We start from the raw sequence: 142796 nt of genomic DNA on the forward strand, positions 1-142796 counted from the left end.
GGCCTCTACAGCCACATAAGGCCATAACCTTCCAACAGTTTGACTTCACTCCCAAAGATGCATTCCTCCTTTGTCTCCTGAGACAGATGGATGCCAACAACAGTAAGTTATAATGTTTCTTTCTTTTCTGTATACATTTTTCAAGAGAGTTCTGTGTGGATTTCCAAATTGCTGTGGTTTTGAGAAACTCAGTGCAGAAACTTTTTCTAGTGGGTTAAATGGTCTTTGTCATTAAGAATATAAGAAGAGCCTTGCGGGATCAGGCCAATGGCCCATCCAGTCTATCATCTTGTTCTCAAAGTGGCCAACCAGATGCCCCTTGTGGGAAACAGGATTCAAGGGCAAAAGCACCCTCCCTTTCTATGGTTTCTAGCAACTGGCATTCAGAAACATTGCTGCCTCCAACTGGGGCTGCCCCAGATCTCCCCAGTCATTGTAAAGGGAGGGAGAGCGAGTGCAGTACCTGCCAGCACCAGCAGCATGTGTTTGGAGAGATTTGAGGTGGCAGATTGGGGGCATCCTAAAAACTATGACCCATGTTGAGCCCACTCCAGCAGGAATGTCCCCAAATGTCTAGGTGGGCAATGTGTTCAACCACAGGAATTCCCTTCAAGGATATTTTTTTTCCTGTGACACAGAAGCTTGTTTTCTTCTACTCCAGAGAGGAGGATTCAAATTACAAGGAGATTCTGACAAAACATTAGGAAGAACTTTCTGATGGCAAGAGTATTTAAAGAGTAGAACAGATTCCCCCAGAAGGTGGTGGACTCTCCTTCATTGGAGATTTTAAGTCAGGGGTAGTCAACCTTTTTATACCTACCGCCCACTAATGCATCTTTCTTGATGGTAAAATTTCCTTACCGCCCACCAGTGCTCGATGGGAGGAGGATTCAGCTTGTGCCATAGAACCCCCTACCGCCCACCTAGAATCTTGAAACTCCCACTAGTGGGTGGTAGGGACCAGGTTGACAATCTCTGTTTTAAGCAGAGGTTGGATGACCACCTGTCAGGGACTCCTAAGCTGTGATTCCTGCATTGCAGGGATTGGACAAGATGACCCTTGGGATCCCTGCCAATCCAATGATTCCACCACTCTGTTATTCTATCCTGCTCTTCCTCCCAAAGGGCATCAAACAACAAGCAATAAACCATAAAAACACATATGGAAAACTGCTCAGATGCCTTCACATTTTGCCAATGTTTTTGAAATGAGGGGAGAGTGAAAATGGGTTCCTTGAAAAGTATCTGCTCTAGCTCCTAGTAATAATACCCACTCTACTGAGGATATATCCTGCCAAGTCTCTTATCTCTGTGTTTTGTGTCCCTCATGCCTCTGTGGGATTATCTCTGAGGCCACGGCACAGCTGAGCATCAATGTGCAGTGTGTCAATGGGGTCAGCCTGCTTCCATCCATAATGAGACTGATCCCAGGCATCTCCATCTTCTGTGTGTGTGTGGGAGGGGGTCCTGTCCTTCACCCTGGCTTGTCTTCTTGAAGAATTTCTGCCCTTACCTTCTGCATTTGGTACTTTGAGTTAGGTGGCCCAAGATGTCAAGTAGGATCTATCAGCAAGTGTCATTCTGCAGTTAGAGTGTCAGACGAGGACATGCAAGATATCATGGTTTGAATCCCCACACAACTGTGAAGCTCACTTGGGTGACCTTGGAGGCTAGTCACTGTCTCTCAGCCCAGCCTACATTGCATACTTGATGAAATGTGGAGAGAACTATTTATGCCATTTCAAGCTCCTTGAAGAAAAAAGGCAGCATAGAAATGGAATAAACAAATGCAGGAGTGGTATCTATTTCTTCATTCTGTTTATTTTATTTTTATTTCAAATGTATAAATTTTAACAAGGGATGAATTTTTGCATACAAGCAAGAAAGCAACAACAAAACAACAAAAATGCACTAAAATCATATGGAATGTAGCATCTGGTGGGAGAAGACAAAATGACTGCAATGTTTTCCATGCAAAGATGCATTTCCTTAAAATAATCATGCAGAATCACACAATGCTCTTACACACAATAATAAGACTTTGCCTGAAGCCTTGTGCCAATGTACTTAGTGGTATGTCCGAGGCCGGATTTAGATTTGATGAGGCCCTAAGCTACTGAAGGTAATGGGGCCCTTTATACGTCCAGCTGTCCTTTGTCAACAACAAATTGTCCCTGTTGTTTTTTGTTGCTGAATATATTCTATATGGTAATTTATGAACCTAATAGGTATCTAAAGCCATTTGCACATAACAAAATATGTGTCTTTTCATCTTATCAAAGTAATTGTTGAACTGAAATACAATTAAGAAGAAGTATATTCATAGTGAAATAATTTTTGTTGGGGGGCAAGCAAGTGAGTGGGGCCCTAAGCTATAGCTTGTTTAGCTTATACACAAATCCGGCACTGGGTATGTCCCATTAAGCTCAATTGGATTTACTTCTGAGTAGACATAAAGAGGATCAGCTATTAGGCTGCAGTCCTATGACACTTACTTGGGAGGAAGCATCAATGAATTCAGCAGGGTTGATTTAGAAGTAAATATAAGTAGGATCTGGGTAGGCTCATCTAAACAAGAGTGTTTTCAGCATGTGTCCATATCAGTAGGCAAGGAATTCTGAGGTGTAGGTGCTGCCACATTAATGATCGAGTTCTTACAAATGCAGAAGGTAGAAATGTAAACAGACATTGCTTTGTGTATCTGTCACATTCAGCACCTTTTCTGTTGCCCTGCAGTTCATCAGCCAAATGAATGAATGAACAGGGAGTTAACACAACTGTTTTCCTTGCTTTCCAGTTACTAGCAGTCCAGCAGAAATATGAAGAACATATAGAATCATAGAACTGCAGAGTTGGAAGGCACACCCAAGGGTCATCAAGTCCAACCCCCAATGAATTACAATGCTGTTTTGGAGAAACATGGAGATCTCTGGAGGACGGACTCAGTTGGTCTGGGACACTTGCCTCTGCCTAAGCCACCATTATTCAGAGAGTTTCCTTGGCCAGCCCTCCCAGTGTGAGCCCATCATTGATGTGAAGAACTTCATAAGCTGAACCACTGGGCCCTTGAGCACGTTGCCCAGAGGTAGGACTCCTGATCCCATAATTGTTCACTCCAGAGCAGCTTAAGGTTGGCAGATTAGCCGCAGCTATTTCTGTCAAGGTTAAGGGATGCAACAAACTTGCTTGTTTCAAGAAACACGCTCACTCCAACCAGCCTTCACTTAAACAGAAAGTTTGTTGTTCAGTTTTCTGCAAACTGCTCTGAAAGCCTTTTCTCGCTAAAGGAATACAGTTGTATTAATGACAACTGCAGCCGGCTAAAGAAAGAGCTTTGATTAAAGCAATTAAACAGAAGCTATGGATGAAATGAAAGGTAAGGAGAGCCATAGGTACTAAGATTTCTCGGAAGAAAAATGAGTGGTGGTTGCAAAATTGAGCCACCAGCAACTATGAAGTCTTCCTCTCTAAGAAATCATAGAATTGCAGAATTGGAAGGGACTCCAATTCAAGATGACCCTTGAGTCATCTAGTCCAATTCCTGCAATGCAGAAACCACAACTAAAGAATCCCTTGCAAACGGCTATCCAACTTCTGCTTTAAACCCCCCAACAAAGGAGAGTCCACCACTTTTTGAGGGCATCCCCTCCACTGTCTAATGGCTGTTCTTCTGTCAGAAAGTTCTTCCTAATGTTTAGTTGGAATCCCATTTCTTATCATTTCAATCCATTGGTTTGGGTCCTTCCCCCTGGAGCAGCAGAAAACAAGCTGGCTCTGTCATCTCTATAACAGCCCTTCAGGAATTTGAAGATGGCTCTCATGTCACCTCTTGGTCTCCTCTTCTCAAAGCTGAACATCACAGACTCCCTAAACAATGTCTCTTAGTTTCTCAGTTGCACTCCAGGTGGGGCTTGACCAAGGCAGAATAATAGTGGCACTATTCTGTCCCTCGATCTGGGCACTTGATTTGGATGTAGCCTAGAATAGCATTTGCTTTATTTGCTGCTGCATCACACTGTTGTCTCAGTGTGAGCTTGGGGTCTTCTTAGAGCCCTGGATCCTTTTCATATCTCCTGCTGTTTGCAGGGCTTCTCTCTGGGGCATCTGGTTGGCCACTGTGAGAAGAGGATGCTGGGATAGATGGGCCACAGGCAGGTTCTTCTTACAGGGCCCTGTGTACAGAACGCCCCCCTCCACTGGGTGGGAGAAGCCAAGGCGGGGTAAATAGTGGGATGTTGCAGCTTTGGTAAATTGTGCACAGGACGCGGGTGGCGCTGTGGGTTAAACCACAGATGCCTAGGGCTTGCCAATCAGAAGGTCGGCGGTTCAAATCCCTGCGATGGGGCGTGCCAACCTAGCAGTTCAAAAGCACGTCAAAGTGCAAGTAGATAAATAGGTACCACTCCAGCGGGAAGGTAAACGGCGTTTCTGTGCGCTGCTCTGGTTCGTCAGAAGCCAATAAAGAGAGATGAGCGCCGCAACCCCAGAGTCGATCATGACTGGACCTAATGGTCAGGGGTCCCTTTACTTTTTACATAGGAAGCTGCCTTATACCAAGTCAAACCCTCACTCTGTCTAGCTCAGTACTGCCAATACCGACTGGCAACAATCCCTTCCAGCTCTACGATTCTATGATTCAAAGCCTATTGTTAGTTTAAAACATTTGGATTTTTTTTAAAGACTTTCCAGATAATGAATCATATTCTTTTCGTTTCGACAGGTAGGGGGTGATTTTTGTTTATTTACTTTGGTTTTAATGTGGAGTCTGTTCAGGCAGATCCCAACCTGGCTGCCCTTCCAATCTCCTGTGGTGACAGATGGTGGTCACTGCTCATCTGTAATTAATTGAACTCTCTTGACTGCAGTCTTCCTAATGCAGCTTGAATTATCTCCTGGGCAGGCCGGCTGCAAAGGCCTCGCCCCATCCAGCCCTTACATAAGGATTTCCCAACACCAGCTTAGTTCCACAGCTGATCTTTGTGTACCACTCGTCAACCTGGGAAGGAAGCCCATCTAGGAGAAGGAAAGCGCTAATCCTAAACCTTCGCTGTCTTGCGGGATATCTTCAGGTGAAGAAAAGGCTAAGGAGTAAACCCTACACAAGTCCAGAGTGGAGTCCCTAAACTGGCTGGATGACCCCTTGTATGCCTCCTTCCCGCAACTTGTGCAGCCAAGCTGGTGGCAAACATATAGTTCTGCTTTTCTTTGGACTACATCAGCGCAGCCAAGAGGGGAGGTCTTGTTGTTTCAGCAGCCTAGGACAGTTAATAGTGTTTTATAGACAGGAATTATTTTATTCATGATTTGTTGATTATATGATTGATGCTTACTTGTCATGTTCTGTTGTACGCTTCCTCAAACTCGGCCCTCTAGATGTTTTGAGACTACAATTCCCATCATCCCTGACCACTGGTCCTGCTAGCTAGGGATCGTGGGAGTTGTAGGCCAAAAACATCTGGAGTGCTGAGTTTGAGGAAGCCTGTTCTGTTCTGTTCCCATTATTGGTTGGTTGCAAAGCTGCTTTGGGATTCATAAAATAAAATCAATCAAAGCAAATCACTGAAATTTGGACATACATCATTTGGAAGAGCTTCCTCCCTTGAAGATGCTGTCAATAAGTGGCAGGGAGGGGAAACGCTATTTGCATCCACCTGTCTCGAGAGACAATGGAGTGTGCCTCCCAGGGGTGAAGTTAAACCACTGCATTAGCAGCATCGAAGCCTGGGGCACAAGCCTGGACAGTGTGAATGGAGGTTCTGGGCTACCCAGATGACAAGAAAGCTTCCGACAGTTTGACTTCACCCTCAAAGGTGCACTTTTCCATTGTCTCTCAAGACAGACAGATGCCAACCAACCTACCCAAAAGGAGGCAGGGATGACCACCAACTTGGATGGTTTTTAAAGAGGATTGGACAGATCCAGGGGAGGGTTATGCTCTGCCCCCCCAATCAGAAGCAGCAATGCCTCTGAATACCAGTTGCTGGAAACTGCAGCAGGGGAGAGGGTTCTTGTGTCTGCACAACTGGATGAGCATCCTTCAATTCCTTCATCCAAGTCGTTTATAAAGACATTGAACTACTACGGGCCCAGGACAGATCCCTGTGGTGGCACCCCACTTGTCCCTTTCTTCCAGGTGATGAGGAACCATTAGTGAGCACTCTTTGGCCTCAGTCAGTCAACCAGCTACAAATCCACCTACAATTTACCTCATCTAGCCCACGTTTTGCCAGCATCTCTGCAAGAATATCTTGGGGGACTTTGTCAAAAGTCTTACTGAAATAAAAATGCACTACATCCACAGCATTCCCGATACACCAAGCTTGTAAACGTAAAGGTACCCCTGACCGTTGTGTCCTGACGTGGATGACTCTGAGGTTGCGGCACTCATCTCGCTTTACTGGCTGAGAGAGCCGGCGTTTGTCCACACAGCTTCCGGGTCATGTGGCCAGCATGACTAAGCCGCTTCTGGCAAACCAGAGCAGCGCACAGAAACGCCGTTTACCGCCCCACCGGAGCAGTACCTATTTATCTACTTGCACTTGATGTGCTTTCAAACTGGTGGGTGGGCAGGAGCTCACCCCATCGCAGGGATTCGAACTGACCTTCTGATCGGCAACCCCTAGGCTCTGTGGTTTAGACCACAGCACCACCCATGCCCACACCAAGCTTGTAACTCTTATCGAAACAAGAAATGAGATTTGTCTGCCATGACTTGTTTCTGAAAAACTCATGCTGGGTCTTAGGAATCACAGCATCCTTTTCACAAACTGATTGTTTTAATTATCTGTTCTAGAACCTTTTCTGGTATCAATGTCAAGCTCACCAGTCAGTAGTTACTTGGTCCTTCTCCCCACCCCCCTTTTTGAAGAAGGGGTCATTTGCCCGCCTCCAGTCTGCAGGGACCTCACCTGTTCTCCAAGAATTCTCGAAGGTTATAGACAGAGGCTCTGTGATTACATCTGCAAGCTCCTTTAGTACCCCCTAACTCATCAGGCCCTGGAGATTTGAATACATTTAATGTGATTAGGTGTTTCCTTATCACCCCTATCCCCATCTTGGGCTATAGCTCCCTCCTTACATCATTTATTCTGTTATCACCAGGTTGGGCATTGCTTGCCTTTTGGAGAAAGGCAGAGGCAAAGCAGGGGTTGAGCAATTCCACCTTCTCTGTCATCCGGTAGCATTTCTCCGCCTTCTCCACACAGATGACCTACTACTTGCTTGTTCTTCCTCGTTTCAAACATAACCAAAGAAACTTTTATTATTTTTAACCTCTCTTGTAAGCCTGAGTTCATCCTGAGCTTTGCCCTGCCTGACTCTCTCCCTGAAACTACTCTTCATGAGTTCCCCATTCTTCCATTTCTTATATATGCCCTTCCTAAATCTCAGTGCATCTGTAATCTCCTTATGCAGCCACACCCCCGGCTCCTTAGATGCCTCCCACTTTTCTTTCTTGTTGGAATTGTCTGCCTTTGGGCCTCCAATATTTCACCTTTAGGAAACTTCTCTCCATCTTGGACTCACTTCTCTTTGAGTATTTCTGACCGTGGGATCTCACCCAGTAGCTCCTTAAGTTTAAACTCACCTGATCCTGCAGGTTCTTCTAATATTGTCATGTTCTTATCAAACACCAGAGGGCTGGAGCTTTCTGACTAAACAACAGCTGTATGCCCAAAGCTCAATGAGGTCTCATGGAGATCGGGAACAATTAATCTGAATCTTCCTTCCAGCAACCAGGCAAGAGAACTGTGTGAACTTCAACACTCTTTAACTGGTTTCAGAGTCAATTGGTAGGTATCCCCAAAAGCCAGCTAGTCCAACCTCCTGCAATTAAGTCTCTCCTATATATGCCATTCTGCTCTTTTGCCTTTCTCTTATTTTTATTGTATTTGTTTGTTTTGTTTGTTTTAATTTCTAGACCGCTTTATAGTTTTAATAAAAATCTCAAAGCGGTTTACAGCATATTAAAATCAATAAACATTAGCCGGGTGATGTTCCTCCAGCCTCATGAGGAGCCTCTTCAGTGGGGCTGGGTGAGTGTGGGCCTGGCTCCCTAGGCCAAGTGGAAAGGGCCTTGCAGGGAGCGGCCTCACAGTAATAATAATAATAATAATTTATTATTTGTACCCCGCCCATCTGGCTGGGTTTCCCCAGCCACTCTGGGCGGCTTCCATAAAAACCAAAAATACACTAAAATATCACAGATTAAAAACTTCCCTGAACAGGGCTGCCTTAAGATGTCTTCTGAATGTCAGGTAGTTATTTATCGCTTTGACATCTGATGGGAGGGCGTTCCACAGGGCAGGCACCACTACCGAGAAGGCCCTCTGCCTGGTCCCCTGTAGCTTTGCTTCTCGCAATGAGGGAACCGCCAGAAGGCCCTCGGCGCTGGACCTCAGCGTTCGGGCAGAACGATGGGGGTGGAGACGCTCCTTCAGGTATACTGGGCCGAGGCCAGTATCTGTTTGTTTGTTTGTTTGTTTGATTCACTTCAAGAACCCCCCCCCCCCCCCTGCTTAAGTGATAAACTGAGGAAGGCATTTCATGTTACTTTATTTAAATACAGAAAGAATAAGTTACAGCAACTACGAGTTAACTCCATAAGGCTTATCCACTCAGCTTGCTGAGGACTCCTTTAGGAAACAGGGATAACCAACTTCTCCATAGGGATCGTCCATCTGGGGGAAGATGCTTTCACTACTTCCAGATTCCTGGCCAGGGGAACCTGACACAAGCCCCCCAACAAAAAAAACCCTTCTCTTTTTGAAAACCTTCTCCTCTGGAGAGAGAGGGGTCCGCAGGGTGGGGGGCTCAATCCTCTGGTTCTTGTGGAGGGCGCTCGGGTCACAGGCTCCTCCTCTCAAGGAGGCACTTGGTCAGCCCATGTTCTTGCGGTTGCCGTAGCCCCTGGGGTGAAGTTCCTTCCACTCATCCCACTCCCGGGCTTTGCGCAAAGCTTCATCGTCATCCTTCTCCTCCGCTTTCTTCTCTTCTTCCTGCTGCTTTTCTGCAGCTGCTGCAGGACCGAAAAAGGGAAAAGCCAGACTGAGAGCACAGTAGGGAGGAAAACTCTGAATGCACTATGATTCCTGTATTGCAGGGTGTTGGGCTATATTACCCTTCTGGGTTCTTTTCAACCCAACAGTTCTGTGATTCCATGAACAACCACAACAGTTCTCTTACACTGTAGGATTTTAAACAGAGGGTGGGTGCGCAGGGATTCTTTCCTGCATCGCAGGGGGTTGGACTAGAGGACCCCATGGAGTTCCTTCCAATTCTACTATTCTAAATCCTCAGCCTACTGTTATCTGCTGCTGCTGGAAGGCAGCGGGGAGACATTGTGGGGGAGACATTAATCAGGGCTTTGGCTAATTAATGTCCTTCAGCCTTTTAAATGTGTTTGTGGGAAGGGGGCATTATTTTGTTGTTTCTGTTGTAACTATTTATATGTGCTTGTATCGTATATTTTTATCAAATCAAATAAATCAATCAATAAACAAATAAAACAAAGCTATTCAGAGTGGGGGATTCCCAGTCTATGCTGCTCATAGACACAACTTATTTATCGCAATTCTGTCCCACCTCTGTTCTTCCAGGATCTCAAGGTGGCATACACAGTTCTCTCTCCATCTGCATTTCATCCCCACAACAACCCTGCAAGGTAGGTGATACTGAGAGGCAGTGACTGGTCCCCAAGGTCACACCCAGGGAGCTTCACAGCCAAGTGGGGATTTGAACCCTGTCTCTCCCGGGCCCTAGTCTCTCACCATTACAAGAGGCATCCATCCCCAACACCCCTGAACCAGATAAATACCTGAGGCCGCTTGTGATATGCCCTGATCAGGAAGGGCTCCTTGCTTTCGATGCTGCTCATACCAGTCATCCACTGTCATTGTCGCCAGGCTTGGGTAGCCAGCGCCAAACACCCTATAAGAAAGGAATGAACATTTTTATCATTTAACCATTCAGCACAGTGGTGGAGCAGAGCTGTGTTCTAGTCCTAGCAAGATGGGAGTCTCTTTGGCTGCGGGGTTCCCATGTTCGGGAGACAGGTCTAGGATGGTACTCTGAAGGAACAAGTGTAGGGTACTCCTGGATACATATTTGTCACTTACAGAATCACAGAACTGTAGAGTTGGAAGGTGTCCCTGAGAGTCAATGCATGAATCACAGTTCAAGAATACATGAAAGGCAGTCATCCAAGTTTCACTTAAAAATATTCAGTGAAGGAAGATTGTGGTTGTTTTTGTTATTGCCAACATCATCACCATTATTCATAGAATCAGTTGTTTATTATTATTTAAATTTGTATACTGCCCTTCATCTGTAGAGTGCAGAGTGGTTCACAACACAAAGATACATAAAATTACAATATAAACAAACATAAAATACATAATTAAAACAATAACAAAAGCAAACCAATCCCCCCACCACAACAACACATTTAAAAGGGCATTGGATGTCACCTAGCACTTAAAGGTGTATAATGAAGACACCAGGTGAACCTCCACAAACGGGGAGCCACTGTAGAAAAGGCCTGTTTTCATGTTGCCACATGAAGCACACAAAGAAGGGCCTCAGATGGTGACTGGAGGGTGCAAGTAGGTTCCTATGGAGAGAGATGGTCCTTGAAGTACTGTGGTCCCAAGGCATTTAAGGCTTTATAAGTAAAAACCAGCACTTTGAATTGGGCCCAGACGCTAATGGGCAGCCAGTGCAATCAGGCCAGGATCGGTGCATTATGCTCAAATCATCTTGCCCTGGTGAGCAACCTGGCCGCCAAGTTCTGCACCAACTGAAGTTTCTGAACTGTCTTCAGAGGCAGCCCTATGTAGAACACATTGCATCAATCTAACCTAGAGGTTAGCTGGAAAAATCCCCCAGAGCCATCTGGAAACGCATTGGGTCCCTCAGCCTCTGAGAACAGACCATCCTCATAGGTTCCCCACCTCTGCAGAATCGTAGAGCTGGAGGGGGCCCCAAGTGTCATCCAGTCCAACCCCCTGCGATGCAGGAATCGTAACCAGCATCACACACCTGGAAGGAGCCAGCCCCCCCCCCCGAATGCCCCCCCCCCGAAAAGAGCAGAGCACCCATACTTTGCCTGGGCAGTATCCCGGGTCAGGATGAAGGGCTTCAACGGAGGCCCAAGTGGGCGTGGAGGCTGCGTCCCTGTACCCTAGAGAAGATAAAAAACACATTTCAGCACACAATCCAAAAGACACATTCTACCCTCCACAGCCAACTGAAGGGCCCCACCACATGACACCCACCCAGTGACAGGTGACGGATTCTGCTGCCCACAGGTCACCTCAGATTCTCCCAAGTGGGGAAGGACCATAGCTCAGTGGTGGAGAATTTGCCTTGCAAGCAAAAGGTCCTGGGTTCAGTCCCATCGCCATCTGCAGGTAGGGCTGGAAGCCACTGCTGCCAGTCAGTGTTTGTGGTACTGAGTTGAACGGAGCAAGGGTCTGACTCAGTATAAGGCAGCTTCCTATGTTCCTACATACAATTTACCAAAGCTGCAACATTCAACTATCTGCCCTGCCCTGCCTCTGGCCGGATCTGGAAGAGGGGGCTGTTCTGTACACAGGGCCCTGTAAGAGGAGCTGGCCATCTCACCCAGCCAACCAGGTGCCAAAGGGAAGCTGGCAAGCAGGACACAAACATTATAGAACTCTCCCCTCCTGCAGCTTCCAGCAACTGGTATTCAGCGCAAAGTTAAACTGTGGAACTCACTTCCATAGTAGGCAGCGATGGCCACCAATCTTTAGAACAGGATTAGGGAAATTCACGGAGCAGAGGGCTGTCGATGGCTAAGAGCCACAATGGCTCTGCCCTGCCTGCACATTCAGAGGCTGCAATGCTACTCTTGTGCTCTGAGTCTGTTTGCATGGGTTCCCTTTGGGGCACCTAGTTGGCCCCTGTGAGAAGAGGAGGCTGGACTAGATGGGCCATTGGCCTGATGCTGGGCAAGATGGGCCCCTGGCCTGATCCAGCAGGGCTCTTCTTATGTCTTCATGTGTGTGGTCAAAGGACATCTGGGGAGCCCAGGCTGCTCCAGGGCCTCTGTAGCACCTCTGTGGGGTGGGGAGTGGCATTCTGATAGAGGGCTCCCCTGTTTTTCACATGTAAGGGGTCACATCGCTACCACCACAACCACAGGGGACCACTCTCCCCATTGTAGAACCATATAATTGAAGAGCAGGAACAGATCCCAAGGGGCATCTAGTCCAACCCACTGCAATGCCTGAAGTGCTTTCAGGCCCCACAAAGGCAGAGAGGGCGGTCCCCTCCCCATGTCCCACCACCCTACCTGCTTCAAGGCATCCCGCCGAATGAGGATAGCGACTTCCTGATCAATGCTCTCGATTTCCTCCAGGCTTGTGCTAATCCACTTCTTGATCTGGAGCAAGTAGAACTCCCGGATCTGCTCCTCCTCTGCCTGGCCACCGTCGATGAAGGGCTTCAGGGTGGCCAGCTGGTTCTCAAGCTCCTTCTTCTGCTTATATCTGTTTGGGGAAAGGACATGGAGAGGGGTTGGCCTAGAAGACTCTCAGGGGTCCCTTCTAACTCTAAAGATAGGTTGGATAGGCATTTGTCAAGGATTCCTGCTTTGCTGGGGGCTGGACCGGATGATCCCTGAGGTGCCTTCCAGGATTCAAGGGATAAGGCTTTGAAAAACATTTATGTTCCTGTCTATTTTAAATTTGAGCACTTTGCTTTCCCTGTTTTACAAAACAGCTTCTTTGAGCCTGTTTTCTAAACTGCTGTCTTAAGTTAAGGTATTCAACCCACTGCATTATTTTATAATTATGGTTTTTCCAATGAAATTATTGTTTTATTTCTGGCTTAATTTAATTATTGTTTATTCTGAAACATACCAGAATTTAAATATTACCAAAAAGTTATCATAGTAACTGAAAATATTTAAAATCAAAACGACTTGAAACTGACATTTGCCACCCATTATCCAGGAAGGCCTCCCCACTCACCTTTCGATCTTCGCCTGCCTGTTGGATGCCATGGCAAGGATAGCCGTCTGCTGATCAGTCCCCAGAACGGAGTTGATGTTGCTACCGGAGGACTCACTTTCATCCCCGCTCTCCACCTCCACCTCCACCTCCACCTCCCGTGGGAGTTGGAAGTGCCCAATCCCATAGTCTTTGCAGACCTTCAGGAAGTCCATGAAGCCAGCACGGGCCCTCTGTACATGCTCCAGGCGCTTGCTGGGGTTGACCTGCTTCAAGACGAGGGCCGCCAACAGAGCAGGGACCAGCATGAACTTCAGATCGGCTGAGGAGATCTCCTCCAGCTCTTCGTTGTGGCTGAAAGGAGAGAGCAAAGTAAAAATCATAGAGTTGGAAGAGATGCCCCAAGGGCCATCTAGTCCAGCCCCACTGCAATGCTGGAATTAGAGCTAGAGAATCTGGCCAAGCTCAGCAGAAAAAACCTCCAATGGAGGGGAGTCCACCACCAGTTTCCCTCCCTCTCTCATAATAATAATAATAATAATAATAATAATAATAATAATAATTTATTATTTATACCCCACCCATCTGGCTGAGTTTCCCCAGCCACTCTGGGCGGCTCCCAATCAAGTGTTAAAAACAGTACAGCATTAAATATTAAAAACTTCCCTAAACAGGGCTGCCTTCGGATGTATTTTAAAGATAGGATAGCTGCTTATTTCCTTCACATCTGAAAGGAGGGTGTTCCACAGGGTGGGCGCCACTACCGAGAAGGCCCTCTGTCTGGTTCCCTGTAACCTCACTTCTCTCATAACACTAGAATGCATGGACAATTTTTTCACAGATGGCTTTACAAGAGGACAGGTTCATGGAAGAGGAGAGGGCTATGAATGGCTACTAGTCACAATGGCTTAGGTAGCCCTCAGTGAAGCCTACACAGGGCGGCCATTGAGGCTCCCATCCTCTGTGTGTGTGTACACAAATGCGTGTGGGGGTGCCAAACTGGGTCTTTGTTTTTTTTAAAAAAAAGTTATTAAATTTTCCAACATACATTTATAGTATCCAATCTAAATTTATCACATATTTTCTCTTTTAGACTTCCTTCAACCTCTCTGACAATTATCCATTATTCAATTTTTTTAAATACGCATTTCCTAATTTTATATTGCATTTTATAAACCTTCACACACTTTGTTCTCATCAATACAATAGTCCTCTATCATTTACAGAACTTCTTCAAATCCCACTAGCGTTATTTGCTCATCACATACACATTTCAGATAGTCTGAAAATTTTCCCCAGTCTTCAATGAACTTTTGATCTCGTATATATCTGATTTTTCCTGTTAGTTTGTCCAGTTCAGCATACTCTATCAGTTTCATTCTCCATTTTTCGAGCGTCGGCAGTTGTTCCTGTTTCCATCTTTGGGCCAATAATATTCTCGCTGCTGTTACTGCATATTGGAAAAGTTTACAGTCCATTCTATTTATTTCATTTCCTACTATTCCTAAAAGAAAAGCCTCTGGTTTCTTAACAAATGTATATTTCAACATCTTTTTCATCTCATTATATATCATTTCCCAGAAGCCCTTCACCTTCTTACAATCCCACCGCATATGATAAAATGTTCCTTCTTTTTCTTTACATTTCCAACACTTATTACATGTTTTATACATTTTTGCCAGTTTCACAGGTGTGATGTACCATCTATAAATCATTTTCATAACATTTTCCTTTAATGCAGTACATGCCGTAAATTTTATACTTTCATTCCACAGTTTTATCCAATCATTAAACTGTATATTATAACCCAAATCTCTGGCCCAGTGTATCATAACCGATTTAACTTCCTCATCTTTTGTATACCATTCTAGCAAGATTTTATACATCTTGGACAAAATTTTATTTTCATTGTTTATTATTTCTATTTGAAATTTCGATTCTTTTACCTCATAACTTCTTTCTTTTAAGTCCTTTTTAAACATTTCGTTAACCTGATAATAATGCAACCAATCATACACATACTCTTTCACTTCTTCATAGGATTTCATTTTCCATTTTCCCCCTTCCTTTATAATCAATTCTTTATATGTAATCCAGTTCCCCCTCATATTGACTTTCTTAAGACTCATAACTTCTAACAGAGATAGCCAGTGGGGAGTTCTTGATTCTAATAAACTTCTATATCTCTCCCATATTTCTATGAGAAATCTTCTAAAGATGTAGTTTTCGAAACCTTTATGAATCTTTCTTTTCTCACACCATAGATATGCGTGCCAGTCAAATCTGTTATCAAAACCTTCTAAGTCCAATAACTCAGTATTTTTTAACTTTATCCATTCTTTCAACCAGCAGATACATGAAGCTTCATAATATAATTTCAAGTCTGGCAGGGCGAAGCCGCCTCTTTCTTTCACATCCGTTAGTAACTTATACATATTTCTTGGCTTCTTACCCTGCCAGATATATCTTGAAATTGATCTTTAAAAAAAGGTAAAGGTACCCCTGCCCGTACGGGCCAGTCTTGACAGACTCTGGGGTTGTGCGCCCATCTCACTTAAGAGGCCAGGGGCCAGCGCTGTCCGGAGACACTTCCGGGTCACGTGGCCAGCATGACATCGCTGCTCTGGCGAGCCAGAGCTGCACACGGAAACGCCGTTTACCTTCCCGCTGGTAAGCGGTCCCTATTTATCTACTTGCACCCGGAGGTGCTTTCGAACTGCTAGGTTGGCAGGCGCTGGGACCGAGTAGCGGGAGCGCACCCCGCCGCAGGGATTCGAACCGCCGACCTTTCGATCGGCAAGCCCTAGGCGCTGAGGCTTTAACCCACAGCGCCACCTGTGATCTTTGCCACTCTTTAAATATCACTGTCCCCTTAATTATTGGAATTGTCTGAAATAAGAATAACATCTTTGGCAGCATATTCATCTTAATCGTTGAAATTCTCCCCCAAAAGGATAACTTCATTCAGCCCCACACCTCTAGATCTTTCTTTATTCCCTTCCACACTGGCACATAATTATTCTGAAACAAATCAATACTCTTGGGGGTTAACCAGTTTCCCAGGTATTTAACTTTTTTCACCACTTCTATCCCTGTTTGTTGTTGCATTGTTTCTATCATACCTTGATCCATATTTTTTGCTAACATTTTAGTTTTTTTCTTATTCAATATAAACCCTGCCACTTGACCAAATTGTTCAACTTCCTTGAAAACAACTTTTGAACTTTCCGGCGGTTCTTCCACTGTTATTACCAGATCATCAGCAAAGGCTTTTACTTTATATTCATTATGGCCTACTGACACACCTTTTATTGCTTCATTTCTCCTTATTGAATTTAGGAAAATCTCCAGAACCATTATGAATAACAATGGTGAAAGAGGACATCCTTGTCTCGTACCTTTTGATATTTTTAATTCTTCCGTAGTCATATTGTTTACAATCAGCTTAGCTCTTTGTTCAGTGTATATCACTTTTATTCCATTAAAAAATACATTCCCCACCTCCATGTGTTCTAAATTTTTTAACATAAAGTCCCAAGATATATTATCAAAGGCCTTTTCTGCATCCACAAATATTAACACTGCTTGTTTCTCATTCCTGGTTGTCAGATATTCTAACAGATTGACTATATTCCTTATATTGTCCTTCATCTGTCTGCCAGGAAGGAAACCCACTTGATCTTTATGTATAACTTCTTGTAACACCTTTTTCAACCTCTTTGCTAAGATACTTGCAAAGATTTTATGGTCCGTATTTAACAATTAAATAGTCCGTATTTAACAATGTTAAATACGGCCAAACTGGGTCTTTGACCTGGGCAAAATAAATCCTAGTTTTGCCCCTGTGGGCCACTGTGAGAACAAGATGCAGAACTAGATGGGTGATTGGCCTGATCCAGCAGCCAGGCTCTTAGAATTATATAACTGTAGAGTTGGAAGGGACCATGAGGGTCAACTTGTCCAACCCAGGGCAACATAGGAGTCTTTTGCCCAATGCTAAAAATCTCATGCACTATTTGCTGAACTATTTTAAAAACAGGGAAAAGCAATAGAAGAACAGCTTTTATTCCATAAATTGGGAAAAACTGCCTATGAAATGTCAGGATCTGAGCAGAGAATGCATGGTGGGGGTGGGCACCTCCCTCTTCTATTGGGAAGGGGTGAGATCCAGCCCAAGCAAAAGCTTGTGGCGGCGAGGAGCTGAAGGTGCCTCTGGGCAGATGCAGAGTGCCTCTGGAGCCACAAGCTGCAGATTGGACTGCAGCACTGCCGGTTTCTAAAGGTCATCGGGCAGGCGCTGCCATCCCGAGGTAGACTGTGAGCCATGGACAGCCCCCCCCATGTACATGTGGCGCCCTCTGCACATGCTCTACGGCACCTGAAGAGCTGGAGCTCGGCGACGGCGCTGGCGGCGCGTTCCAGGAGGCCGATCCCGCGCTGCACCTTCCGCTGTACAGCGGGCGCCCCCGACGAAGGTTCCGCGGCGCTGCCATCCTCCACCTCCTCCAGCAGTCGCCAGCCGGACTCCAGCAGCTCCGACAGCCGAAGCGGCTCCTCCGTAGTCGTGCTCGCCGCCATCATGGGAGAGGCGGATGTGGAGGGAAAGGAGGGGACGGAAGTGGTACCGTCTTGCGGCTGAAGGAGGTGCCGCCATCTTTAACGAGGGCCTGCAGAGTGGGCGCCGTGACGCCCACGGGTTCCACCGGCGGAAGGAGGAAGAGAGGGTTCGGGCGGAAGTGGCGACACCGTACCGCTGAAGACGGCGGCGCCATGCTGAAAGAGGGCAGCAGAAGTGACAGCCGGCGCCATCTTGGTTTGGGGCTACTTCCCCGCCCCCCGGAGCGGCACCGCCTCCTCGCTTTGCAGGCCCCGCCTTACCCTCAGCAAGCGGAGGAGCCAATGGCTGTTGTGCCAGCTGATAGGAGGGTTCCAGAGAAAGGGGGGCTGGGTCCTGGCACTTGTTCCGCTCCCGGTTCATCATCATTACATTACTTATCATTATTGATGACGATGTTATGGGGGAAATTGGGGTTACGCTTTTACTGCCCCCCATCAAGGAAATGATAACACAATGAGACAACAAAAGAAAGCAAGGCCAGCGTTTGATCTTTACTGACCTGTTGCAACAGAGACACCCCCCCCCCGCAGCCCTTGCAAGAAGTTGAGGGAATCCAGAACAAAAGCATGTTACAATTTTTTAACCCTTGGGTGGTACCTTCCTCTGTCACAGAAAGACCACTCCAAAAACGCCACAGATGCATCGCAAAACGGGTTGTCCATGTAAATCCGATCATGCTCAGGGTTCATGTTTCTCCAACATATTTGCAAGTCTGCCAGTGAAGATGACCAACAATACCTGATAATTGCCCTTCCTGGTCTGTCTGAGAGATCCTTTTGAAATGGGGAATACCTTGACTCCAGAATCTGTTATCAATGACCTGTTTCATTCATGCAGATAGATATCTGCTCCTTTGACAAGTCTGCTTGGACAGTTATCAATACTTGTTAAACCAGTTTCACAGAGAAGAATTTCCTGCTATGTGACTGGAACAGTCTTGAGGTTGGCTTAGGGTTAAGCATGGCTCCTGTATTGCCCTCCGTTCTGTTTCAGCTCAGGTTTTACTGTTAAAAGTGATATCTCATTAATTTTTCTATAACAATAATCATGGACATTATTACGGTATTAATCACTGTGCTTGTTCACAGTGCTATTGTTCATTTTTATTATTCATTGTTGCTGCTGTTACTGGTATTAATCATTTTTTTTATTTATTGGATTTTAGGAGTTTGGAAATATAGAAATGAAAATATTAAGTTGCTGGTGTTCTTGGCTGCATCTGCATCCCCACCATAATCTCAATTAACCCTCACAGCAACCCTGTGATATAGGACATATTGAGAGGCAGCAACTGGCCAAAGGTCACCCAGTAGGCTCCATGGCCAAGTGGGAATTTGATGTCTATTTGCCCACATGGTATTTAGGCTTTAATATACCCCCAAATCTAAAACAAATCAAGCCAATTTTATGTGGCGTTATATGTCAGGGATGTGTATACCTGTGAAGAGATCCAAGATTTAGAACCTCAAAGCCAACGTGAGAGCATTTGGGTCAAAATAATAATAATAATAATAATAATAATAATAATAATAATAATATCATCTTTATTGTCATTGCCCCCTCTCAGGGACAACGAAAATTACTTGGCTGCTCCATCCACCCAGGTAGGGCACTCCACACAAAATCAGAACAACTATAAAAACACTAATTAAAACAATACAGTATAATACAGCAAGGAAGATTAGATGACTTTCAAAGTCCAGGTTTCCTGGAGAGAAGAATAACAGTGACCTCATTGTGGGAGTTTACTATAGATCCCCAAGCCAAACGGAGGACATAGATGATACCTTCCTGGAACAGATGGCCAAGCATGCAAAAGGAAGGGAGATAGTAGTAATGGGGGACTTCAATTACCCGGATATTTGTTGGATGTCAAACTCAGCCAAGAGCATAAGGTCAAACAGATTCCTCACTGGCCTTGCAGACAACTTCATTGTCCAGAAAGTGGGAGAAGCAACAAGAGGAACAGCCATTTTAGATCTGGTCCTAACCAATGTTGATGACCTGGTTAGTGAGGTAGAAGTGGAAGGATCATTAGGCGCGAGTGATCATGCTCTTCTGAAGTTTACTATACAGCGGAAAGGAATAGCCAAGCATACTAGGACTCAATTTCTTGACTTTAAGAAAGCCGACTTCATAAAACTTAGGGAAGTGCTGGGTGAGATCCCATGGACAGTAATACTAAAAGGAAAGGGAGTTCATGATGGCTGGGAGTTTGTTAAAAGGGAGATAGTAAAAGCACAACTTCAGGCAATACCAATGAGACGGAAACATGGAAGGTGCCTAAAGAAGCCAGGGTGGCTATCTAAATAACTTTTAACTGAGTTAAGATTAAAAAAGGATGTGTACAAAAAAAATGGAAAAGGGGGAAAGAGAGGACCCAAATAATTACTGCCCAGTCAGTCTGACATCAATACCAGGGAAGATTCTGGAGCAGATCATTAAGCAAGCAGTCTGTGAGCACCTAGAAAGGAATGCTGTGATCACCAATAGTCAGCATGGATTTCTGAAAAATAAGTCATGTCAGACTAACCTGATCTCGTTTTTTGACAGAATTACAAGCCTGGTAGATGAAGGGAACGCAGTGGATGTAGCCTACCTTGATCTCAGCAAGGCATTTGACAAGGTGCCCCATGATAATCTTGTAAAGAAGCTGGTAAAATGCGGTCTTGACTATGCTACCACTCAGTGGATTTGTAACTGGCTGACTGACCGAACCCAAAGGGTGCTCATCAATGGTTCCTCTTCATCCTGGAGAAGAGTGACTAGTGGGGTGCCACAGGGTTCTGTCTTGCGATGTCTTATTCAACATCTTTATCAACGACTTGGATGATGGACTCAAGGGCATCCTGATCAAATTTGCAGATGACACCAAACTGGGAGGGGTGGCTAACACCCCAGAGGACAGGATCACACTTCAAAACGACCTTGACAGATTAGAGAACTGGGCCAACATAAACAAGATGAATTTTAACAGGGAGAAATGTAAAGTATTGCACTTGGGCAAAAAAAATGAGAGACACATATACAAGATGGGTGACACCTGGCTTGAGAGCAGTACATGTGAAAAGGATCTAGGAGACTTGGTTGACCACAAACTTGACATGAGCCAACAGTGTGACGCAGCAGCTAAAAAAGCCAATGCAATTCTGGGCTGCATCAATAGGAGTATAGCATCTAGATCAAGGGAAGTAATAGTGCCACTGTATTCTGCTCTGGTCAGACCTCACCTGGAGTACTGTGTCCAGTTCTGGGCACCACAGTTCAAGAAGGACAGTGACAAACTGCAACATGTCCAGAAGAGGGCAACCAAAATGGTCAAAGGCCTGGAAATGATGCCTTATGAGGAACGGCTAAGGGAGCTGGGCATGTTTAGCCTGGAGAAGAGGAGGTTAAGGGGTGATATGATAGCCATGTTCAAATATATAAAAGGAGGAGGGAGAAAGGTTGTTTTCTGCTGCTCCAGAGAAGCGGACACGGAGCAATGGTTCCAAACTACAAGAAAGAAGATTCCACCTAAACATTAGGAAGAACTTCCTGACAGTAATAGCTGTTCGACAGTGGAATTTGCTGCCAAGGAGTGTGGTGGAGTCTCCTTCTTTGGAGGTCTTTAAGCAGAGGCTTGACAACCATATGTCAGGAGTGCTCTGCTGGTGTTTCCTGCTTGGCAGGGGGTTGGACTCGATGGCCCTTGTGGTCTCTTCCAACTCTATGATTCTATTCTATTCTATTCTATTCTATTCTATTCTATTCTATTCTATTCTATTCTATTCTACATCCCTTAAAAAGTTGTTGTTGTTTTTAAGAAAGATGTATTAAAACTGCCCAAAACTTAACATATCAAACTTGGAGAAAACAGCAGAAGTTAAAATGCATTCTTTCTTGAAAATGATGCATTTTTTCCAGGTGCCAGCTGTGCCCTCTGCCAGTTGATGAGGATGCACCTTCATCTAAGCCAAGGGAGTTGGACTTGATGACCCTTGGGGGTCCCTTCCAACTCTACAGTTCTGGAATTCTGAAAGATGTGGAAAAACTCGTAAGCCGTTTTTAAAAAATCAGTTTTCTGATTGAAAGATACATTTGACAAATCGCACCAGCGAAATCTCCTAAACCAGTAAGCTGATTGACAAGAGAGAAGGTCAGTCTGGTGAGATTTTAGCCTTGGCAAACCCAGTCTGCTTCAGCTAATTGTTTGTAAGAAGCTTGCAGATGATAAATGAGTCAGATCTGATCAAGAACCTCCTCTTGACTGCCCAAATTCAGAGAATTGTAGAGTTGGAAGGGACTCCAATGGTCACCTAGTCCAACTCTCCCCCTGAAATGCGGAAATGGCAGCAAAAGGAATCCCTGACTGACTGACAGCCGACCTCTGTTGAAAAGCCTCTGAAAATTCATCGCATTGTAGGGTGGGAAGGGACTCCAAGGGCCATCTAATCCAACCCCCTGCAACACAGAAGGCTGTTAACAGTGGTAATAAAGGCCATTTTTTAAATAGATAAATTATTATTTATTGTTTGTTTTGCTTGCTCCTGCACTTTTGGGTTGTTTAAAATGGTAATAAATGGCTAGATATTTGTTCATCTGGAGTTCTCTGCATTACTCCAGAAGAGCAAATAAAGATTTTGAAACGGGCTTAAATGTACAGAAGATTGGTCAAGCTAGTATTGTTAATATTATGAGCTCACAAGACAAGATGAACACATAGTGAAAATATTTTTGGAGCATCAAAGCTGTTATATTGGGGGTCACAAGCTTGACCTAAAGTCAATTGTTTTGTTTTGAACCTTATCAGAATCTCATTGTTTGATAAATGCTGATACTTCATTACTTAAAACAGTGATGAGCCACAGCATTCTTAAAATTAGATATTATTTCTGTAACAACTGTAATAATTTTGGTATATATATACTTTGACACAACTTTGATAATATAATCAGAAACATTTATCTGAGTGTTGGTTGTAGTTCTACTTTTATTTTTATGTAATTGTCACGTGTCATATGCTGTAATAAGGTATATCTCAATGCCACCATGTTAAACAGCTGAAAAATGAAAATGAATTTAAAAAAAATTATGAAAAGAAATAAAATTAGATGCTATTGCTAAAAAAAGTAAATGAAATACTGCCGTTTATAAAAAGTTACGGTAACTGTGATTTTAAATCTAAAAGAAATTTGGGAAAAAAAATTAAATTAAATTACTATTTTTAATATATATATAATTATATATAAAATTATATATATAAATATATCTGTTTCTCTCTCTGTATATGAACCCTCTCGGTGGAAAGGGGTATAGCTTAACTCGGGGGCCCAGCCTCTGGTCACTTGCAGACGTGTTTTTCAACCACCTGCTGGCACTTCTTGCAGGTCACGTAGCAGCACCAATGGTACCTGCAGCGGCACTTCTCCTCCACCCTCTCTGCATATGTGTTGTAGCCCCGGCCGCAGCAGAGGAGGCGGCACCCGCCACTGCCCGCTGAAGTCTTGTTGCAAGGCCTGTTGGGGGGTGAGAGAACATAAGAATCTGAGAAGAGAGCCTGGCTGCCGGATCAGGCCAAAAGGGACTAATCCCGCCCAACATTCTCTTTTCACAGTAGCCAAACACCCCTAAGAGCCTAGGAATCTAGGCAGACTGCCTCTGGGCCCATTGGTTCCAAAAGAACATGAGAAAAGCCCTGTCAGATTTGGCCGACAGCCCAACAAAAACAAAGCAAAATCAAAGAATCGTAGAGATGAAAGGGATCTCCAACTAATCCAACCCCCTGCGCTGGCAGTGGGATGACAGAGGTTCTGGGTTCGGGAATCAAGGCTTCTGTATGTATCATGCAAGGATTTACTCACCTATCCTGAGTCCCCAAGGAGCCCAGCTTGGGGTTCTTCAGACAATAAGTGGGGGAATGTACAAGGTAGGCCAGTTCATCTGCCTTCAGGGGCCGGAGTCTGCCTCCTCTGGGTGCCAACTGCCTTCTGCTGCCCACAAGCCAAGGCATCACCTGTGTGGCCTCCAGGTACTTGGATTTGAGCTCTGAGCCAATAGTGGCTAAATCCCGCAAGCCTTTCCAGCAGGTCTTGACAGTGCAAGATCCAGACACCCCATGGCACTTGCACGTAGTCTCTAGGGAGTCTGACAGGACCTGGGAGGGGAGGAGGAGGAAAGATAAAGAGGACTGTCAGGTACCCGAGTGGGGAGAATTGAACCTCCTGCACCCACAATTCTCTCACCTGGATTCTCCAGTACCAGATAATAAAATCAGGGACCCGGGGGTCATCTAGCCCAATCCCCTGCAGTGCAGGAATGACCCTACTCACCTGCCGGCCCACTGCATTGTTATGGAGGTTTAGGACCCTGGAGATCTGCGTCCCCGCCTTGCTGAACTTCATGGGGCCGTCAACAAAGGCAGAGCCCAGCTGGAGTCCGAAGGGGAGATTGTCCCCACAGCCACCCCACTGAAAGCTGGGGTGGGGTGCCTCAGAAGGAGTAGAGCCACAGAAGCAGAAAGGGACCTGCCCAGAAGCGCAGGCCCGGGCAATGGAGTGGCTGGCGGCGGAAGATGCCAGGGCGTAAACAAAGGCGGACTCCCTGGTGCCTGCAAGAAAAAGAGTCAATGAAATTTGTTTTATAAAGCAATGCACAGCATGGAGAAAGTGGAAAGAGGCAAGTATTATTTATTATCTTAATTAAATTGCTAGGAGGCAGCAAAGGCTACCAAAGAGGAGATGTAGTAGAAGTTTTAAAAATTAGGCATGACATGGAGGAAGTGGACAAAGGAATGTTTTCCTCCCTCTCTCAAACTTGTGGACCTCCAATGAAGCTGAAGTGGTGCATGATTGAGGACAGATAAAAGGAAGGACATATTAGTTAAAACTATAGAACTCACTCCTGCAGGAAGCAGTAAGGTAAAGGTAAAGCGGACCCCTGACCATTAGGTCCAGTCGTGACCGACTCTGGGGTTGCGGCCCTCATCTCGCTTTATTGGCCAAGGGAGCCGGCGTACAGCTTCCGGGTCATGTGGCCACATGACCAAGCCGCTTCTGGCAAACCAGAGCAGCGCACGGAAACGCCGTTTACCTTCCCGCCAGAGCGGCACCTATTTATCTACTTGCACTTTGACGTGCTTTCAAACTGCTAGGTTGGCAGGAACTGGGACCGAGCAACGGGAGCTCACTCCGTCGCAGGGATTCGAACCACCGACCTTCTGATCGGCAAGTCCTAGGCTCTGTGGTTTAACCCACAGCGCCACCCGCAGCAGGAAGCAGTAATGACCACTAAACTGGATAGCTCTAAAAGAGGATTGGTCAAATTCAGGGAGAAGAGGGCTATCAAGGCAGCTAGCCACAATGGCTATGTTCTGATACCACAGAAATGGTTCTGAACCCCTGTTTCTGGAGGGGAAGAGTTTCGCTTGTGCTCAGGTTGTAGGCTTCCTATAATGGGCATCAGGTCAGTCAGTATGAGAACAGAATGTGGGACTAGGTGGCCCTTGACCTGATCCAGTAAGGCTCTTATGAAGGGGGTTGAATTAGATGACCCCTGGGGTCCCTTCCAACCAATTCTATGATTCTAACTGGGGAGGGGGAACTGTCTAAGTGGCCCACGTTCCCACCTGGGCAAAGGATGCTGGATCCAGCCATGGGGGCTTTCCTCAGAGAAAGGGACGAAGGGATGAAGATGGAACAAAGGTTGATCATTACCCCTCTGTAGGTCTGGGGCCAAGTGAGGCGCCCCCTCGACGGACGAGCAGTTCCACCGGGAGCTGGCAAAGGTCTGTTGGCAGACAGCCTTGGTCTGGCGTGCTGCTTCCACCAGGCTGGGCATCGCCTCCAGGTGCCTCCGGCATAGCCGGGCGAGGGCGTCCGATGCTAGAAGGCGGCAGTCCTGGGGGTTATCCCAGGCCACTTGCGTCCCATTGGCTGCCAGGCTCCTGAAGCGGGGGTGGAGAGAAGAAGAATGAGAGCTGTCATGACACCTGTAGAAGACACCTGGTTTCCACTGCCCGCAACGGACCCACAAGTGGTCACTCTACCCATCTGTGGGTGGCGTCAGGGAACCTCCCCAGTCCCTGGGGGTAGGATGGCGAGGGAAGCTCCCTGCAGATGGCACTGCCGCCTTTAGAAACCTAGGTGGGGGGCATAAAGGAGGCATCGGAGAGGCTTTGTGTTGATCCTGCAAGGCTGGCTGGCATTGGAGGGGCTGTGCCATCTGCCAGGGGTTCTTCAGCTCTGGTTGCTGCCTTGTGCTGGATTGGGTTACTCCCTTCCATCTCTGCAATTCTGCGCTTCTATGGCCTCGGAGTGCAGCGGCCTCTCCCCTTCCTTGGAGGTTTTGAAGCAGAGGTTGGACGGCCATCTGCCAGGGCGATTTCAGCTGTGATTCTCGCATTGCGGGCATGCGATGGGCGGGGGGGGGGGGAGGGTAGAGGGTTTGGACTGTTTGACCCATTGGGTCCTGGGCTGTGTTTGCAAGGCGAGCTGGTGTGGAGGGAAATCCCCGGGAGCTGGCGTCGTCGGGGCTTCCCTTCCCTGAACCCTGCAGAGCGGGCTGGTGAGGCAGTCCTTCGTCCCCCGCTGGGCTTGGGGACAGAGAAGACGCACCCCTGCCAGGACCCCCCTCACCCCACCCCACCTACCCACCCACCCCAACGGGACTCACAACCACTGGATGGCGGCGCAGAGGCCAAGGCTGGGAAGCAGCAGGGCAAGCCCCATCCAGGAGCAGCGCATGGCTGGCGGAAAGAAAGGCCGGGGAAGGGCGCAGAGGCCTCTTAAAAGGGCTGCTCCCCCACGCAATGGGCGGTCACCAGGCCCAGGTGGCGACTGGGAGGGTCGCCAGCCTTGCCGTAGGCAACTTTTGCCGTCGGGCCACTTTGGCGACGCTACTGCAGTTCTTCCTTGGCCCACTAGATGGGGTGCGTCTCCGCTTCCTCCCGCGAGCGTGGCGCTCCCGGGAAAAGTGTACGAAGGATTGCAACGCAGCCCAGGCGGGGTGTGGATTGAAGCGACCTGGGAGGGGAGTGAAACGGGGTGGGGGCACCCTCTTGGAAAGGAAGATCCTAGAAATGTAGAGATTATGTATTTGTATTTGCATTTATACTCCATCCTTTTTTTTTCTTTCAAGGAGCCTAAGGTTGTTGGTGTCCATTTGTCTGGAGAGACAATGGAGTGCACCTCCAGGGGTGAAGTCAAACTGCTCTCCACGGAGCAAGCCTGGGCAGTGTGTATGGATTGCGACTACCGAGAAGGCCCTCTGCCTTGTTCCCTGTAACTTCATTTCTTGCACTGAGGGAACCACCAGCAGACCCTCGGAGGAGGATCTCAGTGTCCAGGCTGAGCAATGGGGGTGGAGACGCTGCTTCAGGTATACTGGGCCGAGGCCATTTAGGGCTTTAAAGGTCAGCACCAACACTTTGAATTGTGCTTGGAAATGTACTGAGAGCCAGTGAAGATCCTTTGGACCAATGTTACATGGTCCCAGCAGCCACTCCCAGTCTCTCAGCTGCATTTTGGATCAGTTGTAGTTTATGGGTCACCTTCAAAGGTAGCCCCACGTAGAGCGCATTGCAGTAGTCCAAGCTGGAGATAACTAGAGCATGTGCCACTCTGGTGAGACAGTCTGTGGGCAGGTAGGGTCTCAGCCTGCGTACCAGATGGAGCTGGTAAACAGCTGCCCTGAACACAGAATTGGCCAGTGCCTCCATGGACAGCTGTGAGTCCAAAATGACTCCCAGGTATCACACCTGGTCCTTCAGGGGCACAGTTACCCCACTCAGAACCAAGGAATATGCCCCCCACCTGCCCCCTGTCCCCAGACTAGGTACTTCTGTATTGTCAGGATTCAGTCTGTTGACTGCCACCACCACCACTCTAGACACTCGCACAGGACGTTTATCACCTTCCCTAATTCTTCCACTGTGCCCTCAGTATGCAACGACTGGAAAGTTGTAAGACTACACTGAATACGCATTCCAGGGACCTTTTAAAACAAATAGCCATTGAAATGCATCAAAATGGGCTCTGGTTCTGCTCCCCCGGCCTGAAAACAGTCAGGATCTGGTCCATTAAGTTAAAGGAAGGATGAAGTATACAGAGGTTGGTGGGTCATCAGTCAGGGATGGTTTAGCTGTGGTTCCAGCATTGCAGGGGTTGTGCTAGGTGCCCTTATAGCTTCCTTCCAACCCTAAAATCCTATGATTTTCCCAGATGGACTTTCAGCCCTGAGGGAATCATCTGAGCCTCAACATGTAAAGAAAAGCTGGATTTTGGGATCGGTAGGAACTCCCGATCCGTATAGTTAAAGCTATGGTTTTCCCAGTAGTGATGTATGGAAGTGAGAGCTGGACCATAAAGAAGGCTGATCGCCAAAGAATTGATGCTTTTGGTGCTGGAGAAGACTCTTGAGAGTCCCATGGACTGCAAGAAGACCAAACCTTTCCATTCTTAAGGAAATCAGCCCTGAGTGCTCACTGGAAGGACAGATCCTGAAGCTGAGGCTCCAGTACTTTGGCCACCTCATGAGAAGAGAAGACTCCCTGGAGAAGACCCTGATGCTGGGAAAGATGGAGGGCACAAGGAGAAGGGGGCGACAGAGGACGAGATGGTTGGATAGTGTTTTCGAGGTTACCAGCATGAGTCTGACCAAGCTGCGGGGGGCAGTGGAGGACAGGAGTGCCTGGCGTTCTCTGGTCCATGGGGTCACGAAGAGTCGGACACGACTAAACGACTAAACAACAACAAAGGAACTCCCATCCCTCTGTGTGCTTCTAGGTGCTCTACCAGTGATACAAAATCCCCCCTGGAAGCCAGTGGGTTTTCCAGCTGGGGGATTACCTGAGAAATCCCTTGGGCTCCCTTCCCTCAAATAGCCGATTTCCCTTTGGGGCTAAGAGGCTCTCCCAGGTCCTCTGAGGTTCCTCCTTGGTTTTGCTTTCCCTTCTGGACTCTTCCCCCACTCCCCATTAAGCCTCCCAGTGCCTAGTCTGTGGCTTTTGTGGTCCTGAGAAATGCACAGCCCTTATCATTTCCCTGCAGACACCCAGGTCTATTTATACACCAAACCTCCTTCCTTTGGGACAGTGGAAGAGGCACTGCAGGGTGGCTTTTAGAAGCTGCAATGGGCTTCCTCCAGGTACGCCTCCTGTTTTGGGTGCTGCTGCCTGTTTTTGTGAGAGCATGGCCTCGCCAAAAGGAGACCCCCAAACTTCTGCCCTGCTGGAAGGTAAGGCACCTAGAATCACAGAATTGTAGAGTTGGAAGGGGACAGTCATCCAGTCCAACCACTCATTGGAGTTTTTTTTATACAGAGGTTGGGTCTGTATATATTAGAATCTTTCAAGAGGGCTGGGGACATCTATGGCCCTCCAGATGTCCTTGGACTCCGGCCAGCATGGCCAATGGTCAAGACTGATGGGATTTGTAGTCACGGGTTCCCTAAAGTAAAGGTAAAGGTACCCCTGCCCGTACGGGCCAGTCTTGACAGACTCTGGGGTTGTGCGCCCATCTCACTTAAGAGGCCAGGGGCCAGCGCTGTCCGGAGACACTTCCGGGTCACGTGGCCAGCGTGACATCGCTGCTCTGGCCAGAGCCAGAGCCAGAGCCAGAGCCAGAGCCAGAGCCGCACACAGAAACGCCATTTACCTTCCCGCTGGTAAGCGGTCCCTATTTATCTACTTGCACCCGAGGGTGCTTTCGAACTGCTAGGTTGGCAGGCGCTGGGACCGAACGACGGGAGTGCACCCCGCCGCAGGGATTCGAACCGCCGACCTTTCGATCGGTAAGCCCTTAGGCGCTGAGGCTTTAACCCACAGCGCCACCTGCGTCCCCACGGGTTCCCTAGGCTTGCTCTAACCTATTGGACACACAGCCCTCTCAAGGGTGAGCTTTCACCTCTGTCAAAATTAAATCCCAAAAATATTGTACCAAATTAGATTTTGCCATCAATATGTACTGAGTTTATTGCAACCTGTCTGACAATTAGCTGATATGGAAGAAAACATATTTTGAAAAATGTATGGATTAACTGTATAAATAATGAATCTCAATAAAGAATAATTTAAAACAAAAAACACCATTATTATTTTTTACATTTACAAAGGGGTATGATGCCATCTGTGAATCAATTTCATTGAGCTTTCCCTAAGAAAGCTGGAAACAGATTTTTGGCAGTTCCCAAATTTTATTCCAATCCTCAGGGAATAATTTTTGTGCCGATATCCAGCTCCCGTATCTTTTTATGGGGTTCCATAGTTCTGTAAGTTAAATTAAGCAATATGGAATACAATTTAGAAACTAATCTTCCTCCACCCATTGTGTTTAATAAATTTATAAATTGTGTTAAGGGTCTCAGAGTTTGCATTTTTATGTTCTTTTGTAATAAAACTATGAATTTGATTAAAAGAAGCCATTTTGACTCTCCCAAAGGGACCTCAAATATTTATCTGCAGTGGGAATTACATTGTCCTAGTAGCAGGGCCATTCCTTTGAAATGGTAAATAGATTAGTTCCTAAATCTCTTATTTACTAATTTACACCTATTGACAGTTTGCTCAGCTTAACAGAAACTTGCCAGACTGGATTTGCAGGAAGGGGGTAAGCCCCATAGATTCCAGACAGTTTTGTTAATGGGATTTGCAAGTGAAAAGACAATTGGAAGGTTTTCCCCATCCTCCTACTACAGAGAAATATTTGAGGTCCCTTTGGGAGAGTCCAAATGGCTTCAAGGATTGCTCTCCTGTACTATTTCAGACATGTGGTTTATATACTTATGTATGTGTGTTTACCTTGTGCATTTATGAACATTTATTCTATATTCGAGACCTTAGAATTCTCATAACATTGGCTACTAGCCCTGATGGCTATGCTCTGCTTCTACAATCAGAGGCATCAGTGCTTCTGAACATCATTTGCTAGAAACCAGAGGAAGGGAGACGACTGAAATGTTGCCTTTTATGTGTTATTATATTTGTTATTGTGTGGTTTTTCTATGTTGTTATGAAAATGCTCTTTGCGCTGTTTGATTTTGAAGCACTTTCCTATTAGCTTTGTTATAAGTCACTTTGAGTTTGATTTTTTGGGGGGTGGAAAAGGGGCATAAAAATGAAATGAATGAATGAATGAATGAATGAATGAATGAATGAATGAGAGAGCTCTTGTGCTTGGGTTCTGCTTACTGGTTTGCCTTTGGGACATCTGATTGGTCCTTGTAAATACAGGATGGTGCACTAGTTGGACCGTTGGCCTGATTCAGCAGACTCTTCTGATGCTTTTCTGGAACTTCCAGGTCCAGAGGTATTTGACCACTGTGAAAACAGGATGCTGGACTAGATGGATCACTGGCCTGATCCAGCAGGGCTATTCTTATGTTCTCATGTTTGTCTGACTTCCTTCTTCTTCTTACTCCTCCTCTCTCCAGACCTGGATTTCTGTCTCTTGCAGAGGCAGAGGCTTGACCACGTTTCCACAAGGACTCAGCTATGAAATCAAGCGGATTGACCTCTCCCACAATGCCATCTCAAACCTGACAGACCATGACACATCTGCTTTGGAACAGCTGGAGCAGCTGGACCTGTCATACAACCACCTGCGCTCACTGTCCGGGGGAGCCCTGGGGCACCTTGCCCATCTTCGCTCCCTGATTCTGGCCGGGAACCAACTCCACCAAGACCATTTCTCCAATGGAAACGCCTTCCTGTCACTGGTGAGCCTGGCAGCCCTTGATGTCTCAGCCAACGGCTTAGACAACCAGATGGTGGCCTCATACCTCCACCACCTCCCAGCTCTGGAGTGGCTAGACCTGTCGGAGAACCACTTGACCTGTCTGGCAAATGGCATCTTCCAGGGGGTGCCCAGGCTGAGGGAACTGCACTTGAGGCGCAACTCCCTTGTTGAGATCGAGGAAGGGGCCTTGTCCCAGCTCAGGGCCCTGGAGGTCCTCGACTTGTCCATGAATTCCCTCCACTGCATCACAGGCTTCGGCCTAGCCCAGCTGCGAGTCCTGAACCTTAGCTACAATGCACTGGAGTCCTTTGACGGGGCAGGAGAAGAGGCCTCCTGCCACCTCCATGTCTTGGACCTGAGCCACAACCAGCTGAATGCCCTCCCGCTGCTCCCCAGGAGGAACCGGCTTCGGTACCTCAACCTCTCCCACAATGCCATCACCACAGGGGCTAACAAGAGCCAGAACGTCACACCTCAGAATGTCTCTCAGAGCTTTGCAAAACTGATGGACCTGAATCTCAGCAGCAACCGCCTGGGATCATTCCCAGTTGCGCTTCTTCATGGTTTGGCTTCCCTTCGGACTCTAAGCCTGGCGAGGAATTGCCTCAGTGACATTGCCGTGGAGCTGCCCACGAATCACAGTTCACCAGGTCCCATTGCCGACAGGGCATGGCAAAAACAAACCTCACTGTCTGTACGGATGCTGGACCTCCAAGGGAACTCCATCAGCCACTTGCCGCCACATTTTTTCGACCTGCTTCCTGACCTGGAGGTGATGGACCTTGGCCTCAACCGCATCCAGCTCTGTCAAGCAAGGAACTCCTCCAAGGGAGAGTGCCTCCATGCCAAAACAGAGGACTGTACTGCCTTCCACTGCCTTCCACAGCTCAGGCACCTCAGCTTACGCGGGAACAACCTCGGGCTGGTGCATGGATGCCTGTTCCACCGAACGCCCTTGGCCTCCCTGGATCTGTCAGAGAACCAGGGCCTGGTCCTGCCCAGTTATGCTTTGGAGGGTCTGGAAGCATCTTTGCAGGAGCTCTCTTTGAGAGGGAACCGAATGAAGACCGCCAGCCTGAATTTCCCTTGCCTGGTGTCCCTGAGCATCCTGGACATGTCAGGGAATGACCTGAGTGCCATCCCTCCCAGCTTGCTTTGCTCCCCGCTGGAGAAGCTGGACATCCATGGAAACCAGCTGGAGAGAATAGAAGAAGCCGCAGCAAAGCAGCTAAGAAGGAGCCTCCGGGCTTTGTCTGTGGCTGGAAACCCCTTCAGCTGCTGCGAGCGAAAGTGGCTGCAAATCCTGGGCACTTCCGTGCTGGACTTGGGCGAGACGCTGTGTTATTACCTCAATGGGGAGGAAAGCTTCACCACTCAAATCAGTGGTGAACAGGCTGGGCAGCTTTGCCCTCGCAATGCGTACAAGGTCTATCTGGCTGTAACAGCATTTTTGGTGTGCACTGTGGGCCTCCTTTGCGCCAGTGTGCGCTGGTTCCTGAAAAGGGCTAAGACCTGCATGCTACTCTGTCTGGGCTCCCTAAGAAACAAAGTGGAGCCTGCTCCATCTCCAAGCAAGGAAGCCGACTCTACAATTTTATAATCTTTAAATATTCATCCTGCCCTTGTAAATGGCCTGTAGGATTTCTGCCTCTGCTTTCTTTCCCCTCTGGAGCAAGCAGTTGCTGTTTATTACACAACCAACTTTACATCTTTGCAAGCAGCAAAATTAATTTTTTAAAATTAAATTAAAAATTAAATTAAATTAAAAATACTTCATGCTTCTGAAAACATTTACAGAATATCAAATATGCTCATGGCCATAATTTCAAAGTAGCCAAGGATGGTACATTTCAGCCATAAAATACCTGGTTAAGATGTAATGAGCTGTGAGGTAGAGAAGGTTTCTGGTAAGAAGGGATAAAAGAAAAGGAGGGAAAAGGCAAATCTGAATTGAGGCAGGTAAGTGTGAAGTGATGCACACTGGGACAATCTCCTCCCTCTCCTTATTTGCAACTCCTGCATTACAGGGGATTGGACTAAAAATGACTCTTGTGGGTTCCTTACATCTCTTTATGCATTATCCATCAGCAATAGCCTTCTGCAAACATCCCTGAATTTGCAGTTCTGTTGTTGGTATGGTGAGAGTGGGGGATCCCAAACTTTTCCTCTACTTTGCCTCTATTTATAGCACTGTTTATGTAGCTTCTAGATGGGAGCTAGAGAGGAAGTTGTAGTGCAGGTTCTCAGAGGGTGTTTCCTGCATAGCAAAGAGAAGCAGAATCCTGAGTGCTCCAATAAAGAAGGGGGAAAGGGAACAATGCTCAGGGAAGTCCAATGGAGCCCAGTTTAGAAAGGACTTCAAGGCGGAGGGAGGGGGCGGTCCTTCCTGGACTTGGCATCCCATCTTTGCCCACCACTGGACCCAACGTAGCAGCAGCAGCACAGAGGAAGGAGGCCAGGTGGCCACCCAGTCAGACCTTGGCCCAAGTCATACCACCACCCCGTTTTATTCTGTTTTGAGGCAAGTAAAGAAATGTACACTTACTCCCTGGGAGGAGCTAACTGTAGGAAGATCTAAGGCAGGTAAAATAAAGCACTTCTTAGCAAATCTATGGAAATCCCTCCCGCAGGAGGTAGTGAAAGCCACCAAAATAGGATTGGACACATTCATGGAGGAGACAGTTATTGATGGCTACTAGCCATGATGGCTGTGTTCTGCCTCCACAGTTGAAGGTATTCATGCTTCTGAATACCAGTTTCTGGAAACTGCGGGTGGGGTGTGTGTGCTCTTGCGCTCTGGGCCTTCTTGCGGGTTTCCCATTTCGGCATCTAGTTGGCCACTGTGAGGACAGGGTGCTGGACTCAGTAGGCCAGTGGCTTGATCCAGCAGGCTCTTCTTACACTCCTAAGGAACATCCGTGTCCAGGGGCAGTCTGTCTAGCTTCCTAGTCTCGTAGGGGCATTTGGTCCCTGTGAGAACAGGATGCTGGACTCGGATGGGCCATTGGCATGATCAAGCAAAGCTCTTCTCATGCTCTTTAGGCCTTTGGCATCCCCCAGCCCACCCAGATTGAGCAGACTATTGTTTCCTCTCTGAAGTCACACTGGTAGTCCTTGGGCAACAAAGGGTAGCCCTTCTTCTCACACTGGTAGCCCTTGGGCAACAAAACTGTGGGTGGCCCAGTGGGATGGATGGTCTGGGCCAGTCCTGACCCACTCCCGACCTCAGGAACATACAATGGGCTCCCAGGATCTCATCTAAAGGATCCAAGCTCCCTGGGGTCCTTGAGGGCTAGTCACTGCCTCTCAGCATAATCTTATCTCACAGGGTTGTTGCTATTGTGGGGATTTATTTATCACATGCATATCCCACCTTTTCTTTCAAGCTCAAGCTGGCTTACATGCCTTGAGGAAGGTTAGGTTGAGATGCATTGACAGACACACACCCCAGTCTCCCAGTGAGTTTCATGGCTGAGCAAGGACTTGAACCCCGGCATCCCAAGGCCCTACTTCTCATTTAATCCACACAACAACCCTGTCTAGTAGATTAGGCAGAGTCAGTGACTGATCCCAAAGGTCACCTGGTGAGCTTTATGGCTGAGTGGGGGTTCAAACCCTGGTCTCTTCACTCTTTAACCATTACACCACCCTGGCTCTCAGTGAGGAGGGAGAGAAGAAAGGATTCTTGGGAGGAAAATGCTGGGATACAAATGCAATCAACAGATGTGCCATCCTAGAGCAAAGGTAGCCACTGGTGGAAGATCTGTCTGCCTGGCCGAAGTCCAAAGATGTTCTTCTAGAGCTGAAGGTTGTGGTGGTGGTGGTGGGGGAAGCTGCACCCCTCTGAATTGAATTACTTTTTATTATCTTTTAGGTGTTTTTAGTTTTCTGTATTTTAACTGTGCCATTTTCTCTATGCCACCTTGAGTCCCAGGCTGGGAAAAGGCAAAATATAAATAAATGTAGTAATAATCGTAATTGGCAGCTGAAGCAACAACAGCAGGTATGTTCTAATGTCTAAGACAATATTCCTCTGCTAATTATGCTTCTAAATACATATTCTACATTGGACCCCCTTTAGAACGGCTCTATTTTGAAATGTTTGCTTTTTTTGTTAATTTTGCTGTGTTAAATGTGCATTCTATAAGTGACCTTTGTGTGTTATGTCCTACAGTGGTATCTCGGGTTAAGTACATAATTCATTCCGGAGGTCCGTTCTTAACCTGAAGCACCACTTTAGCTAATAGGGCCTCCTGCTACCGCCGTGCCGCTGGAGCACGATTTGTTCTCATCCTGAAGCAAAATTCTTAACCCGAGGTACTATTTCTGGGTTAGCGGAGTCTGTAACCCGAGGTACCACTGTATTTTGAAACCTTTAACCTAAGATTACATTTTCCTCTTACTTTTGAATGTATATTTTATCTTTTTCTGTGATGTTTTATTTTGGAATATTTTATTGGATGTTTGAATATAGCTTGCAAACCACTATGCGATTATTTCGCTTAAAATCATAAAGCAGTACAGGAAATAAAAAATAATAATGTAGGGATGGTTTTTGTTGCGATTTCTTCATTGCAGACTAAGTGTTCCTTGGGGCTCCCTTCCAAATCCACAGTTCTAGGATTCTAATGAATCCAATGGCTCTACAAACCTGGTGAGCTGACTGAAAAGTTTTACCTTGAAAAATGCTTCTTCCGCCAGGCATTTAAGGATAAAATTATTTGTAGGAGTTGTCAGGAAGGGTCTGGTGCTTCCTGAAATTCATTTCATGAAGAGGAATAGAATAAAATGGTGTGAGGATGGACTGAAGAGACTCAGAAAGCCTGTGAGGAAAATTCTGTCGCCACAGACAACAAATTTGCAAATTGTACCATAGATTAAGAGTCTTACACCAAGGTGATGCATGGAAGGGACACAGGTTTATGTCATGCTTGGAAAGGAGGATATCTACACTGCAGCTCGGGGGGGTGGGCTCCAAACCAATGGATTCAAAACTGCTTTTAAAGATAGGTCAGATAGCCATCTGTCAGGGCTTCTTCAGCTGTGGTTCCTGCATTGAAGGGTGTTGGGACTATATGAATCTTGGGGACGGGCCCTTTCAACTCTTATTTCTCTATGGGATCAGTGAAGGCAAGTCAGTATGGATCCCACTGGTATGCCATCTGTTTCAAGGTTTTAGGATTATAGAAGCGTTAACTCCATACAAGTGATGGGCAGATTCTCTAAGCTGGGATTCCTGCATCGCAGTGGGGTTAGACTAAATGAATTTTGGGGGTTACATCCAACCCTACAATTCTGATCTTTGACTCACTGGAGGTTTGTCAACAGATGATGGATGGCCACCCGTCAAAGATTATTGAACTGTGGTTCTTGCCTTGCCGGGAGTTTGAACATCTAAAGGGCTGTGACATGGAAGATAAACCAATGGCTTCAAGTGACAACAAAGGAGACAAAACCTTAGGATGAACTTTCTGATGGTAAGAGCTGCTCGACCATGGAACGGACTCCATTGAAAGGAGGTGAACTCTCCTTCATTGGAGGTTTTTAAACTGAGATTGGATGGTCACCTGTTGCTTCCACTGCTACAATCTAGTGGTTTCCGCATTGTAGTGGGCTGGATGAGATACCTTCCAATTCTACGTTTCTATGATTTCCCCACACTCCGACTGAAGGCCTGACCATTCCAAACACAGCATCCAAAATCAGGTTGGAAAAAGTTTTATTTGCAATGGAAAATATCGACAATTCACGTAAACTTACATCCCTGTCTATGTACATTATGTATATTCTATATACAGACCATACAGTGGAGAACATGCCCGCCTGGCCGTTTCCCCTGTGCCCGTGGACCCTTTTGGCCACCCTAAGCTGCAGTGGGGAGCTGAACCACCACTCTACCAGCATGGTCAAAACCCGAGGAATTTGCAGGGGAGTAACAATTTTTCGTTAATCTGTGGAATTCCCTCCCACAGGAGGCAGTGATGGCCAACAACTTGGATGGCATTTACAAGAGGACTGGACAAATTTGTAGAGCAGGAGGGGGCTATCAACGGCTACTAACAACTGTGGTTATGTTCCACCTCCACATCTGGAGGCAGCAGTGTTTCTTAATGTCACTTGCTGGGATGGTGGAGGTCCTTCTGAGTAGGTGACAACTTTTGAGTACCAGAGTTAGAATTAAAAATATTTCCCCACAAATTGGGTAAAAGGTAAGCATCAAATCCATGTGCAGTGTCCTCGAACACCAAATTTTTTATGGGATCCTTACCAATTGCAGCCTGTTCAATATCTGACTACATCTGAACATGAAAAAGGTGTTCAGCAACCTCCTATTGAAGTACTGGCTTCTCTGTTTGTTCCCCCAGCTTAGGGTTGGTGATGCTGGTACACAAGTCTGCCTGCTTTGCCTGCAAAGGTCTGCATTCCCTCTTAAACTCAACTCAGGGGGGCAGTGAATGAGGCAGTGAACTGACTTAGGGACAAGTTACTGGGCACAGGGCACCTGAATATTCCACGACAATTGGCACAGACGGGCCATGGATCACATGGCTCTATATCCAGGAGTCTCATTTTAAGATCCAACGTTTGCTTGTCAAAGAGAACCGAGTGATATGATCCCACCCCAGCCTCAGTTTTCCCTAGTGTATGCTAGGGGATCTCCTTTTCCCTAATGCAAAACCCAGAGGGGACCCCCTTTTTATGCCCTTCCTTCCTGCTGCCGCACCAATGAATAAATATCCCTTGTCCGTTCTCCCTGTCCAAGTCCCCTCTAGGATGCTGGAGCATCTCCCAGCCGTATGGCCCCAAAGAAGGTGGTGTGCTTGCTCATGTTGATGGAGATGTCTGCGTGGACCATCTTCACGGCGATTTTCTGCCGGGCTTTCAGGAGGCAAACCCCGGCTGTGTAGCAGGTGTTGAAGTTGGTCTTGCCCGTTTCGAGGCTCCGTGTGCACTGCAGGAAGGGCCTCTCGTCCACCACCACCTCGTAGCTGGCAAAGTCCGTGAAGTTGATGTAATATACCTAGACAGGGGTGAAAGGGCATTATTTTAAGAAGGCAAGGGGGCCAGGCTATATGACCCCTGGTGTGCCTTCCAACTCTACCTCTGTTTCTAAGGGCAACTGAAATGCCCAAGTGACCTTCAATCAGCACGTTTCTTGTTCAAATAAATGAAGAGCCCTAGAGTATTTCATAAGAACATAAGATTAGCCTGCTGAATCAGGCCCATGGCTCATCTAGCCTAACATCCTGTTTTCAAAGAGGCTGAACAGTTCCTTGTGGGAAGCAGGACAAGAACACAAGAGCAATACTGCCCCTTCTGTGGTTTCCAGCAACTGGTGCTCAGAAGCACTGCAACAGCATAGCCCAGCAATTATGGGTTGTAGGCATCAAAAGTCCTCCACGCTTCCATGAATCTGCCTAATCCTCTTTTAAAGCCAAGTTGGTGGCCATCAACTGCCTCCTGTGGGGTGTGAATGTCACAGTTTAACTATAAACTGTGCCAAAAAGGTACTTTTAAAAACCTGTTCTAAACCTTCCAACATTCAGATTCATTGGATGTCCATGAGTTTCCAGTGTTACAAAAGAGAGAGAGAAAAGCTTTTCTCCCTGCACTTTCTCCATGCCAGGCATCATTAATAAACTCCTATAATGGTTGCCTCTTATTCACTGTTTCTCCAAACTAATAAGCCGCAAACACTGCAACTTTTCCTCACAAGGGAGTTGCTCCACCCTCTTGATCATTTCCTTTGTATTGCCCTACATCATGGCAAGAGGAGCAAGAATGGCTGGGAGTATTGCACCGTTGTGATAAAGCATGAAAACGTTTAGAAAGCCAGCCATAAAAAAATGCAGAAGGGAAGCAACCGTTTTAAAACTCTAAGAAGGATGCAAGAACATGACAGGCAGAACCTAGCAGATGTTGGAGAGTAATGCCTGATAGCAGTCTTCCAACATCTGATGTGCTGTCCCCTGGAAGGTGGAGCCAGCTGTTTTCCTGCTGCTCCAGAGGAGAAGACCCAAACCAATGGAGTCAAATGACAAAACCTTATGAAGAACTTTCTGAAGGCAAGAGCTGTTTGAGAGTTGAATAAATGACCTTGGAAGGTGCTGGACTCTCCCTCATGGGAGGCTTTTTAAACAAAGGTTGGATTGCCATTGGTGATTCCTGCACTGCAGGGGGTTGGACTAGATGTCCTCTGGGGGTTCCTTCCAACCCTACAATGCTTTGAGACCTGTTTATACGCAAGCAACTGGATTGAAAACAAAGCACCTCCTTCTGTCACGGTGTTCTCTCTCTGCCACCCTATTTTGGGAATAGGAACAGAAGGCCTTTTCCAGCGGGATAGCAGCATGGAAGCAAAATGTCCCAGACTGGGAGGAAAAGGATTTGGTTAATTGGCTGAAAACCTTTTTGAAAAGTATGTCATAATCTAAAAGCATCTAAAGGGCAGAGCTTGAATGACCATTAAAAGAACTGTACTCCCCAGGGTCATCTAATTCACCCCCTGTAATGAGGAAACAACAGCTAACGTACTGCATAGTGTCTATGTCTGGCTCGTCCAAGACTACACAGAGTTTATTCTTGCTAGTGATGGAACTCAGAGATGGAGAATACTTTTTATGTTTTAGAAAACTCTATTACTTGTAAATTGGATCTTTGCATGAGTGATCCTTTACTATCCCTTCAGAGCTGCGTTGGATACTTCTGTCCTTCCAGGCTGTGATGCTTTAAAATGTTCCATTCTTGTTTTAAGAAAACAAAAATGTTCCATTCTTGTTTTAATTCTTTTTGTTATGTTTGCACCTTTTTTGTTAACAAGCCAACAAAGTATTATTTTTTTAAAAAAATTAAAGGATGTTAACACTTCTTTATCTATCAAATTTATATCCCATCTTTTTCTCCAAGGAGATCAAAGTGGCGTACACGGTGTATTCTTCATTAAATCCCCCACAACAATCCTGAGAGGTAGGTGAGGCTGAGACTGGCCCTGCAAGGTCACCACTGAGTGAGCCCCTTCAGCTGCATGGGTAAAGTGCACTAGGACCCAGGAGAGACAAGGGTTCACATCCCCCAATTGCCTATTAAGTTCACTGGGTAAGACCTTGGGTGCCAGTCACTCTCAGTCCAACCTGCCTTTGCAGGGTTGTTGTGAGGATAGAATGGGGAAATATATGCATGCCACCGTGAGACCCCTGGAGGAAAGGTAGAATAGAAATAGATTTTAAAAGTAAGTAATAAAGACACATTCTGCTTGCTCCAAAGCCGCCCCCGCCCCGGACGACCCAGGCGGTTTGCATTTCAGAGGTACCATACTCAGACCGTACTCACTTCTACCTGACTATAGACGAAGTAGGTGCCGTCCACCAGCACCTCCAGCTCCCCGCTACGGGCATGCAGCTTGAAGACACGGGGGTTCAGGGCGAGGCGGGACCAGTCGTTGAGGACTCCCCCTGAAAGATCTCAGTATGAGAAAATGGCAGTCACTCAGTACCCGTTGGGATGAGGAGAGACAAAATACCAGAGCAACGTGAACACAGGCAACAGCCGCTTGGCAGGCAAGCGGATGGGGGCTTGGAAGGAAGAGGTTTTTAACCGGGGTCGAGGGGCCACCTGTTAGGAATACTTTAGATGCATTGCAGGGGGTTGGACTGGAAGACCCTTGGGGCTCCTTCCAACATCACAATTCTATGCTTCGTTGGAGGTTTTTAAATAGGTTGGGTGGCCATCTGTCGGGTTTTCTTGAGCTGTGACTCCTGAACTTGCAGAGAGTTGGACTAGATGACCTCTGTGGGTCCCTTCCAACTCTACAATTCTGATTCATTTGAGGCTTTTAAGCAGAAGGTGATTAATGACCTGTCTGGAGATTCTCTTGCTGGGATACCTACGTTTGCAGTGGGTTGGACTGGATGACCCTTGATGGTTCCTTCCAACCCTATGATTCCATCATTCACATGATGTTTTTAAGGGATTTTTCAGCTGTGAGGCCTGCCTTGCAGGGGGTGAAACTAGATGACCCCTGGGATCCCTTCCAACTCTACAATACTAGGATGCTATGGCCACGTGGGATGGGCCTTTTCTCCCCACACCCACCTTGTTAGAAGATATGGAACCAAAGAAGGAAGAAGGGGTGCAGTTTCCAAAGTCCAGTTCCTCAGGATTCTTACCATTCTTGACTTGAATCGCTGATCCCTGCCCTTGAAGGTGAACAACAGCCGGCTGCAAATTAAAAGAGGACCGCTTGAAATTACTTTTGCTAGGCACACATAAAGCTACTGTGCCAAAGATTCCTGTGTTGCTTGTGATTCCTGCACTTGAGAACTAGACGACTCTTTGGGTCCCTTCCATCTCAGCAACTCTAGGATTATATTAGAGGTTCTGGGTGACCAAGGAAAAGGTTCTTTGGGATTCAGATAGGCAAAGAGTACCACCATAGTTGCTCTTCAACAATTTTTAGCTACAGGAAGAGTCTGTGTGCTTGTAACCTTCAGGAGAGGCTGCTGTTTCAGATCAGTGGGGCCCTACCTAGTCTAGTATGCTGTTCTTGCAGCAGCCAAATACCCTGAAGAGCCTAGGAATTGAGATAGACTGCCTCTGGACTTGGAAGTTCCATAAGAGCACTGGAAGAGCCTAGCTGGATCAGGCTCCCAGCCCACCTAGTCCAGCATCCTGTTCTCATAGCGGCTGACAAGATGCCCTAAAGGGAAATCAGCAAACAGAATTCAAGCATAAAAGCCCCCTCCCCTCCTGTGGTTTTCAACAACTAGCATTCAGAAGTACTGCTGCCTCCAACTGTGGAGAGAGAACACAGCCATCATGGCTAGTGTCCATCAATAACTCTCTCCTCCTCCCCTAATTTGTCTGATCCTCTTTTACAGCTATCCAGGTTGGTAGCCATCATTGCCTCCTGTGCTTAACTAAGAAGGGCTTTTTTTGTTGTTGTTCAATAAAGGCTAGCTAGAAGGGAGAGTTTTTCTAGATGAGGATTCATTGTCATTCTTCCCTCAGGATAGATATCTCACCTGTACATCTCTAGGTCCTGCTTTATCCATGGCACCTGCAAAACAGAATGTGTATTAATATCGGGTGGTGCTGTGGATTAAACCACAGGTCCTAGGACTTGTCAATCAGAAGGTCGGCGGTTCGAATCCCCGCGACGGGGTGAGCTCCCATTGCTCGGTCCCTGCTCCTGCCAACCTAGCAGTTTGAAAGCATGTCAATGTGCAAGTAGATAAATAGGTACCGTTCCGGTGGGAAGGTAAACGGCGTTTCCGTGCGCTGCTCTGGTTCACCAGAAGCAGCTTAGTTATGCTGGCCACATGACCCGGAAGCTGTACACCTTTCTCCCTCAGCCAATAAAGCGAGATGAGCACTGCAACCCCAGCCATGACTGGACCTAATGGTCAGGGGTTCCTTTACCATTATTATATTATTATATTATATTATATTATATTATATTATATTATATTATATTATTACATTACAGCCAGGGATAGCCAGGTGGTTCAGCATTTGAACCACCATGACTGGCATTTCCCCTTTGCCCAAATGTTCAATATTGACCCACCAGAAGCTCCAGTTTTGCCTGCGAGGCCATCTCCCCCCATTTGTGGTATCAGCTGATGGATGGAAAGATGGAGTTAATCCTGTCCTGGCTACACAGGCCTGTTTTGCTCTTATGATCGCCCTTTGCTGAAGCAGCACTTACCAGTGGGGCCTTGCAGGCCAGGGGGGCCTTGGGGGCCAGGAGGTCCTGGGGGGCCGGGAGGTCCCATCACGGCGGTGCCAGGAATCCCAGGGATCCCTGGGATTCCGGGGGGGCCAGGAGGTCCATGTGGGCCAGGTGGTCCTGGGGGGCCATGTTTTTTGCCTGCGGAAACAGTGCGTGTTAATTTTCGCTTCTGAACAGGCACCCACTTTTCTTCCAACACACAAACTGGAACTGATTGGCCACTACTCTCCCCTGCCACAGACTCTGGCCAACATAGGTTTTTTTTCTTTGTTTCCTTTTTTTTTTAAAGGTTATATGAGATTCTGCAAAATACTATGTAATCAAGTAGCATCTAATGACAATATACATAGTCCATATACAATTATAGAGCACTGCCGAATAAAAATAGACATAAAATAAAACCAAAATAAATAAACCACAAGTACATGAATGCGTGGAATGTAGCGATTGGAACTATTTACAGCTTAGACATAATGGTTAAACAAGGCACCGTTACAAAACACGGGCCCTATCATGCTACGGAAAAGGAATTCAAGAATTCAATGCCCTGAGTCCCTGTTTCAGCCATATTCATTTGTGGGCCAAGCAGGGTCTTTTGCTACGTTCCTCCTTGCTTACAAATAAGATGAAGACTGACAAAACAGGTACAAAATCATCTGTTTTCTTTAGCCTCTGTGGACTCTCAGCTTATTAGTTAGTTTTTCCAGCAGGGCAATATCCATCAGTTTAGTGCATTAAGGAGTGCGATCAGCCCCCTCTAAATTTTTCGACACAGCTCTTAAAATCTTTGAATCTTAGAATCATAGAGTTGGAAGGAGCCTGAGGGTCATCTAGTCCAACCCCTTGCAATGCAGGAGTTGCATCTAGATCCTACATGACAGATGGTCATCCAACCTCTGCTTCAAAACCTCCAATGAAGGAGAGTCCACTCCTCTCGTGGGAGTTTATTCTACTTCTGAACAGTTCTTACTGTCAGGAAGTTCTTCCTGATGTTTATAGTCATAATCTCATTTCCTGTAACTGGAATCCATTGCTCTGGGTCCTTGATCTGGACACTATACTTATGTTGATGCAGCCGAGAATAACATTAGGGGGTTTTTTTGCTGCTGCATCACACTGTTGACTTATGTTAAGCTTGTGGTCCACAAAGACCCCTAGATCCTTTTCACATATACAGCTGGCAAACCAGATGTCCCTTATCTTATATTTGAGCAGCTGGTTATTCCTGCCTAAGTGCACAACCTGACATTTGTCCCTATTGAAATTCATTTTGTTGGTTTGGGCCCAGTTTTCCCATCTGTTAAGGTCTACTGTGGCATTAGCTAGCTCTTCCAGTTTGGTGTCATCTGCAAATTGGGTGAGCATCCCCTCCATACCTTCATCGAAGTTATTTATAAAGATGTTGAATAACAACAACTGGCCCAGGACAGAATCCTGCGGTACCCCACTTGCCCTTTTCCCCCAGGATGACAGGGAATCATTAGTAAACCTTCTTTGAGTTCCGTCAGCCAGCCAGCTACAAATCCACCTAACAGTTACCGTACTTTGTCCAGCCTACAGTTTACCAGCTTCTCCACAATAATACCAAGGAGGCCTTTGTAAAAAAACAACAACTAAAAACCTTTGAAGAGAAGCGGTAATAGCAATAGAGCTCTTGATTGGGCCTAGCATGAGTTTGAAAGGTTTCAACATTTGTGCTTCCTACAATTCCATGGAGGCCTTTGTAAAAAAAAACCCAAAAACCTTTGAAAAGAGGCGGAAATAGCAAGAGAGCTCTTGGTTGGGCCTAGCATGAGTTTGAAAGCTTTCAACATTTGTGCTTCCTACAATTCTTCATTTGGCACGGAAAAATCCAGTCTGAGGGCCAATCTGGCTCCACCAGGAGATACAACTTTGCCTGTGAAGACATTTTTACCTCAAGCCATGCTAGTCTGTCAGGATGTTCTGCTCACTAGCCTCCCTCTTGAGGGAAAGGGAGAGGGAGAGGGGCAGAGAATGTGGAAGCAGTGGCCTGGCCAAGACCTTTGTATGCCTCTGGGTTTGACCTCAAGGGAGAGAGGCCCTGGTTTTGCCCTGCTTATTTCTCTCCAGGTCTCCTGGGGTAAGGCGAGCATGGAGCGTAAAGCTCAGAGGCAGCTGTGGTTAGGGTTAAGGTCAAGGCAGGGGGTTTCAGTCTGCAAAGGAGCTAAGCACAACCACCAGGAATCAACAGCTCTGATTCATGCATTGTGGGGGGGGGGGCGCACTACGTGACCCTTGGGAGTTCCTTCCAAGCCTCCAATTATAGGATTTTAGCAGCTATTTCTTCCTGCTGGATCAATCATAGGCTATGACCGCTGTCTTACTGCGTTTATTTATTGCATTTGTAATTCACATTTCTTTTCCTCCAGTGAGCTCAGGGAGTTCTCTCCCCTTCCTTATTTAATTCCCCACAACAACCCTGTGAGGTGGGTTAAAATGAGAGGCAGTGACTGGCCCCCAGCCTCACCCTGTGAGCTTCATAACTGAGTGAGAGGATTTGAACAGTGGTCTCTCCTAGGTCCTTGTCCAACACTCTATAACTGCAACACAGTGGCTTGTCTCCCCCTTCCCATTTAATCCCCACAAGACTGTGAGGTAGGCCAGGCTGAGAGGCAACAACCAGCCCAAGGTCACCCATGGAGCTTCAAAGCTGAGTTGGGAATTCAAACCCTGGTCTCCCAGCTCCTAGTCCTCATTTAATCCCTACAACAACCTTGTAAGGTAGGTTAGCCTGAGAGACAGTGACTGGCCCAAAGCAGGACAGAAGAGGTCTGAATTTCTGCTTACCTTTTTTCTTTTTTGTTGGGCTTGCACCTGCAAAAGAACAAGAAGAGATATTTTAGTCACTTGAAATTACGTATCGCATCTACTGACATCAATGCCCACCTAAAGGAACCATGGGGAGACAGAATGACAGAATGCTGGAGTTGGAAGGGATCCCCAAAGGTCATCAAGTTCAATCCCTACAATGCGGGAATCACAGCTGAAGAGTCCCTGACAGAAGGCCTTAAAAACCACAAATGAATCCTAGAATGCTATTAATGTGACTAAGTCCTTTTGATGATACCAGTGTAGATGTACTGTTGAAAGAGCTGGTCTTATAAATCATCTTAGCAGCTCATTGGATCTTGATGGTAGACAGCCCCAAATCTTACACTGGGTACTTGGTACCACTCACTCTGGAACAGAGCTAGAATTGAGAAAATGACACATAACTTGAGATTATGACAAGGCCTAGAGAACCTCCAGATGCTTTTTATAGGATTTGGCATTGCTTTATTATGCACCCAGTGGAAGCATAGTTTTGAAGATAAGCCTCCTCACCAGCCTAGCAAATTAATTTTCAACTACTGTTGTAACATCGTCCCTGTGACAGCCCTTCAGGTATTTGAAGATGGCTGTCACGTCACCTCTCAGTCTCTTCTCCAGCCCAAGTAGGAATGAATGATGAGATTTTGGTGCATGCATGCAGACATCTATCCAGCCTGTGGACATACTTTTTGTATCATCTATTAAGGATCACACTCTGGAAGGTTCCTGGTTTTCAAGTCAAATAAAGACCTCCGAGGGTGGCTGATGCCTTCTGTTGTGTGAAAGAGAAAGGGGGCACCGTCCCCATCTCTCCCCTCCCCCCATCAGTTAAGAGCCGGCTCTGGTTCCCCTTTGGCAAAAGTCATTCTAGTAAATGAAGCTTTTAGTGAAGCGTCTTGTGAAATGGCTTGACATCGCCTTCCAGGGAAAGGTGGCTTTAATTACCTGGCATTAAAGGAGCCCCTCTGACCTCCTTCGCAAAACGAGAAGGATAGTTTTCCAATTTTCCAGACACCCGGCGCCAGGGGAGAAGCTCTTCCTATTGTAAATAAGTCGCTGGGCGAAAACCTGGCATCTTGTTCAGATTGGACTAGATGACCACTGGGGTTCATTCTAACTCTATGATTCTATGAAAGCAGATTCCTCCTAAATGTTAGGAAGGACTTTCTGGTGGCAAGAACCGTTTTGACAGTGGCATGTTCTCCCTCGGAAGGTGGTGGACTCTCCTTCCTTGAAGGTTTTCAGCAGAGGTTGGATGGCTATCTGCCAGGGCTTTTTTTAGTTGTGATTTCTGGATTACAAAGGGTCAGAGTAGATGACCCTTGGTGTCCCTTTACAATCATATGATTCCACAGAGCTGGCAGTTCCCCAAGACCATATTGGCTATGAGTCCTGGGAGACCAACTCCCTTTTTTGCAGGCCTTTCCCACCTTGCCAGGGAGGATGGAGCTTTGACTCATTCCAGCTACAAAAGCTGAGGCTGCTGAACAGAATCTTGGGCTGGGGTGTTGTTGTTTAGAGGGTTCTGTTTTGGGTGGCAGCAGGGGGGCTTGTTGCTGGTTCCTTCCTTCCTTCCTTCCTTCCTTCCTTCTTTCTTTTTCTTTCTTTCTTTCTTTCTTTCTTTCTTTCTTTCTTTCTTTCTTTCTTTCTTATCTTTATCTTAGATCTTGTAGTGATTCATGTGGACATTGTACAGTTTGTTGTGTATTTTTAAATGTTCTATTTATTGTTTATGACTACTTTTGCTATGTTGTATTTATGTATGGTGTGTTAGGGAGGGGTAATACCACTGGCGGAGGACACTTCATGCTCCTTCTGGGGTAGTTTGTCCACCTTGGGGCCCCACCCTGCACTCAGCTCTCACCTGTGGCTCCTAGAAGCTGTCAGCATATGACAGTGGCCACACACTGGGAAACAGCTCTAACTGGCTAGCTAAACCAAGTGAGGGTAGCCGATAGGTCTCAAAACCTCAGTGAGTTAGGGATTTCCCTTGTGTGCGAAGACAGCCTCTGGAGGATTGAGCGGATGAGACCAATAATCAGTCCAAGGGTCAAGAAGGCAGTTTCTGCATGTGCTGTAAAGGGAAGCGAGGGCCAGATAGGGTTCATCAACCTGGGAAGGTAGCCCATCTAGGAGAAGGAAAACTACAATCCTAAACCTTTGCTGCCTTGCAGGACATCTTTGGAGGAATAAAATGCTAAGGAGTAAACCCAACACAAATCCAGTGTGGAGTCCCTAAGACAGTTGGGAGTCGCCTTTTTAGCCTCCTTCAGGCAACTCCTGCAGCCAAGTTGGTGGCAGACATATTCCTCTGTTTTCCTTTGGACCACATCAGTGCAGCCGGAAGGACAGCACGGGACCTCCATACACACTGCCCAGGGCTGTGCCCCAGAGAGGTTACCTGGGTACTGCTAACACAGCGATTTGACTTCACCGCTGGATGCGTACTCCATTGTCTCCCGAGACAGATGGATGGCAACAACATATGTATTTTTTCATGTTCTAAGTTGCCTTGAGCATGGGTTGAACAGTGGAAAGATGGCATACAAATGAATCTATGTGTGTATGTAATTCAGCCAGCTGTACAATATTCTGCATTTAGGCACTTCCTCATATTTCAAAAGCTACATTAAGACACAGCTATCAGTCCTTTATCTTTCACTGCCGTTTTCTGGTCTAGCACTCAGCAAAAACCTTTCAGACGGAGATTCTGGGGGACAAAAACAAAAAAACACAACCCTCTTTTGCGGCCCACAAGCTTTGTTTTCCTAACTTCCAGGGTACCCTTCTTCAAAGACCCACAGGCTATTTCCTCTCACATGCTTTGCTGTGGCATGGCCAAGGATGTTCAGTCTCATTGGAAATTGATGGTAGGGCTGAGTTCACAAGAATAAAAGCAGTCAAATTTGGGTGCAAGAGTTCTTTAAGATACCCTGCTCACCCACCCCAACACCAATATCATGGTCAGTGAATTCCCAATGCAGGTCCTCAAGTCAACAGGGGGATGTATCCCACTTAGAAAGGAGTTTATCTTCTGGTGGACCCCTCATTCACATGAACAAGCTGACACTGGTAGGTCTGGATGGCCATGCATAAGGAAAATCCACTGGGAAGATCCATTGGGCAAGATCTCTTAGAAATATGGAATTGCATTGTTTGAAGAGACCCCAAGGGTCATCTAGGCCAATCCCATGCAATACAGGAATCACAGAATTGCAGGGTTTGAAGGGATTAACAGGGCCCTCTCCTCTAATCACCTGCAATACAGGAATCACAATGAAGAATCCCTGACAAACAGACATCTGACCTGTTTAAAACCCTCCAAGGAAGGAGAGCCCACAAACCTTCTGAGGGAGTCCATTCCACTGATAAACAGCTCTTACTATCAGGAGGTTCTTCCTAATGTTTAGTTCTTGCCATTTGAATTCATTGGTTTAAGTCCTACCCCTCCAGAAAAGTAGAAAACAAGCATGTTCCATCTTCTTTGTGATAGCCCTTCAGATATTTGAAGGTGCCTCTCTGTCCTCCCTTCGCCACACACCTCCGGGTAACATTTCAGCAATTTGTATCAGACTCCAGTTATACCACCTGATTGCATAAGAACGTAAGAAGAAGAACTGCTGGATCAAGCAAAAGGGGGCTTGTCTAATTCTCACACTGGCCGATAAGATGCCCCAAATGGAAATCCCACAATCAAAACTTGAGCACAAATGCACTCTCCAGTTGTGTGCCCCACCATCTGGTACACTGAGTATCAGGAACTGGCAGGACCATAAGGAATGGTGGGAGGCTCCAGCTGGAGAATCCCTTAGGGAAGTCTCAGAAGAAGAGGGCTCAGAGCCAGGGAAGGGGTGGGGGGACATGGAAGGCAGGTCAGAGGATGAAGTCGGGGCAGAATGGTTGGGTGTTGAACAAGCGGGGCAGAATGGTTGGGTGTCGAACAAGCAACAGGCTTGAGTGAAAGTGAGGAAGAAGAGGAAGAAAACACAACAGTTGAATGACAGACAAGCTCCAGGGGAGGTAGGAGCTGAGGTTGCAACAGATTCATATGAGCCTGCTGGTTCTATTGTATTCAACTCCCCACTTATTCAGTGCTAGAAACTCAGATATATAAGCTAGGCGTCAAAGGCTCCTTTAACCAGGGTTACAGTCGCCAAAACAGGCATCTTCAGTTGGGCTCAAGTAGCTGATAGCCAGGTGCAAAATGTGCGAGGCGAATTTCAAACACTGCCCTTGTAGCTAAGGACCTTTACATATAGCAGAACAATGAGGTTGCTGGGGCGGGAGGGGGCGCTCCCTGGTGGAATTTAAGACTGCAGGAAAACAGCTGGACGTGGAGGAGACTTAAGAGGAAAGAGGGAGGACCAGATTGTCAGTTCTGGCAACTGCTTTACTTGGGCCAGTCTCGCTGTGTTTCTCTGTTTGTATTCTGTTTCCTTGAATGAAGAATCAACTTTACTGCTTGTCTCTTGAGTCTCTGTGCTGACATGCAGCTGAACCAGTCCTGGCATTGAGCTAGACTGCCCCTGGCATAAAAGTTTCTGCTTTCACAGTCAATGTCCAGGCGAATGGACACCTATCTAGTCCAGCATCCTGTTCTCACAGTGGCCAACCAGATGCCCATTACAGGAAACCTGCAAGCAGGATTCAAGCACAAGATCAACTCTTCCCCTCCTGTGATTTCCAGCAAATGTGATTCAGAAGCACTGAAGACAGAGCACAGCTTTCATGGCTAATGGCCACCAATAGTCCTCTCCTCCTACATGAATTTGTCCAGTCCTCTTTTAAAGCCATTGAAGTTGGTGGCCATCGCTGACTCCTCCAACATTCAATTTCATTGGATGCCTATCACCATGAATTGGTCCGGACAGGTCCCCTTTTGGCCTGATCCTGTAGGATGTTCTTCAGATGTTCTTATGAACTTGAAGGCAGCAGGGGTTTCCCCAACCCAATAACCCGACATGGAAACAGAGTGCTGCAAACCTGTCCGTTCAGCCTGTCAGTGTTATGAAATTATATATGTGTGTGTTTATGTGCATAGATCACATCACACCGCAAGAATTATAAACAGAAGGAAAGCAGAAATAACTGTGAGGCAAATGCATCTGAAACGGACGGAGCCAATTCGCTTCAAAGGCAAGCTGAGGGGGAATGAGAACCATATGGGGGGGACGTCTATTACAAGATGTACATCTGTGCCAAGTGCGGTTGAGGGAAACTCTTGGACGGGGCAGGAGATTCTTCCCACAAACACATTTTTTAAACCCCAGAAGATGCAGGGAGCATGCCTGTGACAACCTCAGATGCCCGCGAGAGTTTGTGGAAATCCATAGAATTGTGGAACACAAGTCATCTAGTCCAACCCTCTGCAATGTAGGAACCATGGCTAGAGTTAGAAGAGATCCCCGAGGGCCATCCAGTCCAACCCCCTGAAATTCAGGAATCCCACTTACGGTAAATCTCCTCTCAGACTGGGGCGCTTCAACCTGTAACAGAGGAGCAACTGACTTAGCCCTAGCAGGGCCCATTTCAAAGGGTGCTGCTGGCCACATGTGAGCATCCCACAGTTCCTTGATGAAGTGTTTCAAGATCAATGCAAAGGGAGCCTTAAAAACATGTGCTGCACCAATCCTACACAGAATCATAGAATTGAGGGACCCCAAGGGTCACCCAGTCCAACTCCCCACAATGCTTGGTAGAACTAGAAACTAAGAATTACAGAGTAAGCCTTTGAGGGGGAATTTTGAAGAGGTGAATAGATTCTAGGTGACCATGATGAGAGAGAGAGAGAGAGAGAGAGAGAGAGAACAGAAAGATCCTGCCAGAGTTTGACAAAATGGAACACTTTCCAAGGCCCTTGTTACACCTGTCCACTACCCCACTGGAAGCCAATTTCATAGCATCCCAAATAATGAAATCATATTTCACAGGCTACATTAATGTCCTGGGATATTATTTTAAAGCCCTTAACATAAAAGAGGAACAAATGGAAGGAGAGGCAGATTCAGGACAGAGAAAAGTAAGTCCTTCTTTACACAGTGCAGGGTTAAACTGTGGAACTCATTCCCCTAGGAGTCAGTGATGGTCATCCACTTGGGATGGCTTTAAACGGGGCGTGCACATATTCTTGGAGGAGCAGAGGGCTACGAATGATTATTAGCTACAATGCCAATGAGTATGAATACCAGTTGCTGGAATCCCCAGGAAGGGAGAAGGCTGCTTTTGTGTTCAAATCCTGCCTGAGGTTTTCCCATGAGAGCATCTGGTCAGTCACTATGAGAACAGGATGCTGGACTAGATGGGCCACTGGCCTCATCCAGTAACCAGACTCTTATGTTCTTCAATGGGCCACACCCTCACAAAGAACCAAGTTCGTTATATAATCAGAGCAATTAAGAAGAAGAAGAATTTAAGTTCCTAATTAAACTCAGATTCTCCCCCTTTTCCCTTCATTCTATGACTTTATTGCAAGAATTGGCACCCTTCTTAGCTGGGAACAAATTCATTGCAATGTTAAAATCATTTGCCTGGGTTTCCTTAGGAAGGTGGCTAAGCATTATGATCACATTCTTTTTAGAGTGGAGTTAAGACCAGCTCTCTCTCCTCAACTCCCTAACAGACAAAAAAAACTGAGAAGAGACTCTCTTCTGGTTCCAGGAAGTCATAAGATCATAGAACTGTAAGGTGTGGAGGTACCCCTAGGGTCATCTAGGGCCCCCCATGCAGGAATCAGAAATAATCTCCTACAGATGGCCATCCAACCGCTGCTCAAAAACCTCCAATGTAGGGTGTAGATGACCCCAGGAGTCCCTTCCAACTCTCTACAGTTCTAATTCAGGAGCAGCAGAACGAGACAGCTGATAATGTGTGTCCCACAGATACGTTTTTTGGGTGTGTGTTGTGTAATAAGAGAACCTGTGGCACAGAAGACATAAGTCAAACCTCTTCTCATACTTCAGAGAATTAGCTGTAGCCTCCAGCTCATGAAGGCCTCGTCTCTCTTGGAAACATTCCCAGGGCGGAGGGGGGGGGCAGCTGATAATGCAAGATGGAGAGAATAATACATTTGTAGGCTTTTGGCCCTGCCATCCTATGATCACCTTGGATATATGTGTAAATAAAAACATATACAGTGTCCTGAAGTCTCCACTGACCGTCCTTACAAATAAACCAAGCCTGGGTAAGCCTGGGAACTCCGGCCCAGAGTCTCCTATCACTTGGGAAACTGTGGTAGCTGCAACACTGGTGTTGGGTGTGGGGTCATGTTCACTGGAGGAGGAAGTGTAAGCCCTTTCAATCTATGGTCAGGTTGTCTATATGTGCAGATAAAACCACATACAAAGACACCACTGTCTCTGCTGACCTTGGGAAACTGTGGTAGCTGCAACACTGGTGTTGGGTGTGGGGTCATGTTCACTGGAGGAGGAAGTGTAAGCCCTTTCAATCTATGGTCAGGTTGTCTATATGTGCAGATAAAACCACATACAAAGACACCACTGTCTCTGCTGACCTTCGCCCCAACGAAACTCAACCTGGGTAATTGCTGGAACCCCTGGAGCCTCTCACGGTTTGGAGGTCAAGGAGGCATGTAACTATATATATGGGGCAGGGTGGGGGCACATAAATGAACTAAAGAAGCAAACTCAGGGTCCAACTCTGAGCATATTTTGTCTTACTGTGCCACTCACAATAAGGAGAGGCTATAGAATTCAGTGGGAAGAGCCGCAAGGAAGATGGGAAGTTGCTTTATGTAGAATTCAGCCCACTCTTTATTCGGGGTTCATCTAGCTCAGTGTTAACTGGGATTCTTTTGCTGCTATCCCTGCATTGTATGCAGCTGGACTACATGACGCCTGGGGTCCCTTCCAACTCTACAATTCTATGAATAATGACAATGAATTTTAGAGGATAAACTCTCTCCCAAGATTTGCACAAACAGTTTCAGGAAAAAGCCAAACTGTGGCACCAAACAGGAGGTGCTTTCCAGCCTGGGACCAGTTTACCTGTGAGATTTTGCCTTACCCTATAAATACTCACACAACCACTTCAATTAGCGGAAGAAGCACTGTTACAGGTGCCACAAAATTCCTGTTCCAAATTTGCAAGAACTCAAATCATTTAGTGTTGCAGAACTTATGCTTTGGCACTCCCTACCTACTGATATCAAGTAGGTGCCTTCGCTGTTCCCTTTTTGGTGCCTACAAAAAACATTCTTGTTTCATTAAGCCTGCCCAGATGCTTCAAAAGTTGATGTGAGTTTTGATCTGTTTTAATATTTTAACTTTTGTATGTTTTAAAGTTTTGTAACTCCTTTCCTGGATTTTTTTTTTTTTTTTTGTAAACTACCATGAGGTTGTTTTACAATTAAGAGGTATAAAGTTTTTAGGAAACAAATTTTTTAAAATAAGCCTGTACGAAGCCCGAATTCTGGACAAGCAGCTGAGATTTGTTGAAAAGAGTCAGCCTCATCCTTTAATGCATATAGACTGAGAGAACCTCGTCAGCTCTCCAAAACATGAAGAAATGTCAACTTAAAAAATAAAAAAGGTTAGGAAAACCTCAGACATGCAACTAATTACAAAATTACTCAAATACTTGTCCAATTCAGCCCAAACTTGTCAGCAAAAGTGTCTTGGCAGGAGTAAGGCAATTGTGCAATTGCAACCGCTTGAGCTCAGGGCTGAGGAGTTAAGACATCAAGATCAGGCTCATAACGGAAAAAGGAGCTGCAAAATCAGAAGGCTGAGCACGAAGCTGATCTTCATTCATCCACCAGTAAAATAAGAAGAAACTTGACGGTCTTGAGGATCACAAAGGAGTGGCACAGAGGAAGATAGACCAGGAAATATTTGTCAGTGTTCTTAGAAGATGAAAAACCCATTGCATGCAATGCTTCTGAATTGCAGTTGCTGGAAACAAGAGAAGAGAGTTGTTGTTGTGCTTGGATCCTGCTTTCAGGTTTCCTTTTGGGGCATTTGGTTGGCCACTGTGAGGACAGGATGCTGGACTACATAGGCTATTGGCCTGGTCCAGCTCATGTTCTTGTCCTTACGTTTTCATATTCTGCAGATTAAGCACTTTTTGGATTTGCTCAGGAAATAACCTGAGTGCACAAAACCCTGCAGTGAATAAGGAGTGATGTGAATGAGGACTATAGAGTCATAGAATTGTTGAGTTGGAAGGAATTCTAGGGTCGTCTAGCCCAGTGTTTCCCAACCAAGGGCCATATGGCCCCCTGGAGGAACCCAGGATATTCCGGGGGGGGGGGGGGGGAGAGACAGGTGAAAATTGCACAAATGGAAGGCCACAGCATGAGGCTAAGGCACCACAGAGGGAAGTGAGAAGTGGGGGTGGGGTGGGAATAATTTTTTTAAAATCCCGACTGACTGGCTATCCGCTTGGCCAATCACAAGTGGGTAAGGGGACAGCCCACCAGGGCCTAGCACTCCTTTTTACCATGTGCATTTTCTTGGAGCAGTCCTGGTTTGTTTCCAGCAGGAGAGGGTGATTTCTGAGGCACCCGTTTTGAGAGGTAGAGCTCATGATACAGAACCCCCAGGTCAGGTCAGTGCAGTGGTAGGGTGGCAATGGGAGAGCTAGAGCTGCTTGTTGCTGCCGCCAGTACTGGGCCCAGTGGCAGCCTGGGCCTGACTCTGCAAGGCACAGGGTGCAATCCACCTCAGCGCCTAGTGGATCAGGGCCTTCAGATGTTGTCAAGCCAGGTGTCTCCAGTCCTATATGTGTGCATCTAGTTATTTCTACCCAAGTGGAGAACCTGATATTTACCTATATTGAAACCAGTTTGCTAATCAAAACACAAAAGATTGAAGTGTCTGAGGTCAGTGTGGGGAAACTCTGGGCCTCTGGACATTGCTGAATGACAACTCCTATAAGAACACAAGAAGAATCTGCTGGATCAGGTTAATGGTCTATCTATTATAGCATCGTATTCTCACAGTAGCCAGTCAGATGCCTGTGGGAAGACAGCAAGCACAATTGAGCACAACAGTCCTAACCGCTCCTGTGATTTCCAGCAACTGGTATTCAGAAGCATTGCTGCCTCTGGCCTTTAAGGCAGAGCATAGTTATAGTGGTTAGTAGCCATCAATAGCTCTCTCCTCCTCCATGAATTTGTCTGATCCTCTTTTAAAGCCATCCAAGTTCGTGACCATCACAGCCTCCTATGGGATCAAGTTCCACAGCTTAACAACTATTTATCAAATAGAAGTCCTTTCTTTTATCTGCCCTGAATCTTACAACCTTCATGGAATATCCCTGAGTTCTATTGTTAGGAGGGAGGAAAGATTTCTCTCTCTCCACTTTCTCCATGCCATGCATAATTTTATAAACTTCCATCATGACAACTCCTGATTGCCTTTTCTTAACTAAAAAATCCCAAATGCTGCAAACTTTCTTCGTGGGGGAATCATTCCACCCCCCTGCTCATCTGATCTGCCCTTTTCTTTTCCAACTCTACAGTATCCCTTTTGAGGCTCAGTGACCAGTACGGATGACGGTATTTCCAAATGCAGTCACAACATAGATTTGTATAATACCATGATACTGTCCACTGGCCATACTGCCAACCCTACTAGGATTGTCCCAGGGAACCATTCCTGAACCTCAGTTCCAGCACCAGTCATTGCTCTACTGACTCTCAGCATGACTGCAAACCCTGAAAATCTCCTGCCCTTTTGCAGCAGGTTGCAGCTTGCAAGGATAGAGGTTTATTTCTCCAGCTCTCTCTTCACCTGTGAGCCACAAACAAAATATGAAGCAAAAAACCTGCTGACAGAAGGATTAGTCATCCCAGCCAGTGTTCAACTATGCTAGAAGTAGCCAGAAGTCTTTTTTTAAAAGTCTGAGACATGAAGAAAAATCTTCCCTTCCTATAAATCTGTTTTCTCTGCAATGTCGAATTAATGTCACATATTTTCTTCTTTAATTATGTGTTCATTCTTCCACGGTATCTTGCAGAGAATTGCTGCTCTGCTTGGCGCAGTCCCTTGGCGCAGATTAACATCTATGTCTGGAGATGGCTGGGCGCCCCTTTTTGAATCAAGATGCTGGGCTTAGCCTTTTGAAACAGCACTGGTTTTAACAAATTTCAAAACCGCACCTATGAAACACTCTGGGATAGCCTCTGGACAAAGAACATGAAAACCTAAGTAGAGCCCGATGGATCAGGTCAATGGCCCTTCCACTCCCTCTATAGCAGACACTCACAGTAAGGTCACTGTTGTTTCTCCTTACATCATTTACTCTGTTATCAACTGGTTGGGCACTGCTTTTGTTTGGGTGAAGACAAAGGCAAAGTAGGGGGGCAGAACATTTCCGCCTTCTCTGTCACCCAATAGCATTTCTCTTTCCCTGCTAAAAACAAGATTATAATACACCTCAACTTCATAAACATCTGGACAGGCTTGTCTAAACAAGAATGTTTTTAGCAGGCACCAAAAACAATACAGTGAATGTACCTGCCTGGTGTCAATAGGCAGGGAGTTCCAAAGTCTAGGCACTGGCAGACTAAACAAATGTGGGATGGGGTATGTGGTGCCTGTAACAGCACTAATTCTGCCCTTTTTTGGCTCTTCTCTCTTTAGAGAATGATGCCAACCCCTCCATCACAAATAGAAATCCAGTCTAGTTACTAGTTGACACCAGTTATTTACTGCCCTTTATTGGAAATTTCATGGTGCTTTACCATGTGAAGTACGTTCTGATAACGTCTGGGACATCGCTTCATCAGAAGGCTTGACCAGACACAGATATAGGGTGATCAGGGGAAGAGGCTACAACTGACCTTTTTGATGCAGATTGCTTTCCGTTCTTAGAATATATCTGCAGGGAAGGATCTTCCCATATCCATCCAGCTTCCCTCTCTCTCGTAACACTAGAGCTTGAATGTTTGGAGATTCAGGACAGATAAAATGAAGGACTTCTTTAGTTAAACTAGGGAACATCCTCCTGCAGGAGGAAGTGATGGCACTAAATTGGATGGCTTGAAAAGAGGATTAGACAAATTCATGGAGGAGAGTGCTACTAGCTATGAGGGGTATTGGCCTGATCCACAAGGCTCTTCCGCTTGCTGGTTTCCTACAACGGGAATCTGGCTGGCTACTGTGAGAACAGGTTGCTGGACTAGATGAGCCACTGGCCTGATCCAGCAGACTATTCTTATGTTCTTAAGTGTTCTGCATTAAGTGTTAGAAAATGGAACAGAAACACAGCTGTTGAACTGCAGCTTGGATTGTTGAATTTTAATAGTGTGGCATTGAGGGTTTTTTTTTTTTAAAAAGAGTGCTGTGGTATATAAAAATAAACTCTTAATTCTAGCCAAGAGCCCTCTGGGTATTTTGTTGAAACACATGAGTCTGCATATGTTAGAACTGTGGCAATATCTGTCAGCTGCGTAACAGACAGAGCTCTGTTTGGATTCCCACCTCAACGCCTGCAGGGGAAGGCAGAACCGTGCGCGATAGATAGTTGTGGTGCAGCCTTTAACGCAAGCCGAAAAGAAGGATCCCGTTAAGCATGCTTCACCCCGCCTATGAACTATGAGCTACAGGTTGCTTGCAACTTGAGCGCCTTTTAGTTTGCATGATTTCAACTTTACGTGTTTGATGGACAGCCAGTTGAAATAGCACAAATTAAGTGTGCAGAAAGCTTAGGAGCTCTTTTTGCGCAGGGTTTTCCAGGTGTGGAAAGAGCTTAGAAGCTCTCCACCTTGCTTGGTGGACTCTGGGAGGATCTCACAGAGCTGTCTTGAGTTTCTTGCCAGAACCTCCAACAAAGAAGAGACCGCCACCTGAAAGCCATCTAGATTAGTGGCCATCATAGCTTCCTGTGGGAGTGAGTTCCATAGTTTAACGATGTACTGTGTGAAGAAGGATCTTCTTTTATGTGTTCTGATGCACTCTTAAGAGCTTAAGCTGTAGCCCACAAAAAGATGAATGCTGTGAATTCTGAAAGGCAACAGAGGCTGTGCCCTAAGGGCTCTTGCATTCCTTCCCTGAGAAGCAGCTTTCAGAGAGGTGCCTGGCCTCAGATGGCTGGGTCAAAGGCAGGTGGGATGGTGCACATGATCTTAGGACATCTCCCTGTTTAGGGAAAGAGAGAAGAGCCGAGGCGGCTCCTTTTTCTTCATATAGTGGCTCAGAAGAATCATAGAGTTGTAAGGGAACCCAACCCCCTGCGATGCCTGACTGCTGGATATGAAGTGTGTTGAAATGCAACATCAAAACAGAAAAGGTAAAGATTCCCTCTCACCCTCTGATCCTTCGCTGTTCTTGCTCCGCTTATTCCTCCGGACACGGCGGCTTCCTTCCCCGAAAAAAGGCCTTTCTTCAGGCGAGAAGAACTTCAGCAATGCCACCTGGAAGACAAGGGGTCATAAGTTCCACCTTTGGGGCTGAAACACACATAAAAAAGCAGCTGGCAAAAGGGAGAATGCCACACAGTAAACACTGCCTATGGCCATCTTTATATGAATGTAAGAAGAGCGATGCTGGATGAGGCCAATAGGCCAACAGGTCCTGTATCCTGTCCTCACAGAGGTAGTTCTGATGCTCCAATGGAAAATCCATAAGCAGGATTCAAGCACAAAAGCATTTCCACCATAAACTGGGGTGCCGGGCAGACTCTGTCCAAGGCTAAATAGAGCAGTACTACCACTTCCCTTTGTCTGGACACTCAACTTCTGCTGATTCAGTCTAGAATTGCATAATAGCCTTTTTTGCTGCTGCATCACACCGTTGGCTCACATTAAGCTTGGTGTTTCCTAAGACCCCCCCAGATCCTTTTCATATTGTCAAGCCAGGCGTCCTCAGTCCTATATTTGTGTGTCTGGTTATCCCTGCATAAGTGGAGAACCTGATATTTACCCATATTGAAATTAATACAGTTTGCTAATCAAAATACAAAAGACGGATCTGTCCATCCAAAGATAGGCCTGGAGGTATTCTGCATTGTCTGACAATGTGGGGAACCTGTGGGCCTCTGGATGTTGCTTATGTTCTTATAAGAACATGACCCTGCTGAATCAGGCCAAAGTTGCCCCATGTAGTCTAGTCTCTGGTCTCACAGGGGCCAACCAGATGCCTATGGGAAGCCAGCAAGCAGGACTTGAGCACAAGAACCCTCTCCCTTGTGCATTTTCCAGTACCTGGCACTGAGAAGCAATGCTGTCTCAGACTGTAGAGGCAGAGCATAGCCATTGTGGCTACTAGCTCTTGATACCCCTCTCCTCCATGAATTTGATGACACCTGCAAATCTGACGAGTATCTCATAATCATGTATATATATCAGAGCACTCTGGATTCTTTGGCAGACACGTTCTTTGCAACAGCACAGATTACAATTTAGTGCATTGGAGGCAGTAAACTCATTACCCAGGTGCTGAGGCCGGTATAAAGTTTCAAAAAGGCGAGGATACCTCAATGCCGAGGAATGTGGGATCCCCTAAGGGAGGTCACTACACCCCAGATTTTACTTCTCATCCTACACCTGCCTTGAGTTGCAATACCGAAGGGACTTTACAGGTGGAGAAACAGCTTTTCTCTAAAAGAAAGTCAATATTCTAGAAATCTGTTCAGCTAACACCTCTAATATGTTAGGATATCGTATACCCATGTAACCTAAAATATTTCTGCTTTGTTATCTAAAATATGTTATTCCAGAGAATGACCAAGAAACAGTGTTTATCCTCATAACTGCTGATGAGATTATAATAGCTAAAAAATTGAAAAAGAAGTGTATCTCCTACTGTATCTGAATGGATTGAGAAAAGTTGGTCAATAGTAACTATAATTAAGCTAACTTCCTACAAAAATACATATAAGCCAGGTTTACGGGGAAGAATGTATTTTTCAAAAACGTTTTGAATCAGAAGTTCAATGGTAATGTGCAACCTTATGCTGTAATAAGTAACAAAAGAATAGCAGCTTTCAAGGTCACCATGATCCAGAATTTGTCTTTCACTTTACATAACAGAGAACAGATTGGATGGTTGTTGCAGCATTATTATTGTGGCAGAGGACAGGGTAGCAATCATACACAAGGAAGCAATTACACCAAGAAAACTTTGACGAGTACCGTATTTTTCGCTCTATAGGACGCACTTTTTCCTCTTCAAAAATGATGGGGAAATGTGTGTGCATCCTATGGAGCGAAGACGCCATAGCCCCGCGACCCTCTCCCGGCTGGAGAGGTGACGCGCGGCTATGGAAGGAGCCTCTATAGCCGCACGTCACCTCTCCAGCCGAGAGAGCGCGCGCGGGACAAAAGAAGCCCCCCGCGACCCTCTCCCAGCTGGAGAGGTGACGCGCGGCTATGGCAGGAGCCTCCATAGCCGCGTGTCACCTCTCCAGCCAGGAGAGCATGCGCGGGGCAAAAGAAGCCCCCCGCGACCCTCTCCCGGCTGGAGAGGTGACGCGTGGCTATGGCAGGAGCCTCTCCGCTGCGCCTTTCCGCTGCTCCCTGACCTGCTCTTTGGGGCTGGTGGTGGGCTTCCCCCGCCAGCCCTAAAGAGCAGGTCGAAAGGAACCTGAAGCCTGGAGAGTGAGAGGGGTCGGTACACACCGACCCCTCTCGCTCTCCAGGCTTCCAAGGTAGCCGCCTTAACGGCACCTTGTTTTAGAGCGGTAAAACAAGAGGGGGAAAATTCTCCCCCTCTCTGCGCAGTGCCTCCTGCCGCTTCGCTGAAGGGGCGCTGGGCAGAGAGGGGGAGATTTTTTTCTTCTTGTTCTCCCCCCTCTAAAACAACGTGCGTCCTATTGTCCGGTGCGTCCTATGGTGCGAAAAATATGGTAAGTGGTGTGATAGCTGTTTGCAATGGGCAGCAATCACAACTCCACCATCCCAGTGGAATGAAGAAATTGCCAGGGGCAACACTTTCACTGGACTCTCGGAAGATTTGCAAGAAGAGAACCCAGATCTCTTCCCGAGAGACACAGCCAATGCACCCCAGGGGTGCCCCTCAGTAGCAAACCTCCCTGCCCCTGAAATTGTGGCATCTGCTCTGCAGCGAGATGGGTCCCACCAGCATCAACATCAGGACCAGACAATGCTGTTTTGGAAGATCAGCATGAAGATAAGAAGAACCTGCTGGATCGGCCAGTGGCCCATCTAGTCCAGCATCCTGTTGTCACAGTGGCCAACCAGGTGTCTGTGGGAAGTCAGCAAGGAGGATCTGAGCACAAGAGCCCTCTTCCCCTCCTGTCAACAGAACATTGTATAAAACAATAAAAATAAGCTAGCCTTAGAACATAAAAAGAACCTTATTGATCAGGCCAGTGACCCATATAATTCAGCATCCTATTATCACAACTGGCCAAGCACAGTGGTGAGGGGAGAGCAGGTAATGGCTCTTTCCACCGGCATTACCCAGGAGTCTTCTTAAGGGAGCTGATTCCAGAGGAAGAACTGTGAGAGGAGAAAGACTCTGTTTGCCACCTGTGCTGCCCTACCTCCAGCCCAAGGAAGGAACCTTCAGAAGGAAGTTGCTGCCCCAAGCAGTGTGTGTGGTTTTCTAAGAAGCTGAACAGAGTGACGGATTATGAGTCAAGGGGGTGTGGAGTGTGTGTGTGTGTGTGTGTGTGTGTGTGTGTGAACATTACAAGTACATTTTTTGGTGGCTACTTTGCTGATGTTGTTAATATTGTATTATAGATTATAAATGCTGTATTGATTTGTTAGTCATATGACTTTTGCTTCAATTGTGATGTTTAACTTATTTTTTAAAAATTGTTACTTTGCTAACAGTGTTTTACAGACTGTAATTGTTTCCATTGATTGTTTAATTATTCTTTATGGTTTAGGCTGTATTTAGGCTATTATGTCATTGTTATTTATTGTTTGTAAGCCGCTTTGGAATTCATTTGAATGAAAAATGGCACAGAAATATAATAAATCAAATCAAATTAACCAGTCGCATGTTATGAATATCAGAAGATAAGAACCACCTGCTGCATCAGGCTGGTGACCCATCTAGCCCAGCCTCCTGTTCTCAAAGTGGCCAGTCAGATGCCCCAGTGGGAAACACTCAAGCAGTATCTGAGTACAAGAGCAGAATAACATTAGAAGAGCCTCCTGGATCAGGCCATTGGCCCAGCCAGTCCCATAACCTCTTCTCACAGTGGCCAACCAGAGTCCCAGATGTCCTGCAACTAGAAAGGTTTAGGGACTTTTTCAGTTCAGGGTGTGGAGGGGAGTAACATAAAGGCTGACTCACACCTACTACCAAGTGGGTCAAGTCTTTGTTACCAGAAAAGAACAAAAGGAACAGCCCTGCAATGACAAGCAAGAGTCCTCTATGGAGCACCTGATCTGTTAATATTATGAGATGGTGGACAAACAAAACAGGAACTCTTTGGAAACCATAGCCTGAGGTCACCCAAACACAGACCAGCTTCATGGAGAACTCTTATGGAATAAAACACCTGGCAGATTTTTTTAACCCGCCCCCATAAAAAACCCCCTGCAGCACAAAGTATAAAGCTATTAGGAACACAGAAAGCTACCTGCTCCCAAGTCAAGACCGTAGACCCATCTAACTCAGTGATGTTTACAATGACTGGCAGCAGCTCCTCTCCAGGGTTTCAGGCAAGGTTTTCTATCCCAGCCCTACCAGGAGATGCTGCCAGCAGGGATTGAACCTGGGAGCTTCTGCATGCTGTGCAGATGCTGGTCCTTCTCCTACACATAAAATTCTAGTCCTCTTGGGGCCCTCTCACAGCACCTCTCAGTCTCCTCCAGGCTAAACGGCTGCTGTTGCTGAATGTCAGGTCAGCTTGGAGTAAGACCTCCCTCATCCTTGATGTCACTGTGGAGGAGGCTGATCTGGTCTGTATCACTGAGGCCTGGGTGGGTGAGTCGGTCTCACCCAGTTGTGCCCACCTGGGTACTCAGTGCAGCACCAGGGCAGACGATGGGGGGGGGGCAGAATTGCTATAGAAATTCCCTCTCTCTCCAGGCTCTCTGTCCCATTTTTTTTTGGGGGGGGGGCTGGATCTAGAATATGTGTTCCTGGTATTGGGCAATTGGAACAGATTAGGGATGCTTTACTGCCCAACTTGCTGCCCAGTCTCCCTGCCTGAACTGACAGAGCTGGTCTCAAAGGCAGTGTTGAGGACTTCCAGACTTCTGGTTCTGGGGCACTTCAACATCCATGCCAAGGTGACTGCCTCTGGGATGGCTCAGGACTTCATGGCTGGCATGATGCCCATGGGGCTGTCCCAACATGTCACTGGCCCAACGCATGTGACAGGCCAAACTCTGGACTTTGTTTTCTTAGCTGAGCAGCACACAGAGATCATCCTCTGAGGTCCTCCTTTGTGTGCATCCTCCACAAGAGGTCCGAACGTTGGTAACATCAAAGTGGGCCTTTTCTGCAGTGGCTCCCTGTTTGTGAAATGCTCTCCCTGGGGAGGTTCGGCTGGTGCCTTCATTATACACCTTTAAGCGCCAGGTTCCTCTTCAACCAGGCCTTTGGCTGATTGACATATAATGCCCTTTTAAATGTATCATGGGAACGGGGATTATTGGTTTTGTTGTTCCTATTTTTAGTGGGGGGTTTTATATTGTAACTGTATGTTGTGAACCACCCTGAGATCTACAGATAGATCTACAGAGTTGTTGTTGCTACAAATGTTAGCAACAACTCCCTCCACCATTGTTCACAAGGCTTGGTTTCCAGATCCATCCTCTTGTCCTCTTCTGCTCACCTTCCAGCTTGTCAATATCCTTCTTAAACTGGAGTCCCCAGAACTGGGCCCAGGACTCCAAGTGGAGCCTAACCAATAAAGCAATATTATGACTTCCCTTGATGGGACACTCGACTTCTGTTGTTGCAGCCTAGAATCACATTGGCCTTTTCTGTTGCTGCATCACACTGTTGACCCCCAGATCCTTTTCATGTGGACAATTTTTTTAAAAAATCAAGCACACATGTACACATACATCTTTCTTTAGATGCCAGGCAGGCCTGTGCGGGGGGTGGGAGGGGCGGCCCGCTCCAGGACTCAGACAAACTTTGCACAGGCCTGATGCCAGGTATCCATATCACCAGGCAGGGAGCTCCGCCCTTAACAGCAGTGGGAATCAGAGTTCATTCATGAGCTCTTTGCCTGACAGGACAGGTTGCTAAAGCTGTTCTAGGCTTTCTCTTTTTTACAATATTGTCCGCCCTCGAACGTTGTTTTAATGCTTTCTTTTTACTGCCTTCTGAAGCTATCTATCCATGTATATATCAATTCATTTCCCACTACATTGGACCATAGGGTGGGGTGGTGCTTTGCCAGCACCAACAGGAGGCAACATAAACATGCCCAAGGGCAGTGGATTGTGTCCATTAAGCTTCTGCCCGTGGTGCGCCGGTTAGCCAAATCACTCCTGAGGCTGTTGACAACAACTGACTTAACAACACCTTTTCTTCCCAAACACGGCCGTTCCTTGTAGCGCATTAAAAAACGCAGATTACATCCTTCAGAGGTGGTAATTAAGGCATCAACTGAATTTATGCTGCCAGATCACATCACTGCTCCAAATATATATTATAATATGTGTTGTAAAAACAGAGGAGGAAAGAATGGCGTTTGCCCGAACATGAACGGGGCTCAACTAGGAGTAGCTTGTTTGTTCAGGCTGTTGCCTTCAGTGCAGGGTACAGCTGTGCCAAACGCAGAGATTAAGACATAGAATCATAGAACTGTAGAGTTGGAAGTGACCCCAAGGATCATTTAGTCTAACCCCCTGCAATGCAGGAATCGCAGCTAAAGCATCCCTGATAGGTGGCCACCTAAGCTGTTTAAAAATCTCTAATGAATAATAGAATTGTAGAATTGTAGTGTTTGGAGGGACCCAAAGGGAGGCTGTGACGGCCACCAACTTGGATGGCTTTAAAACAGGATCAGATTTGTGAAGGTGAGAGCTACTGATGGCTACTAGCCACAATGGCTATGTTCTGCCTCAACAGTCAGAAGAAGCAATGCTTCTGAATGCCAGTTGCTGGAAACCAGAGGAGGGGAGACGGATCTTGTATTCAGATCCTGCTAGCAGGGGTTTCTGTTGGGGCATCTGGTTGGCCACTATGAAAAGAGGAGACTGGACTAGGTTGGCCCTTTGCTGGATCTGGAATGGCTCTTCTGACATTCTTAGAAGTTCACATTCTGGTCACCAGGATAAACCTGATAGGAGAGTGACAGGGTGTGTTGTTGTTGTTGTTGTTGTTTTGGACATGCTTACTTTTATTGTCCAAGTGGTCCTCTATACACTTACAGATATGGGACTCTTGTCTGCCCAGACCTCAGACAGAAACTTCTGGAGATGTCCAGTCACATGTCAGTTCTTTAAGATCTCTTAAGAACACAAAGCAATGGCCTATCTGCTCTAGTATCCTGTTCTCAAAGTGGCCAACCAAATGCCCCAAAGGGAAACCAGTAAGTAGGACTCAAACACAAGAGCACTCTCCCCTCCTATGGTTTCCAGAAAATTCTATTCAAAAGCATTAGTGCCTCTGCCAGTGGAGGCAGAGCATAGCCATTCTGGCTAGTAGCCATCAACAGCCCTCCATGAATTTGTCAAATCCTCTTTTAAAGCCATCGAAGTTGGTAGCCATCACTGCCTCCTGAGGGAAGGAGTTCCACATTTTAAATATGCACTGTGTGAAGAAATCCTTCCTTTTGTCTGTCCTGAATCTTCCAACATTCAGCTTCATGGGACGTCCGTGAGTTCTAGTGTTATTGAGAGGGGAGGAAATTGTTCTCTATCATCCTTCTCCAGGCCATGGATCATTTTGTAAACGTCTATCATGTTGCCTCTTGCTCACCTTTTGTCTTAGGCAGGGTGCTCAACAAACCCAGTGATTCATTCAATTAATCTCTTTAAAAAAAACTTTTTATCTATCCCACTCTTTTTTTCCTTTACCGATCTCAGTGGGTAAACTTCCTTGACACAGATAACGCTTCCTGTGCCTTGGCAGAAAACAAGGCTCTGCTGATCTATATCAGCGACTGCTTTCAGATGCAGATGAAATATATGGCGGCCGCCAAACCCCCCTTTGTTGCATTGCCAGAAGGAAGGTTTTCACAGAGAGGCCTTAATTTCACATGCACACTCTGCAGCAGTTTGGCTTTACCCCCAGTGGTGCACTCCATTGTCTCTGGAGACAGACAAATGCCAACAACTCAGGAACACGGGACTCAACCACAAAGCTACTTCAACTTTACTAATTCATAGAATCACAGCCCTTCATATATTTGAAGATGGCTCTCATATCCCCTCTCAATCATCCCCAGCTTCCTCAAATGTTCCTCTTCCAGCCTGGTTTCCAGGAACAATGCAAACAATATGAGCATTAAGGAGGAAGAGCCACACTAACCAAGGAAGCAAAAGGCTTGCACACCGATCCCAAGCCAGCCCTGATGTCAGCTCAGTAGAACATTACCCCCACCAAGCACCCCCACCACTAGACTGGGACTCCAGTCCAAACTGTCTGCAGAGAGTTGAGAGTAGATAACCCTTTGGGTCCCTTCCAACTCTATGATTATATTATTCATTGGAGGTTTTTAAACAGAGGTTGGATAGCCACCTGTCAGGGATTCTTAGGCTGTGATTCCTGAATTGCAGGATGTTGGGCTGCATGAAACTTGGGGATTCCTTCCAACTCTACAGTTTAATCATTCATTTTACAGAAACTGGCATGCCTACTTAGGATCAGCGTTTCAAGCTCCATTTGATCCAAGCTCTAATTGGAGAGCCCTTCTCATTCTCCACTTGCTTCTCCAACCAGCCAGCCTAAGGCAGGCTGGTGGCCAATGACATTCTTGACTCAATAGTCCTGTTACTTTTTTAAAAACATCACCATTCTTTTCTGTTAACCTAACAAGCAAAGGTTTTTGAGGCCTGAACATAATAACTTGCTAACATGGAATGTAAGAATATACAAAGAGCCTGCTGCATCAGATCAATGTCCCATCTAGTCCAGCATCCTGTTCTCACATTGGTCAAATACCCCTAAGAACTTAGGAATCTACATAGACTGTCTCTGGGCTTGGAGGTTCCATGAGAGCATCAGAAGAGTCCTCCTGGATCAGGCCAGTGGCCCACCTAGTCCAGCATCCTGTTCTCACAGTGGCCAACTGAACTTTTCTCCATCAACTTTCTCCATACGATGCATAATTTTATAAACTTGTTAGACTTAGCCCACTCTTTAAAGTAGATGGAAAAAGGGAAGAGATAAAAGCTTTTCTCCCTCTGTCATAACACCAGAACTTGTGGACATTCAATGAAGCTGAATGTTTATATTTTCAGAGCAGATGAAAGGAAGTCCTTCTAAGTAAATCTATGGAACTCAGTCCCACAAGAGGCAGTAATGGCCACAAACCAAGACGGCTTTAGAAAAGGATTAGACAAATTCATGGAAGAAGACAGGTCTATAAATAACTTCTAGCCATGATAGGTCTGCTTTGCTTCCATGGTCAGAGGCAGCAATGCTTCTGAATCCCCATTGCTGGAGAGGAGAGTGCTGCTCTTGTGCTCAGGTCCTGCTTGTGGGTTCCCCATGACAGGCCTCTGGTTGTCCACTGAGAGAACAGGATGCTGAGCTGGATGAACCATTAGCCTGATCCAACAACCAGGGTCTTCCTGTTTTTGTATGGAACCTCCAAGTGCAGGGGCAGTCTGTCTCAATTCTTAAGCCACTGAGAGATGATGATGCTGGTCTAGGTGGGCCACTGACCTGATCTAAGAGAACTCTTCTCATGTTCTTAGATGCATGAACCTCAATGTTTAGTTGAGCTCTTTGCTAGGGATACAGGAGTGTTGTTTGTTAAGCCCATTTGCTCGCGGCTATGTCTAATACTCTTTCTGGCAAATCTAAGGGCTGCAATCCAGATCGAGTCCCGCATGCCAAGTCTGAGCTTGCTTCAGATCTCTCATCGAATTCACCCTGTTGTGGCATGGAATCTCAGTCTGCTAGTGTCTGGAACAGCAAAAACAAGGCTTATGAGTGGGGCCCAATGATTGACTCAACGTCCCATTTGGAAAGGTCTAGTTGCCCTCGGGGTCCCCCAGCAGCTTCCAGATCTAAAACTGCTTCTGGACCTTGGAGGTTCCATAAGAAGAACCTGTCTGTTGGTTTAGGCCAACAATGGTCAATATAGTCCACCATTCTTTTGTCCCAGAGACGAACCAGACTATTGTAGGAAATCTGAAAGCAGTGTTTAAATGAGATGAGAAGGGAGAAAACAAGCCAATGTGTAGTGGTTAGTGTTTCTGTGTGACCAAGGGGCAATCAATGCCCTCCACCCCAATCCATCTCTGTGTTGTTGTGAGGATAACAGGTGGAGTTGGAGAACCATGTCCACCACTTCTGAGTTCCTCAAATGAATTTTTTTTTAAAAAAATGTAATAAACAAGCAAGCTGCAGCAGACCAGAGGCCTGCCTGAGTTCAGCATCCTGTTCTTACAGTGGCCAGCTGGGTGCCACAGAGGGAAGCGCCCAAGCACGAGCTGAGAGCCACAGTGACTTGCCCTGTCTGTAATTGCCAGCATCTGATATTCACAGTATTGTTGTCTCCGGTAGAATATAGTGGACTCTCCTTCATTAGAGGTCTTAAAGCAGAGGTTGAATGGCCACTCCTCAGCGATTCCTTGGCTGTGAGCCCTGCATTGCAGGTAGTTGGTCTAGACGACCCTTGATGTCCCTTTCCAACTCTAAAATTCTATGATACTGTGATAAGCATGAGAAGCAGTCATGGATAGCCTTATTGACCACGAATGTATCTAACCTCCTTTCCTAACGCCATCCAAGTTGGACCTGGAAGACTCTGTAACTGAAACCCAACAGAAACCCCAGTTTCAATCAACTACATATGGAGAACTCAATTAAGCTGCAGTTCTCTTCAACTGATGCAAGGGGAAGGTCCCCACTCCTCACTTTGCAAGCTGTCATTGACGTTCCTTCCCTAAAGCTAGTCCACTGAGCTCTGGCATTGCAGGGGGTTGGACTGGATGACCCATTATAGACCTTCCAGGTCTATAACTGAATGATGAATCTGTGATTCTTTGACTGTGATTCCTGCCTAGCAGGTGATTAGATTAGATGGCCCTTGGGAGATTGTTCCAACTCTACAATTCCATGATTCTATGTTAAAAGCTCTACTTCCTTCGTGTCAGACAAGCAAGCAGAGTGTTGGACAAGCTTTTGTGCCATAAGACACGGAGTATGAGCCAGTTAAGCACTACAGCATCGAACAGACTTAAAGCATCCAGATGTTTCCTCACTCTGCACTCCATATGGCTCACAGCTGGGTGACAGCTGTCTGCATTAAAGAGCAACTCTGCATAATAAGTCGCTAGAGAAAAATTAATTTCCCGTAAAAACTTTGCTAGTGATAAAAGGAAAATCCCATTAAAGGTCTCTGACTCCGCAATTGAGTTCAGTTGCGGGGCTATAAAACGATTCCCTTTTGAAATCCCATGGCCCAAGAAAACCCAAAATAAAGATGTGGAGCAGCTTATCTGAGGAGGAGTGATTTCTCTGGATGCTTGCAGGAGCTTTTTCTCTTAACAAACCAAGACACAGAGAACATAAGAAAGTAAGAAGAACCCTGCTGGATGAGGCCAATGTTTCATCCAGTTCAGTATCCTGTTCTCTCAGTGGCCAAATAACCCTAAGAGACTAGGAATTGAAATAGGCTGCTGCTGGACTTGGAGATTCCATAAGCATATCAGAAGAGCCCTGCTAGATCAGGCCAATGGCCCATCTAGTGCCAGTGTCCTGTCCTCACAGTGGCCAACCAGATGCCCCAATGGGAAGCTTGCAAGCCTCCAGTGCATTCCAGCAACAGGCATGCAGAAGCCTGCCTCAGACTGTGGAGGTATAATCATAGAATTGTAGAATTGGAAGGGAGACACAGGGCCATCTAGTCAACCCCCTGCAATGCAGGGGGCTTTCCAACCTTGGCTTTAAACCCTCCAATGGTGGAGAGTCTGTTCCACTGTCGAGTAGCTCATAACCATCAGAAAGTTATTCCTGATGTTTAGGTCGGAATCTTCTTTCTTGTAACTTGAAGCCTATTGGTTTGGGTCCTAAAATCCGGAGCAGGAGAAAGCAGGCTTGCTCCAACTTGCATGTGAAAGCCCTTTACACATTTGAAAATGGCTATTATATCTCCTCCCAGATTCCTCTTTCCCAGACTAACCCTCAACTGTTCCTCATAAGGACTGATTTCCAGACCCTCCATCATCTTGGTTGCCCTCTTCTGTATACACTTCAGCTTGTCAATGCCATTCTTAAACTTTAGCGCTCAGAAATAGACATAGGACTCCAGGCGTTATCTGACCAGGGCAGAACAGAATGGGACTTTTACTTCCCTTGATGCAGCCTATTACTTCTCTTGATGCAGCCTAGAATAGCATTCACTTTTTCTGCTGCATCACACTGTTGGCTCATGTTAAGCTTGTGGTCTACTAAGAACCCAGATCATTTTCTCATGTACTACTGGAAAGCAAGGTGTCCCCCAGCTTATCTTTGTGCAGATGGCTTTTCCTGACTAAGTGTAGAACCTGACATTTGTCCCTATTGAAATTCATTTTTTTAGTTGGAACCCAGTTCTCCAATTTGTTAAAGTCATATTGAATCCCAGTTTTGTTTTCTGAGGCATTAGCTACCCCTCTTATTTTGGTGTTATCTGCAAATTTGATGAGCATCTCTTCAATTTCTATATCCAAGTTGTTTATAATGATGTTGAACAACGACAGGGGCAGGACAGTACCCCACTTGTTTCTTTTTTTCCAGGATGTTGAGGAACCATTGATGAGCATTTTCTGGGTAGAGTATAACCATTGTGGCTAGAAGCCACTAATAACACTCTTTCTCAATGGATTTGTCTAATCCAACCTTTTTGAGTCCACAGCTCCCTTGACCAACTACATTCTTTCTGTGGCTCCCTTGTGGGGCTCAGAAGCCCAGTTATGTCACCCCTTGTCTGTAGAGAGGGGCAGCCCCTCACCCCTTTTGGAATACCCTCCCGTGTGGAGTGTCCCCTCAGCCTTGCCTCCTCTCTCATTGGGAGTCTTCTGGGCAGCAACCCACCCCACTCCAAAGAGAGGTGCCTCATAGGGGCCTGGAAAAAGGATGCCCCCAAACTTAGGAGCCTGATGGAGATGGCCAAAGGTGAACCTGAGGCAAACAGCCGCAAAAGCCTTTGGGAGGCAGAGACATGAGAGGGTATCAAAGGAGGGAGGGAAGGAAAGAAAGAAAGAGGGACAGAGGCCACTGTTGCCTGCAGCACCCCTGATTATCTTTCAAGAGAGGAAGAGAAACTTCCCTCTATCCACTTTCTCCATGCCATGCCTAATTTTATATCACATTGCCTCTTTCTCACCTTTTCTCAAAACTAAAAAGTCCTATAGGGTGCAACCTTTCTTCATAGGGGTGTTGTTGGAAGAAAGGTTGCACCCTATAGGACTTTTTAGTTTTGAGAAAAGGTGACAAAGGTGGGTGCCTTTTTCTGAACCTTTTCCAATATGCTTTTCGAGCTGAGGCGACCAGAACTGCCCACAGTATATTTCAAGTGCAGTTGTGTCATAGATTTGTATAATGGGGCATTATGATACTGGCAGCTTTATTTTCAGTTCCTTTCCTAATGAGGATTGAAGTGGCCTGTTGGACGGAGCAGACAGAATCTGCAGTCCACATCAACCTCATTCCGCTCCTCCCCAGGATTCCAGCAAACATGAGACCAGAGCAGGCTCCACAACTTTTATTTTTTAGTTTCTAGGCTTTCCATCATAGGAAGACGGCGAAGCCAGAAACATGATATTATCTACACTAGCCATTCCTTGTACCGCTTACTAAAGAGGATGGTATTTGTAAATCTGAGAAAAATCTTAGATAAACAATTTAAGGGATTAGAGGAATGAAGAAGAAAACGATTCAGAGATGAAAAACAGCAAACCAAAAAGAAAAGCAACTTCACAGCCAAAGAACAAGTTGATGTGAATGGAATTCATTTAAGCAACAGCTTCTAAAATTTTGCCTCTCAGATGCTCAAGCAACCCAGCTAAGATAAATGTACAAAATACATTCTATTCCCCCTTCCAGACAAGAAGCCCAATGTTTCACACTCTATAGAAGTTGTAAGCACCTCATAGAATAGAATCCTAGGATTGTAGTGTTGGAAGGGACACCAGGGATCATCTAGTCCAACCCCTTGCAATGCAGGTATCACAGCTTAAGAATGCATGACATACATACATTCCTATGCCTGTTTAAAAAGCACCAATGAAGGACAGTCCAAGATGGATGGTAGTTTCTTGAAGCTGAAATACTGAATGCCCAAATGCAGGCAATTTCGACAAGAAAAGTGGGAGGCATCTAAAGAAACCAGTATAGCTGCATAAGGAGCTTAAAGATGAGCTGAGATTTAAGAGGGCATGTATAAAAAATGTAATAAAGTGGAAATCACAAAGAAGGAGTATACACAAGGAGCCAAAAGTTGTAGGGTGAATATTAGGCGGGCTAAAGCTCAGAATGAGCTCAGGCTTCTTGCAAGAGAGGTTATTTGGCATCATTCAAGGCAAGAGGAAGAACAAGCAAGCAACAGGTCCTGTGCATGGAGAAGAGAAATGCTATTGGATGACACAGAAAATGTGGAACTGCTCAATCCCTACTTTGCCTCTGTCTTCACCCAAAAAGAAAGCGGTACCCAACCTAGTGATAACAGAATAAATGATCTAAGGAGGGAGCTGTAGCCCAAGATAGGAAAAGAGGTGAGCTACTTTAAATGAATTCAGATCTCTAGGCCCTGATGAGTTGCACCCAAGGGTACTAAAGGAGTTTGCGGATATCATATCAGAGCCTCTGTCTACAATCTTTGATAATTCATGGAGAATAGGTGAGGTCCCTGCAGGCAAATGTTGTCTCCATCTTCAGAAAGAGGGGGAAAGAAGACCCAGGAGAGGTTGACACTGATTTCAGAAAAGGTCCTCAAACAGGTAATTAAGCAGTTGGTCTGTGAGCTCTTAGAAAAGGATGCTGTGATTACTTATCATCCTGGAAAAAAGTGACAAGAGGGGTGCTTTAAGGTTCTGTCCTGGGCCTGTTGTTGCTAAACGTCTTGATCTTGATGATGATGATGATGATGATGATGATAATGATAATTATTACTTTATTATTTATATGCCATTCATCTGACTGGGTTGCCTCAGTCACTCTGGGCAGGCTCCCAACAGAAAATTAAAAACACAATAAAATCTCAAATATTAAAACCTTCCCTGTACAGTGCTACCTTCAGATGTCTTCTAAAAGTCATATTATTTTTTGACATCTGAAGAGAGGGCATTCCACAGAGAAGGCATGACTACTGAGAAGGCCTTCTGCCTGGTTCCCTGTAACTTCACTTCTTGCAGTGAGGGAACGACTTGGATGAATGAATTGAGGAGATGCTCATCCTGCAGAAGTCACTAACGTAACGCAGGGCATTCTTCCAGCAGGATAGCAAGTATTTCATAAGATCATAAGAACAGCCTGCAGGATCAGGTATGGGGAACCATCCAATCCAGTATCCTCTTCTCACAGTGACTGACCAGATGCCTATTAGGGAAAACCCACAAGCAGGATTCAAGGACAAGGGGAACTCTCTCCTCCTGCTGTTTCCAGCAAGTGGTATTCAGAAGCATTGCTGCTTCTGGCCATGGAGGAGGAGCATAGCCACCATGGCTAATAGCCATCAATAGCCAAGCCCTCCATGAATTTGTCCGGTCCTCTTTTAAAGCCCTCTAGGTTTGTGGCCATCACTGCCTCCTGCAGGAGATAGTTCCATAGTTTAACTAAGCGCTGATGGTAATGAAACAGTTACTGAACACGTTATCAGTTTCTGGTGCAGATACAGCATAAATGAGACCTATGACTCCTGGCTGGGTCCACAAGCCGCAGTTACATTTCATTTATCTAAAGCCCAAGCTAATTCTGCACATCGACTCTCACCATCAACATCTGTGTCGTGAGAGATGTCTCAATACGCTTTGAACTGTGCCGCGTCACCAGCCCTGGCAACCTTGGGGCGCTAATTTGAAGCAGTTCTTTAGGGATTTTTGCTTGCCATTTGTTGATATTTTTAGACTCCTCGCAGTCCTCCTGCAACTGAAGGAACAACGAGCCATGGATTGATTTACTGCTTGAAAGCAAGTTGCTGTACCCCCCTCCCTTAATAACAGATTTAACAAATTTGTTCCACCTGCTCAATTATGCACCCTCGGCCTTTCTTGTGGTTTCACTGGAGTTTTTTGCAGCCTAAACCTCAAAGGGGCCTGAGCTCAGCAAACTTTGCACCGTGCCTGCCACTCATAATGAGCCCCACTGGAACGCTGCTTCAAATTACGGCTGAGGTTTCGCCTCTCGATTGATGCAAGCAGTCAGATTGCAAAGGCTGATAGGTGCGGCTGGCAAGTAGCATTCAGTTCTCCAGAACATGCATAGAATTTTAGGGCTGGAAGGGACCCCCAGAGGTCCATCTAGCCCAACCCCATTGCAATGCAGGACTCACAGGTAATGATTTTTCATAGAATCATGCTTTTAGCAGGCACCAAAAAGAATAGAGTGAAGGCTCCCTGCTTGATGTCAAACGCAGGGAGCTCCAAAGTGCAGGTGCTGCCACACTAAATGACGGGTATTACGTGGCACCTATAACAATGTCACTGCTGCTGGTTGAAGCGGCTGAGTGGGCCTATATGGTATAAGGCGATCAGGCAGGTACACTGGTCCCTTTAAAAGCACAAGGTGGACCAGGGAGGAGCAAGGAGTCGTCTTGCTGCAAGGGAAGGAGGTGGGCATTAAATTGTACAGTAGACAGTTGCTGGAGTAAGAAGATGTGGCTACAGCAGGCAACTGTAAGGATGGGCTCCTGGATAAGAATTAGCACGCGCTCCTATAATCAGTGGTGTATGGTGCACTCTGACCTGGTGGGCAGCTGGGAGGGAAAAGAGGGGGTAGACTGGGAGGAGAAGGTGTCGGAAGCTGAAGAGGTAACAGGGTTTCGTGAGCAGGAAGAGGCTGTGGCAGAGAGCAGTCCAGAGGCATAGGAAGGAGAGAAGGGGAGCCAGGAGATAGAGATGAGGCAGGCTGCTGAAGAAGCCAGGGCGTCTCCCCCTCCTGCTGCAACGTGGTCCCCCTTCCTCCTGTTCTCCCAGAACATGCAGAGAAATGAAGAGAGTGGAGCAACAAGAGGCAAGAAGACAAAGCCTTGGGTTGCTGGGGGAGGAGCCTTAGACATCGTGGGAATGTGGGGCAGCCTTTGCAACTGCCTCATTGAGGCAAGACCTACTGGGAGGAGTTGCTGTGATCACTAGGCCTGCACTAATTTATTTGAATTAAGAGTTAACTTCACTGACACCGGGTATTTTATTACTGACCTACTCTTGACTCTGGCTCATGACAGCCAATTAGTAATATAAAGAAGGAATACAGAAGGAGGTTCACCATAACCATCAGAAACACACTTTCCCTTCCACCTAGTTTGTGGTGTTAGGTCATCCATTGGGGTTGCCAAGCCCATCTCCTTCCCATAACCTGAATGGACCACAGGACAGAGGCAGCAAAACCCTGAAATTGAGATGTGACCAAAATCTACTGAATGGAGAAAAAAATCCTATTCTGTCAAGTCTTGCACAAATGTTCCTTGCTAAAAGTTTAGTTTGCAATTCCTGCATGACAAGGGATTGGACAGGGTGGCCCTTGAGGTCCCTTCTAGCCCTACAATTCTATAATTCATTGGAAGTTTTTAAACATAGGTTGGATGACTACCTGTCAGGGAATCTTAGGCTGTGATTCCTGCATTGCAGGGGGTTGGACTAGATGAACCCTGTGGGTCCTTTCCAACCAACCCTACAATCCTATGCCTGTATGAGCATTATGTCTGTTTCGAGCAAGTTGCCATCGGCACCAGATAAATACTCTTTTGTAATGGGGCTGAGACAAGGCTCCTTGAGTCACTTGTTATGGAAAAACATGCACTGGTGTTTGACAGGTTTAGCTCAGATATTTTTTTCTGAAAGAATAGTTTAGACTCTCCTTGGAAATTGTAAAAGCTGGCAAGCTCTCAGCAGAGCCCCTTGAGTTGGAGACACTGTTGATTCCAGAATTCATCTCCTGGATTAGATCCATGAAGCCCAAAGGCAGGAGAGTTTGCCAAAAATCAGAATAACTTTTATACGTTTAGTAACTCAGTATGTGACGCCTCTACAGCACTTTCTGTTGGAAGAATTGTGTTGCATTTTTCACACAAACTAGGACTGCATTGATCTTGCAATGCGGGTCACTATTGTGCCTTTTGGGTTATGTCTCGAGGGGCTGTCAAAGCAAAGGTCCAGGGAGAATTGACGCAGAGGGACCGTAGCCCAGGTCTGGATCATCCAATTCTTAGAAACAGTTTTCAGGTATCTCAAGCACATTTGCCATAATTAATAAACTACCAATATTCCCTGTGATTATCATTTATGGTGGGAATGTAAGTAGGTGCAAGATTTGGAGGGGATTTAATTTTGACAGAAATGATAAATAATACTAAAGAAATCCTTGTTTCTTGTCCAAAAATAATGTTACTAAATATGTTTTATGTCAAAAGAATTGGTTGTATATTTGCTCTTGAGAGCACAAGTAGTCATTGCAACACAATGGAAAACATCACAAAACCTTACACTGGATGCATGGTACCACTCACTCTGAAATAAACTCTAGTGGAGAAAATTACATATAATTTGTTATTTTGACAAGGACTAGAACCTCCAGACACTTAGGGGAAGGCTCTGGACATAGTGTATCTTGATTTCAGTACCGCTTTTGACAAAGTTCCCCATGACATTCTTGCAGAGAAGCTGGTAACTGTTAGGTGGATTTGTAACTGGTTAATTGACCAAACCCAAAGAGTGCTTACTAATGGTTCCTCATCCTGGAAAAAAGTCCCAAGTAGGGTGTTGCAGGGTTCTGTCCTGGGCCCGATGTTGTTCAACATCATCTTTATAATGTGTGCGGACTAGAGTAACCAAGATGATAAAGGAAACAAAGCCTGTTTTTATCTTTTGCTGGTCTGTCGTAACTGAGAGAATGAGTATGTGTACCCCTTACTTCTATAGTTGCCCTATTGCCTATTTAGCATGCTCACATCAAAGTGCAAGTAGATAAATAGGTATCGCTCCGGCAGGAAGGTAAACGGTGTTTCTGTGTGCTGCTCTGGTTTGCCAGAAGCGGCTTAGTCATGCTGTCCACATGACCCGGAAGCTGTACGCAGGCTCCCTCAGCCAATAAAGCAAGATGAGCGCCACAACCCCAGAGTCGGGCACGACTGGACCTAATGGTCAGGGGTCCCGTTACCTTACTTATGTATGTAGGTGCTTTTACCTTATGCTGGCCTGTGACCATAATACAGATTCTTCTTTTTCATGCCTTAGGAGGAACAGTGGAGGGATTTGGGTGTGCTTAGCCTGGATAAGAGGACTCTGAGAGGAGATATTGTACTTAAAGGGCCTTCAAATCAAAGACAGAGCAAGCTTGTTTTCTCCTGCTCCAGAAGGTAGGACCTGAAACAATGGCTTCCAGTTACAAGAAAGGAGATTCTGACTAAACGTCAGGAAGAGCTTTCTGATGGTAAGAACTGTGGGACAAACTTGGAAGATGGTAGATTCTCCCTCCTTGAAGGTTTTTAAGCATAGGTTGGATGGCCACCAGCCGCATATGATCTAGTAGAGATTTCTGCATTGCAGAGGGTTGGACTAGACAACCCTTAGGGCCACTTCAACTTCCACTATGGAACTCAAGATCAAAGGAGGCAGTGAGGGCAGCCAACCAAGACGGCTTTAAAAGAGAAATAGGCAAATTCATGGAGGGCTACCCATGGCTACCAGCTTTCACAGTTGGAGGTAGAAGTGCTTCTGAATACCAGTTGTAGAGAACCACAGGAGGGGAAAGTGCTGCTCTTGTGCTCAAATCCAACCTGTGGGTTTCTAACTGAGGCATCTGGTTGGCCACTGTGAGAACAGGATGATGTAGATGGTCCATCGGCCTGATCCAGCGGGCACATCTTATGTTATATACTTCTGTCACATCATTGGATGAGTGCCTTTCACCTGTGATGGCTGGCAAGACAGTGGCAGCCACACCTGGATCAGGAGAGCTTGGCTGCAGTGGTCCAGCTACTGGAGACTATGAAGCCGGGAATTATTCCCTTCCGCTTTGCCTGGAATGCTGAAGACTGATACTATCAACAGAGCATACCCTCTGCTTAGAGGCCTAACTGGCTGTGATTTGCCACCAAGCCAGATTTCATACAATTTATAGTGCTTCCAAGTCCTATCCCAGAAAGGTGGCCCAGCAGGATACCATGGTTGTTGGTATTGAAAGCTACCAAGAGGTCCAGCAGAACCAACAGGGACACACTTCCCATGTCCAGTTCTCAAGATGACCAAAGCCATCTCTGTCCCATTACCAGGTGTGAAACCAAATTGAAATGGATCTAGATAATCCGTCTCCTCCAGAAACCCCCATAGCTGAGATGATATGCTCCAGTAAGTTGCCCAGAAGTCGGATGTTGGAGATTGGCCAATATTTATCCAATGCAGTGGGATTCAGGGAGGGCTTTTTCAACAGAGGTCTTATAGCTGCCCCCTTAGGAACACTGCAACCTTGCCTAGTTGTAAGGACGCTGTGACCACTCCCCTCACCCACTTTTGATGGGCCAGGAAAGGCAAGGTGCTGACACAGATGTGTTTGCTCTCACACTTCCAGGATCCTGCCCACATCCACAAATCGAAAAGTATCTATTAAACATTGGACAAGAAGGCCAAGGTTACATGTATATCTACTCTAGCATCCAAGTCAGAACAGAGCCAAGCAATCTTCTCAGTGAACTGCTAAGCAATTGTTCACAGTGAGCCATCGAGTGGTCTAAATTCTCCTCATGTGGGCCAGAGTGTAAAATACCCCTGACCATACAAAACAGTTTTACTGGATGACTCCTCACTGATGCAATGGTGGCAGAGAAAAAAATTTATTTGCTGCCACAATGCCATACAAAATAGGCCTTCAAATCGCCTGTGTTTGGTCAGACTCATTCAGAGTTCCTGCCAAAATCACTCTAGTCCCCATCTCACATACTGCATGATCACCAGCTCCCTAGAGAACCATGGGCCTGGTTGCCACCCAGGTCATTTCTCCATCCCAAAGGTCTACCAGAGCTTGAAATAGGGTGAGCATATGTCTGGATTTTCCCCAGATACGTCCTCTTTTTAAACTTTAAAATTTCTGCCCAGGTGGATTTTTAAAATAATGCAAAATGCCCAGATTCTTTTCCTGCTGCCCGAGTACATCTGGTCTATGCTGTCCAGGAGGCCGCTGATGGCGGCTGCTCTAGGACGAAGAATGGGCGTGCAGCGTCCAGTGGTGGCAGTGCTACTGCTGCTTTGGAGAGCTCTGCAGCTTTATCATAGGCAGGTGCCGAAGTCGCAGAAGAAACTCTGGCAGCCGAGGGAGCAGCTTGCAAGCAGCAGCAGCAGTAGAGAGCAAGCAAGCAAGCATGGTGGGATGGGGTTTTCAAAATCGAGCGTGAGACATCCAAGGCCTTGCTTGCTGGGAAAGACGCCCGCGCTGGGCATGGGTGGAACTACCTTTATTGAAGGAAAAGAAAAGAAGAAGGGAGGGGAGGGTGCCACTGCCGCATGCCCCCACTTTCCCGTGGGTGTGCTCAGGAAATTGGGTTTTTCCAGCAGAGCTGAAGTGAGTAAGTCTTGCTAACCTCGCTGTACCTAATGCCACACACGGGCACGAAAAGCACCTCTGCCGTTACAACACTGATTGGATCGTGAATGTTAATCAGTGGTTTCCCCACGCTGCTTCCTTTCCCCAAATAGTCTCGCTTTTGAAATGGTGTGGTGGTTGGCTGGAAGACTAAGGTGGGGAGGTTTAGATGTAACCCCAGTCGAAAGTCGGCAGGAAAGCCCGGCATATTTGGAGTGCGTGGCAGGGTGTGTGTGTACCAAAACAAAGCTATACCTTTCAAATTGGCCAAAGAGGATTTAAAATGTAGGTTGGCTGCTGTTGGGTAAAACTGTCTAATGTTTATTTGTCTGGGGGGGGGGGGGGGAGAGGCAGGGAGAGAATGGAAGATGGCTGGGCGACAGCGGGGGGGGGGGGGCTGAGGAGAGCATGGTGTATGCAAATAGGCGGAAAGTTAAGGCCCCAAATGCCTGCCTTGGCCAGGTGGTGCATCATGCAGCCCAGCCGTGCAGTGATGGGGGAGGGAGGTGGTGCATTTCAGAAGAGTCCTTGCCCCGCTCTAGGCCCCAGTGCAAATGTGCCTTTGTTTTAATCAGGCTCTTGCCAAATTTTGCTTTCCTTTCTTAAAAAAAAATTAAAAAATCATCACGTCTTCTCTCCCCCACCCTGCCTAACCCAGCCAAATGTGGCATGTGAGACAAGTCCGCCACTCGCCCTCTCCTGCAGCGGCTCCAGGTCTCCTTGGCTCTGTTCTCCTCAAGTGCCTCTCTCCTTGCGCAGTGGCTTAATGGCAGGCACTCCCTGCTTCCCCCCACCTGCATCTGCAAGCCTGACAACCGCCTGTAAACATGGGGATCGGAAACTGTGTCCCACCAATGTCAGCTTGTGGCTGCTGCCCCCTCTGCCCTGCCTGCCATTCTCTTCTGTTCGTCAGCCCCCTACCCCTTACCCCACAAGCACACGCTCATGTATTTCTTTTGCTACCTGCTAGCTGGAGGAGGAAGAGGTCTCGATCTCATCGGAAGAATGGTTGAGCTGAGTTTTATGAGCAAAATGTTTGCCATTTTAAGGCACATTTAATGTGCACATCCCCCTTAATGAGTTTTCGGCTTTAAAAATATTTGTCATGTAATTTGTTTGTAATGCTTTTTTCTGTTTCTGGGAATTGATTAAAACCTGCCTGAACATTATTTTTTATAGGCAGACTTAACATATTAATGGCTGCCACTGAACAGAGTGGGCTATATTAGTGATTCCTAATCACTGCAGTGCTTGTTTTGCGGGCTGGTTGGCCTGGCAGGGGTTATTAATATGTTGAGAGCTTATTCCCCAGTAAAGGTAAACAACCCCTAGACGGTCTAAGGCAGACATGTCCAAAGTCTGTTTCGGGGACCTAATCTAGTTTAATCCGGCCCCTGTAGCAGTTTATTTCCTGGGGTAAAATCCTAAAAAAAAATAACAACTTTTGGGTAAAAATAATAAAAAAGCTCAACAGCTTCAATCCTAAAAAACTTGGGTCGGCCCTTTCGGCCCTTCACTTCACCAAATCTGGCTCTCTTTGATAAAAGTTTGGACACCACTGGTAAGCCGACCAAGGGGTGTGGTGCTCATCTCACTTTAGGCCAAGGGAGCCAGTGTGTGTCCACAGACAGCTTTCCAGGTAATGTGGCCAGTATGACTAAACTGCTTCTGGCGCAACAGGGCATCGTGATGTGTGCCAGAGCGCATGGTCATAAGGCAAATGTGTCCTCTTTTTTTGCTTGTCAAAATATGGCAACCCAACTTCAAAAAAAAAAAAAAAAAAAAAGCCTGCCAAGGAAATAGGAAACTCCCCAAGAGCCACTATCGTAGTTGGTCCCCCACCACTGCAGAGGTTCTGAGTTCCAGTGAGTATCCACTCCACCAGGTAGTGATCTGACCATGACAGTGGAACTATAGAAAGTTCCTCCACTCTTAAGGTTACCATCAACCAATTCAGGACAGAAAACCAAATCCAGACTGTGCCCTGCAGCATGGACCGGGCCAGAAATTATTTGGGTGGGACAGACCCATGGTTGCCATAGCAGACATGGAGTCCCGAGCTACTCCTGATGCACCCAGTTATGTAAAGCAGACATGCTAATATAATTTTTAAAATAATATATATTTTAAACTGCTGCTTTTATTCACATTTTGATTTTTTAGGAATACTTGCTTTTACTTCTTTTTTATTGATTATTTTATGCTTAGAGCTTTTTACAATTAGGTAGTGTACAATTCTGAAAGATGCACGGGGTGCTCTGCTCTCTGAAAAGATGCAAGAGGTGCTCTGGAAGAACTGTTTACAGATTTACTGTCAGTTTTAATAGACATGATATATGCAACTTAGCCTGTGGGTATTTCTTACAAAACTTGGCAATGATCCATATACTATAAGCAAACAGAGGAAAACACCAGGAGAAGCTCTTAAGTGGCAAATTGGATGGGTTTTATCCTTTTGCTTATGAAGGTGCTTAAGAACATTATATCCCTGCATGATAAACCCACAAGCTCTTATTAGCTTGAAATTTGCTTGGTGTTTGTTTATTTATTTGCACTTCTATTTCATCCTTTCATCTCCAAAGAGCCCAAGGTGGCATCCAGGGTTCTCTCTTCCTCCTCATTTGATCCCCACAACAACCATGCTGTGACAGGTGTTAGAAACTCGGATAGAGAAGCAAGGCGCCAAATGTCTCGTTAAACCAAGGTTGCAGTCGCCAAAACGGAATGTCTAGTTGCCATTTGTAGGAATGACAGCTCTAAGGTCTTATTTTTCGAACAATGACTGTGACTGATTCTCAGTTAAATATCTGGCTAGTTCAGAAGAGCTAGGTGAAGAGCTTTGAGAACTTAAACAAGAAAAGTCATTTGAACCAGGGATAGTCCACATATACTTTGGAATTCATTCTGATTGTGCAGATGCAATATAACTGATAAGCGGTCTACAGGATGGGGTATTAGTGTGTGAAAACACAAGATCCAATGATTCCCAGAGGGTGAAGATGTCAGGCACCATCCTGGCACCCAGGCAACGTCACGTGGTTGCAAATGGTTGAAAACCAGGTGCATAATGTGCCTGGCAAATTTCAAACACTGGCTGTGAGGTAGGTTAGGCTGAGAGGCAGTGACTACCCCCAAGCTCAACTAGTAGGCTTCATAGTTGAGCCTAAACTACCCCACAGGTTTGTTTTGAGGACTGGATGGGGAGGAGAGAATAATGATCACTACCTTGAGCTCCTTAGAGAAAAAACGTATGTAAATGCAAATAAATAAAATAAGATAATAGATTATGAGTGGAAGCCAAGGGAACACAGACACAGGGAGCTTCAGTTTCCAAAATAAAGCAGTGCTTATATATCCATTGTCTACCTGCAGAGTGATATGCAGAATGCAAACTTATTTCATGGGTCAGGGCAGGGCCAGGACAATTTGTCAAGGGCCGGTCAGCCTTACCATGAGACTCCTTGTCACTTCAGCTTCTATATGAATTGCTGTGCTTACGTCAAATTATGAACAAGGGGAAAGAGCTGTAGTCCCCAACACACCCCACAGGGGGGCAATTTGATTTTTAATGGGGGCAATTTGAGAATGAGTTATTAACAGTGAATGACCTTTTAGGCTTCCTCTACATAAATAGGAGTTCATTTGTTGAATAATAAGTATTATATGTCACAGAGGGGAGACACCAGGATTTTAGTGATGCTTACATGGGGCATGGTCAAAAAAAGTTGGGAACCACTGGGTTAGAGCTAGTGTGGCATGATGGTTAGAGTGTCAGACAAGAACCTAGGAAAGACCAGAGTTCAGATCTGCACGCAACCATGAAGCTCACTGGGAGTAACCTTGGGGGCCAGTCATTGACTCTCTCAGCATAACCTACCTCACAAAGTTGTTGTGGAGATTAAATGAGATGGGGAGAACCATGTTTGCCACCTTGAGCCCCTTGGAGAAAAAGTCGTGATATAAATGCAACAAATAAATCTTGCCATTAAAAAAACACAGCTTCTTGTTATTCCAGAGCAGTGGTTTTCAACCAGTGTGTTGTAGCACCCTGGAGTTCCTTGAATGATGGTCAGGGGTGTCATGGGCAACACTGGCCTCTGTCCCTCTTTCCCTCTAAGAAGCAAGTGGGTGAGGGAGCCCAGCCAACCAGTCTGTCAGCCCTGGCTGTTGGGAATGGGCGGACAAGTGGGAGGCTGGGCAGGCAGGCAAGCAAGCAGCGCACTGGCTTTCCTTGTGCTGGCTGTATGCAATGCCTGCCTCAGAGCTGAGTGCCCAGTGCTCAAAGGGAGTCCTTCCAGCATGCAGGCCCAGCAGCGATCCCTGTTGCCTCCCAAGGTGAGTAAGGTCTCATGTTCAGCTTTGGCCAGTCTCTGTCAGGCCACTAAGTCTGGGGGCATCCTCTTTCCAGGCCCCTATGGGGCGACATGAGGATGCACATCTTTTTGGGGGGTGCTGCTGCCCAATGAGAGAGGAGCGGGGGCTGAGGGAATGCTCCGCAAGGGAGAATATTTTAAAGGGTATGGGGCTGCCCGCTCTACAGGCAAAGGGGCACCCAGCACCCAAGGGGAGACCTTCTGCCATGCAGGCCCGCTGGCACCCAAGGTGAGGTGCAGGCCTCATGTTCACCTTTGGCCAGTCTCTGCTGGGCAGCTGTCTGGAGGCATCCTCTTCCCAGGCCCCTGGGGGACACAGTGTGAGCTCTTTTTGGGGCAGGGGGGCAGCTCAGAGATCAGGGGCAGCAGCAGTGGCTGCCCTGAGGACTCCCAAGGAGAGGAGAGAGGAGAGGAGGCTAAGAGAACACTCCGCAAAGGAGGGTGTTCAAAAAAGGGTGAGAGGTTGCCAGCTCTGCAGGCAAAGGGTGACATAACTGGGCTTCTGAGCCCCACATGGGAGCCGCAGAAAGAATGCAGTTGGTCAAGGGAGCCATGAACTCAAAAAGGTTGAAAACTTTTGTTCTAAAGCATCGGTCTTCAGCTGAGAGGTTAGGAGACACTTGCAGTTTGTGGCCTGATGCAAGATAATTCGCAACAGGAGCCCTACCACCTTGCAGACATAGAGTAAAAAGAAGGTCCAGAAATGAATGTTTGGATTAAAAGTGGGTCCTGGTTTTGAAAAGGTTGAAGATACTGCCAAATGACTGCATACAACTCTGCTGACCATAGTGGTAAATTTGTTCACCCATTTTTAAAAGACGGATAGCTCTTTTTAAGTATCAAATCATACCTACAGTTACAGTCTATTACAACAAACAAAGGAGCCCCCTTCAAATCTAGGCTAAAACGTGTTACTTTAAATGGGGGGCGGCGAGAGATTAGATAGATAATACAGTGGTACCTCAGGTTACATACGCTTCAGGTTACAGACTCTGCTAACCCAGAAATACTACCTTGGGTTAAGAACTTTGCTTCAGGATGAGAACAGAAATCGTGCTCCGGCGGTGCAGCGGCAGGCCCCATTAACTAAAGTGGTGCTTCAAGTTAAGAACAGTTTCAGGTTAAGAATGGACCTCCGGAACAAATTAAGTACGTAACCCGAGGTACCACTGTATAAGAGCATTAGAAGAATCTGGCTGTTTGATTAGGCCAGTGGCCCATCTAGTCCAGCATCCTGTTCTCACAGTGGCAAAATGCCCATAAGAACCTAGGGATCTAAATAGACTGTCTCTGAACCTGAAGTTTCCATAAAAGCATTAGCAGAGCCCTCCTGGATGAGACCGAAGGGGACCCATCCGGTCCAGCATCCTGTTCTCACAGTGTCCAAACAGACACCTCAATGGGAAATCCACAAGCAGGATTCCAGAACAGGAACAATGATCCTTTTAAAAATAAGTGTTAGATGGGGCTGCTTGTCTTGAAATGCAACAACTAGTCCAGATCAGATCAGAAGAAATCAGAGCAACAGCCTGAAATAACAGCAGCTGCCCATAACTATTCATTTGGTCTTTACCAGGAACCCAAAGTTACTGCTCACATTTGGGCAGACTTAAGGCATCTTTAAAGAACAACAACGAAAAGTTCATGGAGTACAGAAGAAAGAAACTGACCCAGTCAGTTCATTTGGGCATACAGAGCAGGATCCTCCTCAAAAGCTGAAAATAGGCATCTATTTTATGGCCAGTCTTTGCCAAGCACACAATTAATTAGCACAGCCTGGAAGTTGGTGGTGTTTTGCAACTGGAAACCATAAATTGCAATGTCTCATATTGCTATAATTATTGGGGGTGGTGTGGAGAAAACGCCTCACCACCACCACCACCACAATGTTCACATTCACATGGGTGACACAATTACTTGTAGAACCTCAGAATTGTAGAGTTGGAAGTGACCAAAAGGGTCATCTAGTCCAATCCACTACAGTGCTGGAATCTCAAGTGAAGCATCCATGACATATGACCCATGTCCATCTGACTTCTGCTTAAAAACCTCCAGCAAAAGAGTCTGCCAACTTCTTCAGAGGGAGTCTCTGTTCCACTATTGATGGCACCTACTATCAGATGGTAGGGGTGCCAATTTGAATAAAATCTGGGGGACAGATAAGCCCCTTCCCAAATAATTGATCACATCATTTGAATGGCAGTGCCCTACAATTTGGGGGCAAAGGGCTAGACCCCCTCAAATATTTTATGGGGGGAGCAAATTGACCCTGACCCCTAGGAGTTGGCTCCTTTGTCAGAAAGTAGTGTTTAGTCGGAATTTCCTTTCTTGTAATCACAGACACTCACTTGCTTATGTGCTAAACTCAGTAAACGAGCGCTCTCCTCGGGAGAAGGTGGCATCGTCTCCTCCTTCACTGGAGGCTTTTAAACAGAGATCGGACAGCGTCTGTCCGGGATCTTTTAGTTGTGAGTCCTGCATTGCAAGGGTGCTGGACTAGATGATCCTGGGGGGCTCCCTGCAACTCCACAAAAGTTGCTGCCTGCTCTACAAAGCCGCCGCCCCGCCATCGCCGCCGCCACAAGGCGGGCTGCCAAACCACGATCTCCCTGAGGGTTGTTGGGGCCAACAGCGGCCTCCCGCTTCCCCATCCCTCTTCAGCTCTGGACCTGCGACCCTCCCGCCCTCGGACTCCAACTCCCGTCAGTCCCCGCCGTGGCGGCCAGGGCCCAGGGACGCTGGGAGCTGGAGTCTGGCAGCCCATTTGCAGCGGGCGAGAGCGCGCCGCAGGGCCCCCGTGCAGCCCCTCCAGCGCCACCTGCGCCCCACCGACCAACCGCCGGACCCACCTGCTGCTGCTGCTGCTGCCGCTGCCTGCCGGACTCTTGAGCGAAGCGGTGCTTGGGCCGGCCGGGACCGGAGACCTCGCCCGCCGCCCCCCCGTCCTCGTCGTCTGCGGTCCGCGCGGCGCTGCTCTGCCTTGGCGGCCAGGCGGCCTCCGCCTCCCGGCGGCGCAGCTCGGAGCGCAGCTCAAGATAGCAGCCGAGCGTGAGGAGGTGCAGCGCCAGCGAGAGCGCGAAGAAGCCCGACAGCGCCCGCCCCACGCCCCTCCGGGCCCCGCCGCAGGAGCCGCAGCCGCTCCCGCCGCCACCTCGGCCTCCTCCTCCTCCGGCTTGCGGCTCTGAGCCCATGGCGCCGGCCCCTGGGGGCGCTACTGCGGCCTGCCCATCCCGGCTGCGGCCCTCCTGCTCCTCCGTGGCTGGGTGCCTGGCTGAGCGGCCGGCCGGGGCTGAGCGCGGCTGTCTCCGCCTCCGTCGACGGCCCTCGGGGCGTCCGGGCTCCGGAGGCGGGGGCGGGGCGGAGCCGGGGGTGGAGCCTCCTCTGCGCCGGAGGGGGGCCCGAGGGGCCGCTTTGTGAGGGGCCCAGGGGTCGCAGCTCCCGCCGGGCTCCCCTTCGCCGGAGCCTTCTGAGCGGGCAGTCTGCTGGGGGCGCTGCAGCCAGATGGCCCTGCCTACTGCTGCCTACTCTGGCTGGCAGCAGCGGCGCTCCGGCTTTCCTGGCGAGAGGACTCCTCCAGCCCTTGCCTGTAGCTGCTTTCGCGTACTAAGCCCTAGTGAAACCTCCTTACGAGGCGGCTGCTCAGCCGCAAGGGCCGCCCCCTCAGCGGTTGGAGGGCTGCCGCCAGACCGCCCCCGAACCGGAGTCTGCCCGCGACCCCCTTCGCTCCCGCACCTCTTGCTGCTAGGCGTGCGGGGAAGTTGCGATGCTGGGGTGAACCCAGGCGCCTTTTGAGGGACGGCAGCGCCTCCTTGGGGCTCATCCCCTCCTCCCTTACGTTAAGGGGAAAGTCGACTCCTCTGATCCAATGCCCTCTTCAGGAGTGAGACAGAGACGAACTCTTCCAACAATGGGAGAGCAGAATAGAATCATCTCCTCGGGCAGAATAAGAGCGGAGGTGCAGCCTCTCCCGTTTTTCCGGCTTAGGAACATAAGTAGAGCCTGCTGCATCAGGCCAAAGGGGACCGGCTAGCCCAGCATCCTTGTCCTCCCAGTGCCCTTTATGGGAAACCAGCAAGCACAATTCCAGCACGTGAGCACTTTAACCTCCTCGTGCAGTTTCCAGCAATTGGGATTCAGAGCATTGTTGCATCTGACCATGTAGGCAAAGCATAGCGTTATAGATTTGGGTTTAAAATAATAAATGGTAGGATTTTGATGATTTGGGATGTGGAGGAAGAAATGCAAACTGCAAAGGAATTCCTGGGCTAACCTACGCAAAATGACTTGGCCAAGCTAGGGCCATTAAGAAACAATGGAGGGCCTTTGAGGGCCATTGGCAATGCTAGAGTATTGTCCTTACCCCCTGCCCTGAGTTGTGAACAGAGACAGGGATTTGGAAGGTTGCCAGGGTAACTGTGTCTTTGAAAAGGGAGTCTGGAAGCAAGGGGTTCTGGGAAAAAGAAGAAGGAAGAGAGACTGAGATCCATTTTTGGGCAGCCTGGCTGCAGAACTGACTGGGATAGATGCCTGGGGCTCCATAGCTTCACTGCTGTGGGGGACAAGCCCCTTCTGCAATGACCATGCTGTAAGATCTGGACTCCCTCCCTGCAGACTGAAGGTGTAAATAGGTGAATAAAACATATTTCTTACACTGACGACAGTCTCCACTGTTTCCTCAATTATCCAAAGGACCAAAGACCCTGGGTGGGTGCCTGGAACATCACAGGCCTTTGCCGCCACTTGGCAGAGAGGCGAGGGGAGGCACCCAACTTTTGTAACAATAGCAATTGTGGGGAGCAGCCATTGATGGCCTTCTCCTCTTCCACAAACTTGTCTCATCCTCTGTTAAAGTCATCTAAGTTCGTGGCCATCATTGCCTCCTGTGGTAGGGAGTTCCATAGGTTAACTTTGCACTGCGTCAGGAAGGATTTCCATTTTTGTGCCCTGAATCTCCCAACATACAACTTCACGGGATGCCCATAGGTTCTTCTGTTATGAGATTGGAGGGGGGGAGCTTTTCTGTCTCTACCTTCTCTGTCCCATGCATAATTTTCCACACTTCTATCATATCATCTATTACGGTACTTGCTTTTTCTCTGAACTAGGTAAAGGGTAAAGACCCCTGACCATTAGGTTCAGTCGTGACTGACTGTGGCTCATCTCGTTTTATTGGCCAAGGGAGCCGGCGTTTGTCCGCAGACAGCTTCTGGGTCATGTGGCCAGCATGACTAAGCCGCTTCTGGTGAACCAGAGCAGCACACGGAAACGCTGTTTACCTTCCCGCTGGAGCGGTACCTATTTATCTACTTGCACTTTGATGTGCTTTCGAACTGCTAGGTTGGCAGGAGCAGGGACTGAGCAACGGGAGCTCACCCCGTCACTGGGATTCGAACCGCTGACCTTCTGATCAGCAAGTCCTAGGCTCTGTGGTTTAACCCACAGCGCCACCCGCATCCCTTATTTTCTCCGAACTAAAAAGTCCCAAATGCTGCAGCCTTTCTTCATAGGGGAGCCATTCCACCTTCTGGATCATTGTAGCTGGCCTTTTTTGAATTATTTCCAACCCTGTACAGTGGTACCTCTGGTTGCTGACAGGATCTGTTCTGGAGTTCCGGTCGGATCCCGAGGTTTCTGCAACAGGAGTGACTGCTTCTGCAAACCAATGGTAACGTAAGCCGAGGTGCTGCTGTAATCTGCTTTTTGAGATGACCAGAACTGTCCACAGAATTCCAAACACAATCACACCATATGTTTGTATAACGGCATTATGATACTTTATTTTCAATCCCCTTCCTAATCCCTAGTATGGAATTTTCCTTTTCCCTCTCTCTTTTTTCTTTGATAGTAATGTAGCCTCAGAAGAGCACTCAGACTGTCGTGATCCAGATATCAAAAAATCTGATCACTCATTCAAATGCACATCCATGCACGTGGTAGGAGAATGAGAGGATTCACCTCCAACATAATCCCAGAGTCAAATTCGGTACAGGGTTTTCAAGCAAAAAAAATTAAACTCGAGGGAAGAAGGTTTCATAAATATTACAATTACTCAGCCGACTTTCAGCACCTAATTAAAATGCAATTTGGCACCTGCCATAGCTGGGCTTGCCAACTCCCACATTTGAGGGATTGCAGCTCTGTCCTTCTCCGAAGCCAAGAAACTCCACGTCAACACCTGTTGAGTCATACGCCTGAAATTCCAGCCGCCTGCTTGCCACATGATTCCTCTTCTTGCATTCTCTTGCATCTCTGAGCGGGACACTGCTGGCTTCTTCAACGAGAAAATCAGTTTAAGATGGTCTCTCTACGCTCTTTGAAGGCATCTCTGATGGAGATTGTCATCATTCATCCACTGCCAATTGCTGGCTTGCCCCGACAGCTTGGCTAGTTCTGTTTCTTGCTGGCCACCAGTGCTTAGATTTCTAATCTGGAGGAGCTCAGGCTTAGGCCTTTTGGGGAGGCCTTTCTGCCTGGTTCCAGGCTAAGGATGTCACATAATCAAAGGGGAAAGGCTTTGACAACACAGTGCTGCACTGAGGCAAATAGCTGTAGGTGGAAAGGAAGAATACTGCAGAAGAATAGAATCTTATAATTGTGGTGTTGGAAAGGACCCAAATAGTCATCTAGTTCTATCCCCTGCAATGCAGGAATTGTAGCTAAAGAATCCCTGGTGGATGGAGAACCAACCTCTGCTTAAAAGCTCCAATAAAGGAAAGTCCACCACCTTCCCAACCACTTGAAGAAAATTGGGATCATTTAACAAATAACCCACACACCTAAACCTACCCCTACCTTTAAAAATGCAGGGAATGTTATATATCCTGGAAATTGAGATCTGTTCTGCAGAGACCCCTGAATTGGACTGGTCCCAACAACAACCAAAACAAGGTCTTCATTGGAATTACACCAGGCACCTGCAGCCAAAGGTTTCATAGAACTGTAGGGTTGGAAGAGAACACCAAGGGCCATCTAGTTCAACCACCTGAAATGCAGGAATTTTGATGTATGGACAACCAGTTTGTTTAGCAGTTGCCTCGGAGTTCCATTGGCCTCCCATTATTTTCAATGTCTGCATGAAACTGCTGAGAGAGGTCACCTGGGTCCTTGGGCTGAGTTGTCACCAGTACACACAGGTCTTCCTCTCGTCTTCTGCTACTCAGGGAGGCAGTGGAAGTCTTAAAGAGGCACCCCGAAGGAGTTCTAAAATGGATCAGGGTGAAGACCTGTTGTTTGGCCAGAGCTCTAACCTACTTAGAGATTTGCAGCCTAACACATCAGGTCCACCATTTGGGGAGTCCACTTGTGATTAACATCATTCAGAGGTAGGGATGAATTTAGCAGCTGTGACAGCTTCCCCAACTGCAACCCAAAAAGGAGAAAGCAGATCTGCACTCATTTACTATCATGTTTAGGGTATGTGGGACGCGGGTGGCGCTGTGGTCTAAACCACAGAGCTTAGGGCTTGCCGATCAGAAGGTAGGCAGCTCAAATCCCCATGACAGGGTGAGCTCCCATTGTTCAGTTCCTGCTCCTGCCAACCTAGCAGTTCGAAAGCACGTCAAATTGCAAGTAGATAAATAGGTACCGCTCCAGCGGGAAGGTAAACAACGTTTCCAGCGGCTGCTCTGGTTCACCAGAAGTGGCTTAGTCATGCTGGCCACATGACCCGGAAGCTGTACACCAGCTCCCTCAGCCTATAGAGAGAGATGAGCACGCAACCCCAGAGTCGTCCGCAACTGGACCTAACAGTCAGGGGGTACATTTACCTTTAGGGTATATTTAGCCTGGAAAGGAGGAGACTGAGAGGTGATAGGATAGCCATCTTCAAATATCTAAAGGGCTGTCACATGGAAGATGGAGCGAGCTTGTTCTCTCCTGCTCTTAAGGGGAGAATGCAAACCAATGGATTCAAATGACAAGGCGCTTCCAATGAAGCATTAGGAAGAACTTTCTATTGGTAAGAGCTGTTTGACTGTGGGACAGACCCCCTTGGAAGGTGGTGGGCTCTTCTTCACTGGAAGTTTTTAAGTAGAGGTCAGATAGTCATCTGTCAAGGATTCTTGAGTTGCAATTCTTACATTGCAAGGGGGTTGGACTAGATGATCCTTCCAATGCTACACATCCATGATTCTGTCAATACTAGACAGCACTGGCATCTGTCTATATCAGGTTGCCTTTAAAGGCAGACCAGAAATTTCAGCTGCTGCAACATTCAGCTTCCTGAATGCAGTGGGGTAGGGTAGGTGCTTTGATACATACCACACTGGCTTTGCGTCAGTTGAACTGGTTACCCATTCTTGTCTGGGCTCAACTTAATGTGTTGGTACTGACACTTAAAGTGCCGCATGGATTGGGACTACCTACAATGATGCAAACCTGTATAGGCCCCTGGGAAACCTGTTCTCTGGCCCACCGCTGAGGCCAATGAGACAGGGCCTTTTAAGGAATGGCTCCACAGTTGTGGAATTCTGTTCCCTGAGAACCGCCCTTCACGTTTCTCTTCTGGCTTTTATATGGGGACTTATTTATTCCTCTAGCCTTCTTTATTTCTAGCCTTCTTCATTCCTTCTTCACTTTTTATTCATCTTTTTGTGGCCCTGTTTTAAATCTTTGGTTGCTTATTAGCATGTTTGTTCAGCTGTTTTAACATTTGTGTTGCATGTGGTTTTGCAAGGCAGCAATGCTGCTTAATACCGATTGCTGGAAACTGCAGGAAGGGAAAGTGCTCTTATTCTGTTTTAAAAGTAGGAAATGTAAATGAAAAAGTTAATAAATAGCAAAACATGGTGTGAAATTGTGGGTTTTTTTCCTTGCTTCTTAAAGATTTTTTTTTTAAAAAAAAAAATTTATATGATAGACAGGGCCTTGCAGAGCCAGGCAGAGGCCCGGACCAGGTAGATAATGTGCCCCCGCTTTTTTTTTTACCCTGGGGATAACTGAAGTCTTATAAATTAGTAAGTATATAAATAATTTTCACAGAAGTTATGCTGACAAATAATTTTATTTCAAGGCTTGAACCGTATCTGCATATAAAGACAAAATGGAGAAATTAAACTGTATCAGAAGCAATATATGGAATTGATGAACCAGGAGATTGAATGGAAAATTAAGCAAATGAGACAAAAGACATTCGAATCGGCAGATAAATGTGGAAAACTCCTATCATGGCAATTGAAGAAGAGACAGAAACTGAACACAGTCACAAGTTTGGAGGTGGATGGAAAGAACATTTCTAAACCAAATGAGATCAGCAATTGCTTTCAGAGTTATTTCAGAAGATTATACGCACAAGGGCCGGAAAACGAAAGAGAAATGGAAGAATTTCTCAAGAAATATGGATTACAAAAAATTTCGCAACAAAGTATGCTGCTCTTAAATGAGAAAATAACTGAACAAGAAATAGAGGGTGCCATTCAAAATATGCAATTGGGGAAATCTCCAGGGCCAGATGGATTAACCTCCAGATACTACAAAGCTTTGAAGGACTGGATAATACAGCCGCTTAAGGAGGTTTGTAACGAGGGGAAAAGGGCACCCGAAACGTGGAAAGAAGCTTTTATTACACTTATACCAAAGACTGAGATTGATAAAAAACAGATCAAGAACTACCGCCCTATATCATTACTTAATGTGGATTACAAAGTATTTGCAGACATTTTGGCAAAAAGATTGAAGAATTGGTGGAGGAGATTCACAAAGATCAGGCAGGCTTTCTCCCGGGTAGACATATATCTAACAATGTAAGGAATATAATTGACATTATAGAAATGTTGACAGTGAATATTAATACAAAGGCAGTTTTAATCTTTGTGGACGCGGATAAAGCCTTTGACAATATATCTTGGAAATTTATGAAGAAGAACCTCCATGGGATGGGGGTAGGCCAAAAGTTTGAAAATGGTATAAGTGCAATTTATTCTGAGCAAAAGGCAAAGTTAATTGTAAATAACGTGGTTACTGATGAACTATTTATTGAAAAAGGGACACGGCAGGGGTGCCCAATATCCCCATTACTTTTTATATCGGTCCTGGAGGTTTTGTTAAATATGATTAGGGGGGACCAGCTGGTGAAAGGGATTCAGGTCGGAGCCAGACATTACAAATTGAAGGCCTTTGCAGATGACTTAGTATTGACCTTGCAAGAGCCAGACACTAGTACCAAAAGAGTTTTAGAATTAATTCAAGTATTTGGTCAGGTCGCAGGATTTAAGTTGAACAAACAAAAAACTAAGGTACTGGAAAAAAACTTAACAAATGTTGAAAGAGAGAGATTCCAAGAGGAAACTGGGTTAGTGGTGGCAAAGAGTGTAAAATACCTGGGAATTAACATGACATCTAAGAATGTAAACCTATTTAAGGATAATTATGATAAGTGCTGGACAGAGATAAAGAAAGATTTAGAAATATTGTCGAACCTGAAGCTTTCCTTGTTAGGTCGAATTGCAGTAATCAAAATGAATGTATTGCCTAGAATGTTATTTTTGTTTCAGACATTACAAATTGTTGATAAATTGGACTGTTTCAAGAAGTGGCAGAAAGATATATCTAAATTTGTCTGGCAGGGCAAAAAGCCCAGAATTAAGTTTAAGATACTTACTGATTCTAAAGAAAGAGGGGGATTTGCCCTGCCGGACTTAAGATTGTATTATGAATCGGCAGCTTTCTGCTGGTTAAAAGACTGGCTACTTCTTGAAAATGCAGACATTCTAGACTTGGAAGGATTTGATAATAACTTCGGTTGGCATGCATATATTTGGTATGACAAGGTTAAAGTGTATAAGGGTTTTAAAAATCATATTGTTAGGAAAGCACTATACAATGTTTGGATTCGGTACAAAGATTTACTGGAAAATAAAACTCCCAGGTGGCTTTCACCAATGGAGGCTAAGGAGGTAAAGAAACTTAATATGAGAACTAATTGGCCAAAATATTCTGAAATCCTAGAACAAGAAGGTGGTGAATTTAAACTACAAAGTTTTGAGAAAATAAAGTCCAAGGTACGGGATTGGCTCCATTATTTTCAAATAATGGAGGCCTACAAACAAGACAGGAAAATTGGTTTCCAGGTGGAGAAATCGAAATTAGAAACAGAACTGTTAGAACCCAATACTAAGAATTTATCAAGAATGTATAACTTGCTGTTGAAGTGGAATACAATAGATGAGACAGTGAAGCCAGCTATGATTAGATGGGCACAGGACATAGGTCATGACATTATGTTTGCTGACTGGGAGCAGTTATGGACCACAGGTATTAAATTCACAGCATGTAATGCCCTACGAGAAAACATTATGAAAATGATTTACAGGTGGTACATGACTCCAGTCAAGCTTGCGAAGATTTATCATTTGCCCAATAACAAATGTTGGAAATGTAAAGAGACTGAGGGTACCTTCTTCCACCTTTGGTGGACCTGCCCAAAGATTAAGGCCTTCTGGGAAATGATTTATAATGAGATTAAGAAAGTACTTAAATGCACCTTTCATAAGAAACCAGAGGCATTTCTCTTGGGTATGGTCGGCCAACTGGTGCCGAAGAAGGATAAAAATTTCTTTTTGTACGCTACTACGGCAGCAAGGATTCTTCTAGCAAAGTATTGGAAGACACAAGAGCTACCCACGCTGGAGGAATGGCAGGCGAAAGTGATTGACTTTATGGGACTGGCAGAAATGACCGGCAGAATCCGTGACCAAGAGAAAGAGACTGTGGAAGAAGATTGGAAGAAGTTTAAAATATATCTTAAGAGCTATTATAAAATTGAGGAGTGCTAAAATGCTAAGGGAGAGGAAGATGTAGAATTACAGCGGTAAATTGTGTTTAGTTTAGGGTGAAATTGAAAAGGAGAATGAATTTATATTTAATTGGCTAAAAGGGTTGTTGAACAATTGTTAAAAATAAAGGATGCAAAAAGGGGAAGGTATGGGGAAGTCCGAGAAAAGAAGCTTATGGAAATAAGGTTAAGAAATTATGATTTTTTTGTGTTTGTTTTCATGTTGTTTTTGTGTTTGTTAAAAATTGGAAATTAATAAAAATTTTATTAAAAAAACAAAAAAACAAAATGGAAAAGATAGATATACAATATGCTGACCGAGGCCCCCTTTGGAATCGGAGGCCCGGGCCAAGTGGCCCATATGGCCCCCCCTCTGTCTGGGCCTGATGATAGATGATACAGTGGTATTTCGGGTTAAGTACTTAATTTGTTCTGGAGATCCTGAAACTGGTCTTAACCTGAAGCACCACTTTAGCTAATGGGGCCTCCTGCTGCTACCTGAAGCACTATTTCTGGGTTAGCGGAGTCTGTAACCTGAAGCGTATGTAACCTCAAGCCTATGTAACCTGAGGTACCACTGTATGTCTCTTTTTAGAAATACCAGTTCTCATGATTCACTTGTTCCCCCATAGTGCATAGTGCAGGTATGGAACTCGCTGCTGCAGAAGGCAGTGATGGCCACTAACTTGAATGAAGATTCAACAAATTAATGGAGGAGGGAAGTCTTCAGTGTCTACTAGCCACTTGGTAAGTCTCATTGAGTCTGTGGGTAAATGTGTATAGGATTGCAGGCTATTTAGCATTCAGCTATTCCATGCATCCACCTTCCCTTTTAATTTTTGAATCAGCTCAGAACCTTCTAGATCTAGTATCATTGCCTCCTTTTTTTTTAAGAGCACAGGAGTAGAATAAAATGCTTCCAATAGATCCCATTCTGCTTGCCCCTCCTTTGCTCACACCCTGCCCTTACTCAGTCTCGTACACCTGTTTTGACTTGCCCCACCTGTGACTTGTATTGACACATGTTCCTGGGGTTAGGCAGCCTGGAGGCATCCTGTCTGGTAGCTGCTTCTGCGCCCCAAGCCCCCAGTTACATAAATAGCCCAGATGTTGCAATGGAAACCCACAGGCTTTCTAACCCTTGCTTTTGGGCAAATAAAAAAAACAAAAAAAACAAAAAATCAGTTAGTTCAGAATTAAATCACTCCTCTACAAAAAGTCAAACTCTGCAAACCCTTCCTAACAAGGCCTGCCAATTCCCCCCCCCCCCCCAAGAAAGCATGCAAAATGCTGTGGGGAATGAAGTATGCATTTGAGAGCACCTCACAAAAAACTAGTAATTGAGCCAGTGGTATGTGTGGTTTTTTTTTTTTTTTAAAAAAAGATTCTAGGGGGTTTACTAGATTGCGAGCAAAACATGAATCAGCAACGCTAAAAAGACAAATGTGGTTCTCGGTTGCATCAACAGCAGTACAGTGTCCAGGCTGTGAAAAGTAGAATCATAGACCTGTGGAGTTGGTAGGGACTGGTCCAAATCTCTGCAGTGCAGGAATTTGTTGTGTTGTTGTTGTTGCTGCTGTTGTTTAGTCATTTAGTCATGTCCGACTCTTCGTGACCGCATGGATCAGAGCACGCCAGGCACTCCTGTCTTCCACTGCCTCCCGCAGTTTGGTCAAACTCATGCTGGTAGCTTCAAGAACACTGTCCAACCATCTCGTCCTCTGTCGTCCCCTTCTCCTTGTGTGCCCTCCATCTTTCCCAACATCAGGGTCTTTTCCAGGGAGTCTTTTCTTCTCATGAGGTGGCCAAAGTATTGGAGTCTCAGCTTCAGGATCTGTCTTTCCAGTGAACACTCAGGGCTGATTTCCTTAAGAATGGATAGGTTTGATCTTCTTGCAGTCCATGGGACTCTCAAAAGTCTCCTCCAGCACCATAATTCAAAAGCATCAATTCTTCGGTGATCAGCCTTCTTTATGGTCCAGCTCTCACTTCCATACATCACTACTGGGAAAACCATTTTGTTGTTGTTGTTTAGTCATTTAGTCGTGTCCGACTCTTCGTGACCCCATGGACCAGAGAACGCCAGGCACTCCTGTCCTCCACTGCCCCCCGCAGCTTGGTCAGACTCATGCTGGTAACCTCGAAAACACTATCCAACCATCTCGTCCTCTGTCGCCCCCTTCTCCTTGTGCCCTCCATCTTTCCCAACATCAGGGTCTTCTCCAGGGAGTCTTCTCTTCTCATGAGGTGGCCAAAGTACTGGAGCCTCAGCTTCACAATCTATCCTTCCAGTGAGCACTCAGGGCTGATTTCCTTCAGAATGGAGAGGTTTGATCTTCTTGCAGTCCATGGGACTCTCAAGAGTCTCCTCCAAAATTCAAAAGCATCAATTCTTCGGCAATCAGCCTTCTTTATGGTCCAGCTCTCACTTCCATACATCACTACTGGGAAAACCATAGCTTTAACTATACGGACCTTTGTTGGCAAGGTGATGTCTCTACTTCTCAAGATGCTGTCTAGGCCTGTCATTGCCCTTCTCCCAAGAAGCAGGCGTCTTTTAATTTCATGGCTTCTGTCACCATCTGCAGTGATCATGGAGCCCAAGAAAGTAAAATCTCTCACTGCCTCCATTTCTTCCCCTTCTATTTGCCAGGAGGTGATGGGACCAGTAGCCATGATCTTCGTTTTTTTGATGTTGAGCTTCAGACCATATTTTGCACTCTCCTCTTTCACCCTCAATAAAAGGTTCTTTAATTCCTCCTCACTTTCTGCCATCAAGGTTGTGTCATCTGCATATCTGAGGTTGTTGATATTTCTTCCGGCAATCTTAATTCTGGCTAGGGATTCATCCAGCCCAGCCTTTCGCATGATGAATTCTGCATATAAGTTAAATAAGCAGGGAGACAAAATGCAGCCTTGTCGTACTCCTTTCCCGATTTTGAACCAGTCAGTTGTTCCATATCCAGTTCTAACTGTAGCTTCTTGTCCCACATAGAGATTTCTCAGGAGATAGATGAGGTGATCAGGCACTCCCATTTCTTTAAGAACTTGCCATAGTTTGCCATGGTCGACACAGTCAAAGGCTTTTGCATAGTCAATGAAGCAGAAGTAAATGTCTTTCTGGAACTCTCTAGCTTTCTCCATAATCCAGCGCATGTTTGCAATTTGGTCTCTGGTTCCTCTGCCTCTTCTAAATCCAGCTTGCACTTCTGGGAGTTCTCGGTCCACATACTGCTTGAGCCTTCCTTGTAGAATTTTAAGCATAACCTTGCTAGCGTGAGAAATTAGTGCAATTGTGCGATAGTTGGAGCATTCTTTGGCACTGCCCTTCTTTGGGATTGGGATGTAGACTGATCTTCTCCAATCTTCTGGCCACTGCTGAGTTTTCCAAACTTGCTGGCATATTGAGTGTAGCACCTTAACAGCATCATCTTTTAAAATTTTAAATAGTTCAGCTGGAATACCATCACTTCCACTGGCCTTGTTATTTGCAGTGCTTTCTAAGGCCCATTTGACTTCACTCTCCAGGATGTCTGGCTCAAGGTCAGCAACCACACTACCTGGGGTATATGAGACATCCGTTTCTTTCTGGTATAATTCCTCTGTGTATTCTTGCCACCTCTTCTTGATGTCTTCTGCTTCTGTTAGGTCCTTTCCACTTTTGTCCTTTATTATGGAAATCTTTGTACGAAATGTTCCTTTCATATCTCCAATTTTCTTGAACAGATCTCTGGTTCTTCCCATTCTATTGCTTTCCTCTATTTCTTTGCATTGCTTGTTTAAGAAGGTCTTCTTGTCTCTCCTTGCTATTCTTTGGAAATCTGCATTCAATTTCCTGTATGTTTCACGATCTCCCTTGCATTTTGCTTGCCTTCTCTCCCCCGCTATTTGTAAGGCCTCATTGGACAGCCACTTTGCTTTCTTGCATTTCCTTTTCATTGGGATGGTTTTCGTTGCTGCCTCCTGTATAATGTTACGAGCCTCCATCCATAGTTCTTCAGGCACTCTGTCCACCAAATCTAAATCCTTAAACCTGTTCCTCACTTCCACTGTGTATTCATAAGGGATTTGACTTAGATTGTATCTTACCGACCCAGTGGTTTTTCCTACTTTCTTCAGTTTAAGCTTGAATTTTGCTATAAGAAGCTGATGATCTGAGCCACAGTCAGCTCCAGGTCTTGTTTTTGCTGACTGTATAGAGCTTCTCCATCTTTGGCTGCGGAGAATATAATCAATCTGATTTCGATGCTGCCTATCTGGTGATGTCCATGTGTAGAGTCGTCTCTTGTGTTCTTGGAAAAGCGTGTTTGTGATGACCAGCTTGTTCTCTTGACAGAACTCTATTAGCCTTTGCCCTGCTTCGTTTTGATCTCCAAGGCCAAACTTGCCAGTTGTTCCTTTTATCTCTTGACTCCCTACTTTAGCATTCCAATCCCCTATAATGAGAAGAACATCCTTCTTTGGTGTCACTTCTATAAGGTGTTGTAAGTCTTCATAGAATTGGTCAGTTTCAGTTTCTTCAGCACCAGTAGTTGGTGCATAAACTTGGATTACTGTGATGTTAAAAGGTCTGCCTTGGATTCGTATCGAGATCATTCTATCATTTTTGAGATTGCATCCCAGTACAGCTTTTGCCACTCTTTTGTTGACTATGAGGGCCACTCCATTTCTTTTGCGGGTTTCTTGCCCACAGTAGTAGATATGATGGTCATCCAAACTGAATTCACCCATTCCCGTCCATTTTAGTTCACTGATGCCCAGGATGTCAATATTTATTCTTGCCATCTCATTTTTGACCACCTCCAACTTACCCATGTTCATGGTTCTTACATTCCAGGTTCCTATGCAATATTTTTCTTTACAGCATTGGACTTTCCTTTCGCTTCCAGGCATATCCGCAACTGAGCGTCCTTTCGGCTTTGGCCCAGCCGCTTCATCAGCTCTGGATCTACTTGTACTTGCCCTCCGCTCTTCCCCAGTAGCATGTTGGACGCCTTCCGACCTGAGGGGCTCATCTTCCAGCGTCATAACTTTTATATGCCTGTTGTCTTTGTCCATGGAGTTTTCTTGGCAGGGATACTGGAGTGGCTTACCGGTTCCTCCTCCAGGTGGATCACGTTTGGTCAAAACTCTCCACTATGACCTGTTCATCTTGGGTGCCCTGCTCGGCATAGTTCATAGCTTCTCTGAGTTCTTCAAGCCCCTTCGCCACGGCAAGGCAGTGATCCATGAAGGGGGGGAAAACCATAGCTTTAACTATACGGACCTTTGTTGGCAAGGTGATGTCTCTACGGACAGCCAATTCGTTTGGCTGTTACCTCACAGTTTTATTCGTCTCCCATTCTTTTCAACATGTGCATGAAACTGCTGGGAGAGGTATTCTGGAATCTTGGGCTGAGTACATGCAGGTGTTCTGTTAGTTTCCTGCTACTGATCTCAAGGATGCCGGACTAGATGGGCCATTGGCCTGGTCTTATGTTCTTAGAAAGGCCTTTGGTCTGATCCTGTTATTGCAGGCCTCTTCCTCTGTTCTTATGGCCACCAGAATTATTCACAAGTCTGGGAACCCAGCCTTTATTTTAAGTGTGCTTTTAAAACAGAAAAAACCCTCTTATTTTACCTTTACAATAAAACAGCAATTGAAAAGAAAGCAGCACCTGTCCGAGGACCAATGAAATGTTGCCAAATGTCTTGTGGAATTGTTTGGAATTTACTGCTCTCTGTAAAGCTATAAAGGGACATCATCAAAGGCACCCTCTGGGGATCCCACAGTTTCTGGGAACATGTCCTTTGTTATGCCCTTGTAGATTTATTTTTGTAAAGTTTTTGTTGTTATTTTAAATTCCTTTTACAATGTATGTAAAACAGAGGAAACAGTTCTAACAACAGATGAAAATCAAAAGATGAAAAACCTATAAAAGAGACACATAGAATGAGTACACTTGCACTGGGGTTAAAATAACGAAGTCTGAGTAAAGAACATCAGCATTATCTATCAAATGTAGTTCTAGATTTGCCAGGATTGTAATTAGGCTTGTCTTGAAAATGATGGTTCTGTTGTAATAAGGGAATGCCAAATCATATAAAAAACACCTGGAGGTTCTAGTCTTTTTTGAAATTTCAACATATGTGCAAATTTCCTCCATTATAGCTCTGTTCCAGAGTGAGTGGTACCATCCAGTGTAAGATTTTGGGCTGTTTTCCATACTGTTGCAATAACTATTTGAGTTGCCAGGATTATATAAGACCAATTCTTTTTATCATATATATTTACTGGTATCATCAAAAATATTCAGTAACGTTAATCTTGAACAACAAAAAGGGTTCTTTAGTAATGTTTGTCATTTCTGACAAAATTTAAACTCCAAAACCTTAAATCAATTTACATTGCCACAACAAATGATATGTGCCCTTGTGCATTTTACCTATACAGCTGAGGGAGCATTAAACAGGGCCCCTCAGATAATGTATTTGTGCTGTGAAATAACAATAGAATCACAGAATTGTAGGGCTGGAAGGGACCTCAAGGGTCATCTAGTTCAACCCCCTGCAAAAAGAGCAATCCTCCAATTCGGGAGCTAATTCAGGTTGAGGGTCATGAGCCACTCAGGACTTTGTCACTACCAGGTGGCAGAGGGTTTCCTTCACCTTTAAAGAGCACCAGTGTGGCTTGAAAAAGCAATACCCTACAGGCAGCAAACATATCATCTCATAATTTCATTTTCATATCTCACTGTGAATAATGAATAAATATCACATTCTTCTCCACTGGACCTATGCCAGTCTTCCAGTGATGAAGGCTTTTGGAAGGCCCCAAAACCCATCTTTCTTCCACTGGCCTTTCAAGAATGAGGTTTATTACCTGGGCAATGATCTGGTTGAGTTATGTCTCTTCTGGCTCAGCTTAAGAATATTGTGATGAGTTTGAGGGCCTGAGTTTGGTTGGTACCCCTGGATCCCTTCCAAGCCTGTGATCATAGAACTCTAGAGTTGGAAGGGATCCCCAAGGGTCATCTAGTCCAAATCCCTGCAGTGCAGGAATCACAGCTAAAGAATCCCTGACAGGTGGCCACCTAAAAACGAAATAGAGTCCACCACTACTGATAGAGACCATTCCACTGTTGAACAGGTCTTACTATCACTAGAGCAGCAAAATACAAGTTTGTTCTATCTTCCATGTGACATGTGGCAGTCCTTTAGATATTTGGAGATTACTCTCATGTCACCTCTCAGTCTCTCCATCTTCAGGTTGAGCATCACCAACTCCCTCAACTGTTCCACACAAGGCTTGGTTTCCAGATCCTTCACCATCCTGGTTTTTCTCCTCTGCCCACTTTCCAGCTTGTCAATATCCTCCTTCAATTGAGGTGCCCAGAACTGGACGCTGGATTCCCTGTCTCGGTGTCTGACCAATGCAGAATAAGAGTGATACTATGACTTCCCCTTATCTGGACATTCCACTTCTCTTGATGCAGCCTAGAATTGCATTAGCTATTTTTGCTGCTGCATCACACTGTTGACTCATGATAAACTTGTGGTCTACTAAGACCTCCTAGATCCGTTTTCACATGTCTTGCTGTCAAGCCAGGTATTCCCCCATCCCAGAGTTGTGCATCTGATTTATTCCTGCCTGTGCAGAACTGACATTTGACCCTACTGAAATTCCTCTGGCTAGTTTTGGCCCAGTTCTCCAATCTATTAAGGTCCTATTGAATCCTGGATGCAGAGCTCCAGGTGCGGCCTGACCAAGGCAGAACAGAACCACAGTATGAGGCAGCTGGGTGCAAAGTGAAGATTCTGCATTTCACAGGATCTATGTCATGGGTAGGTAAACTAAGGCCCGGGGGCCAAATTCGGCCCAATTGCCTTCTCAATCAGCTCTGCGGATGGTCCAGAAATCAGCGTGTTTTTACATGAGTAGAATGTGTCCTTTTACAGTGGTACCTCGGGTTACATACGCTTCAGGTTCAGACTCCGCTAACCCAGAAATATTACCTCGGGTTAAGAACTTTGCTTCAGGATGAGAACAGAAATTGTGCTCTGGCAGTGCGGCGGCAGTGGGAGGCCCCATTAGCTAAAGTGGTACTTCAGGTTAAGAACAGTTTCAGGTTAAGAATGGACCTCCGGAACGAATTAAGTACTTAACCCGAGGGACCACTGTATTTAAAATGCATTTCTAAGACAACAATGCCCATTTACACCACAAAGAACTCATAACCCACCTTCTTTCAGCAGCCAGAAACACCATAACCAGACACTGGAGAGACCTGTCAGGAGTAAGCATGGACCAATGGTACCAAATAGTATGGGAAACAGCCTTACTAGAAAAATTAACTAATAAACTGAAACTGACACGGGGACAAACAGAAGAAGACACCTTCACCCCGGTATGGCTCCCCTTTATCACATACACAGCCCAACAGGACAATGACAATAATCCACCAACAGCATACAAATCAGTATGGCTAACCTGATCCAAAACACCCACCCACCCCACTCACACACGAAAACAAAGATCACCACAGCCAATCACAAACAAACAATCACACCCTAGGCCAACCCCAACCTCTCTCACCACCAAAGGAACACAAGTGAACAACACAAGCACACTGACACCAAACTCTACATACATTAAGCATAATAGAAACACCGCTACCCGACCCCACCCCCATCCATCTCCCCTCCCTCCACCCCCTTTCTTTTTTTCTTTTCTCGCCTTCTTCTCCCCCTAATGCCTCAACAAATGAAACGGATTTGTAAAAATGTTACATGGAGAAAAAAAATACGAGGCATTACACTCACACTGTAAAACAAGAAAACCCTTAATAAAATATTTTAAAAAAGAAAAGAAAAAGTATTTAAAATGCATTTCTGGGTTGTTTGTGGGGCTTGCCTGGTGTTTTTCCATGAGTAGAATGTGTTCTTTTATTTAAAATGCATCTGAGGGGCATAGGAATTTGTTAATCCCCCCCAAAAAAAATATAGTCCGGCCCCCCCCACAAGGTCTGAGGGACAGTGGACCGACCCTACTGAAAAAGTTTGCTGACTCCTGGCTCTAGTTCATGGGTAGGGAAACTAAGACCCGGGGGCTGGATCTGGCCCAATCGCCTTCTAAATCCGGCCCATGGACACTCCGTGAATCAGCGTGTTTTTACATGAGTGGAATGTGTGCTTTTATTTAAAATGCATCTTTGGGTTATTTGTGGGGCATAGGAATTCATCTTTCCCCCCCAAAATATAGTCCGGCCCTCCACAAGGTCTGAGGGACAGTGGACTGGCCCCCTGCTGAAAAAGTTTGCTGACTCCTGATCTATGTGATGTGGAGATGCTAGTACTGTGAGGGCAACAGAGCAGGGCCCCTTTGATTGATCTGGAGCACTGGCAAATGCTCAGTCTTGCCAGCCTCTGTAAGTGGACCAGCATAGCTGGAAATCAACAGGGACTCCTAAGCTGTAAGTGGACCAGCATAGCTGGAAATCAGCAGAGACTCCTAAGATAGATCTGGGCAGTGGTCAAATGTGAAAGAGTGAAAAGAAAAAACAGCCAGAAGGAAGAAGGATGAATGAATGAGAATACAAGATCATTTACTTAAAGCTGAATCTGGCTGACACCACAAACCCTTATTTACCAGGCAGTTCCTGTTTATTTATCTGGAACTACCTTCCAAGGAACTGTGTCTAGGCTTGCAAGCCGATTGCAGGATCCAAGGCACATTCCTTGGAAGCAAGTTCCGGTTTCGAAATCGGTTATTTGGAATATTTATAAACCGCTAAAACATTACAAAACGCCATAGCAGCTGTTCTCAAAAGCATCAGATATATCCATCCTGGTGGAAAGCTTGGGGTGAAAGCTTGGGGAACGAATCATAGAACTGTTGGGTTGGAAATGACCCCAAGAATCATCTAGTCCAGGGGTCAGCAACCCGCGGCTCCGGAGCCGCATGTGGCTCTTTTACACCTTTGCCACGGCTCCGGGGCGGATACTAGCGAGGGGAGGAGGCACATTGTGCGCCCCAACACTCCCCACTGTGGCGGGCGCTGTACTGGCTGTGACGTCGCATGGGGGCGGTGCATGCGTTAAGTCACGTCCCGACATCACCTTCCCGCCCGCTGTCAGATCACGGCTCCGGAGATATATTTGTTTTAAATGTCGCAATGGTTTTGCGGCTTCCAGGTTTTTTTCCTTCAGAAATGGGTCCAAGTGGCTCTTTTTGTCTTAAAGGTTGCAGACCCCTGATCTAGTCCAACCCCCTACAATGCAGGGACACAGGTAAAGAATCCCTGACAGCTGGCCATCCAACCGCTATTCAAAAGGAGGTTTCAGTGAAACTGAAAGAAAATTTTAAAGTGCCATCAAGGAAGTCTCATTGTAGATAACCATTTGCCCTTTCTGATAGGATCAGGGCTCATCAGTGTTTCTTGCAATGTGTGCCTCCAAGCCATATGACCGTTTCAAGCACAAATGGCTCAAGTCGGCCTCATCCAGCATGCCAGTCTTCTGAAGCAGGCCCCAGGCAGGAATGCTCTGGGAACGTTTTGCAAAAGAAAACAACCCTCTTGGATCTCATTGCTTTTATTCATGGACACAAACTTGACATTTCGGCTTTAATCAAATCAGTTCTGTGGCGCTAACGTATTGTGAAAGCAAACAAGATTCCCTTCTCAAGCTCTTCCTTGCCAGGGTGAGTCAGTGCAATATAATGTCATCACTTTTCCTTGATTAGGAGGGGGGGGGGTTTGAAAAAAAGCTTTACTGGAAAGGAGGCTGCGATTCCAGCCTGGCCCTTTCTCAGTTACCAAACAGTTTATTATACTGTTTCAGGAGGGGCAGGGAGAGGGAGTGCAACTGGCTGGCTTGAGCCATTAACAGCTCAGAGTAAGTTCTAGGCTAGAACAGAACCAGGATTCAATATGGCCTTAACAAATTGGAGAATTGGGCCCAAATTAAAAACATGAATTGCAGTAGAGACAAAATTCAGTTTCTGCACTTAGGCAGGAATAACTAGATGCACAAGTATAGGATGGGGAACACCTGGCTTGCCAGTAGTACATGTGAAAAAGAACTGGGAGTCTTTGTAGGCCACAAACTTAATGTGAGTTAAAAGTGTGATGCATCTGCAAAAAAGGCTAATGCAATTCCAGAGTGCATCAAAGTGTTGAGCTCAAGGGAAGTCAAGTCTGCCTTGGTCAGACTCTACCTGGAGTGCTGTGTCCAGTTCTGGACACCCTAATAGCATAGTCTCCAGCTGCCCTGAAAATGTCAGGACTGTCATGGAAACCCTTAAGGCGTCATGGCTTCTCACTATGTCATGCAGACACCTGAATTCTGCAAGTGGGGAAAGGGAGTGGGGAAGAGCATGGTCAGTGGGGGAGGAGGAGGCCCGGCCTCTCATGGTTGCACAGCAAGACCCACAGGGAGGGGATGCATCTGACTGCGGTGATGGTGGCTCGTATAAAGGGTTGTCACATGGAGGAAGGAGGAAGGTTGTTTTCTGCCGCTCCAAAGGGAGTACCCAAACCAATGGCCCACCTGGCAGGTATTCTTGAGCTGTGATTCCAGCATAGGGTTATCTAGTCCAGCCCCCTGCAATGCAAGAGTCACAGCTGAATAATCCCTGACATATGGTTAGCCCAACTGTTTTAAAACTTCCAAGGAAGGAGAGTCCACCACTTTCTGAAGTCTTCGGTTCCACTGTAAAACAGCTCTTATCCTCAGAAAGTTCTTCCTAATGTTTAATTGGAATCCTATTTCCTGGAATCTGATGGTTCAAGTCCTCCACTCTGGAGCGGCAGAAAACGAGCTCGCTCCATCTTCCATATGAACAGATATTTGACAATGGGTCTGATACTCCCTCTCCATATTCTTTTCTTAAGTCTAAACGCCCCCCAACTTAATTGATAAGAATCTATGTTACTAAACACTGATAATTTATGATTTACATGATTAATGGTGCATTAGATGACTTGTCATAGTTTAATTTTAAAATGAAAATTTTCCCCATCCTAGAATGAGATTCCCAGTCGTTTTCTTAACTGCAGGAGATCAGAACAGTTTCACATATTCAGCATGACTAGGGTTGTTCTTAACAGCTGTAGAGTGAAATGTTTGCTTGGTTAAATGTCTGTTTCTCAAAAGAACGGGAGAGACATCAGTGCCACCCAGTGGATTTTGGTGAGACCAACAACTAGGGAGGTTTCCAGATGGAAGAAGTTTGAATGCCAAGTGTTGGCCCAGCCTGTGTTTCACCTTGGCAGAATATCCAGGTAAAGTCCCAATGATCCCTGACAGCCAGGAACTCCTCCTCTCCATGGAAGAGGGGGCTATCAATGGCTACTAGCCAGGATGGCTGTGTTCTGTCACCACAGTTGGAGGTAGCAATGCTTTTGAATACCAGTTGTTGGAAACTGCAGGAGGGGAGAAGGCTCTTGTGTCCAAATCCTGCTTGCTGGTTTCCCACAGGCAACTGTTCGGCAGTCACTATGGATGTTGGACTAGATGGGCCATTGGCCTGATCTAGCAGGCTTTTCTTGTGCTCTTTGGATTGCATTGCAAGGAGTTGGGCTAGATGACTCTTGGGATCCCTTCAAACTCTTCAAATACTGTATATGATTCAATGACTTCTTACTTTGCCCCTTTTCTGCACAAGCCCCTTTTCTGCAAATGAAGGAAGTGGGCCTTAGCATGATCAAGGCCACAGGCCTTGTCCATTGCCTACCTGTGGCAGTCCCAGAAGCCGACCAGATGACAGAAGCTTTCACCTGTGAATCCTGCATTGCAGGGGGTTGGGTTACATGGCCCTTTGGGGTCCCTTCCAACCCTACCATTCTGTGATTCTCTTAAATCCTACAGAACATTTCACCTTTACCATGAGAAGAAGTGGCAGGCGCAAAGAGAATCAGAAGGGGTCCCATTCCTGTCCCTCTGAGGGTGTGTGTAGGGGGGACATGGGACTCATAGCTGGAAGGACAGCAAGGGAAGCCCAGGACATATTTCAATTTCTTTTTTCCACTTTGAGGCAGCTCTCAGATCACACCGTTTTCTCTTTGACAGAAGCCTACTTCATTTGTGGGCCTTACGAGAAAAGTCTTAACTCGGTGGTAAATTGAGTTTTTCCACGGAAAGTTGGAGAGCTCTAAATCAGCCCTCTTTGGATTTGTATCAAATCCATAAGATTTGCCTGGAGACCAAAAGAAGCCTAGAAATGGAGTGAGATATTTTTAGAGGAGGTGGAGAGGACTATTGGGGGCTACTAGCTATTATGGCTATGCTCTGCTTTTACAGGAAAGCTTCTGAAGAGCTGTCACTGGAGACCACAGGAGGGCAGAGAGCTCTTCTGCTGAAATCCTGCATGCCGGTTTCACACTGAGGCATCAGGGTGGCCACTGTGAAAAGAGGATGCCTGACTAGATCAAGCACCTTCTGATGCTGTTATGGAACCTCCAGGCCCAGATGCAGTCTATCTAGTTTCCTAGGCTCTTGGGAGCATTTGGCCACTGTGAGAACAGAATGCTGGGCTAGGTGAGCCCCCTTCGGCCTGATCCAGCAGAGTCATGAATTCTGTCTTCTGTTCTAGAGGCCTTCTGTTATACAGGCAACACCCCATTTACGTGGGGGTTGTGTTCCAAGGCATCACACATTTAAGTGAAATTGTGTATATGAGGAACACCACTAAAAAAGCTTGCAAACACCCTCTAAACTTTTGGAAACCATGGAAAAACCCTTTAAAAAACCAAAAATCTACCAAACTCCACCACAATTGTTTCCTCCAAACTTCCTTGCTCAAATTTCAACTCTCCAAAGAACTGAAAGGTTCTTTGGAGGGATTACACTAGCAAAGGCTTGTGATGGTATTGCCAGCTGGTATTTTCGCACTCTTTTAGGGCTGTTTTTGCCCCTTTTGTGCCACATCCGGGTTTGCGGCAGTACACAGTCACATGTGCCTTGAAAGCGCGTAAATTGGGAGTTGCTTGTACAAATCAAATGTGAAACAAAATGGAGGTGCTTAGCACCACTACCAGACCAGTTTCTTTGCTAAGAGAGAAAGAGAGAGATAGAGGCAGGCCAGATTTCATCAGCATCCATTTGCTGGGCACTTTCCACCCATCTCCTGCTGCTGCTGCTCCTTACCAGGATGTACCTGTTCCCAGTGAAATTCCAAAAAGGTCCTGCCTGGTCTTGCTCAGGTGCTCTTCCTTTCTTAACAAGCTCCATGAAAGGCTACACAATTAAGGCTCCAGTCAGACTGGGTGCAGCTCCTTCCATCATCCTCCCTAATTAATTAAGTAATTAGGATTTTACAATGTTCCTCTGGGCTCATTCAGAGGGAAAACATAAACAGAAGCCTCAAACAAAACAAAACATTGCTAATTTATTGTTCTTTCCTATAAAGGGGCATTGTTGCCAGGGATTCTTGAGCCACAAATCTTGCATTGCAGGGGGCTGCAGTAGAGGACCCTTCCAACCCCATAATTCTAGGATACTCTGCACTGGTCATAGACTTTTCTAATTAGTCCACAACAAGATTCCTAAACTGAAACTAGAACTTATTATTATGGCCAGATTCTACCTGGCCCTTGTCTAGAAACTTATTTTCTCCTCTCTTTTTGGGGGAAATTTTAATCCCACAGCCTACCCTTTTTCAATGGAAACTTATTTTATTGATTTATTCATTGCATTTGCAGCAATAAATCTTTTCCTCCAAGAACCTCGAGGTGGCTTGCATGGTTCTCTGCCTCCATGTTTAATCCCCACAACAACCCTGTGAGGTAGGTTAGGCTGAGAGGCAGTAACCGGCTCCCAAGGTCACTAACTGTGAGCTTCATGGCTGAGTGGGGATTTGAACCCTGGTCTGACCACTACACTGCACTGGCTCTCAATTTGGGACTGGTCGTTTTAAGTGTCATTTGGGTATCTTGCTCCCCAAAACCGAAGTATTTTTTACGTGCTTCTGATGTGATTTCGGAGGTGCAGTAAACTGCTGATCTGGTGGCTCATCTCCAATCAGAACTGACATCTAGCGTCACTCACTCAAGAGGATTGTTGTGGAGATCACGTGAGGGAGAGAATCACATGCTACCTTGAGGTCCTTGGATAAAAAGACTATAAATACAATAAATAAATGAACCAAGGCTGAATGGTGGTGGTTGGAAGGTGGCAGACTCTCCTGGAGATGTCTTAACAGAGGTCGGATGGCCATATGCCAAGGGCTCTTTAGCTGATATTCCTGCATTGCAGAGTGGGATGGGCTAGATGACCCCTGGGGTGCCCTCCAACTCTACCTTTTTATGATCAGCCCTTACAGCCCCCGTTTTGCCGAGACAACTTGGCCTTGTGTAAACCTCAACAGGTGGCAATTAAAGCATAACAGAGCCTGCTTCTCCATGTGCTCCCCCTCGACTCTTCATGCTTCTGCGAAGGAGGTGCACCTAGACAGCTGATATTAAGACAAATTGGCTTCTTTTGAAAGAAGGTGGTGTGTGTGTGTGAGCATGCATCAGCGGCAAAGCAGCGGAGGATGTCCCCCCAGGGGACAAAACATCGAGCAGGTGACAGATGATATGGATCAGGTGAGGGCGGGTGCATGTCTGTGTATGGAGTTGGCCAGGAGCCCGCCAGGAGGCATGCTGGGGCCTTCCTCCACAAACCCTGGCCCCACCCCTCTCCGGTAAAGCAGCTGATTGGCAGGCGCCCAGATTTCGGGGGAAATGAAGCATCATACACCTGGCCCAGCCTGCCAGCCTGGGTTGCCTTTATCATAGTTTTGTAGCATTGCAAGAGAACCCCAAGAGCCATTTAACTCAGGATTCACAGCTAAATAATCCCCGACAGATGGCCATCCAACCCGTGTTTCAAAACCTCCAAGAAAGCATGATCAATGAGATCATCTGCAGGAGCATTATTGGACATTTCCCCAATTGGTAAGGTTCATCTGATAACAAGAAACAAAGCCTCTGCACATAGAACTCCTTGCCACTGGAGATTCAGCAGTTGCCTTTTGTGACAACTTCTAAACTGCTGCTGAAATATTTTCTATTCTGCCAGGCAAGGAAGAAGATATCCTTCCACAATGATTGATACCTGTTTTTAACATTTTTATATGGTTTTTATTGCATGCCTTTATTTTTATTGTATGTTTCCAAGTGTAATTCAAAGTGTTGGTGCTGACCTAAAGCCCTAAATGGCTTCAGCCCTGTATACCTGAAGGAGCATCTCTACCCCATTGTTCAGCCCAGACACTAAGGTCCAGCTCCAAGGGCCTTCTGGCAATTCCCTCATTGTGAGATGTGAGGTTACAGGAACCAGGCAGAGGGCCTTCTTGGTGGTGGCACCTTCCCTGTGGAACGCCCTCCCAACAGATGTCAAGGAGATAAAGAACTACACAACTTTTAGAAGAATCTGAAGGCAGCTTTGTCTAGGGAAGGTTTTAATGGTTGATATTTTACTATGTGGAAGTGGAAACTCAACTTGCAAAGCTGAAATAATGCACCAGGAGGGAAAGTTATCATCAATTCTTAACATTTTATTTCTTTACTGGGTTAAACAAGGAGCAGAGAAAACCCCTGATCCAAAATACAATGGAACTGAAAGCGTTACAGGTACAGAGACTACTGAAAACACAGAGTAGGATAATAGTTTTAATACAACTGAATTATAGCATGGTTTTGTTGTTTGGGTTGGTTTTTCCCCCTTCCCCCCTCCCTCAACTCCCAAACTGTTTTTGGAAAATAAATGTAATAGGAACTAGTGCAAAAAAGTTCTAAAGATGAAGCACAGTGTGTCAAGTGGTGTAAGAAAACCGTCCCACCCCCTTCCAAAGACACAGTCGCTTTATTATGACAGTTGGCTCGTCTGCACTTTCACCAGACCCTTATTTGGATTATATTGTGCCCCAATTAATTCCTCTGGGTCCGAGAGCTTTTCTCATTCTTCCACAGTTGCTCCTTGCGAAAATCCAGTACCACTTACCAAATCACATTTTGCCAGCTATGCAGAAAGTCCAAAGAGAGATTTTGCTTAAGGGCTCCTCCACACTTCCACACGACCCATATTTGGATTGTATTGTGTATCAATTAATTCCTAGTTTCTTGTTCTGTGGCCACACCTTGCATAAATCCAATCTTACCTCTGAATCAGATCTTTATCAGACATGTAGAAAATCCAGAAATTTTGCTTAACTGAGCAAATAACTTTGAGGGTAAGAGCTGTTTGACAGTGGAACAGACTCCCTCGGGAGGTGGTGGACCCTCCTTCATTGGAGGTTTTTTAGCAGAGGTTGAATGGCCATCTGTCAAGGATGCTTTAGTTGTGATTCCTGCATTGCAAGGGATAGGACTAGATGACCCCTGGAATCCCTTCCAACTATACAATTCTATAATTTTTTTCTATGATCTTTAATTCAGTGGGTAAGATCAGATTTTCACAAGGCACAGCGGTGGATCAACAACAAGAAGTCTCAGAATCATGGGAACGAATAGTAGCACGATATGACTGAAATATGGGGCAAGCAAAAGGGTAGACAAGCCCTCTGTTAAGCAACACTTCCGCACATCTGGTGAGATCCAATTCAGCAGTTAAGATCAGACTTTTTGCAAGGCACGGCAGTGGAAAAAATGAGAAAAGCTCTCGGACCTGGAGGAAATTAATTGGCACGTGACACAATCAAAGCATGGGGTAAGCAAAAGTGTGGATGAGCCCAGAAAGGAGAAAGTAGGACAGAAACAAGGCAGGGAGAGAGTAGAAAGGAGGTTTTAAAATGTTGACTTCAGCAACATGACTTTAATCTTTTAAACCTCACCACTATGTACTGTAAAAAATGACTTGTTTTCCCCCATGGCAGGCCTGGCCTTGGTGCCTACAAGCACTTGAGAAGGGTTCAGCAGCAACCAGGCCCTGGGTCTCTGAATGACATTCCCCCAACCTCTCTTAGCTCACCAGATCTCACTCAGTGGAGTGACAAGAAGAGGCAGGCATTATTTCAATGTGCTGGGGCTCTAGTCCACCACAAAGGCCCTTGAAGTATTTTCAAATGAGATCATTAAAATAAAAATATATAAAACAAGCATTGTAAAGCAACATTTAAAATGAACCCACACAACACATTTTGAATACTAGATCAGAGCACCCCCCCCACCCAATTGCCCTTGCCAGTTCCAGTGGCTGCCTGGCCACCTCCCACCTCCAGCTTGTTTGGTTTAAGGACTAGAACTTTGAATCATAGAATTGTAGAGCTGGAAGGTGCCCCAAGGGTCATCCAGTCCAACCCACTGCAATGCTTCCTGGGGGATGCTTCTCCAGAAATGTCCTCTTGGACATGGAGGAAAAGTTAGAAGTGCCTTTTTAGGGTGACTAAAAATTGGGGATGGGTGGGTGGGTACTGCTGCATTCTTGGACTGGAGAGTATCACGGTAAAGCCATGTCCTTCTCAGAAGGTGACAGTGTTTGTACTGCCAACCATCAAATGAACAGACACAACTCGGGGCAGAAAATGATAGGGCTCTAAACACATTTTTGCACTGAAAAGGCAAGTTTTAAACAAAAATGCAAACACCATCAGCCAGGAGGTGAGGTGGTGATAACAACAGAATCACAGACCTTGGAGTCAGGGCCCTGTGCATCCTGCCTTGTCTCATTCGGGCTGTAGTAAACAGTTCCAAAGAACTGGAAAATAGAGGCAGAAGCATTTTCTGTGCATCACAAATGATGGGAGAAAGTCGGATTTCATAGAATCATAGAGTTGGAAGGTATCTTCCAAGGGCCATCTCATCCAACCCCCTGCAATGCAGGAATCTTAGCTAAAGCCCTGACAGATGACCCATTGCCCCCCAACCTCTCACCTTGATGTGAAAGACAAAAATAACTTTAAAAGAAACACAAAACTGTGCATATACAGTGGTACCTCAGTTTATGAACTTAATCCGTTCTGGAAGTCCGTTCTTAAACCAAAACCATTCTTAAACTGAGGTGCGCTTTCCCTAATAAGGCCTCCCGCCGCCGGTGCCCTTCCACCGTTTGGATTCCGTTCTTAGACCGAGGTAAAGTTCGCAAACCGGGACACTACTTCCAGTTGTGTGGAGTTTGTAAACCGAATTGTTCTTAAACCAGACTGTTCTTAAACTGAAGTACTGCTGTACATGTAAAAAAAATGGGGTCTTAACAGGCCACAAACTTAACATGAATCAACAGTGTGATGCAGCAGCAAAAACAGCTAATGCAATTCTAGGCTGCATCAACAGAAATCTATGGAGTCCAGAACAAGGGAAAGAATAGCACCATTCTATTCTGCCTTGATCAGACCCCACCTGGAATCCTGTGTCTGGTTCTGGGCACCCAGGTTTAAGGAATTTGGCAAGCTGGAAGGTTTGCAGAGGAGAGTGACCAAGATGATTAAGGGTCTTGAAACCAAACCTTGTGAGGAACAGCTGAGGGAGTTGGAGAAGGGGAGACTGAGAGGCCACATAAGAGCCCTTCAAATATCTGAAGGACTGTCACAGGGAAGATGGAGCCAGCTTGTTTTCTGCTGCTCCAGAGGTGAGGATCCAAACCAAAGGATTTAAATTTCAAGAAAGAAGGTTCCAACTAAACATTAGGAAGAACTTTCAATGGGTAAGAACTGTTAGAAGGTGGTAGATGGACTCTCCTTTCTAAACATGAGATAGATGGCTATCTGTTGGGGATTCTTTATAATGATGATGATGATGATGATACTATGATTACTGGATGAACTTTGGGGAAAATTCTCTTTAGCAGAGCAGGGATAGTTCAAATAACAAGGAGAAACTCAACGTTCAAAAGGGGAATCTGTCTCTTGACCATTCTGGGCCAAACAAGACCTGACTTTAAAGACGTCATTTAAAAAATGGTTTCTTTAAAAAGCCTGGCTAGCAGCAATGGAAAGGGTGTGGGTTTTTTTTTTTTTAATCAATATCAGGATCACAGAAAGTGGGAAGGCAGGAGTGATTTACTGTATTGGATTCCTGCATTGCAGGGATTTTACTAGAAGACCCTTGGGACCCTTTCCAATTATACCATTCTATAAATTTAACCCTTTCCCTTCCAAGCTGCAGTTCTGCCAATAAACTCTTACTTCAAATATGAGGGAACTCCCAGTGATTGCCAAACCAGTTCCAAAAATGGAAAAATTGGACCACACCAGCAGGGGTGGGAGGAGGAGCAGGAATGGACCTGCTGTTGGTGGCATGTCCTAGGACATCTCCTGGAGGACAAGGGTGATGCAGGCATGCCCTCAATTTAAGCTCTTTAAGGAGCAAGAGAATCCCACTTGAAAAACCATATCATAGTAGAGCTGGAAGGAACCCAAGCGCCATCTAGTCCAACCCATTGCAATGCTGAAGAGCCAACCCATCACATAACATGGCTTGACCAAGAGCACTGAAAAGGTTGCTTGGGAATTATTAGTGACTGATGGAAGGTCCTACAGGTGGGGGCAGGGGGCAGCAGGGCAGTGCACCATCACAATTATAGTTTGGATTGGGCTTAGAGGGTGATGGGGGAGGGGAAAAACAACAACGGATCTCTGCCAAGCCGTTTCTTTTGCCCCTAGGGCAAGTTACCCAGTATGGGGAAGAGATCACTGTGGCCCCATAAACGAGACATGTTATGTGTGGTGGCGGCCAGAGAAGTGGCCCTTGGTGGGCCGGGGGGGGGGGGGGTTGCCTTTCCTAAGAAGGCAGTTCTTTCCAAGCCCCACTGTGGGCCTTTCCTCGGCCTCTGAGCCTCTATGAGGCTGAAGCCGACAGCTTGAGGCCTGCTGCCGACAGAACCATTTTTCCCTGCAGAGACCCAGCCTGAGGTCTGCAGCCGATCAAACCCTTTTCTCCGGAGGCCGTGCCTGAGGCCTCCTGCTGACATAACTCTGTTCTCCAGAGGCCCAGCCTAAGGCCTGCTGCTCACTGAGCCATTTTACCCCCAGAGACCTAGCCTAAGGCCTGCTGCTCACTGAGCCATTTCCCCCCAAGAGGCCCAGTCTGAAGCCTGCTGTTGAACAATCGCTTGTTCCCACAGCCCCCCAAACGCTTCAGAGACTCACCCACTGCAGGGCGGGGCCTGCGACGACCTGCTCTGGGGGGTGGGAGGGGGCTCTGCGTTGGGGTGGCTTTGTCTGTGTCACCCCCAGTCCTGTGCCGCCGCCCCCGCCACTGTAGGGAGAGCTTCATTGTGCCCACCCAAGCCCCTTCTTTCCTCCAGGTGAGAAAAGAGCTGGAGGTTTCCTTTTTCCCTGCCTTTCAGAGGAGGTTCACTCGTCCCTTGCGAGGGTCTCATCCATGGTGGGGTAGGCCCCCAAGCTTAGTCCCCCGCTGCTGTGCACGCTCGAGAAGGACACCATGGTGTGGAGGAGCATCAGGACCAGGACGCAGAACCGGATCTTGCTGTTGCTGAGGCGGGACCCTGCAGACACTGGCAGCAGGGACGGGTGGTGGTGGTGGTACTGGGTGTGGTGATAGTAGAGGTTGTAGTGCTGCTGCTGCCGTTGCTGGTGGTGATGGGGGGTATTGTGGTGTTGGTCGTGGAATGGCTCTGATTTGGCAGATGCATTGCGATAGCCTTCCAGGTGCCGGTCGCAGGAGTCCCACCGCACATCACAGCACTTGGCTTCCTGGTCAGGCAGCTCCCTCTCTAGCAACCCTGGCAGAATGAGAACAGAAACAAAGGAGGAGAAGGAAGAGGTGGCATCAGAAATGGCACAGGTCTGCTAAACGCAACCTTCAGGAGATCTCACTGGTGTACAGGAAACCAGGGTTGCACTGTAGGAACCCTCAAATAGGCAGTAAAAAAGGCAAGAAGCAAGCATTTGGAGGGAATGTGGCTTCCTTTCTATACTAATGCACAAGGCATGGGAAATCAACAGGGTGAATTTAAGCCCTTAATCATAGAACTGAAGAGCTGGAAGGGACCCCAATCATAGCTGTCAACTTACAGATTTGAAAATAAGGGACCAGCAGCCAAAATAAGGGATTTTAGTAAACCAACTGAAATACGAAGTTAAAAGGGACCAGATAATTTTGGAGAGCAGCGCCAGTTTTTAGCCCTTCGTTTCCAGAAGTTGCTGCTCAAGACACCAGCAGATGAAACACTGCAATTAAATAACTACAAGCAGCAACCACTTCTCGCGCAAAACGAAGTCTAAGCTACGAAGATGCTGCTGCAGTTCTGTATCTTTTCTCTCGTGCTCCATCTGCAGCTCTCAATTCCATCAGGTGGGGTAGGAAGGGGGGGGGGATACCCGAAGTAAACCCGCAGATCAGACCATCTATGCTAGTCTACCACTACAAATCTATGGGGGAAGTGCTTGTGGTCCTTCCCTTGTAGCCCTTGGAACACCTGCCCGTGCCTCCACCTCCACTTCCTCCTCTCTCTGAACTGTTTTCTCTATGGTTGCCCTCGCTCTCCTCTCAAGGCTCCTCAGCAATTCATAGGCCATGCCAGGCTGCCCATCTCATCCGGGTCCTTCGGCGGCACAGCCGCAGTACGGCTGAGTGGGAGCGGGAGCGATGGGCAGAGAGGAGGCCCCAGGCAGAGACGCTCAGTTTGGTGGCCACAAGGAGGATGGCGGTGGAAGGGCCCGAGGCTCCCATCAGTCCCGGCGGGGAGGGGCTCCCAGGGGCTGAGGCTGGTGAGAGGAGGCCAGAGGGGGGTGGGCTGGGCAGCCAAGCAACACAGTTGGGAGGGAGGGAGGGAGAGGAGCTGCTTCCTTTGAAACCTGGGAAATTTAAGGGACATCCATCAATAAGGGACAGCAGCGGGGCATGGTGCTGGAATAAGGGACTGTCCCTCTAAATAAGGGACGCTTGACAGGTATGACCCCAATGGTCATCTGCTGCAACCCCCTGTAGTGCTAGGGTTTCAGTGGGCCAGCAGTGGAAAAGCTTGAAAAATATGCATTTGGCTGGGTGGTATAAGAACTTAAGGACTTTGGCTTTTGTGGAAAAAAATGACACATAAGCTATGTGTTTCCAGGCTGGGGGATCCAGGAGGCTTCTATGCCACCTGGTGGGACTTTCATTTCCAGTGCTTTGGACACAGATGCTCAACATTTACCATCCATGCCAACTTGGGAAGTAGGAATGTATCAATTTTTATCGGTGTGTCTCACCATTTCTTTCTCTTTTCATTTATTGTTTGCTTGCTTGCTTTGGATATGGATTGATGCAATATCCTGCTACTTCACTTTTGGGTTGGTAATTGTGTTAATATCTTTATTTTTAAAAAAACACAACAGCACTAGGCAGGCTTTGGACAAGTCCAAGGCTAACTCCCTGTGGATAGTATCTTGGACAAGCAGAATATATTTTGTCCAAATATACAAATCCAACAATCCCAATGATCAGGGAATACAAGCTGTTTGACAGTAGGACAGACTCCCTCGGAAGGTGGTGTGCTGTCTTTCATTGGAAGTTCTTAAGCAGAGGTTGGATGGTGTCTGCCAAGGATTATCCAGCTGCAACTCCTGCATTACAAGGGGTTGGAATAGATGACTCTCGGGTTCCAATTCTACAATTATATGATGAAGGTGGTGGGCTCTCCATCAGTAGAGGTTCATAAGCAGAAGTTGGATGGCTATCTGTCAGGGATTTCTGAGCTGAGTTTCCTGCATTGAAGGAGGTTAGACTAGATGACACCTGGGGGCACTGCCTCACTCTACAGTTCTCTGATTCTATAACATAGATTCTAAGCCTCACCTGTGCAGATGAAGCCAGGCAACCCTCCATAGATCAGCTCGTCATTGTCGGGCAAGACGAAGGGACATCTTGTTTGCACCTCCAGGCAGTATTGCTTGCATGGGATCCGGTGTTGGCACTGCAGTTGGGTCACATTGAAGTACTCAGAGCACAGCCATGCCTTGTAGACAGCCTGCAGGAAGGGCGGAAGGAGAAGGGGGCTTTAGAAAAATGGGATCCACAAGGTTGACACAAGGTTGACACAGGACGCAACAGGGAGCAGCCTTGCATGTTCTGAAGGTAGGAATAAAGAGAAACACTGTACAGAAAGAATGTAAACCCAGCACACCTGCAACTGGATTTGGAATAAACGTAAGAGAACCTCTGGTGCATCAGACCAATGGCCCAGCTGGTCTAGCATCTTGTTCTCACAGTGTTCAAATGCCCCTAACCATTGAGGAATAAAGGAATGCCTCTGGACCTGGACTTTTGCACGTTCTCAGTCAGGCAGACAAACAGAACAGGTGCTGCAGATCACTGCAGCAGCTCCCTCACCATCCATGTCTCTTGGTCCCACGGACCCTGTGAGACAGCATTCCAGGCATCCCCCTCAAACTCTTCTGCTAAATGCCCTGTTTACAAGTTATGGTCATGAGAGCTTCTGCTGCTGGACTTTTTCCTGTAATATTTCAGCCTTTGCTGATTGTGTGGGTCCAGGGTCTAGCAGGTGACACTGCTGCCTCTTGCTCCTACGTTTGAACACTAGGCTGAGCAGTTGAAACCTAACCGGAACGCACTCATTTTTGCTACCAATTCAAAGTATAAGCACAGAGGTTAGGAATAAGAAATAAAGCTCCACGGTATCTCCTCTTAATAGTTAGTCAATGTGCATATGTCCCACAGAGGGTAAATAAAATCTATCTTTTAAACTTTCCTCTGCATGACACAGTTCAAGTTGGCACCAGAGCATTTCCTTTCCCTCTCAAAATATTGCCCCTGGCTTTACAAATAATGATGCTCTACTACAGTTATTTGCTTCCAAATGCTACCCTCCCCACTGCCGGCAGCCTCTTTCTCTCCCCCCCGCCTTCTCCTTTGTCTAGCTTTGTCTACACTCCTTTCTGCACCATCATCCTGCTTCGTTTCATGTTTGATTTCATTATCTGTCAAAATGGGTGTGGGTGTGTGATAACTCCATTCAGGAGAGAATGGATAACTAAAATCTGGGATGTAGTTATGCATGGTTAAGCTTCCATATATTGTGAGAACCAGAGTTGGTGGACAGCAAGATAACGTCTTCATCATTAAATGGAGTCATGTTATAACGGAATAGCACAGTAATACAGCATAGCTGTGATTCCTGCATTGCAAGGGAAATTCCTGCATTGCAAGTTTAGACTAGATGATCCTCACGGTCCCTTTCCAGTTCTATGATCTAAGAACACCAACTCTCCTTGGAGAAATCTCCTCACTGGAGATTTCTAACTAGGGGCTGGATGGCCATCTGTCAGGGATTCCTTCATTGCAATTTGTGCACTGAAGGGGGTTGGACTAGATGGCCCTCAGGGTCTCCTTCCAACCAGGCATGATTCTACATTATGATTCTATGATTCTACATTATGTAAACCAGTGAATAAATGCACTAAAAAATAATGCTAACACCACCATTAATAAAGGGCTTCATTTAGCAACGACACCATCAATAAGGAGCGTCAGGCTCCAAATGTTTGTGGTGGTGGGGATATCCTTCTTGCCTCTTTTTCGGTGACGCTAGAGAAGGGGAAGTTTTGAGAGGGGCTGTTTCCTCCCTTCCCGTCCTTTGCTTGTGGCTACCACTCGCTTGTTCACTCCCCCAAACTTGGTTGCGCTGCCCTGACGTGCCCACCCCCACATGCATCCTGCACATTTCTCTGGGAAGCAGATGTGGTTGCCATGGCAGCCATGAGCTGAGTGTTGCGGCTGGACCAGGATTTCCCAGCAGGAGAAGGAAACTGGCGGCTTTCGAAGGGAAATGACGGACAATCCTGCTTCCTATGCAATTCATAGAATTGTAGAGCTGGAAGGGACCCCCAGAAGGGTAATTGGGACCAACCCCTTGAAATGCAGGAATCACCACTAAAGAATCCCTGACGGGTGGCCATTCAAACTCTGCTTGAGAACAATCAATGTAGAGTTGTAAGGAAGGTGCACCAACAGTCATCCAGTCCAACCCCCCCCCCCCCCCCCCGTAATGCAGGAATCACAACTAAAGCATCCCTGAAAGATGCTATAAAACTCATGGAAATGTGAGGTGTGGACCTGCCCCACCCACAGGTTGTGCTGCCTAAGAGAGTGAACTCTTCTCTAGCCTGCCTTGAAGGGCTACCGTGTGTGCCGAGCTTGCACAGATGCTCAAACATCTCATTAGCAGTGCTCATTTCCCTGCATTCATGATTTATGAGACAGACCCAATCCAGATGCTCTGACCACAATAAAATTGCAATTCCCAATAACTGCTGTTTCTTTTTCTTTTTTTGCGGGTGGTGGTGGGGGTTGCTTTGCTTCTCAGAATTATATCGTTGTTTTTATTGTTCCATTTTAATCCATGTATATTTTATAGTTAAGTTTCTATACTCAGGAGTATTTGAAGAGCAAGCAGCGAATAAACTGAAATGCTGCAATGCAAATATGTGCGGAAGAAATGAAGGAGGCGGCTCTGCTTTTCAAGGGAGGAGCAGGCAGCTAGAGCAGCACTGAGGAATCATAAGAGGATTTCCCTAATCCTCTTTTAAAACCATCCTGTAGGAGGGAGTTCCACAGCTTAACTCTGTGCTGCATGAAGGACTTCCTTCTCTCTGAATCACATCCTTGAAAAGGATCAGACAATGGGGATAGAGAGATATGTGGTCCCCACCCATTTTTGACATACAAGAAAGCTGTGATTCCTGCACTGCAGGGCTAGATGACTGTTGGGGTCCCTTCGAACTTTATAAGGCAAACCTCTGCCTCTGGGAAACGGACGAAGCTGTGGGGGAATGCTATGTGCTGCTGTCCTGACACCACAACATGGAGACTTGGGATGAACTGGTTCAGGAAGAAGACATTCCCCCAAAACTAAGTCAGTGCCCCCTCCCTGGCATCAGTGAGGTGTAGTGGTTAGAGTGTCGGACTAAGGACCAGGGAGAGACGGGGGTTCAAATTTTCTTCCAGCAGTAAAGCCCACTGGGAGTGACCTTCGTAGCCAGGAGGCTGGAAGCCAAGGAGAGTGGTGGGGCTCTTGTCCCTTCAAAAGGAAAACGAGGCTAAGGTTGCCACTCATAAGAACATAAGAAGAGCCAATGCCCCATCTAGTTTAACATCCTGCTCACACAGGAGCCAACCAGATGGGAAACCCACAAGTAAGATCCCAGCGCAAGAGCGATTCTTTCCACTTGTGGCTCCCAGCAGCTGGTATTCAGAAGCATTGCTACCTCCAGCTGTGGAAGCACAGCAGAGCCATTGTGGCTAGTAACCATTGAGAGCCCTCTCCACCATAGTGGGCATCAATGCCGTCTGTGGGAATTTCTTTCATTTTTCACAAATCTCCCGACTGCCATGACCGCGCAACCAACGGAATGACGAGCGAGAGAGGAGAGCTTTTTTCAATCCACTTTCTCCATGCCATGCATCATTTTATAAATTTCTATCATGTCATATCGTCCTCACCTTTTCTCCGAAATTGTCCCAAATTGCTGCAACCTTTTCTCCTTGGGGAGCCACTCCAATTGCCTTGACTGCTTTGCTTGCCCTTTTCTGAACCTATCCCAACTCCACAATATCCTTCCTGAGGTGAGGCGGCCAGAACTCTACAGAAATGCACTGTAGATTTGCATAATGCGGCATTATGGTACCTGCAGTTTTCAATTTTCAGTTCCTTTCCTTATGACCCTTAGCATTGAGCTTGCCTTTTTCACAGCCACCAAATACTAGGCCACCTCATTTGGATGAAGAATTTGCAAGAACTCGTCCCACAAAGATCTTTCAGATACCACCACAAAAATGGGCTGCCTAGTCCTTGGTAGTTCAAATTTAATTCAAAGGTTTCGACCTAAAAAGCTTTATGTGCCTTAGGATCCCAATACATCCCAATTGGAACTGCCCCAGTCCCTACAACCATCATTTGAAGCCCTTTTCTGTGCTCCCCTTCCATGGGAGGTCTGCAGGTTGGCCATGCGTGAATAGGGCCTTTTCAGTAGTGGCTCCCACTTTGTGGAATGCTCTCCCCAATGAGAGCTCTCCTGGCACCATCATTACATAACTTTAAGTGCTAGGCAAAAACATTTCTTTTCTGCTAGGCCTTTTTGGCTTTTAATTAATAATAGAATTGTAGGGTCTGAAGCATTCCAGGGCTCATCTAATCCAACCCTTGCAATGCAGGAATCTCAGCTAAAACACCCCTAACAAGTGGCCATACAACCTCTGTTTGGAAACCTGCAATTGAGCCACCTTAGTTAACATCAATGATAATTCTAGGATACTATATCTTAAACTCCCAGGCAAAAATAAATAAATAAAATCCTCTTTTGCCAGGTCTTTGGCTTTTAACTATGACCTTTTTTTGCACACATGATAAGTTTTAATCTAGTTTGTGTGTATATATATACAGTTGGGGGGGGGGAGGAAGAAAGTATTTGATTCCCTGCTAAATTTGCCCATTTGCTCCCTGACGAAGAAATGACCAGTCCATAATTTTAATGGTAGGTTTATTGTAGCTGTGAGAGAGAATAACCACAGAAAACCCCCAGAAACCCAGAAGACAAAAGTCACAGATTGATGTGCATTATAATGTATTTGATCCCCTATCAACCAGCCAGATGTCAGGCTACCTGGTATCTTCACTGCATGTGATGAGCTGAGATTAGAAGTGCCTGCTGTGGAGGTCTTACCTATAATCCCAGCTCATTATAGTACAGTGGTACCTCTGGTTATGTACTTAATTTGTTCCGGAAGTCCGTTCTTAACCTGAAACTGTTCTTAACCTGCAGCACCACTTTAGCTAATGGGGCCTCCCGCTGCTGCTGCACCGCCGGAGCACAATTTCTGTTCTCATTCTGAAGCAAAGTTCTTAACCCGAGGCACTATTTCTGGGTTAGCGGAGTCTGTAACCTGAAATGTATGTAACCTGAAGTGTATGTAACCCGAGGTACCACTGTAGCTATACAAAAGACACCTGTCGACAGAAGCAATCAACCCAGCAGATTCCAAAGTAGCCACCATGACCAAGACCAAAGAGCTGCCCAAGGATGTAAGGGACAAGATTGTAGACCTGCACAGGGCTGGACTGGGCTACAAGACTATTGCCAAGTAGTTTGGTGAGAAGGTGACAACAGTTGGTGCAATAATTCGCAAATGGAAGACACACGAAATAACTGTCAACCTCCCTCTGTCTGGGGCTCCATGCAAGATCTCATCTCGTGGAGTTGCAGTGATCATGAGAACAGTGATGAAGCAGCCCAGAACTACACAGGGAGAACTTGTCAATGATTTCAGGGCTGCTGGGACCATAGTCACCATGAAAACAGTTGGTAACACACTACGCCGTGAAGGACTGAGATCTTACAGAGCCCGCAAGGTCCCCTTGCTCAAGACAACACATGTACAGGCCTGTGTGCAGTTTGTCAATGCACATCTGAATGACCCAGAGAAGAACTGGGTAAAAGTGTTGTGGTCAGATGAGACCAAAATTGAGCTCTTTGGCATCAATGCAACTCGCCGTGTTTGGAGGAGAAGAAATGCTGCCTACGACCCCAAGAACACCATCCCCACCATCAAACATGGAGGGGGACATATGCTTTGGGGGTGTTTTTCTGCTAGGGGGACAGGACACCTTCACTGCATTGAAGGGACGATGGACAGGACCATGTATTGTCAAATCTTGGGTGAGCACCTCCTTCCCTCAGCCAGGGCATTGAAAATGGGTCGAGGATGGGTATTCCGGCATGACAGTGACCCAAAACACATGGCCAAGGCAACAAAGGAGTGGCTCAAGAAGAAGCACATTAAGGTCCTGGAGTGGCCTAGCCAGTCTCCAGACAATCCCATCAAAAATCTGTGGAGGGAGCTGAAGGTTTGAGTCTCGAAATCTTATTGACTTGGAGAGTATCTGCAAAGAGGAGTGGGACAAAATACCTCCTAGGATGTGTGCAAACCTGGCGGCCACCTACAAGAAACGTCTGACCTCTGTAATTGCCAACAAGGGTTTTGCCACCAAGTACTAAGTCATCTTTTGCAAAGAGATCAAATACTTATATCCCTCATTATAATGCACATCAGTCTCTGACTTTTGTCTTCTGGGTTTCTGGGGGTTTTCCTGTTGTTATTCTGTCTCTCACAGATCCAATAAACCTACCATTAAAATTATGGACTGGTCATTTCTTCGTCAGAGGGCAAATGGGCAAATTTAGCAGGGGATCAAATACTCCCCCCCCCCTCTCACTGTATATGATTGCTTTTATTTGCAGTACAGTGGGACCTCGGGTTAAGTACTTAATTCATTCTGGAGGTCCATTCTTAACCTGAAGCACCACTTTAGCTAATGGGGCCTGCTGCTGCTGCCGCGCCGCCGGAGCACAAGTTCTGTTCTCATCCTGAAGCAAAGTTCTTAACCCGAGGCACTATTTCTGGGTTAGCGGAGTCTGTAACCTGAAGTGTATGTAACCCGAGGTAAGTAAAGGTAAAGGTAAAGGTACCCCTGCCCGTACGGGCCAGTCTTGACAGACTCTGGGGTTGTGCGCCCATCTCACTTAAGAGGCCAGGGGCCAGCGCTGTCCGGAGACACTTCCGGGTCACGTGGCCAGCGTGACATCGCTGCTCTGGCCAGAGCCAGAGCCAGAGCCGCACACGGAAACGCCGTTTACCTTCCCGCTGGTAAGCGGTCCCTATTTATCTACTTGCACCCGGAGGTGCTTTCGAACTGCTAGGTTGGCAGGCGCTAGGACCGAGCAGCGGGAGCGCACCCCGCCGCAGGGATTCGAATCGCCGACCTTTCGATCGGCAAGCCCTAGGCGCTGAGGCTTTAACCCACAGCGCCACCTGCGTCCCACCCGAGGTACCACTGTATATATCAGCAATAAGCCAAGATTCATACACAGCTGATTTTTTTTAATTAAAAAAAATGGTTTCATGTATTTATGTTTGTTCATTCCTTTAAAATATTATATGTCACTTTGAGACTAGTACGGTATATTTAATTAATAATGATAGCATTAATAACGTTGCCACAGGACAGAGCTGTTCACTTGCTGCTGGACTACAACTCCCACCCTCCTTCCTGACCTCTAGACATGCTGACAACTGGGGCTGATGGGAGTTGGAGTCCAGCAGCATCTTGCAACAGGGGCACATATGCCTGCGGGAAACCAGCATGCGGAACATGAGCACAAGAGCATAAGAAAAGCCTGCTAGGTCAGGCCAAAGGCCCATCTAGTCCAGAATTCTCATAGTGACCAACTGGATACCCCAAAGGGAGATCTGCAAGGAGGACCTAAGCACAAGAGCAACTCTCCCCTTCGGTGGCTTCCAGCAACTGGTACTCAGAAGCATTGATGCCTCAGATACTAGAGGCAGAGCACAGCCATTCTGGCCAGCAGCCATCAATAGCTTTCTCCTTTTCAAAAATTTGTTCAGTCCTCTTTTACAGCCACTCACCACTGCCTCCTGCCTGAGTCCCATAATGTAACTGGGTGCTATGGGAGACACATGAACTTCTGACAGTTGGTTTCCAGCAACTGGTATTCAGAAGCATTCCTGTCTCTCATGGTGGAGGCAGAGCATAGCCATCATGGCTAGCAGCCACTGATGGCAAACCTCTTCCAATTCACTGACCCTCTGTTTTCCCTGCTTTTACTGTTTTCCTGTGCTTTTACTACAATTCCATGATTCTGCACCTAGATCCAAGCCATGCTTGCTACCTCCCGCACAACCTGGACTCATCCCTCAAGCAGGGATACAAGACCAGCAGCCCCTCCATTTCTTCCCACACAGGGGCCCCACATGGTACTTCAAATGAGTAAGGTAGGCAGGCAAATGGGGTTATATTAGTCACCCTTGAGCTCAAAACAGGGTCTGCTAGCCATCCCTGAATCAAAACAAGTAACTTACTCACAGAGAGCCAGTGTGGTATAATGGTTAGAAGGTTGGACTATGGACCTGTGAGAGCTCAGGGTTCAAACCCCCTCTCAGACTCCAGGAAACTCACGGGGGCGGGGAACACAGTATCTGCTTGTCAGTCTAACCTACCTCTCAGGGTTGTTGTGGGGATCAGTGAGGATGAGGATCTGAGGAACCAGGGTTCAAATCGCTGCTCAGCCCTACAGCTCACTGGGTGCAACCTTGGGGTCCAGACACTGTCTTCTCTGAAGCTAACCTATCTTGCAGGGTTGTTGCAGGGATTAAATGAGGAGGGGCTGGCCCCTAAAGTGGAAATAAGTGCAATGAATAAATGTAATGAAATAAGAGAAAGCCCAGATTCTGGATCTGAGGAACCAGGGTTCAAATCGCTGCTCAGCCCTACAGCTCACTGGGTGCAACCTTGGGGTCCAGACACTGTCTTCTCTGAAGCTAACCTATCTTGCAGGGTTGTTGCAGGGATTAAATGAGGAGGGGCTGGCCCCTAAAGTGGAAATAAGTGCAATGAATAAATGTAATGAAATAAGAGAAAGCCCAGATTCCTTCCATGGGAGAGGAAGGAGCCTGGAAGGAAGTCTCAGCTCCTGGGGTGACCCCCCATTCTACAAATTCTCACAAGTGAGAGCAAGTGTGGTGTATAATAATACTATAATAATAATTTATTATTTATACCCCACCCATCTGAGCAGTTTCGAACAAAATATTAAAATACAATAGTCTGTTAAACATTAAAAGCTTCCACTCCGGGTTGGATAATGATGTAGAGGTTAAAGGGCTGAATTATGAGCTGGGTGATACCAGGGTTCAAATCCCCACGTGGCCATGAATCTCATTGGGTGTGACCTTGGGAGCCAGGCTTTGCCTCTCAGCCTACCTTGCAGGGTTCTTGTGAGGATAAAACAGGGAGAAATATGGTGTGTGCGCCACACTGAGCTCCTTAGAGAAAACAGGGCAGTCTATAAATGTAATTAACAACAACAACAGAAGCAACGATGACGACGACAACCCTACCTTGCAGTCTCTCAGGCAGGAGCGCACGGAATAGTCCTCGGCCTGCAGGTACTTCTCCAGCAGCTCCTCGAACTCCTCGTACTTTTCCTGAGCGTGTTGGTCCAGCCTCTGGTAGGCCTCGAGACAGCTGCTGCAGGCCTCCCCGCGCTGCGCCCCGCCTGCCGCCGCTGCCACGTCGGCCAACAGGCTCCGAAGGCTGCAGTCCAGGCTCTCCGCGGCGGCCATGCCCAGCAGCAGGTCCCAGACGGTGTAGGCTTGGCAGAAAGGGAGCCGCAAGCCGCGGAAGTGCCGCTCCAGGAAGGCTAGCTGCGGCGGGGACGCCTCAGCAGGCGCGGCGGCCGGGAAGGCGGACCCGGGCGGCCCTTGCAAGAGGCGGCGGTGGCTGCAGGCAGAGCTTAAGTCCAGGCAGGGCTGCGCCGTCGGGGCCGCGCCGTCGGGGCTGCTCGCCGCCGCGGCTTCTGCTCTGGGAGGCGCGGCCGGTTGGCCACAAGCTGAGCTCAAATCCTGGTTGGGGCAGAGCCGCGCCTCCGCTGTCGGGGCTGCGCCTCCACCGCTCCTCACCGCGGCCTCCGGTTGGGCGACGCTCCTATCCTGGGCTCTAAGCTGGGCCCCGGCGGCGGCGCAAAGCCAGAGGCGGTCGGAGAGAAGAACGGTGAAGAAGAGGAGAGAGGCCAGCGACAGGCGCCATTTCTGGGCCCGCTCCGAGTCGGCGCACGGTTTCTCGGGGGGGTTCGGCGGGGTTCGGATGCAACGGCGGCGGTTCTGGGAGGCGGCGCCGCCGGTCATATTTTTGGAGGGGGCGGCGGCTGGGGGGCTCCGGCTCCTCTTCCTTCTCGGGGCTCCTCTCCGCACCCCCTCCCCGGTAATGTCACCGGCCTCCTCCTCCTCCTCCTCCGCGGCATGGTGGCTCGGCGACGACGGGCGGCGGCGGCAGAAGCATCCCCGGCCACGAGGCGACGCGCGGCAGCGGCGCCCCCCGTCCGCCGCCGCGCCCTCCGCCGCCGATCCCCGCCCCGAGGGCGCCCCCAGCCTCTTCCTGCCGCTGCCGCCGCGGGGCTGCTGCTGCTGCTAAGGGCTCCCGCCGGGCAGGGCATGGTGCTGCGTCGCCGCCGACGGGAGGCCCCTCACCATGGCCGGCCCCGGCGCGTCGGCATCCCCCGGCTCCGGCTCCGTCCGTCCGTCACCGCTCGGCCCTCCTCCTTCTCCCCCTCCCCCCCATCCCCGCTCAGCTCCGACGGGGCCTGGCCGGCCGGCTCGCTCCCGATCGCTCGCCGCGCGCCCGCTCCGCCTTCGCCCGCTTCTCCTCCGGACAGCCGCGTCGCGGAGCAGGAGCCTGGCGCCGGGGGGAACTCCGCCTGCCCATCGCTCGCCTTCAAGCCGTCGCCATCTTCCGTGAACACCTTGAGGAATGGGGTGGGGAGTGGGCTGCTGCTGCTGCTGCTGCTGCTGCGCGAGGGCGCGTGCGCGCTGCTTGCTACCGGCCCCAACACCCCTCGAGCCGGCGGCGCGCTTCCTCCTTCCCTTGGCCGGACAGCTAGTGGGGCAGCGGGCAGAGACTCCTTCTGGGGTCCCCCTCTAATCTGGCTCTCCTCAAGAAACCCCCCTCCGTTACCCCTTCCAGGCACCCTCTCCGGGCAACTTTTTCCCCGGGAGGGACGGGGAAAGGGCCTCGGGCTTCCGTCGACGGTTCCCGAGCATCTCCATTGTCGCGACAGCCTCTCTCCGCTGGCGCTGTGGTTCTGAAAGGACAGCTCCGGCCAGCCTTCGGCCAAGAAGCACGCGCCGCCGCCGCCGCTCCTACATCGCCTGGACGCCCACTCTCTCGACTGTGGAAGGGACTCCCTGGGAACGTGGCGAGCTCTCCTTTGTTGGAGGTTTCAAAGCAGAGTTTGGACGGTTACCCGCCAGGGATTCTTTAACTGTGATTCCTGTATTGCATGGGGTTGGACGAGATGAACCTTGGGGTGCCTTCCAACTCTAGTATTGTATGAAGCATCTCCACACCCCTCAAGGGCATCCTCCTTACAAAGGAGGGTGCTTCCAGTTCGTCTGCCTCCCAGAACCTGTAGAGGCCCATTTCCCCTGCCAGCTGGTGGGGGGGGGGATCATGACAATTGTGGGTCCCCCTCTGTTTGGTCTCTATCACATCCTGTGCCTCCCCCATCTGAGAGTCTGAAGCAGCTGAGATAGTCACTCCTGCTTGTTTGAACTTTGCACTCTGATGGGGGATAATGATAGTTATTATTTTTCATTTATGACAGTAGAACAAGGCCTTTTCAGTAGTGGCTCCCCACCTGTGGAAGGTTCTTCCCTGGGAGGCTCGCCTGGCACCATCTTTAAATGCCAAGCAAAACAAAAACTGTTCCTTTTTCTCCATGCCATTGATTCTTAGCTTTCTGTGGCCTTTTGCTCATGCGTGGGATGTTTTAATGCAGTTTTTAAAAAAGAAAAGAAAGATTTTTTAAAGTTTTCATTTTTTATTTTTAATGTAGATTTTAATCAATGCACATGCTCCTTTTGTAACAATTATTTAATAATAATAATTTGTATTATAATTAATAGTAAAGAGAATTTAAATGTAATAATAATGACATACCCAACATTTTCCCCCCTCTAAGGATCTCAAGCTGGAATAATGGTTCTTTCCTTCTTTTAAACCCCACATCAATCATGTAAGGTAGGACAGGCTAGGACGCAGTGGCTGGCTGTGCCCATGTTCCCAGGATGTTGAATGTATGAAACACATTTCATTATACTGTAGTCTGTATAACCATGTTAGACAGCTTCTAATCAAACCAATATTAACAGAACAACTTAGATTTGCTGACTCCTTTTATCCTTCTCTTTGAGGATAAGACTGATTCTATTACACTGGCTGCAGCACAATTTCTCTCAGAGGCAGGAAGAATCAGAAATCAGTATCTATGGGCTAAAGCTCCTCTGTTGGCTAGCAAAGCCACTCTTACGCTTTAATAACTGTTGATATATGTCATTTGTTTTACTGTGCATTTTGGGTCTATGGACTACAATAAAGCTGTGTGTGTGGAAACAAAGCCAGATGAGGAACGGTTAAGGGAGTTGGGGATGTTTAATCCGGAGAAGATTCAATGATTCCATAACCCTGTGAGGTGGGTCAGAGTGAGTGACTGGCCCAAGGTCACACCAAGTGACCTTCATGGCTGAGTGCAGATTCAAATCCTGGGCTCTCTCAGGTTCTAGCTAATCACTCTAACCACTATGTCACCACTGGCTTTTTGGTTTGTCTAGACTTCTCCTTCTCCTTCTCCTAGTCCACTTTTTCCCCAGACTGGGACTCAAGGTTGCTTATTATTAAAACAGTGTGGTTGAAATACAGATAGTAATAACAGCAATATTCAAAACCTCTTTTCCTTAAAAAAAACTCCCCAATAATGATCAGTTCCCCCAAAGCTTTGGCATTTTTCATACCAATACTTTCTTCAAAATGCGCAACAAACTCAAAATAATCACTTTGACATTTTTAAAATCCATTAAGCAGTTGTAAAACACCAAAATGGTATGATTTTTTCCTTAATCTAAGTGCCCATCAACAGCAATTGCATCACAGCATTAAAACAGCTTCATCCTGCAGAAGGCCATTCAAGGTGGGGAGCAGCAGGTGAGACATAGGAGGGAGCCTCAGAGGCCAGATATATCTCCCCCTGCTTGGTCTTGAATTGGTCTTTGACCATAATAATAAATTATTACCACTATTACTCCCCCTGCTTGGTGTTTTTCTGGGGACCTCTGCCCAGGCAAGACAGCCTCTGGGCATGACTTAGGGGACTGGTCACTGCCTCTCAGCCTAACCTCCCTTGCAGGGTTATTGTGGAGGTTAAATGAGCAGAAAAGCCATGTATGCCACCTTGAGCTCTTACAAGAAAAAGATGGGATAGAAATGCAATTCATAAATACATTGCAATGGGATTACAGGGTTGATTACCTATTGGAAGCCTTTGTGGTATGCAGAGTGAGCAGCTTGTGAACTAGTGAATCTTTGTTAGAAAGTCAGCTTGGCTTGTTGCAAATACACGCCTGTTGGTAAGCAAATGATAAAGTTATTTATTGTAGGAAACACATAGTAGCTTGATGGAAAAGTTGCTGCATTGTACTGGGTTGGACTAGATGACCCTTTGGCTTCCTTCCAACTCTGCAATCCAATAATTCTATGAACGGGTTTCCAATTCCAGTTTAATTAACTAATCTAGAGAAGAACATGGCTGGTATGCTTGCTCCTTTGGTCTCTTAGAGGGTAGTTTATTTTATTTGTAGAAATATTTGTATACTGCTGTACAGTGGTACCTCAGGTTACACACATTTCAGGTTACATACACTTCAGGTTACAGACTCCGCTAACCCAGAAATAGTGCCTCGGGTTAAGAACTTTGCTTCAGGATGAGAACAGAAATCGTGCGGCAGCGGCACGGCAGCAGCAGGAGGCCCCATTAGCTAAAGTGGTGCTTCAGGTTAAGAACAGTTTCAGGTTAAGAACGGACCTCCGGAACAAATTAAGTACGTAACCAGAGGTACCACTGTACTATAACGAGCTGGGATTATAGGTAAGACCTCCACAGCAGGCACTTCTAATCTCAGCTCATTACATACAGTGAAGATACCAGGTAGCCTGACATCTGGCTGGTTGATAGGGGATCAAATACTTATTTCACTCATTATGATGCACATCAATCTCTGACTTTTGTCTTCTGGGTTTCTGGGGTTTTTCCTGTTGTTATTCTGTCTCTCACAGCTACAAAAAAACCTACCATTAAAATTATGGACTGGTCATTTCTTCATCAGAGGGCAAACGGGCAAATTTAGCAGGGAATCAAATACTCCCCCCCTGTATATATATACACACAAACTAGATTAAAACTTATCATGTGTGCAAAAAAAGGTCATAGTTAAAAGCCAAAGACCTGGCAAAAGAGGATTTTATTTATTTATTTTTGCCTGGGAGTTTAAGATATAAAAAAAAGGTAAAGGTACCCCTGCCCGTACGGGCCAGTCTTGACAGACTCTGGGGTTGTGCGCCCATCTCACTTAAAAGGCCAGGGGCCAGCGCTGTCCGGAGACACTTCCGGGTCACGTGGCCAGCGTGACATCGCTGCTCTGGCCAGAGCCAGAGCCAGAGCCGCACACGGAAACGCCGTTTACCTTTCCGCTGGTAAGCGGTCCCTATTTATCTACTTGCACCCGGAGGTGCTTTTGAACTGCTAGGTTGGCAGGCGCTGGGACCGAGCAGCGGGAGCGCACCCCGCCACAGGGATTCGAACCGCCGACCTTTCGATCGGCAAGCCCTAGGCGCTGAGGCTTTAACCCACAGCGCCACCTGCGTCCGTTTAAGATATAGTATCCTAGAATTATCATTGATGTTAACTAAGGTGGCTCAATTGCAGGTTTCCAAACAGAGGTTGTATGGCCACTTGTTAGGGGTGTTTTAGCTGAGATTCCTGCATTGCAAGGGTCGGATTAGATGAGCCCGGGAAGGCTTCAGACCCTACAATTCTATTATTAATTAAAAGCCAAAAAGGCCTAGCAGAAAAGAAATGTTTTTGCCTAGCACTTAAAGTTATGTAATGATGGTGCCAGGAGAGCTCTCATTGGGGAGAGCATTCCACAAAGTGGGAGCCACTACTGAAAAGGCCCTATTCACGCATGGCCAACCTGCAGACCTCCCATGGAAGGGGAGCACAGAAAAGGGCTTCAAATGATGGTCGTAGGGACTGGGGCAGTTCCAATTGGGATGTATTGGGATCCTAAGGCACATAAAGCTTTTTAGGTCGAAACCTTTGAATTAACTTTGAACTACCAAGGACTAGGCAGCCCATTTTTGTGGTGGTATCTGAAAGATCTTTGTGGGACGAGTTCTTGCAAATTCTTCATCCAAATGAGGTGGCCTAGTATTTGGTGGCTGTGAAAAAGGCAAGCTCAATGCTAAGGGTCATAAGGAAAGGAACTGAAAATTGAAAACTGCAGGTACCATAATGCCGCATTATGCAAATCTACAGTGCATTTCTGTAGAGTTCTGGCCGCCTCACCTCAGGAAGGATATTGTGGAGTTGGGATAGGTTCAGAAAAGGGCAAGCAAAGCAGTCAAGGCAATTGGAGTGGCTCCCCAAGGAGAAAAGGTTGCAGCAATTTGGGACAATTTGGAGAAAAGGTGAGGACGATATGACATGATAGAAATTTATAAAATGATGCATGGCATGGAGAAAGTGGATTGAAAAAAGCTCTCCTCTCTCGCTCGTCATTCCGTTGGTTGCGCGGTCATGGCAGTCGGGAGATTTGTGAAAGATGAAAGAAATTCCCACAGACGGCATTGATGCCCACTATAGTGGAGAGGGCTCTCAATGGTTACTAGCCACAATGGCTCTGCTGTGCTTCCACAGCTGGAGGTAGCAATGCTTCTGAATACCAGCTGCTGGGAGCCACAAGTGGAAAGAATCGCTCTTGCGCTGGGATCTTACTTGTGGGTTTCCCATCTGGTTGGCTCCTGTGTGAGCAGGATGTTAAACTAGATGGGGCATTGGCTCTTCTTATGTTCTTATGAGTGGCAACCTTAGCCTCATTTTCCTTTTGAAGGGACAGGAGCCCCACCACTCTCCTTGGCTTCCAGCCTCCAGAAGTGCAAATTACATCTTACCATCATTTAGCTTATTTACTCACGGCATTTACACCCCAGCTTTCCTCCAAAGAGCTAGAGATGGTGCTTTGATCGTTCTCCCCCTCCTCATTTAATCCTTAACAACACCACTGTGAGGTGAGTGAGATGAGTTGCAAACTTCGTGGCCAAGTGGGAATTTGAACCCTGGTCTCCAGGTCCTAGGCCTCATTTAATCCCCACAACAACCTTGTTAGGTAAGGTAAAGGTAAAGGGACCCCTGGCCATTAGGTCCAGTCGCGGATGACTCTGGGGTTGCGGCGCTCATCTTGCTTTATGGGCCAAGGGAGCCGGTGTACAGCTTCCGGGTCATGTGGCCAGCATGACAAAGCCATTTCTGGCGAACCAGAGCAGCGCACGGAAACGCTGTTTACCTTCCTGCCGGAATGGTACCTATTTATCTACTTGCACTTTGACGTGCTTTCCAACTGCTAGGTTGGCAGGAGCAGGGACCGAGCAACGGGAGCTCACCCCGTCGCAGGGATTTGAACCGCCAAACTTCTGATCGGCAAATCTTAGGCTCTGTGGTTTAACCCACAGCGCCACCCGCATCCCTCACCCTGTTAGGTAGGTCATGCCAAAAGGCAGTGGCTGGCTACGAAGGTCACTCCCAGTGGGCTTTACTGCTGGAAGAAAATTTGAACCCCCGTCTCTCCCTGGTCCTTAGTCCGACACTCTAACCACTACACCTCACTGATGCAAGGGAGGGGGCACTGACTTAGTTTTGGGGGAATGTCTTCTTCCTGAACCAGTTCATCCCAAGTCTCCATGTTGTGGTGTCAGGACAGCAGCACATAGCATTCCCCCACAGCTTCATCCATTTCCCAGAGGCAGAGGTTTGCCTTATAAAGTAGAAAAGGACCCCAACGAATTAAGTACTTAACCCAAGGTACCACTGTATCATAAAAACTCCTGCCAAGCTAGCAGTTCGAAAGTATGTCAAAGTGCAAATAGATAAATTGGTACCGCTCCGGTAGGAAGGTTTCCATGTGCTGCTCTGGTTCGCCAGAAGCAGCTTAGTCATGCTGGCCACATGACCCAGAAGCTGTACACCGGCTCCCTTGGCCAGTAAAGCGAGATGAGCACTGCAACCCCAGAGTTGTCCGCGACTGGACCTAATGGTCAGGGGTCCCTTAACCTTTATATCATTGAAGAGGGCAGGGGGTAGAAAGGGGCCATCTGTCAGTGATTCCTGCATTGCAGGGGCAGTATATCCTGCTTCATCACCTGAGCCAAAATGGGAAGTTTCTGCCCCATTGTCAGAGTTGTCTCCTGCCCTGTGAAGCTTCCCTTCTCCAATTTGCGCAGAGGCTCCTGCGAAGTGGTGGCGGCAGGTTCTGGCACGGTCTAATGAGATTTCATAGAGACATTCGAAGAACTTGCTGGAAGTTGCTGCTGCTGCTGCTGCTGCCACCTCTTCACCAGAGGTTGGGTGGGGTGCCCATGGGGTTCCACCACTCGATGGAGCTGCTTCAGCCCCAGGGCTGGATTTAGATGAAGAGAAGCCTTAGGCTCACAGGCGGAGGAAGAGGAGTGCAGGGGGAGCACAGCGCACCTGGCAGTGCGATCCCTGTGGGGTGCCATCGTGGCTGCCTCACCGCCCACGCTGGGGGCCACGCCCCTGGAGGCGGTGTACCATGCCCCCAGGATGCGCCCCAGCCCTGCCCTTGCTTGCTCTCTCCCCCCCCCCCCCCGTGCCGAAGCATGAAGCTCAGCCACTACCTAGGCTACTCCACTTGTGAGGCCCCTCCCAATCCCTCACCCTCACAACTAGAAGAAAATGGAAGAGTGTTATAAACAAAATTGAGTGAAGCCAAGGATGATGACGGGTATTTGAAATTCTGCAATTCACAATTTCTCCTCTAAAGGACATAAGATATTATTGTTAAATACCATGGTGATTACAGTGGTACCTCTGGATGCGAAAAGGATCCGTTCCGGAGCCCGTTCGCATCCTAAAGCGAATGTAACACACAACTGCATGTCTGCACAGGTCACGTTTTGCTGCTTCTGCACATGCGGTGACGTCATTTTGAGTGTCTGCACATGCACGAGTGGTGAAACCTGGAAGTAACATGCTCTGTTACTTCCGGGTCCCTGTGGAGCACAACCTGAAAGTGCTTAACCTGAAGCGTATTCATCCCAAGGTATGACTGTAAAAAAATGCATAAATGTTAAAATTAACACTGAAAAACTTTTGCAGTTACTGAACTTTGTAAACTTTTTGTGGAATAAGCATTAATTTTTAGGAAAACAAAGATCACCCTGTTAATGTTGGTGATCTGACATTAAGTAAAAGTGAAACAAAAGAAGTTCCATGGTCAGATCACTTCCTGGTGCAATTGGACTTCTCCACTACCCTTCTTCTCTGCAGGGAGGTGGGACCAATTCTGATGGTCTGCCCCCACCACTTATTGGATCCAAATGGTTTCCAGAGAGTGGTAGGGGATGCTTTATCCCATGTTGATGGCCTTTCATCTGATTCCCTGGTGGCCCGCTGGAATGCGGAGCTAACCAGGGCTATTGACTCTCTGGCTCCAAAGCACCCTCTCCGATTGCATGGAGCCCAGACAGCCCTGTGGTTTTCCATGGATCTGAGGGCGAAGAAACAATCGTGAGACAGCTAGAGTGCCGGTGGCGAAAAACTCATTTTGAATCAGACCAGACACAGGTTAGAGCTCAACGTCGAGCCTACCAAGTAGCAATAGTGACGGTGAAGAGGATTTTCTTCACCGCCTCTATTGCATCTGCAGAAAATAGTATCAGGAGACTCTTTCAGGTGGTTCATAATTTAATGGAACCACCTTTGCCATCAGGGCCTGGTAAAGACCCCAAGATCTCCTGCAATGATTTTGCAAATTTTTTTGCAGATAAAGTTGCTCAGATTCAGAAAGAGGTAAACTCCACCATAGCAGCAGGGCTACAGCTCTGTCTGGTTGAGTTGCATGGAATTAATTCCAATCTGTTACCTCCAAGGATGTGGACAGGCTGCCTGGATGAGTGAAACCAACCATCTCCTCGATCCTTGCCCATTCTGGCTAATAAAAGCAAGCCGGGAAGGGCTGGGTGATGGGCTCTGCGAGGTGGTAAATGCTTCCCTCTGTGAGGGAGCCTTCCCAGACCCGCTGAAAGAGGCTGTCATTAAACTGCTTCTTAAAAAAAAATAAAAATCTTTAGACCCAGCCAATATGGCCAACTATTGCCAAGTCTCAAATCTCCCATTCTAGGGCAAGGTGATTGAATGGGTAGTTGCTGAACAACTCCAAGCACGCCTGGAGGATTCGGACCATATGGATCCTTTCCAGTTGGGATTCAGGTCTCATCATGGGACTGAAACTGCCTTGGTCACACTGGTCAATGATCTCCAATGGGCTAGAGACAAAGGTGAAAGCTGTTTCCTAGTTCTGCTGGATCTCTCAGCGGCGTTTGATACCATCGACCATAACATCCTTCTGGACCGTCTTGAGGGGCTGGGAGCTGGGGGCACTGTCATACAGTGGTTCCACTCCTTCCTCCTGGGCCGTGTTCAGAAAGTGGTGGTGGGGGATGAGTGTTCAGACCCCTGGGCTTTCACTTATGGGGTGCCTCAGGGTTCTGTCCTCTCCCCCATGCTTTTCGACATTTACATGCAGCCGCTGGGAGAGATCATCAGGAGGTTTAGGCTGGGTGTTCATCAGTATGCGGATGATACCCAGCTCTACCTCTCTTTTAAATCAGAACCAGTGAAGGCGGTGAAGGTCCTGTGTGAGTGCCTGGAGGCGGTTGGAGGATGGATGGCGGCTAACAGATTGAGATTGAATCCTGACAAGGCAGAAGTACTCTTTTGGAGGGACAGGGGGCGGGCAGGTGTGGGGGACTCCCTGGTCCTGAATGGGGCAACTGTGCCCCTGAAGGAGCAAGTGCGCAGCCTGGGAATCATTTTGGACTCACAACTGTCCATGGAGGCACAGGTCAATTCTGTGTCCAGAGCAGCTGTCTACCAGCTCCATCTGGTATGCAGGCTGAGACCCTACCTGTCCACAGACTGTCTTGCCAGAGTGGTGCATGCTCTAAATACCTCCCGCTTGGACTACTGCAACGTACTCTACATGGGGCTACCTTTGAAGGTGACCCGGAAACTACTACTAATCCAGACTGCGGCAGCTAGACTGGTGACTGAAAGTGGCCGCTGAAAGACCTACATTGGCTCCCAGTATGTTTCTGAGCACAATTCAAAGTGTTGCTGTTGACCTTTAAAGCTGTAAATGGCCTTAGCCCAGTATACCTGAAGGAGTGTCTCCACCCCCATCATTCTGCCCAGACACTGAGATCCAGTGCTGAGGACCTTCTGGCAGTTCCCTCACTGTGAGAAGCCAAGTTACAGAGAACCAGGCAGAGGGCCTTCTCAGTAGTGGTGCCCACCCTGTGGAACGCCCTCCTATCAGATGTCAAAGAGATAAACAACTATCTGATGTTTAGAAGACATCTGAAGGCAGCCTTTTTAAGGGAAGTTTTTAATGACTGATGTTTTAATGTATTTTTCATCTTTGTTGGAAGCTGCCCAGAGTGGCTGGGGAAACCCAGCCAGATGAGCGGGGTATAAATAAATAAATAAATAAAAAATAAAAAATCTTCTTCTTCTTCTTCTTCTTCTTCTTCTTCTTCTTCTTCTTCTTCTTCTTCTTCCAAAAACACCTTGAGTTTACAAATTATATTGCCTGGGAAGTGTAAATAATATGATCATGATCACTTAACAGTGTGGCACTTTTACAATCTACTTTATGGTGTCATTAAACAGTTGGTTTAAAAATACATATTAAGAAGTAAACTACAACCATCAAATACAGTAAGACTAAAAATGCTCCCCCCCCAGCCTTCCTCCTAATGAAATAATCCAAAACTTCATTAAAATACGTTTGTCTAAGTTTGTCACTTTCAATGTACAAAATGCTCAGTACAGACAACCTCTCTTGAGACACCATCACCCTTATCACCCTTAATTCATTTTTAATTCTTTTGACTCTTGAAAAACTCCTCTCTCCCAGGCAGTTGGTGACTATAAAGCTAAGAAATAGCTGCAAGATTGCTTCCACATGAGGAAAAGCCAGCTGAATTTTTTCCTTGTGCAGTGGTTCCTCTGGATGCGAATGGGATCCATTCCGGAGCCCCATTCGCATCATTAGCAGAACGCAACCCGTGTCTGCGTGTCGCGATTCACCGTGTCTGTGCATGTGCATGACGTCATTCTGAGCGTCTGCGCATGCACGAGCGGCGAAACCCAGAAGTAACCCATTCTATTACTTCCAGGTTGCCGCAGGACACAACCTGAAAAGATTTAACCCGAAGCGTCTTTAACTCGAGGTATGACTGTATATAATTTGATAAAGGTCTGTATGAGACAGAGAGTGCTCTGCTGTAAGCCTATTGCTTTGTCTCATGTACAGGTGAAAGTGCAAAAGTTCATCAAGAAGTTTCAGGTCAATATCTTCTGGGTATGTTTCCATCAACAGTTCAACACCTTGCTGAATTTCTTGCTTAGATGCTGTCAGATTAGCAAGAATGGAAAACAATTGTGCAACATCACTGTACACATTACTTCTTCTTTTTAAATGGCTTCAAGTGCATCTAATAAAGGAATCAGATTGAAGAACTTTCCTTCTGTTCGATATATGATTTCTACCCCAGTGGGGAGTTTCCCTTCGACAAAGTGTAGGACATTAGTAGGCAACCTAAGGCCCAGGGGCTGGATCCGGCCCAATCACCTTCTAAATCCAGCTCATGGACGGTCCGGGAATCAGCGTGTTTTCACATGAGTAGAATGTGTCCTTTTATTTAAAATGCATCTCTGGGTTATTTGTGGGGCATAGGAATTCATTCATTTCCCCCCCAAAAAATATCCCCCCCCCAAGGTCTGAGAGACAGTGGACTGGCCCCCTGCTGAAAAAGTTTGCTGACCCTTGGTGGATCATGGCAATGAAAATAATGAACAGAGCTGGGGCAATAACACAACCCTTTTTAACACCTGATCCCACTGTGAATGGTTCACTTTGAGAGCCATTGTTATCTGTGATTGTTGCTGTCATATTATCATGGAGGAGCTGAATGATGTTTACACATTTATCTGGGCAGCCAATTTTCAGAAGGACAGTCCACAGAGCATTACAATTTACAGTGTCGAAAGCCTTAGTCAGGTCAATAAACGCCATATACAGGGGTTGGTTTTGCTCTCTGCATTTTTCCTGAAGCTGTCGAGTGGTGAGGAACATGTCCACTGTCCCCCTAAAAGGCCAAAAACCATTTTGGGATTCAGGAAGGGTCACCTCGGATATTGCTAAGTTTGCTAAGATCCTTCCAAGAATTTTGCCAGCCGCAGCTAATAGAGAGATGCATTGATAGTTTCCTCAATCAGTTCTGTCACCTTTTTTTAAAAAAGAGATTGATAATTTTGGCATCCCTAAAGTCTGCTGGGATCACTTCTCTTTCCCAGATTTTTTTGATGAGCATGTG

The 142796-nt window shown here is 46.7% G+C and overlaps 5 protein-coding genes across 7 annotated transcripts; 1 reads left to right on the forward strand and 4 right to left on the reverse strand.

Moving 5' to 3' along the window:
- Positions 1-8536: 8536 nt before the first annotated feature.
- On the reverse strand, positions 8537-17578 carry IGBP1 (immunoglobulin binding protein 1). The gene is made up of 6 exons (XM_079962304.1): positions 17353-17578; positions 12996-13328; positions 12317-12512; positions 11100-11179; positions 9815-9927; positions 8537-9016 (listed from the first exon to the last, which is right to left on the reverse strand). The coding sequence occupies exons 1-6, from the start codon at positions 17553-17555 to the stop codon at positions 8877-8879; spliced, it is 1065 nt and encodes a 354-aa protein (XP_079818430.1). The 5' UTR covers positions 17556-17578; the 3' UTR covers positions 8537-8876.
- Positions 17579-21645: 4067 nt separating this feature from the next.
- LOC307207497 (protein Wnt-11b-like) lies at positions 21646-26614 on the reverse strand. Its single transcript, XM_079961450.1, has 5 exons — positions 26245-26614; positions 25287-25516; positions 23904-24181; positions 23436-23728; positions 21646-23090 (listed from the first exon to the last, which is right to left on the reverse strand). Exons 1-5 carry the CDS (start codon positions 26313-26315, stop codon positions 22916-22918), a joined length of 1047 nt encoding a protein of 348 aa, XP_079817576.1. The 5' UTR covers positions 26316-26614; the 3' UTR covers positions 21646-22915.
- A 2087-nt stretch (positions 26615-28701) lies between these two features.
- On the forward strand, positions 28702-33470 carry LOC307207778 (transforming growth factor beta activator LRRC33-like; the record flags this gene model as incomplete). Its single annotated transcript, XM_079961841.1, has 2 exons — positions 28702-28806; positions 31000-33470. 2 exons carry the CDS (start codon positions 28702-28704, stop codon positions 32902-32904), a joined length of 2010 nt encoding a protein of 669 aa, XP_079817967.1. The 3' UTR covers positions 32905-33470.
- Positions 33471-37935: 4465 nt separating this feature from the next.
- Positions 37936-88349, reverse strand: EDA (ectodysplasin A). Its single transcript, XM_079961429.1, has 8 exons — positions 87880-88349; positions 59137-59242; positions 45844-45870; positions 43012-43173; positions 42326-42360; positions 41471-41522; positions 40635-40765; positions 37936-38325 (listed from the first exon to the last, which is right to left on the reverse strand). Exons 1-8 carry the CDS (start codon positions 88219-88221, stop codon positions 38074-38076), a joined length of 1107 nt encoding a protein of 368 aa, XP_079817555.1. The 5' UTR covers positions 88222-88349; the 3' UTR covers positions 37936-38073.
- A 24949-nt stretch (positions 88350-113298) lies between these two features.
- NALF2 (NALCN channel auxiliary factor 2) lies at positions 113299-130417 on the reverse strand (the record flags this gene model as incomplete). Of its 3 annotated transcripts, none has more annotated exons than XR_013834684.1 (4): positions 113299-117692; positions 117739-118442; positions 120497-120668; positions 129632-130417. XR_013834684.1 is itself a non-coding variant. In XM_079961386.1 (3 exons), 3 exons carry the CDS (start codon positions 130415-130417, stop codon positions 118054-118056), a joined length of 1347 nt encoding a protein of 448 aa, XP_079817512.1. In that variant the 3' UTR covers positions 113299-118053. The 3 variants fall into 3 exon arrangements, 1 of the variants encoding a protein (XP_079817512.1); XR_013834685.1 differs by having other exon boundaries at positions 113299-117677; positions 117724-118442; XM_079961386.1 differs by having other exon boundaries at positions 113299-118442.
- Positions 130418-142796: the final 12379 nt, after the last annotated feature.

The sequence above is a fragment of the Podarcis cretensis genome (assembly GCF_951804945.1).
Source record: "Podarcis cretensis genome assembly, chromosome: Z".
NCBI classification, from domain to species: domain Eukaryota; kingdom Metazoa; phylum Chordata; class Lepidosauria; order Squamata; family Lacertidae; genus Podarcis; species Podarcis cretensis.

Coding starts and splice junctions, on each gene's coding strand:
- IGBP1 (XM_079962304.1), bottom strand. CDS start 17,555: ATGATGGCGGCGAGCACGACTACGGAGGAGCCGCTTCGGCTGTCGGAG. Junction 13,329..17,352: donor GCCGAGCTCCAGCTCTTCAG/GTGCCGTAGAGC, acceptor CTCTCCTTTCAG/CCACAACGAAGAGCTGGAGG. Junction 9,017..9,814: donor CATATCACAAGCGGCCTCAG/GTATTTATCTGG, acceptor TCGGTCCTGCAG/CAGCTGCAGAAAAGCAGCAG.
- LOC307207497 (XM_079961450.1), bottom strand. CDS start 26,315: ATGCGCTGCTCCTGGATGGGGCTTGCCCTGCTGCTTCCCAGCCTTGGC. Junction 24,182..25,286: donor GGCCCCAGACCTACAGAGGG/GTAATGATCAAC, acceptor TTTTTCTTGCAG/GCACCAGGGAGTCCGCCTTT. Junction 23,091..23,435: donor TCCTTGGGGACTCAGGATAG/GTGAGTAAATCC, acceptor ACCCCCCAACAG/GCCTTGCAACAAGACTTCAG.
- EDA (XM_079961429.1), bottom strand. CDS start 88,221: ATGGGCTCAGAGCCGCAAGCCGGAGGAGGAGGAGGCCGAGGTGGCGGC. Junction 45,871..59,136: donor GAACAGCGAAGGATCAGAGG/GTGAGAGGGAAT, acceptor GTTCTTTTGCAG/GTGCAAGCCCAACAAAAAAG. Junction 43,174..45,843: donor CCCAACAAAAAAGAAAAAAG/GTAAGCAGAAAT, acceptor CTGTTTCCGCAG/GCAAAAAACATGGCCCCCCA.